The 121,896-nt window shown below is 32.8% G+C and overlaps 13 protein-coding genes and 1 non-coding gene across 25 annotated transcripts; 6 read left to right on the top strand and 8 right to left on the bottom strand.

Annotated features, from left to right (window-relative positions):
- Positions 1-554: 554 nt before the first annotated feature.
- On the bottom strand, positions 555-6,506 carry LOC144840518 (synaptotagmin-17-like). Its single transcript, XM_078696352.1, has 5 exons — positions 6,267-6,506; positions 2,869-3,702; positions 2,250-2,370; positions 1,852-2,076; positions 555-1,543 (listed from the first exon to the last, which is right to left on the bottom strand). The coding sequence occupies exons 1-5, from the start codon at positions 6,282-6,284 to the stop codon at positions 1,407-1,409; spliced, it is 1,335 nt and encodes a 444-aa protein (XP_078552478.1). The 5' UTR covers positions 6,285-6,506; the 3' UTR covers positions 555-1,406.
- Positions 4,478-62,882, bottom strand: LOC144840516 (protein tweety homolog 1-A-like). 6 transcript variants are annotated; one of them, XR_013611932.1, is made up of 15 exons: positions 62,596-62,882; positions 59,065-59,243; positions 55,642-55,753; positions 55,054-55,295; positions 54,081-54,176; positions 53,048-53,120; positions 47,849-47,924; positions 47,427-47,482; positions 45,695-45,784; positions 41,628-41,761; positions 41,192-41,287; positions 40,662-40,814; positions 40,435-40,537; positions 37,937-38,647; positions 4,478-4,493 (listed from the first exon to the last, which is right to left on the bottom strand). XR_013611932.1 is itself a non-coding variant. In XM_078696347.1 (15 exons), the coding sequence occupies exons 1-14, from the start codon at positions 62,740-62,742 to the stop codon at positions 33,033-33,035; spliced, it is 1,617 nt and encodes a 538-aa protein (XP_078552473.1). In that variant the 5' UTR covers positions 62,743-62,882; the 3' UTR covers positions 31,986-32,118; positions 33,000-33,032. The 6 variants fall into 6 exon arrangements, 5 of the variants coding, with proteins under 5 accessions (XP_078552473.1, XP_078552471.1, XP_078552475.1 ...); XM_078696347.1 differs by lacking the exons at positions 4,478-4,493; positions 37,937-38,647 and adding exons at positions 31,986-32,118; positions 33,000-33,092; XM_078696349.1 differs by lacking the exon at positions 4,478-4,493 and adding an exon at positions 40,234-40,257 and having other exon boundaries at positions 37,346-38,647.
- Positions 7,541-13,083, bottom strand: LOC144840512 (dynein axonemal assembly factor 5-like). The gene is made up of 9 exons (XM_078696341.1): positions 12,216-13,083; positions 11,924-12,032; positions 11,528-11,760; positions 11,046-11,255; positions 10,778-10,930; positions 10,160-10,328; positions 9,326-9,624; positions 8,664-9,012; positions 7,541-8,215 (listed from the first exon to the last, which is right to left on the bottom strand). The coding sequence occupies exons 1-9, from the start codon at positions 13,080-13,082 to the stop codon at positions 8,088-8,090; spliced, it is 2,517 nt and encodes an 838-aa protein (XP_078552467.1). The 5' UTR covers position 13,083; the 3' UTR covers positions 7,541-8,087.
- On the top strand, positions 13,319-18,282 carry LOC144840515 (U3 small nucleolar RNA-associated protein 6 homolog). The gene is made up of 18 exons (XM_078696344.1): positions 13,319-13,454; positions 13,810-13,894; positions 14,002-14,043; positions 14,136-14,207; positions 14,296-14,364; positions 14,467-14,530; positions 14,635-14,753; positions 14,854-14,886; positions 14,983-15,194; positions 15,344-15,429; positions 15,540-15,673; positions 15,766-15,843; positions 15,966-16,098; positions 16,276-16,343; positions 16,556-16,633; positions 17,164-17,334; positions 17,595-17,667; positions 17,757-18,282. Exons 1-18 carry the CDS (start codon positions 13,363-13,365, stop codon positions 17,912-17,914), a joined length of 1,767 nt encoding a protein of 588 aa, XP_078552470.1. The 5' UTR covers positions 13,319-13,362; the 3' UTR covers positions 17,915-18,282.
- On the top strand, positions 18,526-20,926 carry LOC144840520 (uncharacterized). Of its 2 annotated transcripts, none has more exons than XM_078696355.1 (6): positions 18,526-18,648; positions 19,100-19,250; positions 19,533-19,626; positions 19,832-19,991; positions 20,228-20,383; positions 20,634-20,926. In XM_078696355.1, the coding sequence occupies exons 2-6, from the start codon at positions 19,108-19,110 to the stop codon at positions 20,792-20,794; spliced, it is 714 nt and encodes a 237-aa protein (XP_078552481.1). In that variant the 5' UTR covers positions 18,526-18,648; positions 19,100-19,107; the 3' UTR covers positions 20,795-20,926. The 2 variants fall into 2 exon arrangements, with proteins under 2 accessions (XP_078552481.1, XP_078552480.1); XM_078696354.1 differs by lacking the exon at positions 18,526-18,648 and adding an exon at positions 18,663-18,780.
- On the bottom strand, positions 20,935-26,946 carry LOC144840517 (eukaryotic translation initiation factor 3 subunit D-like). The gene is made up of 14 exons (XM_078696351.1): positions 26,721-26,946; positions 26,111-26,156; positions 25,750-25,886; positions 25,452-25,598; positions 25,171-25,301; positions 24,821-24,953; positions 24,346-24,441; positions 23,879-23,927; positions 23,618-23,745; positions 23,007-23,092; positions 22,590-22,719; positions 22,274-22,416; positions 21,690-21,882; positions 20,935-21,412 (listed from the first exon to the last, which is right to left on the bottom strand). Exons 1-14 carry the CDS (start codon positions 26,844-26,846, stop codon positions 21,311-21,313), a joined length of 1,647 nt encoding a protein of 548 aa, XP_078552477.1. The 5' UTR covers positions 26,847-26,946; the 3' UTR covers positions 20,935-21,310.
- On the bottom strand, positions 22,047-22,118 carry LOC144841639 (small nucleolar RNA R38). The gene has a single exon (XR_013612046.1). It is a non-coding gene; the product is annotated as a small nucleolar RNA R38 (small nucleolar RNA).
- Positions 27,859-32,947, top strand: LOC144840519 (dual specificity mitogen-activated protein kinase kinase 6-like). The gene is made up of 11 exons (XM_078696353.1): positions 27,859-28,000; positions 28,609-28,698; positions 29,324-29,378; positions 29,704-29,866; positions 30,059-30,178; positions 30,430-30,546; positions 30,641-30,820; positions 31,145-31,225; positions 31,558-31,697; positions 31,801-31,846; positions 31,999-32,947. Exons 2-11 carry the CDS (start codon positions 28,680-28,682, stop codon positions 32,077-32,079), a joined length of 1,002 nt encoding a protein of 333 aa, XP_078552479.1. The 5' UTR covers positions 27,859-28,000; positions 28,609-28,679; the 3' UTR covers positions 32,080-32,947.
- Positions 62,883-63,925: 1,043 nt separating the features above from the next.
- On the bottom strand, positions 63,926-82,988 carry LOC144841517 (TATA-binding protein-associated factor 172-like). Of its 2 annotated transcripts, XM_078697877.1 has the most exons (41): positions 82,973-82,988; positions 82,451-82,496; positions 82,212-82,335; positions 81,702-81,825; positions 81,201-81,341; positions 80,567-80,736; positions 80,150-80,292; positions 79,853-79,973; positions 79,405-79,563; positions 79,156-79,251; positions 77,233-77,409; positions 76,977-77,117; positions 76,410-76,661; positions 76,078-76,185; positions 75,617-75,766; positions 75,216-75,352; positions 74,878-75,058; positions 74,497-74,607; positions 74,121-74,179; positions 73,817-73,981; positions 73,542-73,659; positions 73,005-73,277; positions 72,534-72,819; positions 72,206-72,312; positions 71,444-71,645; positions 71,059-71,207; positions 70,674-70,826; positions 70,317-70,454; positions 69,796-69,947; positions 69,350-69,427; positions 69,117-69,246; positions 68,836-68,977; positions 68,306-68,436; positions 68,019-68,132; positions 67,666-67,814; positions 67,232-67,375; positions 66,700-66,777; positions 66,413-66,542; positions 66,096-66,187; positions 65,726-65,834; positions 63,926-65,508 (listed from the first exon to the last, which is right to left on the bottom strand). In XM_078697877.1, exons 2-41 carry the CDS (start codon positions 82,462-82,464, stop codon positions 65,359-65,361), a joined length of 5,598 nt encoding a protein of 1,865 aa, XP_078554003.1. In that variant the 5' UTR covers positions 82,465-82,496; positions 82,973-82,988; the 3' UTR covers positions 63,926-65,358. The 2 variants fall into 2 exon arrangements, with proteins under 2 accessions (XP_078554003.1, XP_078554002.1); XM_078697876.1 differs by lacking the exon at positions 82,973-82,988 and having other exon boundaries at positions 82,451-82,507.
- Positions 82,989-83,087: 99 nt separating this feature from the next.
- Positions 83,088-85,790, top strand: LOC144841518 (nucleolar protein 12-like). The gene is made up of 5 exons (XM_078697878.1): positions 83,088-83,255; positions 83,577-83,737; positions 83,988-84,115; positions 84,960-85,075; positions 85,193-85,790. Exons 1-5 carry the CDS (start codon positions 83,155-83,157, stop codon positions 85,350-85,352), a joined length of 666 nt encoding a protein of 221 aa, XP_078554004.1. The 5' UTR covers positions 83,088-83,154; the 3' UTR covers positions 85,353-85,790.
- Positions 85,791-85,917: 127 nt separating this feature from the next.
- On the top strand, positions 85,918-94,901 carry LOC144839404 (F-box and WD repeat domain containing protein 10B-like). 4 transcript variants are annotated; one of them, XM_078694737.1, is made up of 11 exons: positions 85,918-86,019; positions 86,747-87,333; positions 88,869-89,317; positions 89,823-90,058; positions 90,405-90,608; positions 90,916-91,037; positions 91,286-91,434; positions 91,657-91,808; positions 92,016-92,174; positions 92,362-94,034; positions 94,075-94,901. In XM_078694737.1, the coding sequence occupies exons 2-10, from the start codon at positions 86,796-86,798 to the stop codon at positions 94,019-94,021; spliced, it is 3,669 nt and encodes a 1,222-aa protein (XP_078550863.1). In that variant the 5' UTR covers positions 85,918-86,019; positions 86,747-86,795; the 3' UTR covers positions 94,022-94,034; positions 94,075-94,901. The 4 variants fall into 4 exon arrangements, with proteins under 4 accessions (XP_078550863.1, XP_078550860.1, XP_078550861.1 ...); XM_078694734.1 differs by having other exon boundaries at positions 92,362-94,901; XM_078694735.1 differs by having other exon boundaries at positions 86,000-86,023; positions 92,362-94,901.
- Positions 94,902-95,060: 159 nt separating this feature from the next.
- Positions 95,061-100,704, bottom strand: LOC144839405 (protein QNR-71-like). Its single transcript, XM_078694739.1, has 8 exons — positions 100,474-100,704; positions 99,796-100,086; positions 98,801-98,991; positions 98,368-98,497; positions 97,769-97,853; positions 97,302-97,504; positions 95,662-96,910; positions 95,061-95,617 (listed from the first exon to the last, which is right to left on the bottom strand). Exons 1-7 carry the CDS (start codon positions 100,571-100,573, stop codon positions 96,639-96,641), a joined length of 1,272 nt encoding a protein of 423 aa, XP_078550865.1. The 5' UTR covers positions 100,574-100,704; the 3' UTR covers positions 95,061-95,617; positions 95,662-96,638.
- A 312-nt stretch (positions 100,705-101,016) lies between these two features.
- On the bottom strand, positions 101,017-110,252 carry LOC144839551 (chromosome transmission fidelity protein 18 homolog). The gene is made up of 23 exons (XM_078694968.1): positions 110,113-110,252; positions 109,332-109,526; positions 108,665-108,969; positions 108,361-108,450; positions 108,165-108,214; positions 107,946-108,051; positions 107,534-107,716; positions 107,077-107,210; positions 106,538-106,661; positions 106,029-106,138; positions 105,823-105,916; positions 105,551-105,649; positions 105,060-105,187; positions 104,611-104,765; positions 104,446-104,498; positions 103,898-104,068; positions 103,398-103,547; positions 102,984-103,114; positions 102,401-102,485; positions 102,243-102,289; positions 102,028-102,133; positions 101,409-101,457; positions 101,017-101,241 (listed from the first exon to the last, which is right to left on the bottom strand). The coding sequence occupies exons 1-23, from the start codon at positions 110,192-110,194 to the stop codon at positions 101,123-101,125; spliced, it is 2,766 nt and encodes a 921-aa protein (XP_078551094.1). The 5' UTR covers positions 110,195-110,252; the 3' UTR covers positions 101,017-101,122.
- A 251-nt stretch (positions 110,253-110,503) lies between these two features.
- On the top strand, positions 110,504-117,411 carry LOC144839550 (coiled-coil domain-containing protein 57-like). 2 transcript variants are annotated; one of them, XM_078694967.1, is made up of 18 exons: positions 110,504-110,577; positions 111,077-111,492; positions 111,602-111,812; positions 112,003-112,160; positions 112,383-112,457; positions 112,563-112,763; positions 113,083-113,404; positions 113,697-113,834; positions 114,032-114,212; positions 114,310-114,486; positions 114,581-114,681; positions 114,797-114,997; positions 115,126-115,179; positions 115,360-115,455; positions 115,564-115,684; positions 115,855-115,961; positions 116,193-116,328; positions 116,484-117,411. In XM_078694967.1, the coding sequence occupies exons 2-18, from the start codon at positions 111,086-111,088 to the stop codon at positions 116,882-116,884; spliced, it is 3,087 nt and encodes a 1,028-aa protein (XP_078551093.1). In that variant the 5' UTR covers positions 110,504-110,577; positions 111,077-111,085; the 3' UTR covers positions 116,885-117,411. The 2 variants fall into 2 exon arrangements, with proteins under 2 accessions (XP_078551093.1, XP_078551092.1); XM_078694966.1 differs by having other exon boundaries at positions 110,511-110,617.
- Positions 117,412-121,896: the final 4,485 nt, after the last annotated feature.

Raw genomic sequence — 121,896 nt, 5'->3', positions numbered from 1 at the left:
TTTTATTTTTTGACATAAATGGTTACTATAGCATAATAAATATGCGCAGAGTCGAATAATGGGTTTTGCTAAAAATATCGACTTTTAAAATTCAATTATTATGCAATAATATGGCTATATATGCGCATATATTACTTTAAATCATCATATAGAGCCATAGTAACCAGTTTTGTCGAAAATAAAAGGGTCGAAATTTTGCCATTTTTTGGAAAAATCCCTGTAATATAGTACAGGGATTTTTTCGAAAAAAAATAGAGCTATAGTAACCAGTTTTGTCGAAAAATAAAAGGGTAGAAATTTAGTATCATGCGCAGAACACGTTATGTAATTCTGCGCATGCCAGTTATGTTATAGCAACCAGTTATGTCAAAAAAATAAATGACCAAAACATCGACTTTTGAAACATATTGTTGTAGCATGCGCAGAACACGTCATGTGTATCTACGCAAGTTATGTTATAGAAACCAGTTATGTCAAAAATAAATGAACAAAACATTGACATTTTAAACATGTTGAATTATCATGCGCAGAACACGTTATGTGTATCTGCGCATTTCAGTTATGTTAAAAAATAAATGACCAAAACATTGAATTTTTAAACATGTTGAAGTATCATGCGCAGAACACGTTATGTAATTCTGCGCATGTCAGTCATGTTATAGTAACCAGATATGTTAAAAAATAAATGACCAAAACATCGACTTTTTAAACATGTTGAAGTATCATGCGCAGAACACGTTATGTAATTCTGCGCATGTCAGTCATGTTATAGTAACCAGTTATGTCAAAAATAAATGAGTAATATCATGCGGGCGAAATTTGGCCATTTAAAAAAGAAGTTTTACTGAATGGAAAGCGTTATTTATTGGAGATATTAACGGTATTCGTTAAATGTAGAGAACCGTAATCTTGACAAACTGGCTGACAAGGCGAAGTTGAGGTAAATAGAACATCGTTCAATGATCTAACACTACCTATTGGTAGACTACTGGATGCACTCTTAACAAACTTTTTATATGAAACACGCAAAACCAATAATATATTGTTATTGTTGTAAGGTATTGCTTTGTGCATGTGTTCCATGTCAACAACTAAACTTGTATAGTGATTTCCACAATGTTCATTGTGAATTCTGTATATCCTAATAATATTATATAGATGTTGAGCACAGAGTTGTATGATATCCGCGCTGCCAAAGATTATTAATAAAGTTAGATAATTGCTGTCATCGTGTTATCGTTGTTCGACATCCTCGTCCTGATGATCACCGGTTTATGTAGTAGAGGACCGTTAGTCACGACCGTAGTGACGCCATATGATGCGTAGTGACGCAATATAACGCGTAGTGACGCCGTATAACGCGTAGTGACGCCGTATGACGTGTAGTGACGCCATGTGGAGTGTAATCATGAAGACATGGATGGGTTGGTCTGCATGGTGATGAGACCGCCACATTGGTCTGGTGCTTTGAGTGCGTGCCATTGGGCGACAGGTGAACGCTGTGATTCAATCATTCGAAGCCAGTGTGTGTTTTCTGATAAACCTACAAGTTAAGGGACAACGAAACAATATTTTGGAAATGATGCTTATAATTGGCCAAACTAAATTACGACGAAGAAGTTAGGGGCGACCCGCTTTTAAATAAATACAGGGTTAGGGTTGACCAAAACAAATTGTAACAATATTTTGGAAATGATACCTGATTAAAATAACAGCCTTATAATTGGCCAAACTAAATTACGACGAAGAAGAAGAAGGGGCAGGTTGACCAAAACAAATTCTGTTCTGTTTTTTTTATAAAAGAAGATCTATTAAATTCAATCAGACACGGTTAACAAGGTTCTCTCTCACCTGATGAGTATTTGCCTAAGTTGATCTGTCCCGTCACAGCATCTCGACTTTTACAGTTATAGTCCAACACAGATAATACAAACACGATTTTATCCAGCGACGATGGCAACACGTTGAAGTGAAAACTTTCATTGAAAACTGGGTCAATTGTGTTTTTCTTCACTGAAGTCTTTTTCGTTTTTATTATTTTGTCCATTAGTATCAGTTGGATTTTAACAAAAGGATCTGAAAAGACAAATAACATTTGTTATAGCATTGTTTTTGTTGTTTTAATGTATGATGCAAAAATATCTGACTGAATATCAGACATGACAGAGACACAGTAAGACAGAGAACTTGAAAATAGAAGAAAATTGTTCATCTGTTTCATCGTTAAGTTAGTGAAGAAGTGTACTTACCAGAACCGCCATTGATATCTGTCTGAAGAAGCTGCTTAATCTTGATGACATCAAGCTGAAGACGCTGTGCAACTGGTAGGTAGTTCAAAGATACCAAAATGTCTCCACGTGTTGGGTTATTCTATAGTTGTATACAGAGATAAGAAAAGAAGTTTTAAAAGTCGTATTACGTATCTCAAGCTTGGTTCTTCCCACTAGAACGCAAATAAGGACGCAACGCAAGTAATTTGACCAATCAGCACGCGATGGATTATCTGACTGTTGCTTGCTATTGGTCAACTCGCTTGCGTTGTGCTTACGGCATTACGTCATTACCTAGACCTGGTATCATACTAAGTTAGTACACACATTTAGAATGGTAACTTTATGTGTAATTTTAATCTGTACTTTAACTGAAACTGATATTCTATTTATTAAGCGTTGTTCGTTCACCTTTTGGTATTTAAAATTTCTAAAAACGTGTTTGAAATAAATAATTTAAGAGCCGATTCTCGATTGTCATAATCTCATTTCTCTCGTAAATCTGTCTTGCTATATCATAGTTGACCTTTGCAATATAAGAAGTACTATCGAAAACATGCTATTTAATTTGTTTTAAGATTATGAAAGCGTGACTTACATGCGCACTAGGCTGAAGAGCTTTCCATATATATGCACCTTTCATTAAATTAATTCCATCCAGTGGCATGGTATATTCACCAATCACACAATGTCTTGAATATTTATCAAAATCCTGAACAGACAAGTGTAGTAGTCTTCTTTGAGCTTCCCTGTACGCAAGATCGAATCGGAAACTTTCGTCAAAATCAGGAGATTGAGTCTTTGCTTTCACGACTGTCTGCTTCGAGTTTATTTGGTCCGGTAAAAGAGACACTTTGACATAAGGATTTGAATGAGCTAAATCAATCTTATCTGGATCATATACAACAGGCGGGGGCAAATCCCGCGCTTTCACCACTCTTACTAACAACTGTTCGTTTGTGAAATCGTATCGAACACCAAAGTGAATCTTTCCAAGATGTTGAATTTCGAGATCGTCTTCATCTTCCGGTACTCCATAAAGCTTGGGTTCAATTTGAGCATCAGAAAACTGATGAAAATCAGCCCCAAAACGCCTCGTTGGGGTCCGTGGCTGCACCATTTCAGAATTGGTCGTTGGTGACCAGAACTCAATCGGTTTCATATCGATTAACGGTGCAGGAATACTGCATCGTCGATCTGTAGACGAACGACGGGAATCGGAATTTGAAGATCTTCTAGAGGAGCCAACCGAAGGCTGTCGAACTGTTCGGCAAGGAGGTTCGGCACAGATCGGATAGCTGTCTCTTGAATCGGTAAATGCGTCGTCATCGTCGTCATCTTCGTCAACATGGGAAGAATAGTCACAAGGAAAACAAGACGACGACTGACAGCAGATAAACTGGCTGAACTTTGACAAAATACCGGATCCAGTCTGAAATCAAAGTCAAAGTTTATTGTAATACAATATACAGAACATAGATTAATAAATATAATTGTGTGATGAGGGCGCATTAAGCCAATATTATTATTTAATTTAAGTGAGAGAAAAAAACACTTTCGTCTAATTGACAAATACAATACTAATGTTCTAAATAGTTTGAAATAAGTATTGGTTTGTATTTTGTTCTAAATCTCTGAAATCCCAAATGTACTCTAATATTTTATCGAATAAAAAGCAAATCATCTCCTATAGGATCATCATCTATCATACAATAGTATAATTATACACTGATGAAGAGCTAGTGTTGCCCGAAACCTCTGCTATTTTTTATGTCTGTTTTGATTTAGCTTTTTGCTTATTTTATATCTTCATTGATATCCAGCCACTTATACCCATAGCATTGTCATTATTTTCAGTAATTTGCCATTGGATTTATACAATAATAATAACAATAACTAATGCAATCAAATTATAATTATTAAAAAATATGACAATTTAATAATTAACAACATGAACTAAATATGTAATAATAACAGTAACATATGAATGAATACACATAAATTAGTTTTTCAGTGATGGTCTACTTATTATTAGGGCGTCTCGAATCTTACATCGAAAGAAATCTGTTCACAACTATAACATTAATCATGTTTTCCTACAGAATACATCTAACACGATCGATGTGGCATCAACATAGGCCTAGTTAATCACACTATGGTCATCCTGGCTGCGAACAAATCTCGCGTAATACAGTATTGTACATCGACCTGGGAAACGAAATACTCAAGCTTGGTTCCCACTAGCGACGCAACGCAATGACGTACGCGCAACGCAAGCGAGTTGACCAATGACAAGCGACTGTTAGAATATCCATCGCTTGTGATTGGTAAAATCACTTAAGCGTGGTTCCCACTAGGACGCAACGCAAGGACGTACGCGCAACGCAAGCGAGTTGACCAATGACAAGCCACTGTTCGAATAATCCATCGCTTGTGATTGGTCAAATTACTCACGTTGCGTCACGTCCTTACGTCGCTAGTGGGAACCACGCTTAAGCGACAATTATATCACCTTAGTATATCTCTGTTTACCCTTGACGAGTAAAAATTCGCGTTAATGCACTTTAACTTGACGCGGCAGAAACGTTGATGTGAACGCTAATGAAAAATAACACTCAACAAATCATTGGTTTAATAACGGTCGAGCTGTTACTTAACTTCCTGATGGAGTGACTTAATGAGTAAAACCACTGTTAGAACAAGTATAGGAACAGAAGACAGAAGGCCATGTAATAAGATATTACATCGCATAGATAGACCTCAAACACTGCGTAATTATTATTTAGTAATAATTAGTTTTAAATTGTTCATATTTACTAATTGAATACAATTATATTATAGTGTAAATGCAAGGAAAAAGTCCATAACCTAATAAAATATAATACAAATATACGGAAATAAGCATAAACTGTGTTTATACATTATAATTACTGTATACTGTATTAAATTTAGCACTTTTGACACGTGATGATCTGGCCAAGCCAAATTAAGTGCACTCAAGTTGGAGGGGGTATGGTTGTGACGAAGGGGGTGTGGTTGTGACGGAGGAGTGTGGTTGTGACGGAGGAGTGTGGTTGTGACGGAGGAGTGTGGTTGTGACGGAGGAGTGTGGTTGTGACGGAGGGGTGTGGTTGTGACGGAGGAGTGTGGTTGTGACGGAGGAGTGTGGTTGTGACGGAGGAGTGTGGTTGTGACGGAGGAGTGTGGTTGTGACGGAGGGGTGTGGTTGTGACGGAGGAGTGTGGTTGTGACGGAGGAGTGTGGTTGTGACGGAGGAGTGTGGTTGTGACGGAGGGGTGTGGTTGTGACGGAGGAGTGTGGTTGTGACGGAGGGGTGTGGTTGTGACGGAGGAGTGTGGTTGTGACGGAGGAGTGTGGTTGTGACGAAGGGGGTGTGGTTGTGACGGAGGAGTGTGGTTGTGACGGAGGAGTGTGGTTGTGACGGAGGAGTGTGGTTGTGACGAAGGGGGTGTGGTTGTGACGGAGGGGTGTGGTTGTGACGGAGGGGTCGGCGAGAATATAGATTTTAAAATAAATCAAGTATTAACGTATCAGAGCCTATTCGACTGTGGGTCTTTAGCGTACAATATTATCCCGTGTTTTCTTTTTGTTTTTACTGAGACTGCTATTCTCTTTAAGCTTATAAAATGATAACATTAAACATTTACAATGTGTCCATCTTCTTCATAGCGTACTGAGTTGTCGGCGGCGGATTGCATTAACATTTTACGAAGTTAAGTTGTTTACCTTAACATGTCATTATTTTATTAATAAATGTTCTTACGACGCAAAAAGGTTACATGCACGATGTTCGCATAATACTGCTTGCAAGATAAGCTATCCGGCGGCAGCTGCAACATACATGTCTACGGCGAGTTTGACATTTAAAACACAATAACATTATCAATATATTCTAAATCATACTTATGTTTCTAACTCACATAAATTATTATACAAAGTAAAATATATCCACTTAAGATAAATAATATTACGTACCTTGGAATAAAAACCCATCTTACGTAATATTTCAGGTGAGCTATCTGTAGATTTTTGTCAACTGCAGCAGGACCAACCAAAGGTGCACGGAATACCTTTTAATTATTTAAAATATTAAAAACAACTCATTATTGATGAAAACAGATGCCGACTGCTAGTTAAATTGATTATAAATGTGGCAGCTATTACAAGGCACCCTTCTACGAATCAACAATTAATCTGCAGCAACAATTTACGACGAATCCGTAATCAATTTTCCTTGGAAACCACTCGTGACGTCATATAATTATGTCTTTTTTTCGTACAGTTATATATTGCCTGAGGGCGCGCGTTCGTACCTTAGTAAAAGATGTGAAAAAGAAACTAACCATAGTTTTGACAGACGGCCTCTGTAGAAATTGAATGCGGTATCATGATGTCAATAAATTCGTCATTCTAAAAACGAACAAATAATGTAACTCGTAATATTGTTGAACATCGATCGATGACAAGAAATAAATCATCATTAAAATATAACAACTAAACAGTGTAGAAAAAATATATAGATGTTAAATAAAATTGGTCAGGGAGTGCAGTAGTAGGTTAATATTTCAAATATTTCCACATATACAGTATATATTCACCTCCATTCTTAATGGTAACAATTTTTTGTGTTATGAATGTTGTCTGGCATGTACCGTACATTTAAATGGTTACTAAACTGACAAGTACCTGTTTGTTTTGGTGTAATATTGAATATTGTAATTGGGAATAAACCAAAGTGTTAACAATTACATACTGACATACAATTATACATTTAAATACCATGTCCTTGTGGTGAACTTTCTTGCAGATAGATGTAATGCCATGACTGTATTCATATTTGTTCAGTTTGCCTTCGAAAACTTGTGAACATCAATTGTTATGGATGTATTGAGCAGATTTGGCAATTCACTCGGATGGTGGCAAAAACCTCTGCAAGATTGGTTTCCACAAGTCCTGTTGAACAAACAGCGAAGTACACAAGTTTACTTCCAGTTTATAATTCCATGAATAAAAGATAGCGAGTACATTGCAACTACACGTCCAAACACTGAATGTTCATTTTTAACCTTGGAACGACCTTGCCAACACAATACATAAATTACAAAGTTATGTAAAAAAAGTTTTTAAAACGCACCTTTTTCCAAAATAGCAACCAACATTCACCAAATGAATGAGTCCAAGCATTGAAAAGGCAAAAATGATGATATATAAAACTGACTTTTAAAAATAAAGGATAACTTTAACAAATATTAAGAAAAAATTTTGAAAATTTATTGTAAATCCCACGTCATCACCAGTACTAAAGTACACTCACTTAAATACCAACATTACAGGAATAAGATTTCAAAACAGTTTAATAAAACAAACTAATCCACTAAAAATTTCCAAACTGTCCTACAGTAATTATTAATTCATATCTTTACTTTAAAATTATAAATGTGAGCATATGTTTAATTTTGTATTACTTTTGCTTTACTCCATATTAGTGTCAATGATAGAGGTTACTTGATCCTATTGAGTATAATTTTAATTAATTAATTTGATATAAGTGCAATAGTACAATAGTGTTATTTCTCCTTTCGACTCCAATCATGCCCAAATTAAAGCATATATATCTATTCTTTCCACTTTCCAATCACTATCTGATCATAAAGAATCTATTTGTATGTTTGGGTTTTTCATTCATTCATCCATCAGTGGAACATTATTTCCATTTATTGTAATATACCTTGGTTTGGGTTGAATAATACTTTCTGATATTAATATACAATTGGTGGACTTTCAAATTTTAAAAGATCATAAGATTGGTTTGAGATGGTCAGACAGTTTCTGGCAGTAGACGTCAGTTCTGTGCTTATGTCGGACAGCTTCAAGTTCATCTAGTAGTAGTGATGGCTTGATTTTACCTGCTTCTTTTAACACATCTGTAAAACAAACAACAACAATTTTATTGTTAATGTTCTAGCTGGTAATGACCTCAGAATTTGATGCTGGTCAAGTTAGTTAGTTAAAGTTAATGTTAGTTAAAGAAATATGTTTTTGTTGTATTTACAGGCTAGTAGGCAGCCTGGTTAATAGTTTGAAATAAATAAATTACACCTATCAACTAAAAAAGAATTCTTTTTAAAAACTTTTATTTAACAGAAACAAGGATGCAAGATTTAGAATTCAATTCATCGTTTATTATTATATCTAATTTATATAAAAAAATAAAAATCTGAAAATCTTTGTTTGCTGGAAATAGTGGTGGTTTTCTATTTGTTTTATGTATCCAAAAATGTAATTCTTTTGTCAAACTGGGCCCTCTGAAGAGGTCACCAAGTTTAAAGAATAAATAAATAAAAGGAAAAGAGAAAAAGAAATAAGTCCTACCAAGGAGTTGCTGTTGAATGTGTGCATCAGGATCATCAAGATGTACCAACAGTCCTTTATACATCTCTTGCAAGTGAGCACCATATAAGGACGTGTCATAGTTCACAGGGAAACATTGGAAGTAAATCAAGAAGGTTTTAGCAACAGCTACTCTGATGTCATCGCTGCTGTCGTCCAGTCGTTTTAATAACTCAATATAAAAACTGTGTAAGTGATCTGGATCAAAGCTCTTTCCACAAACAAGTAGAAACTTGCTGAAAATACGACAAGTAATCAGTCTGGTAGATTTTACCTCGTCCTCTAGAAGGCTTTTCAACTGTGTCAACAGGTCTTTTGATAAATCAATTGCCTGAAAGAAAAATGTGTATGGTAATTTATTTAAAAGACACAATGATATTATATGGCCTTATATAGTATATGTCCTTATATAGTATATGTCTTTATAAAAGTTTTAAATATTTTATGAAATATGTGGTGATACAGTACAGTAATGATGAAGAATATGGTTTAACTAACAATCTCAGAGTTTTATAATTTTAAGCTTTCTTGTACCTGAAATCCGACCTTTTCAGCTTTGGCTGTTGGTGTGGAATTTGATGATTTTGAACAATTAATTATAAATAATAGTATTAGTAAACAAATAAAAAAAAAAAAGTTTGTACCTGTTTTTGAGTGAGAAGTTGACTTTGAAAGAGAGCCCAGAGGCAGGATACGGCTGTGGTCCTGACAGCTGCACACACTCTGCCAGCATGCCAGACACAGTTTGGTAGTATCATGTCCTTAACTACTATGGTGGCAAAAGAACCAAAGCCTTGCTGGGAATCAATTGAAGCACCAGAATTCATCAACAGTCGTGATAAGAGTGAAAAGAACTTAAGTCTAAGTTCAGCATCTTTAGTTGGTTGAAGGTTTTCACTCAGCATTGGAACGATATCAGTTAGAAGAGCACCAAGAATAGCTCCTGTCAACAAACAGTTATACATTCTTTTATCATCAAACAATGGTCATTATTACAGAGTTTTGTATACTATACGGAACATTTGATATAGCAACACATCTACACTAATATAATATTTCAATCATTTATCAATTAAAGCCGAAGCATAGTCGTTATTTCAGGACCATTCTATAGTCACCACCAGTACAGGTAGGCTTGCTTCATTAATGCTTCTATGAGGAATGCTAGCAGACCAAACTCAGTACTGTTTTGATTAGGATCATTCGGGAAACTACCTCACAACCTTATTACAAATAATGTTCTAAACAAACACTACTATTAAATGTTCCACACTGCGATTAAGCACAGCCCTCTGTGATCATTAACATCTTTGATTATCTACTTTGCAAATCCTAAAGTCCTTCTCTAGGAAGGGTTTCTTGTGGCTGATAAGATTGGATTAAATTACTGTACTACTCAATTATTAGCTTGGAGCTGTAGAATATTAATATTGAACTGAACAGTTTAAAATGCTAAAGGATATTTAAATAAACAATACCTGCTTCAGTAAGTAAAGTGTCAAAAATTAAACGTTCCAAAGAATAATTGTTCCAATCCTTGTAGTTTCCCTTCAAAGTCTCCAGTAAATCTTTTGTATGTTTTTCATACAGTTCAGTTGTGTTACTCAAACCCTGGATGTTTGCAAGTGTTTTCAGTGAGCTGTTGGCCTATTGACGAACAAAATTAACATTTTATATTATGTGCAATGTCTTATCACATAACAAACATGGTAATTTACCAACTTTTTACATTAAATTAATATAGTGTCCTGTCAACAACTTTGCATGATTGCCACTCCTCTCTTTATCAGAATACTACCTGTATCCACAAATTCAACATTATGTACAGGGGTAAGTCCATACTCTAAATATCGTTTTTTGTGATTTCCAGTTTTATTGTAAGTTTTTTTTAATGTCTTTTTATGAAATGTTTTTTAGTCTACTAAAAAACAGGACCATATGTAAAACAGGTGCAATATCTATTACCTGATATGTTTTTAACCAGTATAAATTTATTTTAAAATAAATAAATAAAAACAAATCCCTAATATTAATAACTTTATCATTAATCTTTTTGTTTCTGTCTGTAAATATATTGGAATTCTAATTCTATTTACCTCAGTATGAATATGTTCATCGCGAGCCAGTGCAAGCATGTTCAATAAGACTGTAAACAATTGCAGGCTGGATGACTGGAGTCTATCTGGATATTTACTTCCTGTTGACATGATGGCATTCACACAGGATACTAACTGCAGTTGGTACAATGCCTAATGGAGGTACAAATGATTGTAATATTGTTATATTTAAAATTTCTGTAGCTGCTTCTTGGGTTAAATAAAAATTACACCAAAAAAAATAACATTTTAAATAAAAAAAACTTACATTTTCAACTCGACAGACTTCAACCTCAGCTAATGTGGTTGATATTTCACTCATGTGTGCCTCAAACAAGTCAGGTCTTGAGCCTCTAATAATAGCAGCCAATGTCATGAGGACATGAGCACTTTGTGTGTTCTTCAGACTGGGTAAAATCAGTTTGCAGTACACCTCTGGACAAACATACCAGCCTACAATTTCAGCTGCTTTAATGACCTAAAGAATTAAATTGTTAAGACTGAAATAATAAATGTATGAGCTTGATGGTTAGCATGCCGTTTCCTTGTACCTCAAGGAACGGTTAAACTAGACTATTTCACTCCTTAAGCCTTGAATGAGACTTAGATATACTGTAGTTATAAGCATGATCATTATCAGACACTGCACCATATATGTCCTGATGTGTAGACTTAATTCAAGTGAAAATGTTTTAGTCTCAACAATTATAGATGGATGTATACGGAAAAATAATATTCTTGAATACATACCCTTTTTACAATCTCTGGCTCCTCGTCTGCACACGCTCTGTACATTCCTGTCAGTAATTTCTCCATGTGCTGTGTGCTATTGTCCTCAGAATTGATGAGTAGAGTGTGAAGTAATTTCACAGACATCAGTCGGTTAGCAACAGTCCAGTCTGTTAGGTCTTTTAGAAGGCCTGGTAAAATCTTGGACATATTTCGGAAAATCAATGTACGACATCCAAGTCTAGGTCTAGAAGCTGAACACAAGAACAAAGAATTGAAAGTGAATAATTCATCAGTATAAACTGTTGAAAAATTGTACGGTGTTTAAAGGGAAAAAAAAGAAGTTTATATTTTCTTCACATTGCTCGCACTCTACCAGTACCTACATATGCAGGTAGTATGACGCACACTCCTTACCAATTCCCGGAGCAATCTCTAATTCTTCAACAAAATTCATTTTATTCTTCAATTCTTCCTCATTCTCTTCTTCATACTTGGCACCAACTTCATCCCACAGTTTGTAAGCCTGCAAGAAAAAAAAAATGAATTAATTTTCAATAAATCAACTGTTTTAACAATTCATTGTTTTGGCTACAATTCATTTTCTTTATTTTTTATTGATGAGAATATGATATGATGATATAAATATGATGATATAATAGTATTTTTAATAACTTCCTATTTGTTAGCAGTTGAAAATAATAATAACCTTTTGACTAATATCTGGAAGTTCATCTGATTGGCTGGTTAGCAGAATTGGAATTAATTTATGATGGAACGAATAGCGATCAACAAATTCCAATAGCCACCACCCAACAATCTCTGTAATGGCTAGCCGAACCGACGGTGCATGATCAAACAGACGTTGCGTAAGATGCGAGATAACATTTTCCATAGGCTTGTGACTTCCAAATTGTAAAACGTCTCCTATTGTAATGATACACTGTACTCGCACTTTGGAATGTTGATGGCTGATACTTTGAAGAAGTGGGTTTATTAAAGATTCGGACTGCATATGGAAATGTTCTGGTATCCCTCTTGCAACCTTACATGTACACACACAGCTCTGCTTGCGGACCTCCGCATACGGATCTAATATTGTCCTTTCCATAATCTTTACAATGTCATCCAAATATGGTGCAATCTTCTTGTTTGTCAAATCAACCGTTTTCGTCAACAATTCAACCAAATTAAACCTTAATTCTTCTGCATTTTCCACAATATCTTGATTCCCTAGCCGCTGAACTATTGTTGGTATCAGGTATGGGAGGAACATTTCTGGATTCGAAACACTCTCCATAAAATCACCCACTAACAAAATAGACAGCTCCCTACATTTCTCAACCTGGTCTCCTATACTTTTCAACAGCGGCTTCAATAATCCATCAAAAACCTTTTGTAAAACATCTTTTTCTGGCAATGGAATACGACCTAATGTTTCTTTTCTTATTCCATCAAGTGCCCTTTTCTTTACCATTCGTGTCCCTTCATTTAAACAATTTACATGCCTTGCAACAGCTTGTAAAATAATATTAGATTTAATTTCTACACTTTCAACTTCTGAATTGTCCGCCATGTTGTTGCTTAGGACGCACACAAGTGGTCTAATAAATGTTGCCACTAACATTAACTGTGCTTATTTAAAAAATTTATCAACTGTTTATGACATTCAATTATACAATATTGAGTTTTTATATTATTTTAAAACCTATCTGTAGTAAACAAATAATTTATTTTGTAAGACATTTTTTTATTAAAATAAATTTTATGGTGAGGTCACAAAGCACATGTAATTTTTGTTTATGTGTGTTTTTGTTTTATCGGATCGTGGCCACGCGATCACATTTTGACGGAAGATGGCTGAATTTGTACAACAAAGTATCGAAGAAGCTCTGCCAGAGCTCGAACAACTTGAAAGAGTTGGCCTATTTACAAATTCAGAGATTAAGTATGCATAGCTTTAAAATCCAGGTCGTTTTTATAAATTAGCTAGGCCTTCTTACGCGCTAATGGCCAGGGCCCGAGCGAGTTGGGTAGACCATCGCGGCCGTGAGGCGCTCTTGTAGGGTAGGCCCTTTTAGTCTGGGATAGGCCTAGGCTAACTTTTATTATATGAAAACATCGGTACAATAGTCTGCTCAGGTAAACAGACTGTGTGATGTGTGCCATTGATTTTAGTTACTAAAAATGAAGACTTTTTTATTAAAATATTGATTTGTTGATTTTTAAGTTTTAAAATTAATGACTAAACTAAGGCCTAAAATGTTATATTATTTCACAAATTGAATTATATATTATTGCAGGTCAATAATTAAGAAAAAAAGAAGCTATGAGTATCGGTTAGTTCGTAGACAGAAAGAAAAAGACGATTTTTTACGTTATATACAGGTAAATTCAGTAAATAGTTGTAATTTTACAAATCCGTAACTTAATTAAATACTGGTATAGAATTTGAAAACAATCTAAAATAACGTACATTATTTCCTTTATTTTAGTATGAAATAAGTCTGCTGACCCTGATTAAGACGAGACGAGAGGTAAAATACAACTGAATACCACAATGTCTGTGTGTCATAGTGATAACAAAAAAGAAACAGTTAATAAATACATTTAATAAATTTTATTTCAGAAAATCAGATACTTTTTCAAGAAAGAGGAAATTGAGTTTAATATTGTCTCCAGGGTTGCCAGGCTATTTAAGGTTGGTGCATCATCTCACTTTCTTTAAAGTATAAGAAATACTCACAATCATTTTTATAATACAATGAATGTTTTGTACTTTATTTCAGAGGGCATGTACACTGTTTCCCGATGATCTCAACATTTGGTTGTCTTATATGGAATTCCTCAAAAAATGGGTAAAGTTGAACTTGTAAAGTCTTCTACAAAATCTGTTAAATGTAATAATATCTCTATGCTTTGTATTTTCTTACTATTTTCATTTCCGCTTTTGCATACAGAATAAGAAAATAATGTTAAGTAAGATGCTAACAAAGATGCTGAAAATCCATGGCAACAATCCAGGTATGTAGTAAAATCCATGGCAACAATCTAGGGATGGTAGTGCCTTCTTACCAGGTCTGTTCACTCAATTTAATTTGATTAAAATTGCTTGTTTAAATCCTAAGGTATGTGGATAATGGCATCCAAGTTTGAGATGGAGGATAACAACTCATCTGAGAATGCTCGAAGTCTCCTGCTGCGCGCCCTTCGACATCATCCAACATCTCAAAAGATATGGCAGGAGGTAATGTTCAATTTTTACAGTAAGTTATATTAAATCATTTCAATTTACAGTATTGTGTTTTTGTTTTCAAGGTCTTAATATTTGTTATTTTTTCTTACAGTATTTTCGAATGGAGCTTATGCACGCTGATAAAGTAAGTGAATGTACATTCAATATTTCATTCAATATTGATTGACACTTCACCTCACTAACTTTACAAATAACTGTAAAATGTCTTTTATTTTAATAGATACGAAAACGCTGGGCCTTGCTGAAGCAAGGAAACATGAAAACTGATGAAGAAGAGATGACAGATAATGTAATGGAAGGTCTAGCAGCCAAAGTAGTGTACAAGAAAGCATTGCAAGCCATCAGCAATGACGCCAACTTCCACATGTCCTTTATTCCTATTTTAAAGCAATTTGATTTTACACAAAAACTGGAAGATGAAATATATGCAGAGTAGGTTGACTGTCTAAATTATGAATAATAATACAAATCAACAAATGCTGCACATTATTAACTAGTATAGCTCCCTATAAACATGAAAAAGCCTAGTATTTATTGTAAATAAATGTTTTATCCCTGTGTAACCATATTGTTGTTTTCAGCGTACAAACAAGTCATCCATCAAATGAATTAGTGTGGGATGCAATAGCTAGGAGGTGTTTAACATTGAAGACAGGTGAACAGCAGGGTAAGACAATGTACAACAACTCATAATGATCATTTGTGATAATATTAAGTTAAATTGACATAGGATAAACTTAAAAGTTAGTTAATAATTTATGTTTTTTACTTTGCTAGAGCTAGAAGAGCAGTGTTATAAAGTGTATGAGGAAGCTTCAACAAAGTTAAATACAGACAAGATATGGTGCTTGTATGCTGCCTTTTGTCTAGAAAGAATTGACCAAGATGGTTCCACAAAACTCAAGGAAAAGGTACATAGAAAATAACATGCTTCTAAGAATTACATTATCCATTCAATTAAATCACCACATTATGAAATGTACATTTTTTGGTTTTAACTTAGAGAGTTGAGCAAGCAACACAAGTTCTTACAACAGCTGGTAAACATAGCAAATTATCTGTAGATATTTATAACAAATGGGTGAGTTATACAGTACGATAAGTATACATATAGTAGTATATTAGGTGAGTCTATAGCAAATGTCTAAATTCAGTACTGGCATGAATTTAACAATAAAATTCATTATTTGGTTGTTTTTAAAGGTTCGCCTATTATTGAGACTTGGTATGTTAGAAAAAGCGACAGCAACGGCTGTCATGGCAACTGAAGCATATCAAGATAGTGTTGCTTTGTGGAGTCAAAGGTTAACTCTTCATTCAGCTTTACTAGAGACAGGTCAGTGAGGTCATGAAATCAAAAGAAGAAAAACAAGCATATTTTTTCCCACTGCTAAAGAATTCTCATGAAATAGTATAGAACTATCTCATTACATGAAACATAATAAAGTAAAAGGTTATTAAAAATAAATTAATAACAATGTACAGTAATATTAAATTCAATTTTAAATTGTAGGAGATAAAAGTAGTAAGAAGATAATGTGTCAGTTGATTGATGAAGCTGTTACTAAAGTTAAACCTGAGGTGAGTTCTGCATAATTCTTCATTTGATTAATATGAAAGGGAAACCTGAAGTGGGTTTCAGAGATAATTGTCTCATTTCATCATTATTGTATTCTTGAACTGTGACCTTGTGAATTTCCTGTGAAGGATGGAATAAAGTTGATCTGTATCTCTTTACAAAAGAAAACAAAATGTGTCATTTTCACACTAATCTTTGATTGTTGATTTTGAAGGATGCCTTGTTGCTATGGGAATACAGTTTGGATTGGTACAAGAAGAATGATCCAAATAATGTAGAATTAATAATGGAGGTAATATACCGGACATTAGACCTCTACTTGAGAAGATCTAATGACATGTTAATGGTCCTAATACAATATTAGAAAGAGAAATAAAAGATGCTATGAATGGATGATGAATTTTAAGAAATTATGAAATATAAAAAAAAATATTACTTCTTCATAATATATAATGATGGTGATATTCTATGGTACAATTTCTATAATAATATAACTTTAATACAGTAATAAATTGCACATAATAGTAGAACGTGCTGTGTCTAACAATGATGAAGCTTGTTACTGTTAATATATTATAATACAGTAATAATTTAATGAGGGTAGTCTATTTAGTAAAAAATGATCACTATAAACATATGTGTTGGTCTTTGATTGATCTAGGGGAGGGGACCGATAACATAAGATTAATAGTCTGTCAAAAATAGATATCAAAATGAAGAGGAGGATCGTGCAACCCAAGAGCTAACCGCTTGATAAGCCCCTGTGTAACACTTGAACAATAATTGCTAAAATTGAAAAAAATCTATTTTTATTACCTGCAGAGAGGATTAAGTGAAAAGGCTGAAATCTCAATGGTTTTTACAGAGCATTATTTAGACTGGGCTGTCTCACAAGGCATTGGTAAACTAAGGAAGGCTTACAAGAAATTAGTTAGCTCTCGACCTTTGCCACCTGCATTTTATCACAAATATATCCAAATAGAGTTGTCAGAGGTAAGTGTGTAAAGCTTTCTACACTATCAAACTTTATGTGACAAAAAAATGTGATGTACGATGATGTCATATCACTACCATATTTGGGAATATCACTACTATGTTTGGGCACATCACATTTTTTTGGTCAAACTAGTTTGATAGTGTAGACAGTGCTTAACACATTCTAATGCAAAACATTGGAATTGACATAAACATTTTGAAATTTACCGAAGAAAAAGTCTTGTAATCTTAAAATGAATGAATTGTATTTTTTAAAGGAAAGTCCAAAAGTGGGAAGAATCAGAGCAGCTTATGAAGACGCAGTTAAAGAAGCTGGCTCTACAAATCCAGGTATGCATTTGACCATTTTAGATTCATTCAACAATTTTGAATAACTTATTTACGCCCCAAATTGAATACCAAATGACTTTCTCTCTCAGGACTCTGGCTAGAATACATACGTTTGGAAATGGATCCTGCAATGGGTAAGCCGGAGATGGTGAGCAAGCTGCATTGGCGCGCTATGAAGGCACTTGCTGGAAACTACACGGAAGAATTTGTGACTAAATACACTTTACTGCAAGCAGGCCATTTGTAAAATGAAAATATCCAAGTTTAGTATGAATGTTAAAAGGGTTGAAAGAGCAATAAAAATATGTGTATGATCAACTATATTCCATTGTGTTCTTAGAAGTTTAGATTTGACACTTAAATAAAACTCAATATTAGAACCATAAGTACTGTACTGAGGAGGGTGTCTAGAAAACTCAGATCTCAGATATATCTGGGTTTTCTAGAACCAGAAGAAGTAAAGAAGAATTTGAAAGTTAAGTTGAAAGTAAAAAGTTCAATAACATTTTCAATAACAGTTATAAGCAAAACAATGAAGGAAACAATTAAATAAATATATAATTATTGTTCACATCGAAATGTTGTATAATAGATCGAAATGTAGGCCTACATCGATTTAATAGAAATAAAAGAATTTATAAAATAACTGGAGAAATAAGATATTTGAGCTTTTGTTGGAAAGTCGATGTACTCTTATCACTGAATGGATCGTTCCATTATTATAAGAGGGGTCTATGGCTCTAAGAACCCATAAATAGGCGATAATTAGGTGATCGATTTCTTGACTCTACCGTTTCTGTTAAAAAAAATAAATGAAAATAAATTGGTTTGCATATTAAGGAAGAAGTGGAGGCTGCTGTACTACTAAATTGTATACTCGGACTCTGGTGGTGGAGACTTAGTGGGCGTGGCTTTAGACGGACATATCTGATTGGCCCATTTGCGCGGGAAGTGAGGAGCGACGACCCACGTGGGAGAGAAGTGCGTTTTTTATATTTATTTCAGATAGCTAGGCTAATTAGGTGGTTACTGGTTAAACCATGTTTTGTTCCATTAAGTACAACTGTAATATTAAACCATTATATTGTTTGTTGACTAGACCAATTGCAGCAGGTATTCTACCAGCCTCAGGGATTCTAAGTACCTAGCTAGGCCTAGTCTTCTTTATTACAAGTGACTGAGTACACATGCATTTGCAAGGCAGGGAGATATGTTGCCTTGCATGCAGTTTTTCCCTATAATACAGTAGGCCTAGAGTACTAATCTTCCTGGGGAAAATATTTGTCTATGGTGTAGGAACTACCATTTGATTGTGTTTGTCCCTGGTGTTCTACCTAGTTGTACTAGCTGAATACTGGGTTTAAATATTTTTAAACCAATGTATTATGGTAGTATAATACTAATAGGCCTACTAAATAATACTTTTTTCCAGAAACATCAATGCCTTCATCATCTTTCTTCGAAAGCAATGATGTTGACGAGTGGAGCAGAGTATTGGGCATTTACAAACAGGTTCTACAACTTAAAGCTTCACAAATAAAGAAACCTGGAGCAGGCAAAAATTTGATTGAGCTAGACAACTGGTAAAAAGAATAAAAATAAACAGCTAACAATCCAAGTTTATGCTTGGAGCTATATCAAACCTTGTACAGTTAATCTTATCCCACAAACTAACATGCATGCACATTAAAATAAGAAATAAATTATTTATCACGGCTCCCCCCTCCCTACAACCAAACTAAATATGAGTACAAAGAGTTACGAAGTTTGATATATATACAGTATCTGTAGTCCTAGTATATATAATTATATATATAATAATTTATACAGTTCATTCAACAGTTCAAGTTTGTTTTATTATAAAGGTACCAAGAAACGTTGAGTGGTGACATTCAAAGCAGGAAAGACAAATACTTAACACATGCTGAACTAAGCAAACTAATGAAGTGGAAACTGGCAGTGAGTCTGTATGGTCCCAGCTCCCCCACCCTCTAAATTTCACAAACTGTAATGCAGCACTTCATTTAACTATTTTACATATAAAGTTCATTTTCCAATGTAGTAGTAATTAAAGGAATTGTCCAACCTCAACTTATAAATGCCAATGATATACATTTTAATAGAAAACATCTGAAATGCTGTTATTTTCATCATCTATTTTCAGAGAGGTAAATTTCGTCCACGTCTCACTGAGCTTGTACAGACCAACAGTCCCGAGTTAGTGGAGACAACAAGCACAAAGGCATTCAAGAACCTACCAAACATAAAAGCTGCTATTAAGGACCTTGTTGTCCTCAAAGCAGTAGGACCAGCTACAGCTTCAGGTACATTGGTTGATTGACCAACTATCATATGGTTAATAGAGTATTTCAAACGTTGAGTTAGGACTAAAGTTTCTTCTTGCATCAAATAGTGTTTACCATTCATTAAAAAAATAGGACATATACAAAGGTTAACAATTTATGAATAGTCCAAAATTCTTTGTTGGTGGGCTTATTGGAGCAGCCAATATGGTAACCAAAATACTTCTCTAATCTTTAATGTATTGTTTCTTTGTCAGCAATATTGACAGCAGGAGCACCAGACCAGGTAGCCTTTATGGCAGACGAAAGTATGCTATCAATTCCAGGTCTAACACCACTAGAATACACAGCTAAACATTTTGATAAATACATGAAGAGCATAGAAGAATGTGTTAGTAGGTTAAATAAGCAAGGTGAGGCAAGGGGGAAATTGGGCTAACTTAAGCTGTAGAGTAATTGCCAGGAATTAGGTAGTTATCAAAAAGACTACTTTACGATGGGTTGAAACTATTATATTGTTTGTTATCTGCACAATACAGTAGTTTGGGTTCCAGACAGACTTAATATTTTGGCACATATGGCATTTCATGTGTACTACTTGAGCTTGTAAATTTTATATTACAGTAGCACTATTTGTTTGTTAAAATATAAAATACTTTTTAGACCCAGAAAAGAAGTGGACTCCTCACAAAGTAGAAATAGCCTTATGGACACATCACATGGCAAATAAACTTGACCCAAGTATGTTGGAAGTTAAAGGGAAGAAAAGGAAATCAACAGAAAGTGATGGAGAAGACTTGAAAAAGAAAAGCAAAGATTCATGAATCATGTTATCATGTTATAGCAACATTCACAGCAACACCTTCCTTTCAACTATTGAACAATTTGAAAATAAATAAGTTGATGTTAAAAAAAATAATTATTAATTGTAGAAAAATAAATAAGAGAAAGCAACATATTGTAGTTTAGTGTAATGATATTGATAATTTATTAGATTGAGATAATGATATACATTGTTAAATAATATGATTTTAAGAAGACATTAAAATAATCTGTCATGTCTGTCTTGGAACAAAGCCTGTGAGTATTATTGTGAGTTTTTAAAAATCAACACAGTATTTCAGGACAAAATGTATTACCAAAATTTAATAAAGCTCTATTATGTGACGTGCCCATATATGGACATGATGATGATATCGCTACCATATTTGGGCACACCTTTTTTGTCAAATGTCAAATATTTTGATAGTGTAGACAGAGCTTAAGTAAAAGTATACTTCAATTAATTAGGAGTGGAATTGTTGGGACATGTGACAAATAGAAATATTAGTGATTATTGTTTATTGATCATCGCCATCATCCTCATTTTCATCATCACCATCTTCGTCTTCTTCATCAGAACTGAATGTACTATCTGGGATGTTGTAGATTCGAATCATTGGCTGAAAAAGAACAAAATGTCGAAGAATGTCACTGGAAAACAAATTTGAAAGGCATCTATCTACTATAATGACAATGCAACATTTATATAGCGCTATTTCGTAAAGATCAGAGTTCTTTGAGTGTTTGTTGATTATTATAATTATCTAGACTCTGAGCAGGAAATAAACTAAACAAAGACAACCCATCAACAAACAACAAAAAAACAACTGTGATAATAAATGGTCAGAAGTTTTGACTAACCTTATTAGGATCTTTAAGAATGAGATTGACTATTACCTTATTAGGATCTTTAAGAATGAGATATTTGCCTTCATCCAGCTTAAAGCAGAGATCTATAATACACCTCAATATGCCCCAAGCGTTGTCCATGTTTAAGTTGATCTGTGCTGCTAACTCACTTGGTTTGAACTGCTGTGAGCCTAGGATGACATGCTGAGATGAATCCTTGGGGTTTACACGTGAAACATACCTTCACAGGAAACAAATATGACAGCATTATTAGGTGTTTATTATGCACGATACTGCAATGGTACTTATGATATGCACAGTATATGTTTATTTTTCCACCCACATAATATTTTGATGACTCTACCAGATCAATTGCAACATAATGTTGTTTAGAAAGTAATCAATATTTATCTCAGATATAATAGTATCCACATATTAACTTTAAGACAGGGATAACAAATAACATCATTGATATCAATTTATTGATTAGACACAGAAGCCATCAACATTTTCAAATAAAAGAAGCTTGTGAATAATTCAGTTAAGCTGCATGTAATGCTGTTTTCATTTCTGTTTTTTTTAATACCCAGAATACCAAAGAATGTGTAAATGTATCACTACACCATACTTACCCAAATTTTATATAGTCAGAGCCAGCCATAAGAGCACACATCGTCCACTTGGCCAGCTTAAAGCTGTTGTTCTTTACTTCAGTAGCTAGCACTGCACCTCGCTGACTATCTAGCTTCTGACGCCACTCAGCTGCAGCTGTTGCCTGGTAACAAGAACGCAATCAATTGTTTAAGTTTAAGAGCAAAGTAAATCGCCAGTTACATGAACACTGTTACACAGTTATGAACACTGTTACACAGTTATGAACACTGTTACACAGTTATGAACACTGAAGTCTGATCCAAAATGGAAGAAAATGTGGCAGGAAATTCTAACCTTAGTGTCCCATTCATTAAGAGTCTTGATATTGATAAAGTTAGTCTCCCCAGACGAACCAATCAGAACGGCATCATGTTCACACCTGACTATGAGGTCAATGTCATCTCCTAGCTCCCACTTACGATACCTAGAAACAAAATACCAGAATTTGATAGCAGTTATTAAAGAGAACATAAAAGAAAAACTTTCAAAAGACATGAACAGCAAATAAAAAAAATACAATGTTTAATTGAAGAAACTAAGGACATTTAGCTTATTGTGTAACATCCAGTTTTATTTATTATCTCAGATATTTAGTGTCCACATAATCATTTAAGACAGGGATAACAAATAACATCATAGATAAGAATTTATCTTGTTTTTTCTAGTCTTTTTACAGTTAAAGACACACATTATCTTATAAACCTACCATACCTGTAAGCAACAGAAGCTACTTCTCCTTCGTCGTCATCGGTGATAAACGGATTTGGTTTATCGAACTTAAATTTTTTTTCCGTTCCCTAAAACAATAAAGAAAATGTTAAAAAGGACAAAATATGAGTAACACTCAACAAACGACCATTAGTATGCACCAATGGGCTGCTGGCCGATATGATACAGATTCCTTTTATTATACAATATAATGAAAATTACAGTGCTTATATCTTGGCTTACCTAAAATAAATATAAAGGAAAACAAAAAAAAAACCTATCTAACAAATTATAGAATACAGTAGTCAAGATTCAGCATTTATTGTCCACAGCTTTGTGTTCAGACAGGGATAACAAATATCATCATACTCTCAACTGTTATATTAGGAAACATTGGGATTTGATTTGATCAATACAAATACAAGTATAAATTGTATACAATTGTCTGGTGTGCAATTAGCATGTATCTATATGTCTAGTATTACACACCACACCTACAACCTCTTTCCATTTCTGGTGTAAAAGATTTTTTTTTATTCTGACTGTCCCTATTGTTATTCCTGATATACAGTAAAAACTGTGTTTCATTTGTTTTTATTGAATATAATATTTACCTTTAAACATTGTTGAGAAAAGTTATGATTTATAAAAGTTGCTTCAAGCGCTAAGTTGCGTGGAGCATTTGTGTGAACTCCCTCTTCTTGTGGTGGTGTCAATGCCGTCTCATTCACAGTAAGCAAGTCTACATAAAATACAAAACATTAAAGTCTGATTACCATTGTAACATATTACTAAATAACTCTCTCCTAGAACTTGCATACATTTTATATCTAATGCATTAGGCTTATATATGTTATACAAAATCATGTTCTTACCAAATTCTGAATTGTCTCTCTTGTCGAAGAAAAGTTTGTCACCAACTCGCTATAAAAACAAAACAAAAAGAAACGTTTTAGTAATAGTGTAGTTGGTCCAAAGAACTTAAATCTTAAACACTATGCTTTAGAAATAGTGGAGTTGAGGTACAGAGTAGTTTCAGAATGTTACTGTCTACAGTTTTTGTTTTCAGACAGGGATAACAATACTCATCATGTACTCTACTGTCTACAATATTTTTTTTGTCTCTATTAAATTAGAATATGGAACACCTCTAACAGTATATTATATAGAAAATAATGTGAAATAAACTTTAAGAATTCGTAATGAATATAACTCAATACTCAAGATACTTTCCAATTTTATTTCAAAAGTGCCACAATGATTGATGTTGAAATGGTGATGCATAACAATGGATTTTTGTGGGAAGAAAGAAAATGCATTGGGTTATTTTTGCTTTACGTACTTGAACAACAATATCCCATGAGTAGTTGGATCTGGTACTACACATCATGGTAGCCAGGATGATGTCGGTCGCAAAAACGTTTCCTTGTGGTACAAGCTAAAAAACAAACATTAAAACTAGCATAATGTAAATTAGCATATTCAAAGTAGAAATTAGCATATTCAAAGTAGAAATTAGCATATTCAAAGTAGAAATTAGCATATTCAAAGTAGAAATTAGCATATTCAAAGTAGAAATTAGCATATTCAAAGTAGAAATTAGCATATTCAAAGTAGAAATTAACATAGTACAGTAATCAGGTGTATAGTTTCCACATCTCTTTGTTAAGACAGGGATAACAAGTGATCATCACATTATGTACTGTTTCAGTCTAGAAAAGGTATTATTCTGGGGTCACAGAAAGTGACATTTAATCTGTGTTAGTAAAAATACAATTAAAACAAATTATTTTTGTATGAAACAAATAAAAGTATACCTTTCTAATAAGAGGGTCATCTGTTGTAGTGACCTTGTGAAATATCCGATTGACCCTTGCTAAACGTTTTTCATTCTTGGTCGTGATACGATCGTATGCTTTATCATACTGTTCCACCTCGCCACAGGTAATGCTGGAAAAAAAATGGGCTTTGAATTATTATTTAAAATACTGCATTTATACAACTTTTAATTCAATTCAATAGTAGAACATAGTACAGTAATCAGGTGTATAGTTTCCACATCTCTTTGTTAAGACAGGGATAACAAGTGATCATCACATTCTGTACTGTTTCAGTATTACCTAGGCAATATTTGTTGCTAATTCAATAGTTTATTGAAGTTGCTTACATGTCTTTTGGACTTGAAACATCTGGAAGCCGTAGCTTACTGAGGCGAGGGAAGTCCATTTCTTCAACAACTTGCCATTCATTGCGAACTTGCACAGATGCATCTCTGGTCTTAACTTGATTTTGTTGTTGCTTAATAAATAAAAATACAATTACTTATTTTTATTTACCTGTACTATATTTTGCTTTGTTTGATAATTAATCAACATTTTTCCCCTGTAAAGTAAGTACAGTAAGTACAGTTTATTAAAAAAATGACAAACTTTCATATTATTAACTTACATAACGATTACGGTTCCATCTTGATTTGCCAAATTGCTTCTGTAGACGTCGCATTTGTCGTTGGCGCTCTTTCTGTGCTTTTGTCAAAGACTGTGGATTGCTGGTGTCTTTCTGTTCTCTGCGTTCTCTTTCACGCCTCAAGTTACGCTGAAAAATATTATAATAATAATATATATATATAATAATATATAAAAGATAAGAATTTATTAACTGTTAAAACAATCTGCTAAATGAGATATTTAGTTGTGTTTTTACACTCTTGAACTTAGCTCAGTAAACGCATTAAAAGTTTGAATACCTGATTAAACTTAAGCCTGTTTCTAAGATAGATAGGTTTCTGTATCTTGGACGAGTCAACAAGCTGGAAACTAGACTCATCTTGCTCATGGTAGTAGGAGTACTGAGTTCCTGAACCAAACTGTGTTTGGTAGCGACCTGAAACAAGACAGAAATGGTTGCTATAAAAAATATTTGGCCATCAGGCAAGTAGACAATTTCTTTATTAGTGAGTACAGGATTTATAATAATATACTTTTAGCCTCTTTAATATACGACTCAGTCAAAATGCCTTTATTTCTTTTTTATTTGTATGCATGTTTATCCTTTTCCAGCGCTGGTTGGAATATAAATCTGTTATAACAAAAAACGCTAATAATTACCTAAATATCTCTTATCTGTATATGTGGCACCAGTCCAGTCAGATACCTGTGAAATAAATACAAATTTAAGATGACTTATGTTAATGGTAATTATCAAATTATTTCATATACCTAGCTTTATATCAATTTATTAAGACGTTAGGAATAGGATATTGCAAAATATGCCTACCTAGCTAGAAATAGGCTAGAATAGAGATATGCATTTGATTTGTAACCTGCTCTAAAAATAAGCAATTATTTTCAATATTCCCTAGGTATGGGTATACTGTACAGTATCTACTAGGCCTATTATTAGTATTGTTTATTTTTATTTATATAAAAAAACTTAATAAAATAATTATTTTACACAGTGACAAGCCTTTTTTTATTTTATCTAATTTTGAAACTAAAACACATCACTGGTCTAGCATGCCATAGTTCCACAGTATCTAACTAATTCTAATATTAATATCAAAATATTATTAGAGGCCTAGAATTAATCTTAATTTCTAGGCCTAACTAACACTAAAAACAGCCAGATAGTTTCCACTTTAATTACAAATTCACACACGCTGAGACTGGTCGGTATTCGACTGGTCACACCACCGGCACCGCGGAGCGGAGAACTTACCTTTCCCAGACGGTCGCCTTTTGAAAAGGGTTGATATGGAATATCTTTGAACTGATCTGGTAAAGTACAGGGTCCCCAGCCATCTGGGTTCTCTTGGATTGTGGGTGGCACAAAACTAATACTCATTTTAATGTATTTACCACAAAAATATTGATTTAAAATACGCCTTAAACAGGCAGCATGCCGTATGCTACTCAGAAAACCGGGAGAGAGAAAATTATACGGTGGATTGAGCAAAGTACAAATATGATATCAGTTTTATGATAATACAACCGTGATGGACCGCAACATTTCTTTTCTTTAGTACATACATTGTCTGCAAATGTGCGGCAAATAATGAGGGCGTGCTGGCAATTTGAATTGTGTAATCTTAAATTAATTACTACCAAAATTGTTTTAATTAGTACGGTAGACTCTAATGATATTAGGATAATAAATACCTACTGTATATAACTTATTGAAAAAAAAATGACATTTAAGTTAAGTTAATTCATTTGACGATCATTACATCATCATCATTATTCACTGATCAATCATGATCAAGCTCGGTCACTTTAATTTTAATCAATTCTTGAAGTATTGTTTGTATATATTCATAGAGATATATCACTATAATATCTCTATGGTATATTATAATAGTAGCTTTTGTTGAAATATATATGCTAGTCTAAATAATATAGTGGAAACTTATATACGCGGCATTGTCTCTGTATAGTACCATTGTTAGTGTCACTACGTTAATTTACTTAACAGATAATTCTTGGTCCTCTCTCCATAATTTTTTTTTTATGGTTGTTGTTGCACAATGCTTGTATTTCTTTTTAAAAAATTATTATTTGTATTTATTGTCTGAAATAAAAGTTGAATTGAATTGAATTGACACAGTATCAGCAAGGCAAGGCTCTGAGAAATGTTTTTTTTTCATACGCATAACTTGCCAATTACAGGATGGATACATCCATTAAATCCATTAGTGTGCTGTATACTTAAAATATAGTATATTTTAGACATAGAGTAAGTCAATTTAATTTTAAGTGATTGATGATTATCAATTATATTAATTAATTATAAAAAAAATGATGGAATAGATAAGAAAACAAAAAAGTCCAATGTATTATTTAGATGAGGGCAGTATTTATCACTTCCTGTTGTTTGTCTGAGAACTCGAGCGAGTATGATGTTTGCTGTGTGAGTCATCTCCTTATTTCAATGAATGAATTTATACTTTTCCGAATGACTAATTTGTTACTCGTACATTGTTAAAGAATCTGCAATGCTTGGTGAGTATGATTTCGACATTAGATCATTATTTTACATTTCATTTAATGGTGCATTTGCTAGGCCAAACGAATCCGCCCTCTCCTCTGGATCATCGGCAGGACTCAACTCGTTCTCTCCAGTTCAATTAGCCCTTTAATTGTCTCCGTGCCTCCCACCCCACCCAGAGATGGATGGGTGCACATACGTAGCCTAGATATGTCGTGTAGGCTAGCCTAGGCCTATGTTTACTTATGATAAGACGTAGACCTATTGTAAGTACGTAGTATTTTTAGGCCTAGCTAGGGTAGGGAGGGCCTACTAATTTTAAATAAACCTGCTAAACTATTTGGGACACACACAGTCAACATTCATGTAATATTAATTATTATAGTTTTCTATGATTGACACTGTGCTTTTGTAAATTAAGAATTAATTAATGTACTGTTTCATTGAATCCACACTGTCACTGGGCCACTGTCATCTTTCTTACTAACTATGGTTTGTGGTAATTCAGAAATTCAGTTATTGAACTGTCACAATATTATATCGTTTATCCAACCAGATATTATTTATTGACCCTAACAAAGATTCATTAACTCATTTTGTGCGTTTCATTTGAATTTTTCAGATTTTCACAGAAGTATATATTAGTAGAACCAGTAAATTCAGATTATTTTAAGTTTGACGGAATTCTTTATTATGGCAACCAAAAAAGGACGTGAGTGAGACATTATATGAATGTTTTTTTGTATATTTATATTGTCTATGTTGTTTTTTATATATTGTAACTTTTCTACCTATATGCCTTTTACTTATGTTTTTATTGATATTGTGTTTTATAACTAGCAACCAATTTTGTTTTTATACCTGTTTGTGAAAACACAATAAAGATAACTTGAATGGGAGTGAATCTTTGGATTTTGGTTTTAAAAAGTACCAAATAAATATTTTCAAATATCGGTTAAAGATAGCTATAAATATACACAATATATTGATTGGAAATTCCGAATCAAATAACCACATTTTAATTTTTGTTTTTTCCCTCCTTCAACATCCATGAATCACATCCTGTTTGTCCCTTTCCATTGGCTTTCTTCTAGTAAACAATTTGAATTGAAGTTTGGTATAAATGATTGTACAGTTTTCCTTACTATACAGGGTGTGGTCGTTACAATACAGGGTGTGGTCCTTATTTTGATGGTGCAAGAATATGATAAATTTTCTATTTGGCTTTGTGCCAATTACAATGTTCCTGGCAAGATATATTCTGCTATATGTACTAATTTAACCATTGTTGAATAATATTAATCACAGTATTTATGAATACATCTCTTCTTTTCCAGCAAAAACAAAAACAAAATTTAAGTTCAACATAGAACCAGATCCAGTAGCCCCAAAGTAAGTGCTGTGTACACAATACTTAAGAATATTGAACCGTAATCAAATTAATTGTCAAGTACCTAAAATACTCAATGTTTTTGATGTTTGATTTTTAAAATCAAAATAAAATGCATTAATAATTTTTAATTACCCTCTGGTATAATCCCACCCCTAGAACATAAAATTGGGATGACTTTAGGGGGTGGGACTATACCCGGGGAAAAGTTCTTCAAAAGACCAAAACATACTAGGATGTTTAAATTCAAAGGCTAACTGTGCTACAGCTGAGGCAATGTTATATAAACACAGTAGTAGTCACACCACTTGATTTGTTTGTTTGCAGACACAATGTAAGCGAAACAGTCAAATCCAGTATAACTATCAACGGCACAGAGTACCAAATTAAGGGCAATGACCTCCAGTTCATCCGTAACCTGGGAGCTGGTAATTATGGCATAGTAGACGAGATGCAACATCAGGAAACTGGTAAAAATATGGCAGTGAAGGTGAGTTCTAGGTTATGGTTCAAATCCTCTCTGCTGTAAGCCAATCCAAGCATTTGGTTATGTACATTTGAAAGGATTTTTAAAATCTAGATAATAGATAACCCAGAAGGTAGTATGTCTTACAAGATGTATCAATCAACAGAGCACAAGATTTGTAGTTAAATTGATAGTTTTAAATAATTATTTTTGTAGCGTATACGCGCACAAGTCAGCTCAGACGAAGACAAGCGGTTGCTGATGGATCTTGATGTCACTATGCGTACAGCTGACTGCATGTACACTGTACAATTCTTTGGATCACTATTTCAAGAGGTAACATTTTGTTTGTAATTAAACATTTAAATTGTGTTATCTATAAGAACTATAAATTGTTGGAACTCTTTAAATCCGCACTAAAAAAGCACTGGTCTAACTACCCATTAAAATACAGCCCATATGAATCAAAGAAGAATATGCTTTAATTTAAGTTTCAAAATCCAGAAACAAGCTCAACTTGCATTTGATAAATTGAAGAGCCTAAACGTTGAGTGCACTACTTTATATCTGATTTTATTTTATTACAGGGAGATGTTTGGATTTGTATGGAGTTAATGGATGAATCTTTAGATAAATTTAACAAAGTAGTTGTTGAGAAAGGTAAACTTATACCAGAGAATATTCTAGGCAAGTTGGCGTTTGTGGTAAGTATTTATACCAGTGTTTTAGTAGGTTCCGCTGTATAACAACTACCAACCGTCAATTAATTCCTCTCTAATTCTTGTTTTAATCATTCAGGTGGTCAGTGCTCTTAATTTTCTTAAATCCCAATTAAATGTTATCCACCGTGATGTAAAACCCTCCAATATACTTATAAATCGTACCGGCCAAATCAAATTGTGTGATTTTGGTATTAGTGGCAAACTAGTGGATTCTATCGCAAAGACCAAAGATGCAGGAAGCAGACCATATATGGCAGTAAGTACAAATAACCAATGTTGGTAATTCCTTATATAGACATTCTCATTTACATATGGTAATTAATAAAGAATTTTGAATCATTACTTGGAGTATTATAGTAAGAAAGTACATTTGAATTAAAGCATGGGGGTCACGGGATGATCCAAATTAGTATGCATGACTACATCAAAAGAAAAAAACATTTTACACATATTCCAAAGACAGAAATTCTCAGACTTCCTCAAACAAAATATTAAACATATTATCAGCAAATATTGTGCCATGTGAAACAACTTGAAAAAGAAGTAAGGAATTAAATACAAAGTAATGTAATCTTTTTAGCCTGAGCGTATTGACCCTGAGATGATGAGTGACCAAGGATACGACGTGAAATCAGACATTTGGAGTCTGGGCATCACTATGGTAATTATTTATCTTTGGCATGTTGCCAAGACTTCTATTTAGCTCACAGCAAATACCTAATTTAGTGTCATTATTAAGACTCTTATTTATGCCTAGCTATGGTTATCAGGACAATCAGGCCCAGAACAACCAGGTCCATCCCAATAGTCTTCCACACAGTAAATTTGGCTGTAAAAAATCTACAACTTAACTGGGCCCAATTGTCTGTTCTCCTAGCTACTGGTCATACACCTACCTCTAACTTGCATTCTAGCTACTTTTATATCTTACAAGCCTAAACATAAATGCAATATTTGTTACAACAATAAAACAAACTCTAATTTATGATTTAGATTGAGTTGGCTACAGGAGTATTCCCTTATGCAAAATGGCGTACACCATTTGCACAATTAAAGCAAGTTGTCAAGGAGCCATCGCCAAAGTTACCAGAAGATTCGTTTTCAGAGCCTTTTGTAAAATTTGTAGATCTTTGGTACGTATTTATTATTTTTTGGCAAAAGTCAGCCAGATTCAGTATTTCTAATAATAAAGTCAGGATTGACAGAAATGTTTTTTTTTTTTTTTTTTTTTTACAGTTTAAAAAAGAATCACAAAGAAAGACCAAGATATGATGGCTTGTTAGTAAGTACATTTTCAAGAGTTCTAAACAGCTAGGTCAATGAGGTCAATAAGGTCAAGTGCATTGACATTGGGCTAGACTGGGTCAACAACATTACACAAACAACAATTATTCCATAACAATAGAAATTGACAATTATGATTCTTTTTTGCAGAAACTTGAATTTATTGAAATGCACAAAGACTTGGATGAGGCCGCTGTAGGAGAATATGTTGTGTCTACTCTGGACTCGTGAGTCTAGCTAACACTCTGGACTCGTGAGTCTAGCTAACACCTGATAAAAACAAAATGTACGATACTATTTTAGTAACCTAGTACTGAAGTATTATAATAAAACAGTACATAGTTTGCAATTGGACAAAATAAACTACACACAGGTCATTCTCAACTAGAGGTCATTCTCAACTAGAGTATTATATATTTTAAAAAGTATCACTAAATAACTGTAGGTTTTAGATATTTAAGTATAATAATGTTTATTTTACTGTAGAATTGAGAAAGAAAGTTCAGGGCACATCTTTTAAAAAATGTTGACATTTTATATTTAGTTTGATATTGTCCAATTAATTTTGTTTACTTTAGATGAAAATAATATTGATATAATTAACTTTTAAGCATAAGGTTTATGTATGATCATGGCTTATAATTAAACGTAACAAATTGTAAAAGTTTGCTGTACTGTTTTATAAATCAAACTTTCTTTATCATTGTATATTTTCAGCACACTTTTGCTCTTTATATAATTACAATATAGTGTGTTATTGTGTGGACGTCACTGTATGGTTGTTCTTTTCAATAATGGGTGGATGTTGTGTGTGCGCGTGAGTGAGCTCCCCAAGTTACTATAAATTATGTCAGAAGAAAGCATTGTGTGTGATGACTGTCTAAGTTACTGATAAATCCTATATTAAGTATGTCCAGGTTGTTAAAGATTAATAGTAATGTAGTACAGGTATTTTGAATATATGAATGAGAGCATCTAATTTAGCCTTCAAATGTAGTTTTACTTGCAGGATAGAACAGAACCAAACAACTTAAATGAATTAATTGTATAGAGTAAGAATATGATTTAAGACATTAAACATTAATTTAGGATACCTCTATCTGATGTTTGTGTAATTTACTGTCAAAAATTGGATAAAAGACGACACTTACCTCTGAAGAATCAGACTTCACCCTGTTTTGAAATTAATATTTATAACGAGACGTACAGGAAGCCAACGGCTGACCTAGATGATACCAACCAACCTAAAAAATAAGTGAGATTTGCAGTCCTCTGACTTTGAGTCAAGTGTTTATTAACGTACACAAGACTACAGTTGCTGGGATCTAATTCTTATAGATACAACGAGAAAGTTGAGAATGGGAGAGAGAGAAAAGGTTAAATTACCTTGCATGAAGTGACCCCTTAGGCGTATAAAAGATTGATAAATTGAAAATAACATGGTACCCGGAACCCGCAAACGTCTATTGTAAGGGCGTATGGCACAGTGTGTTGGACATTTGACTACTGATCATGAGATCGAGGTTCGAATCCAACTCTCGCCGCATTGCTTGTATCCTTAGGCAAGATACTTTACTTACAGTACTTACTCTCTCCACCCAGGTGAATAAATGGAAAACCTGTTAGCCACAACTTTGCGCTGATTACAAGCTGCATTATGGGAGCATGTTTCCATACGTGTTTGATCCAAAAAAAATGACTGGGGTAATAATGTTTAGCGCTTAGAGGTTTCACAACATTATAATAATAATATCCAAGATATTATTATTATTCAACAATTATAGTAGTGACAAAGAAGAAGGAAAAGGAAGGGTCATATAGCAATTTAGCTTTTTAACCGACCCATTAACATCAAGAAAGTATCAAGCAAGTAACATTTGGGTTCTCCTGTTTTAATCCCCAAATAAACTCCTCAACACACAACCCCTAGGCATGATCTATTGACCTACATTTCATCAAATAAAAACCAGAAAAGCAAAACCAATACTTTTAGCAATTTTATTCCATCATTTTAACAGTAAATTTTGGAATATTCCATTTACCAAACTACAAGTTATGAATGATTTATTTTACCAAACTAAAAACAAATGCACTTTGTATTTACATAATCTGCACTGGACATTCAGTAGACTATTTAAAAGTATACCATTAAACAAATGTTTTATGTTAGTTAAGGACCATTGAGATAAGATCCCACTCTCTATATAAATGCTGTGGAAGCTGTACATTCATCTGTATGGGGCATATACAGTATGTATTAACCAGTTTATAACATTCATCTGTATGGGGCATATACAGTATGTATTAACCAGTTTATAACATTCATCTGTATGGGGCATATACAGTATGTATTAACCAGTTTATAACATTCATCTGTATGGGGCATATACAGTATGTATTAACCAGTTTATAACATTCATCTGTATGGGGCATATACAGTATGTATTAACCAGTTTATAACATTCATCTGTATGGGGCATATACAGTATGTATTAACCAGTTTATAACATTCATGTGTATGGGGCATATACAGTATGTATTAACCAGTTTATAACATTCATGTGTATGGGGGCATATACAGTATGTATTAACCAGTTTATAACATTCATCTGTATGGGGCATATACAGTATGTATTAACCAGTTTATAACATTCATCTGTATGGGGCATATACAGTATGTATTAACCAGTTTATAACATTCATCTGTATGGGGCATATACAGTATGTATTAACCAGTTTATAACATTCATCTGTATGGGGCATATACAGTATGTATTAACCAGTTTATAACATTCATCTGTATGGGGCATATACAGTATGTATTAACCAGTTTATAACATTCATCTGTATGGGGCATATACAGTATGTATTAACCAGTTTATATAAATTCCAATCTTGATCCCACCCTCTACCCATAACAGTATAACCTCCTAACCCATTCATGTGTATGGGGCATATACAGTATGTATTAACCAGTTTATAACATTCATCTGTATGGGGCATATACAGTATGTATTAACCAGTTTATATCAATTCCAATCTTGATCCCACCCTCTACCCATAACAGTATAACCTCCTAACCCATTTTTATACAATGTAAATAAAAGTAGAGATCCCTAATAATTTTATTTTGAAACAGGTTTAAAATTTGTTTGTAATTCAGCATAGATGATATAAAATAACTTTATATTTACATGCAAACACTGTTATTACTTTACTTATATAATTTCTGTAGTACGGAAAATGTAATGTTAAGTAATGGTCCTTGGAAAAAAGTTAAAATGAAAGACAAACGTACATCCTCTTTCTTCTGATAAACATGGGAGTAAAAGCAATCATAGGTAGGCCACAACTAACTGATATTTAAACCTAATTGGCAAACAGCATTTGTTGTCGACCTCTATATTTTTATCACAAAACAAATTGTCACAACAAAAACAGAATTCCTTGACCAAATGTAAGAACTTTCTTTTGAGCTCACAATAAATACAAATACTGTACACATAAATTCTGCTTGGCAGCCAATCACAAACCATATGCAAATGAGACAATGTTTTGAACACTGAATTAAGCTGACTAAATATTCAATCTAATCTACAGCCTATTGAAGAAGAGAAAAAAGTACAAAACATTTCGGAAAAGTTAATTTTTGGTGATCAAAACATCACTTCGACATGGATCTCACTGGACTTCATTTAGTCAAAGTGACCGAGACACCGGCTAAAGTGACCAAGATAGATATAAGCACCATGCTAATAGCACTTGGTAGTCTAAAGCACCATGCTATAGCACTCTGTAGCCTGAAGCACAATGCTATACCATTTGGTAAACACCATGCTATAGCATTTGGTAGCCTGAAGCACCATGCTATAGCATTTGGTAGCCTGAAGCACCATGCTATAGCATTTGGTAGCCTGAAGCACCATGCTATAGCGATTGATAATCTTAAGTACCATGCTATAGCACTCTGTACTCTGAAACACAATACCAACAAAGCTTTGTTCAAGTTGATAACGTGGAAAGTATTACACTTAGATATGAAGTTAGGATGAAGGTGGCTTTCTGAGGGGCAGCATCGCAACGGCTGGTTACAGTACCACAGTAAATCGTAGAATCAACTTTCTAAGATGCGACATTGTGATTGGTGGTTACTTATCTAAATGGTAGACTCTCAGATAAACTTTCTGAAGGGCGACTCCAAGCTAGGTGGCGGTTCAGAGTAAGAGAAAACGTATAGCTTCTACTAACAAAAATCCAAACAGACAGTGAAGTTCAAAGTATTTAACAGTGATGTACAGTAGCCACAAGATATATGGTGCAGTTTTCGCAAGAAAAGGGAACAATCTCTGTTTAAGCTACCGAGTTGTCAAAGGCCTCTGTGAAACCAACCGTACTTGCTACGGCCCTGTTTAATCACTGCTAAGAAACACTACCAGGTGCAATTATTTCAAGGATAATAATAACTCCAGGATAATTTTAGAGTTGCTTAAAGTTAATAACATGGTATACAATTATGTATGACAATTAATGTAAACATTAAATACTATCTTCTGTACAGTTGTTATTTAGAAATGCTACATAGGTACGGGAAGTGTTGGTAGGAGAGGTCAAGAGAGGTCAATTAATGTGTGCCCACCCCCTTCAATCCAACACCCACCCCTTCAATCCAACACCCACCCCTTCAATCCAACACCCTTCCCCTTCAATCCAACACCCACCCCCTTCAATCCAACACCCTTCCCCTTCACCCTTCCCCTCTCACAAAAAAATATGGAAGGCCAACATTACCCTTTGACACATTTACAATATTATGACAGCGACACTCAATTACAAAGTAATTCCCGTACTCATGTGTAAGAACAATGTTATTTGTTATTATTAAAATCACAAAAAAGTGATTTTAAATGAATTTAAACAATTTGATTTAAAATATACAATTAAGATTAATGACTTAAAACACATAAAATTAGATTTTAGAAGTTAGTTTAATCAAAGATTGTAAATAGAAACTTTATTAAAAATTCACGAATATGCCATAAACAGGTGAGCAAGTATGTACAAAACACATGAATGAATGAAAGTAAATGCTAAATTATTTTAATCCATACTATACATATTTTATCTGGTCCCTATATAAAAATTTAAAACTAAATAAATCACTCTTTCACTTTTAAAAAACCACTGTTAGTACAAAATATGAAGTAACAATAAAAAATGGAATTATTGGACACAACATTGTTAGGAACTTAAGTAAACTTAGTGTGTGGATTGATCATACAATCTTGGCTATGGATAATTAAACAGAGAGTTTATTGTGTCAATAATTAAATTGATTTTACAGTTTAATATAATTTAATCTATAATTAGCAATATTAAAAAACTCTCTAGTTAATTATATAACCTCTTTAGTGAAACAAATTGTTTTTTAACAATTGAGTGATGGCTCTCCATCATGAGTGAAAAACATAGCCTATACTAGTTTATCTAAGTATATATATTAATATATTAGTGCTCTCTGCACAGCACCATCGCCTTGGCCAAGATGTTGTATGTATGACGGATTGTTAACAGATTCTCTGGATTGGTTATGGTGTCCTAACTCCACACTTGATTGCCTAGTTACAGCAATATTGTACTGAAAAAAGTAAACAATGTAGACAACACACAAGTTGATTAGTGAAATGAGAATGTTAACAATGACGGATGATTTCTATGGCCTAAAACTATCATATTTAAAGGTACATATTTTAAAAATAGCTCAGTTCTTTAAACTATTTTATGCTAAATAAAACATTATATAAAATATTCTACCAGTTAAATAAGATTTTATGTTAATATTAGTAATACATATTTACCATATATCGTATAAAAATATTTAACAAATACATAACGTGTGTTTTAATTATTTAACAATATTGTAATACATATGTAAATCTTTTATCGTTCATCTTCACGTTCATTAATTTTTGCATCTAATTCTATGTTCAACAGATTATAAGACTTAATATATCTATTTTAGAATAGAATTAATAAAGGACTCTTTTTCAGAATTTTGAATTTATTCATTGCTTCTTGGGAACTGAATTACGAATGTGATTTCTATAATGTACCTGTCGACGGTACCATAAACATGGCAAAATAATAAATCTTGCTTATTCTATGAAAGCTACGATAACAGATTTACAATAATGTATTATAAAATGATACAGATATTAGCTGTACAACAAAGTATATAATCACACAAGAATGCAATACTGTACATGCTATATACGTTTAATTCTATTTTGATGCAGGTATCCCCCTCCCCTAATAAAAGTGGGGGTAGGGGAGATGTCATTACAAGATTCTATACCCACATCAATACAGAAATATAGTGCTATACTATGAAATGTGGATGAGGTTACTACAACAAATGAAAGACACACAACAGATATATACAAAGGATGCATTTTACAATAAGAGGGTAACACAACACCCCTTAAAATATAATTACATTCTTCTTTAACATATATGACATTGTTTATATACCACCAATTAATAAATTTAATCCATAAAAATCTTATTTGATAAAATTTAGCATTTATAATTATTACATAATTCATTTTTTTTTATAATTGGTGGAAAATGTCAAAGTTCAAAAGTAGAGATTGCTTAATCCAATCCACAGCATAATATTCAGTCCAGAAATGAGCGGCAAGAATTTCGACTTTTGTTTGCAGATCAGCGGCGGCGGCCAGTCGGTAGGGCACCCTCAACCAGAATCTTGATTTCGAGAACGACCAGACATTGCCAAGGTATACTGTAATGGCAAAATATGTAAAAGCACCAATCACCATACAGGATAGTAAAAGGATAGTAACAACAACCAGTGGTGGATATAACAGGGTTTCCTATTGGCTAATTGGATGGAAGGCTATTGTGGGGAACATAAATCAATCAATTATGTGAAATAATTTCAATTGTACCCTGATTTTTTGAGTAAATATTTAAATTTATGTTTTTAGGTTAAAATTGGATTTGATTATGTGTACCATTATTCCTGAATATTACAGTATTCTGTATAAAGATCTAAATGGATGTAAAAATACTGCAAATTGAATGGGAACTTACAACTGTATTACAAAATGTCTTCTGTTGTGTTAAATTGTTAATTTTGAGCACAAGGATTTTAAACAGGCTGGGATCATAAAATATTTTCATTTTCAGTTTGGTAGATATAATGCTCATTAGATAAAGGTTTTAGTTGTTTTTTAACTGAATTATATTTTGAAGAAAAGAAAGAACATTAAATTTATTTTATTACCATATTTAATCTCACAGAAATATTTTAATGTAATGTTTCAAAATTGATTTTGCAATTCATAACTCAAATAATTTCGCAACAGTGCTAAATAGAAACAATGTCGGCACTTAATTGAATGAGTATATTACTTTTAGTTTCATCCAAGTCAGAAAAAATAGTAATTATCTATACCAATATACTCTTGAAATAGCTGTGGACACACAGTGGGTTATGCAGTGTATTATAAGTATAGTAGTAAGTACATTATGAAACATTGAATATGATTGGTTAAAATGCTAACAAATGAATGTGTTATATTTGGTGTTTAGTGCTAACAATTCACAAATAAATAACAAATATAAAAAAAACCCCCAACAAATAATCATCAATTTTGCCAGATAAAACATTACTTTTTATGTATTAAATGGAAATAAAGTAAGTTTATAACCACCCATGGCATCAATAAATTATTCATATTATATAAAACATATTTTTGTAAATATATACAGTAGAGTGATAGCAATATTATTATTGACAGGCCTATCAAGTATAAATCCAAAAACTTAAAAATGCAAAACCAAACAACAGGCAGACAGATGACCCAAGAATTATTGAACCTCATTAAACCAGAAAGGGCTATTATATCCACCATTGGTTTAAAAAGAAAGGCTAAAAGAAATTTAGCAAGGTATAGCGTTAAAACCACCCATAAAACATTAAAGTACGAAGGTACCAAACAGAACAATATATATGGAATCCACTCATTAATCATTTCTGGAAAAAGAATAGTTTGCAATAGTAGCAAGTATTACTGAGCATGTGCAGATTGTAACGCTTGAATACATTCAATAGAATGTGTAAATGTTGCAATTGAATGTTGTCATAATGTACATTGTCATGTGATTAAACGCAACAAACTGCACAACATACAGAATGGTAAAGCAAAAAATGCAGTTATTAAAGGGCTAAAGATATGTAGCACTAGGCTAGGTGTAAACAACTTATTAGCACTAGGCTACTCAACAATCTAAAAAATCTCCTGCAATTTCTGTGGAGAATGATGGGAATTTCCAGGCAACAGATGTTTCTTTTGTAGCACTTACCCGTCGTCTTCACATATACGCATACTGATAGAGTACATAGGGATGTAGAAGGAGAAAAGCCAATAAGCAAAATAGCATTGAAGCAAGATAAAAAGAACTTGTTTATTTATAAGTATTAATATGCAATCAGAATACTACTGCAGTATTAGGTGTTGTATTGGTTCTATCTAATATTAGTGTTAGAGGTCAGTGTATACTTACAGATGGCGGTGGCGAGTCGTGACCATGTCTTCGTATCAAAGGGTCATCCTCGTACCTATAATCTTGATTGTATGCTACACTGCTTGCTGCAAAGCTAGGATCTCTGTAAAAATCAATCAAAATCTATGACAGAAATCTGATTTTACTGATTCTAACTGGGACAGCAAACAACATTTAGAAAGTTATTTTTAATTAAAATTCTGAATTAATGTTCTAAAACTGTTTACCTGTTATAATCTGGTATAGTCGGTGACCCTAGACCTGATTGACGCTGTGGTGACCTAGAAGGGTCATTGCGACGACTAAATCGTTCAAGCGTGGCACTTGGATTATCTGGCGGCAAGAATGGATCCTCTCTATCTACTTCATAATCAGCTTTCCTATAAATTACACAAACATATCAATTAATCATCATCAACACTGAATACTTAACAAGACAATCAGAGCTATTATTGATCAAAGTGTGCATAGATTTCTTTATTTTTCTTTTCAGATCTTTTTTTTATAATTTGTTATTAATACAATTTGCTGATATGTTAATAAATGTTAATAAATGAAATGAAAACACTAATCACTAAAACATTGAGGTAATAATGAGTTCACACTATCAAACTAGTTTGACAAAAAAGTGTGATGTGCCCAAATATGGTAGTGATGACATCATATGTCTATATATGGGCACATCACATTTTTTCGTCACATAAAATTTGAGAGTGTGGACATAGCTTTAGATTATCATTTAGTTTCATATACTTACCTTTTTGCAATGATTGGCAAAGTACAGGAGGAAATGAGAACTGTGAAGAAGATACCAGATAAGATTGAGCCTATCATCATGAAACTGATACCAGTACTGTTGAACAAAGAATGAAATAGAACATTAAAATTAAAGATTGTATCGGAATACTGTATTTAAAATAAAAGTGTATAGCATGGTATAAACGTAGATCTCAAGTACACCAGCAGTGAAGTCAACTAAGTATCTGTCAATGACAGCCATGTGTCTTCAGAAGAAGACGGCTACAAGAACAGTAACAGTAAATGCTAGAACCTGATGATTTAAGAGTGATTTTTATTAGTCTGTAGCATGTAAATAAAAAGTTGACATTTAACTAGAGTCAGTTATTTTTCTAAATTTGCATTGGAAAATAAACAATTGAAGTTCAAAAATGTTGTTGAGTTGAATGACTTACATTGTATCATAGCACATAGAGTACAGACCGATCACATAGTCTGTTTTTAATGTGTTGCAGTTGACGCTAGCAACCAGGTTTTGAAGCTGCAAACTTGTTGACTGGAATGTTTTGTCAAGTTCATTCATAATTTCCTAAAATAAAAAAACAATGAATTTAATAACAGAGGAAAAATGGGTTTACTATATACAACCTTCATACAACATGATGAAAGAATGCGTAGGAGGTCACAGAGTAGAGTTTTTAAAAATATGACTTTTATGCTTTCACAAAGTGCATCTATTGGCATACAGAGATCAACCAACGTCAAACCATGACAAACCATGGCCTACTGTATTAGGTTTATGCTTTCACAAAGTGCATCTATTGGCATACAGAGATCAACCAACGTCAAACAATAACCAACGTCAAACAATGACAAACCATGGCCTACTGTATTAGGTTTTTAGTTGTGTATATAATAATGGTTGTGCTAGAAAATACAACTGCTGAAGAACCAGAACCACTTTTTAAAATTCACTCTTTAGCTTGGTGTCCGGTGAATCAATAAAAATAATCAATTAATAATTAATATATCTAGGTTGTTGTTGGTCGGCAGTTTTTAAATATTTATGTTGGAAGAGAAATGTTGGGCCATAGCTTGTAGTCATGATTGAAAGTGTGACATTGTCTTAATTTGCAAACAGCATAATTCAATTATTTCATCATCTATACACGTTTACCATTTTCTTTATATAAAATACCTAATAACAGGAGAATCCATACAAGCCTCCCTCTACCATCATCATCATTGTAACATTATATTCCTCACTTTTTATAATCGTCACAACTGCGACACAGAAAATATCATCAACATTTCATCTCTCCTCATGCATTATTCATGATGTCTTGAATACGTAATTACCAAAATACATATATTATTCATATTGTACTGATTACATAATATTGAATTTATTCATCTAAGATCATCTTACAAATCAACTGGGATTGCTCAAGTAATGTATGAGGAGTTTCAAGAGATTACATTTTATTGTCATTTGTCTAGTACGCATCAACATAATCTCACATATCATTCCTTTGTTGTTTTTTTTTCTGCTGCCTTAGTATTTCCAAGTAGTTTGCTAGTCTGCATGTAATAAATGTAACAATATCTTTTATAATCATACAGTATTCGTTTAGTAGTAACTGATTAAATAGAATTTAATAATAAACCATAACGATTCATGATATTGTTTTCAGGAAATCATTGAGAATTTTTTAGAAATATGTTTATGTCAGCAAGTAAATACTGTATTAACCAACTTACTCATATTATTCATGAATATTTCCTGTATTGGTGGTTAGATGTTTAATTCTGATCATATAACATATTTATACAGAAAACAACCAAACTAATTATTAAATGTATTGTTACATGACCTCTCCCCAACGTTATCAATTTTGAGAATGGTTTTTTTATTTTAAAGACACTACACAACTCTTGTATATATATGACGTGTAGTACTGTGTTTTGGTTTAAAACATTTAGAAAACTACAGAGGAATAGGTTTTTGCCACAAACAGGCATATCCCTCATGGGTATAGTCCCAGTATTGAAATTTGAGTTTTTATAAGAAATGCTTACCAATCATTTTTTTCCTGAACCAGGGTTTCCTCTGGGTATAGCTCCACCCTCAAAGTTGACCAATTTCGTGTTCTAGGGACTGGGATTATACCAGAGGATATTTGCTTGTAAATTGTTTGTATTCATATTATCTTGTAATCTTATTGTTAAAACCGAATAAAATCAAATCAAATACGGTACTAGTTATATAATATAGGGGAAAAAATGCCAATCAAAATGGAGTATCTGTACAATGAATCTAGCAAAAGGAAGGAAGCCATTGGTTTATGCATACAATATTTATGGACAGTGAACAGCACAGCATTCATCCAAAAATGGATGACTAATGATTCCCAGTAGAATCTGTGAGAATAATTGATTCCAGGAAACAAACTGACCACATAACATTTAAAAAGCATATGATCAATAAGTTACTAATGTTATCAGACTATTTGTAGATTAAGAACAATAGATACAAAAAAATTATAAAATAATTCATGTGCCTACAGGGTAAAAGTGAATTTTCAAGACAATTTTCTAATACTGTACTAACTAATTATTCATAGGGCCTATGGGGGACTCTAAGTACATTTAGGTCAATTATACATACACAGTCAACTTTCCCAGTACCTGACTCCCTGAAAACCAGAAAATCTTCCAATACCAGACTTTTCTAGAAATTTAAACAGTCCAAAATTCATTTTTTTCATTAAAACACATTCCGAATATCAGACTTTTCTGGAAAACAAGACATATTTGGCCAGCCCAAAGGTATCCAGTATTGGGAGAGTTGACAGTACCATAATAAAATGACAACCATGTTTATACCAACAATATCAACAATTTGTTTTCAAGTTCATTAAAATGCTATTTGGAAAGTAAAAATTCAAAACCATTTACATGGATGATGCATTAGGTCACGTACATAGGCTATCCTTGTTATACAATAGAACATTAAATAATATTATATTGCCCTTGTAACATCTACCACAATTATTCTTTATTGTATACCAGGCTATATCAAATAATGGCCATAATATTAGAATCGATATTGTTTCACTTTTCAAAATATCTAAAAATAAAAATTTTTTCTATTGAATTTTTACAGTTTACAACTGTTTGAACTTGTTCTGAAACTGTGCTCTTTGTTTTTATTTTTAATAGAGAAATTGTGGATGTTAAAATGTAGGAAAACATGGACAAATTAATGATTTTTATGAGTTTTTTTTTTGTTTTATAGAAAAAAATATTTAAATATGCAGTAACAAATGCTTCACTGATAATTTGTGCTATTCTCAACATGTTTTTAATTTCTTGTCTTTGTTTTCTTTATTGCCCTATGGACAATGGCTATTAGTTAATAATTTCTGTTTGTTTATTGCCTTTACCACCTATCTTTCTGCTTCAATTTGTGTTTTCTAAAGGGATTTTATATATTGTTATTTTAAGCTTGTATTAGTACAATCTATTCTTTCCAAACCGGACACCCTTAGGCTGGCCCACAATGCCTGTTAATGCTATACATTCTATTGTCTTCCGTGTCTATGGGTTGAACCATTGGGTTGGCCCACAATGCCTGTTAATGCTATACATTCTATTGTCTTCCGTGTCTGTGGGTTGAACCATTGGGTTGGCCCACAATGCCTGTTAATGCTATACATTCTATTGTCTTCCGTGTCTGTGGGTTGAAAACGGGGGCATCTCTACACAAAGGAAGTGAAATCTCTGTATGTAAGTTTAGGATGTCATTATTTAGGTGAAGACAGTTGAGTTTCCTTACTACGCATTATCACGTGGACCGGACAAGTTTTATTAATTCCATCCTATTGCTTTTATCAATTTAGTATTTATAATTTTATTTACATAAGAACTAATTCAACATGCTTTTTCTTAGGAAATCGTCAACAAAAATCTTGATGTAAATATATGGTGTTGCCTAAAGCAGTTATTTTATACATATTCTTCAACATTAAAACCTTTGAACCAATATTATGTTTCTGAAAGATTGACATAGTGTATTAAGAAAAAATGTATTTAATTATTAATTAATTAAATGTTTTCACTGTCTATTAACCTATATATAGCGAGATACTGATACTTTGTGTAATAATGTTTATGCATTCATTTGTGCAACTGTAGAAGATTAAAATAAAAACATTTCCTTTTTTGTTGTATTTGTAATCAATTTACTCGAGTTAAGTATTGAATAAAACAAGAAATATTTCTTACAAAAAACGCTGCTCGCCATTTTGAAATAAAAAAAAATGTCCTTTTTTTGTTGTATTAGTAATCAATTTACTCGGTACATTCCCTTTTTTAAATGTCCTTTCTTTTGTTGTATTAATAATTAATTTACTTGTACATTCCCTCTTTTTTTATAATTTTTCCCTCATTCTATTCTCCCATAGCAACTTTCAAAATCATTAACATAATATATGAATATTCATGACATGATATTACTTACAACTGCATCTGAATCAGGGCCAACTAGTTTTTCAATGTTCTCCAATGTTGTCTCAGCTAAAGTCTGTGCTTCTTGTGCATCTCTCAGCGACTAAAACAAGAAACACTTAGGTTAAAATGGTACAAGCTTGTGGGGATTTCATTAAAATAAATATAATTTAGTCTCTCATTTCAACATAAGACTTTTAAAGTGAATTCTTGCAAAACTTGTATCATTTTTCAATGAGAATTTGAATTTCTTCACACGAATAAATCTGTTAAAAACAAACAATTTTTAAAGCAACCATTTTTAACAAGTTATAAGGTCAAATTTGTCATAAAATTATCAATATCATATAGAGAAATCCAGCGGACCATAAACGCTGAACTCAAGAAGCTGTTTTAAAGCCAATTGTTGTCATGGCACTTGGCTGACGGTGTCAAAACGTGCTGATTATATCAACTCATTAATCCAAAGGAAATGTAATAAAATCCTTGCAAGTTTTAGGAAAAATACAAATATTTTGACCTGGATATATTTTACATTTTCAACAATTTTGTGATTGGTTGAATTTATGATTTATGAATTAATACATCCTGCTCTGTCTACACTATCAAACTAGGGTGATGTGCCCAAATATGATAGTGGTATGCCCAAATATGGTAGTGATATGACATCATCATGTCCATATATGGGCACATCACATACAGTTTGATAGTGTAGACAGAGCTTTAGGTTAATCATGTTGCTTCATCATGTCAAACTTCAGACAACATTCTCAAGAAATGTGATATGATAAATTACCAATTTGTTGTTATCACTAGATTAAGGAGTTAGATAGTTGAAATATCATTATGTGTGTGACATCTTATACATACAGCCAGGTCAACTTGTAAGAGATATTTTAAGGGGGTGACAAAATGCATTAGTTTCTTTAAGTGAAATAAAATCCCTCAGCTTAAATGTATGTTTTATACATTTTGTGTACACTCTACTGATATAAGGTCAAGTTTAAGTTTTCTTATGGATCTAAAAGCATTTTATACCATTTGATTGAAAGCTGGTCATGTGACATTGGGCAGATCTTTAGAGGTGCACCAAAAGAATAATTTAAAACCTTACAGTACATATATCAAGTTCTATTCATTGGAATTTATGATCATAAGTTTAAAGTGTATGAATCATTCCAAAACAGCAGAAGAAAACATATTTACTGTAGGAGAGTTTTTTTTAGATGATGAATTATGAATTAGTCATTGGCATTTGTGATTTTAAAAGCTTCATCTTTTGTGAGTCACAGAGGTTTGTTTGTGGGTTGAGTTCTGATAATCAATATATCTGAACTAGGTCTTCCTAAAGGTTATATCCAATTAGCAGATGATTACATATCATCTTGAATAATTTATTGCATTTTCAGAGTTGGCTGGCTTTTCTTTAATTGGGTACCATCATCAATGTGAGCAACATTTTGCTGCCAGTTGACTACACATTCCAAAAGATATCAAATCTCAATTTTGTTTTTCTTTAATTACCCTTTTTAAAAATTGTTAAGTATATTATTATTTTGTATATAAAGTATAATATGTAAAGGTGTAGTGTAAACTGGATCGTACAATAGGATAATATATAACTTGAAATGATTCTTTGTATCAGCTACTTCATGTATGTCTGATTATTTGTATGTTTTTAGGGCATTTCATTTCAAGATTCTGTAGCTAATGTAATGTTTTACAAAATCATTGTTTTCACTTACTGTTCCATATGGATTTTGAGAGTTAGGATAGCAAGTCAAATAGTATAAAACAACATCTGAAAAACAAAAATTATTAAAGTCAAACATTTTAACTTGCACTTCTTGACAAAATGGTTTGAACAGGATGTAATCTCATTTACTATCTTTTTATTGTATATCTTAGTAATTTTTCTGTGATAACATTTTTATATTTTTATTTATATATATGACTACAATGATTTTAATTGATGTCCATTATATGTCACCGGGAAGGCGTGGAAGACTTGTACAGCAATTAAGTTTACTTTCGTTGAATCCTGTCACTGTCATGGGTTTTGTTTGTATTGTATTATCATGCTTTTTTTTGACGAAATAAATGAAATCAACAAAGAGAGGATGAAACTTTTTAAAAATAATTTTCTTCAGAATGTTCTCAGTTTTACCTTGGTCTACTCCAGCATTATCATCAGTATATGACAACACATAAGTATTTGGATCAACACAGAAATCACTAGCACCCTGAAAGAATAAGAACATTCTAATAAAAAAAATGTAATGCATAGTCATTTCACAGTCAAAAACATCTAAAATACGGAAACCAAAACCATACCATTTGCCAGGGGAGAAATTTACTTTTTTTTTAAATAGTTGTAACAAAATCTAGCAAAACATAACAATTAAGAAAGCAATTTTCAATCCTACAAAAGATATGTTTAAGACCAAGACCCAAGTAACTTTTCAAGACTAAATACTAACTATTTCTCCCCAAAAAGCATAACCAGCAAAAGGCTACTTTCAAAATGTTGTAATATACCACCCTTGCTATGATGAATTTCCAGCTTTGAAGCTAAAATTCTTCCATAATAATGATGGAGTGGATGGAGTAAAAATGGTAGGAACCTTTGTTCTAAATTATTAACTCAAATTCTAAGAAAACTAATTATTAATTCAAAATATTTCTATTTCAGGTTTTATATAGTAAAAACATGCAGCCCGAAGGCTGAAATTGTTGATTTACAAAAAAATATATATATAAGGAATTACAAATGTTTAAAAAATACAAAATTGATACAAAACATGAAAAAACACTATTATTATACTATATAAAATAAGGTCAATCAAATATTTTACAATTTTAAACAAAAATACAATTTGAAAAAGACAGTTTTATTATTCATATTCCAAGGACTTAGATATAATTGTACGACATGTACATGTATGAATTGAATACAACAACACGACGCATGAATTGTATTGGATGTCATAAAATGGACTACATTCCCACTTCTTCTAGGGTATTTGACTACCGATAATGTTGAATAAATTATGCAAATGTTTTAACCACACACGTATCATACAAGAACATTACAGACAAGATTGATTTGTTTTCAACTAGTCCATCACTTCAGACCATTATTCAAGACAAATTGGGTTTTCATATTAGCAGCTCTCTAACACTAACGCATTTAATTCAATTCTGCATATCATTTAAATTTCAATTAAAATAATAAAATGAATTTAATTTCAACTGTTTAGTCTGGTAATATTTGGAATGTATGTGTTTTTATAATTCACAATATTATAAAAAACAAATTTTTATTTTTTCATTTTATAAAATAGAGTATTTTCATACATGACCCCAACATACCAATATTGACCTTGATTAATTTAGTTGTACTTGAACTTTCATACTATTTTTTTTCCTAAAAGCACACAGTGGTTATTGATTTTCACTTCTATTTTAATAAATAAAACTTTGCTTTTTGTGTCATTGTTTTAGCACTATATTATGATGATTATTTTAAATGGTTTCAATTGAATTAAGTTAACTAGAAGATTGTAATCTAATATTTTGAACAAAGAAATAGAAACAGAATGTGAAAATGTAAAAATCTTAAATCATCAGGAGATGTAATATTCAATCAAAATGTCTTGAATTCCCTCAAGATCCATTTTTCCATTAAAAATCCTGACATTTTCAGATTCAAATATAGATTTTTGGTAAAATAACTATTCTTGAAAATTACTAATTTACATAACAGACCTTTGGGAACATCTCCTTGGAAACAGACAAATTATTCTGATATTCATCAATTTTTGGTTTATAGATTTTTCATAAGTTGAGAAAAAGAACAGAGATATGTCAGTTTATACTTCATATGATATAGGCCAGGTCAAGAAAGAACAATTTTTATTGTTTTTTTTTTAAATTTATTTTTTATGTTTATATTTCTTTTAACAGCAAGCAACTCGGCAATCACAGGATGGATAAACTATTTTTATAAATTATCATGGAATGGAGTTGTTGATGGAATGTGGTTTCTTTCGCATTCTCCACGAAATGCCCAATCAAGACAATTCGAATTGTCATCGCCACAACCCTGGGCTTCTTTTTTTTTATACCATATTTAATGAGGGTGATCCATCTAGCAACTGCTGATCTGGATTGGAAGGCAAGCCACATCACAGCTCAACTTTTCAAAATATTTTTATTTTATAAATTTACAACAAAAATAATAGAAACAAATTTATGTAGTAGACAAACTATGTATTACTACAAAAAGAAATTGGTATTTTGCATAATAGGGCATCTGGGAAAATTGTCATGGCAACAAAGTTGATACAGCAACACTTGAGAGAGCTAATTTGCTTTAATTTGCATAATGACCCCCCTGGGTTTAGGAATGTAGTTGATGAACACTTTGTGCCTGGCCTAATCATTGATTCACAGACAGTTAAATTAAATTAAATCCATGAAACATGAATGATAATAGGTTTAAAATAATTTGTTTAACTATAAAAGAACAAGTTTTATAGATAAATTATTACAGTATCTACTATATTATTAATGGTATCATTGTATTGTATCTTTATATATATTACCATTTGTTTGTATTGTTGACCATTGATAGAAATTAATAAATGTAATGTACAGTGAATTGTAATAATGCATTAATTAGCTAATTTTTTAAATTTCTTTATTCAAATTCAAAACAAAAAAACAGTACAGGGATGAATTCAGGGTAGCATAAAAAGTAATCAATAGTCAAACTTATTTCCATTGTGGCCCTTAAGGATGAAATATGTACAGATTTTCCAATTAAACTAAAAAACCTCCAGGACATTGGTATCATAATAATATATTTCTTTATCTCTTTATAATGCTATGCCGACTTCAATGCATTCAAATGCTACAATATAAAATATATATTTAAACTAAATTTCCCACAAAATACTATTATATAATTTATTTTGAATCAATGCATCCATAGTGTGAACAACTATTTAAAAAATAAAACCCTTTGTTATCTGATACAAATGAAAGATTTAACAATTTGTAACCAACTCCAATACACAGAGTGTTATTATTTTATTATGCAAGATATAATCTTGATTTTATCCCTTACAGTAGTAAAGATCAAAAGATTTCATGCCGAAACAAGTAATATCTATATTTTATAACTTCCCATATCTATTACATGCTGAACAATAGTTTAATAACACAAAACAATCTTTGTTTCCAAAGCCTACAAAGTCAACTCTTTGGAATTATACTTTCCCAATTTCTGTTCTTAAAAAAGGAAATTCTATAAACAAGAATTTTAAAAAGAAGCACACATTGTTTAAAGGGAAAGTATTGTCAATATTCAGCAGCATTGACAGAATACATTCTATATACTGGTGGTTTTCTGTTCAGGCTTTCAATAAAAAAAACTTTAAATTCATATTCTACTAGGCAGAATGATAATGCAGCAAAGGGTTGACAGAATACATTCTGTACAGTATACATTCTGTACAGTATACTGTTGGTTTTCTGTACAGGCTTTCAATTATAAAAAAAAATCTTAAATTCATATTCTACTAGGCAGAATGATAATGCAGCAAAGAGTTGACAGAATACATTCTGTCAACTGGAAGTTTTATGTAGGCTTTCACTAAAAGAACATTAAGTGAATATTGAAATGTCAGAATGATTTTCTTACATATTGCAAAGCACCCACAAGAAGAAACTAGAATTTAATTCGTCACTTTGACGAATTATAGGTGATCATTTTTATCATTTTACTGAAATTAATTTTTTTTAAACATGCACGTACGTTAACATACGATCGGAAAATGTTGATGTATGCCATCCTATTATATGCTTATAGTGCTGAGTTGTGCCTATATGCCATATACAATATGTACAGTATATACTGTATATCTATATACAGTGTAGCATAGGTGAAATTACGGGACACACATGTTCTAATTTTTTGGCATGATGACGTTATCAAACTAAACTTTAAGATGACAATTTCGAAAGATAATTAATTGAGCAAAAAAATATAAGATTTGGAAAAAAATTTGGCACGTAGAAGCGCTGTGCGCGCTCTTTGAATTGTGTATAACTTTGACGAAAAATATGAAAAAACTACTTTTTCACTTCAACTGGCCATATGTTAACGTCACAACATCCGATAGGCTTAATTTTTATATGAATTAATATCTACATTTCATCAGCTTTCATAATAAATTATAATCATCAAGGTAACCTTTAATTCTGAAGAGCTGTAAGATATTCAAATTTACTGCGAAGGTGAAATTACACGGCCTACGTTATTCAAGTTTTTACGCGTGATGACGTCATTAAAATGAAGATAGTGTCAACTCATGATAAAGATAATTAATTAAGCAAGCACATACTGAAAGTTGTGCGAAATTCGAGCACACATAACCAAGATGCGCTCTGTTGAATGTGATAATCTACACAAAAAGATAACAAATCCTAATTTTTAAATTCAAGTGGCCATTTGATGACGTCAAAACATTTTGTACGTAAAATGTGTACATGAATTCATATCTACAACTCAATGGCTTCCAGAATAAGTTAAAAAAATCGGGGGTCATCTTGCATTCTGAAGAATTATTTTTATTTTAAAAAAGACCTATTTTTCACCATTTTCAGAACTTTTGTAAAATTAATGTGCGCATTTTGTCATTTTTAACGTGCTCGTATAGCGTTATTTTAAGTCGGAACTGACTCAAATTTGGTGAATGTACTAAGGATGGTGAGTAGAATGAGATTTGTAAAAAAAATTCATGTTTTTTACGCTTTTTAAGTATCGCGCGCGCAAAAACGCATTTTTGCGCAGTAATTTTTTGAAACACGCAAATGGCCTAATTCATGCTCTAAATTGATCAAAACTTAATTTTGAGCGTTTTAAATTTTTAACGCGCGATATCACGCGCATGAACCTACGTGCGCGTGCGTTTTTATTTGCTAATATTTTTACCCTTGATCTGAAGTTTACGTGTAGTGAATTTCATTATTATGTGATAATGAATTATGGAGATATGATTGATAATGTGATTTCGCAAAATGGCGTATAAATGTCGTCACGGATGAGTGATCACGCTGGAAAGCTTATTAGGATTGAGTTATATTATTTGAAAGATATTCTGAAATTTTTGTAATCATTGACATTAAACTTTTTGAGATAATTGTTACACAAAATAGTGTACAGAAACAATAAAAAGAAAAAAAAAAAAATAATAATAAAGATTTTATACAATAACAATAGGTGATCATTTTATTCTAAATGATCACCTAATTATTGTTTAGTGGAATTTCAAACATCATATTAATGAAAAAATCTTACCACTGTAATGAAGATCTCTATCCCCATTCTGCACCAGATCAATATTATAAAAAATACACAAGTTACAGAAACGCTGAAATAGAAACAGGATTATGATGATGAGCTAGTGTTACTTTTTAAATTGATTTATCAAGGTGTATAAATTATAATAATTTTCTATATTCCAGTGACACAAAGTCTAATAACATGAATTGAATGCTACTTTAGGAAACTATAGATAGTGATAATAATGTAAGTCTATACATATGTGCTAACACACTAAAGAACAAGTAATTTATTCCAGATTCAGATTGTTTGATCATTTTCAAATTTTCTCAAAATGTTATTTTAATTGATTGTTATTTAAATGGATTTAACTTTTCAGCTGTTATGTAGAAAAATTGTATCTAACGTTAACAAAAATCTTCTTCAATTCAGAGTGATTTAAATTATTTCCTTATTGAATTCATGAAAGTGAAAATGAAATCACACAACAAAACTATAATATTTCTCAGGGATAAAGATGGTTGTGCAGGTCAATGGAAGCTAGTGTACTATTAAAAAGAACATTGTTCTGAGCAGAGGAGGCTAACGTTTCCAAATCATCAGACAGTTTTTAATTTTAGTCCCGAATTTGCTTTAAGTAAGCTTCATTTTCTCACCATGTATTCAATTTCAGATACTGTGTTTACCCATGTGTCAAAAAGGAGTTTATATTTTGTATTTAACATTTAATGTTGACTAATTATACATTTTTAACCATAATGTCATGTTTTACGACATCCTTGATAAAGGCTTTGTCTGTCTTCCTGCTTGAATCAATTATTTCCTTAAAATATTAATATATCATTTTCAGAATAGAAAGTCATGGAAAATCCCAGCAAATTTCCAAATAAAAATGTTATGAAATGAATGTTACTGATCAGTTTTGTATTCATAAGTGATTTTGGCCAAAATACAACTTTCTACAGTTTAAAACAAATTTACTATTTACTGTAAGTAGTCCCTATCTAACCACCAACCAGGATGTACATTTCGCAATAATTATACTTACAAAACAAGTAGACATCTTGAACCCTTTCCAACAGCACACAGAGCTATCAAACATACAATGATCTCCAGGCTGAGTAACACAATGGTCCCAAGCCACCTGCAAAAAACAAATTCTGACCTAAAATACCAATATATATGAAATATACCATGCACGGATTTAGGCGGGGTATAACCTCCACCCCCCCCCCCCCCCCTCCCCGCATAATCTATAATGCTCCCCTGAATACCAATATAATGTTGTCAAGTTTAATGTTTCATCACATGTTTCTAACAAAGTTGATAGATTACAGCACGTGACTGAAAGCAATTCTTTTTTAAACAAAAGTCATGTTTATTTTTATTATTTCAGTAGCCGCAGTGGCATTGATATTTGTAAGGTGTAATGACAAATGGTAACTATTGCCCAAATGTTTTGACAGAATGAATTTCAGGTTTAATGGGCGTGGAAAGATTTTCATCCACCCATAGTGAAAATGTTGTCAGTAATTGATTGAATTCACAGCTGTATCAACACAATGAAACACAAAAACTGTAGTAGAAATATTGTGTATATACAGTATACATACTGTATCTGTATGTATATATATGATATGCCACTTTTGTCTCTCACTATCGAGTCTTCTTTCACTGTCAGTGACAACATAATCTACTAGGAAACCCCTCTACATATTTTACAAATCGCTCCTTGACTTTTATTGAAACTTGCTGATCTGATCAAAATTACTCATGACAACATTTATAGACTATATAATAACTACATAGGATATTCATCAGAATTCTATTATTACATTACTGATTTGTATCTATACTGGGGTACTGTATAAGTGCATTCCTCTATTATATGCCAGGCTATTTGTCCTTGGGTAATGTACTATACATCCCAAGCTTACATTGAAGTTCTTTGGGCTTATGTCTAAATAAGTAAATATTAAAATATTATTTGATAATTTAACATCCAAAAAATAAAACCCTACCTAAAATATTCATATTTCTCGAGGTCATCTGCTTTTGAGGTCAAGTTCAACTTAACGCTATCAGCATCAGTACTTATTCGTGAAACATTGTCGGCTGTACTGTATGTATAGCGGTTCAGGTTCTCCGTCAGCTCCAGTAAGTCATTACGTTTCTGTCTGTCTGGTTCATTCATGAAGATTTGATTTAAAATGTCAATTTTCGTTGAAATGTCATTTTTGTATGTTGCTATTATCTTGTTCACCTGTAACATTAATGTTTAATTATCATCGTTAAAATAAAAAGAAAAATCAGAAAAAAATGTTGATACATTGAGAACAATCAAAAGTTTGTAACAGAATTCCGATTTAATGATACAGTATTTGAATTCATGGTTTGTTTAAAATTCTATGACTACTGCATACTGTATATACAGTATATATATATATATATATATATATAAATTCAAAGGCAAATATACTGAAAATAATGACAATGCTGTGGGTATCAGTGGCTGGATCTCAATGGAGATACAAAATAAAATAAGCAAAAAGCTAAATCAAAACGATAAAGTAAAACAGCAAGAAATAAATATATATATAATATTATACCTGTGTAGATACTTCATTGATGGTTACATCTACATCTTTTGCGGCGTTTGTTAGTCGATTAACACCTGTGGAAGTTTCCTCATTTCCATAGAAACCAACAATTATAAAACTCCTAAAAAATATAATTATAATCAGGTCATGTGACAATATATATTTAAAATTCATGGTAACATGTTTTTTTTAAACCAGGATCTCTATCATGATTCATGCATGATGCAAAGGAAACTAGGCCATGGAGCAATGCCATCATTTGAACCTAGAATCCTTTTGGACGCTATCTTGGATTTGAGGATGAACATAGTAAATTTTCAACGGCACAACACTCAATTATTTTTCCTAAGGGTGTAGGCTATAAGAAAAAAAATTGGTGTGCTTAGTGTGTAGAGAGGTGGCAATGGGACACCTTAACAAAGCCTCATTTAGGCACTTGGACCTTTGCTTATAAGTGAGAATGAATACAACAAGCTACCAGAACAACTTGGTGTGCTTAGTGTGTAGAGAGGTGTGACACCTTAACAAAGCCTCATTTAGGCACTTGGACCTTTGCTTATAAGTGAGAATGAATACCATAAGCTACCATTTCGTTTACGTTTACTGTATTGGGCTGTATTTGTATGATGATAATAGAATACTGTATTTATTGGATTTTTGACAGTGTTACAGTATACATCAATGCACTGCTCAAGAAACCATTACAATATTTAAATTGAATACATGTACAGTCATGTATGATACCACTAAACTTTCGAGTTAAAATCAACATTGTAAGGCATTTCATGAATGAATAAAACTGCCTTAAAATACCGTGACATGTTTCAAGAATATTATTCTCATTACCAGAACTGAAATCAACTCCTAGACTGAGTACTTAAACCTACAATACTGCCTGTTCAATAAATGCCTTACAATTTGGATTTTAATTCAGTATAGTACATTTAAATACTAAAGGGTTGGTAGACAATATTTTACAATAAATTATGGATAATATTTCTAATCTATCTATTGTTCAACAACACAACAATAAGCTATTATTTCAGCAACACTACCAATATAAAATTTCGAGGAAGACCGAGAACCACCCTACCAATAACTCTCAGCAACGACCTACTCACCCTTTATAAGCATAATACAGACATTAAGTATCCCGGACAATTGAAAACCAAGAAAGACATGAAACAACTTAAAGAACTAGCCAATGAAAGATCAGACTGGAAGAAACTAGTAAAAGAGATTTACGGAGCAGCCCAAGCGGAAATGTCGGCAGACTTTTCAGCGGAGAGGCAGTAATAATAATATCTATTATTCAAAAAACTATTTAATACTGTACAGCACAGTACAGTAGATATTAAATACATGTATGAATAGGGAATGAATCATCGATATGTGAAAGTACAAACGAATACAAATAAATGAAAGGTTTATTACGCTGTGCTAGTCAACAATAGTGACAATTATATGACTAAACTGAAATAATTGAAGAGGAGAGAAACTTAATAATTGAACTCGAATGCTCAAATTAACTTGTTTTCATACAAGGAATGAGCACACTTAAAATGATATGTAACATATTAAAGTGTATTCAACATATGACTAACACAAATAATTAAGTGGGAGAGAATTGCATATTAGTACTAGTAGCATATTCTAGTAGTAGAATGATTGGGAAAATAATAATGAATCAAGAATCAATTTGATAAAGTTCAATGAACTAGGCAATTACTAATACAGTAGTGAAAATAAATAAATAACTGCAATTATTTTAATATACAAAACCAAAAGAGTTTTTTCACTACCAATATTTCCTTGTTCATTATTTATACACATTGTTTATTAATTAGAATAAAAATAAGTATTTATTCTAGCATATGTCTATTGTAAGTATATGCATGGTAATAAGCCACAAATCACTTCCTATGTTATGAATATTTATCAACTCATCTGCTAGAATAAGAGTTTTAAACGTACAGATGGTATGCTATGAGACCACCGTATGCTAATTCCAGTCTTTGTTTCAACGAGGAGTTCTCAGTATCGTAAAGAAATCCAATTATGACAGAAATCAATTGCAATACTGCAGCAGCCATTTATTATTAATGTCAAGTTGACAGGCTACCACTAGGTAGGTTTGTAGCTTGAATCATTTTATGACAGAAATCAATTGCAATACTGCAGCAGCAGCCATTTATTATTGTCAAGTTGACAGGCTACCACTAGGTAGGTTTGTAGCTTGGATAATTTTATGACAGAAATCAATTGCAATACTGCAGCAGCAGCAGCAGCCATTTATTATTAATGTCTAGTTGACAGGCTACCACTAGGTAGGTTTGTAGCTTGAATCATTTTAACAAGATATGCAAATTAGGTTCATTAGCATATTGATACAACATAACATGACACAGTTTGTACTTATGTAACTTAGACCTATCAGTTCAACAATAATTGAACAAATAGATTAGTCTCTCTTTACTTGCAGTTCAAGCACCCTTGTTTCATCTTATCAGAAATTATTGAGTGTGTTTGTAATATTATTATGCAATCCATGTACAGTATGTTCCAGTTCATAGGTCTGTGTGGTTGTACTGTACTGTACCTTCAACATAACACTTTGTCAATGCATTGACCAACATTATATTGAGAAAATAACATATGTCTATAGTATAATGTAAATGGTCTACTGTATAATAAACTTATCCACTCTAAGAATTTAATTAAAACAATAGCCTCCTTCTCATTAAATGTGTAATTGAATAAGGTAGGTAGGTATGTAGGATTACCAGGGAGGAATCAAGCATATTATACCAAGAATGGGCTTGCTTAGTAGTAGTGCACGGAAATTAGTTAATTGGTGGTTAAGAGTAGATACAATACCAAGTATTATCAATTAGTTCAATATTCAAAGGATGTAAGAAAGAACAGACACATGTCAAATGAAAACTCTCCAATATGGAATTACTCATAAATAATTTAAAGTTTATTACAAACAGTGCTTCTCCATTTTCCCACGATACATGATTTCCTCTGGGACATGTGAAATGAATGCTTCTCTGAGCCCAACAAAATTAAGTATCTTTTAGTTATTAAAACAATGAATTTTAATTTATTTAAGTTCAGGTATTTTTTCATTAGTCAAAAAAATGCCTCATTTAATGTAAAAATTCAGTTAATATTGCAAATGAAATATAAGATTTTATCAATTGATAACTTAAGCTTGGTTCCCACTAGGATGCAGCACAAGGACATAGACACAACGCAAGCGTGTTGACCAATCGCTTGTGATTGGTCAAATCCCTTATGTTGCGCTACGTCGTTGTTTTGCGTCTCTAGTGGGAACCACGCATTACTGATACCGGTAAATTTATTGCTCAATACTACAGGACAAAACGACAAATACAAAGTTACTACCGTAAACATAGAAGTACTTACAAAGAAAGCAATGCAACAATTGCCAAGCCCCATGTTTTGGCTGCGGATTTAGTCCTGGACGGGCGCGTTGGGCTTCTTGATCGCCTCCTACGGAAAAATCCATAGCAACAGTATACAAAGATGACTAAGATGGTTAAAATTAACCATGCCAACGGAATGCTTGCCAGAAATAACAGTGCCTAGAAAAAAATTAGAAGAATAAACATTAATATATACAGTAGTACACTGGATTTCAGGAAATATAGTACTGTATGGGGTATTCCACAGTATTTGGTCTAAACAAACAATATTATTTCTCAAAGCAGTCAATTTTATTATTATTTATAATAATTTTTACGTAAAAATCTGAAGAAAAAAAACGTTTATTTTTTTATTTCAACCATCTTTAAAAAAGGTCACCCTTCCAGTTTAGCCCAGTGAGTTAACTGATATTCAGGGGACCTCTTTAATAAAATTAAAATACATTTTGTGTTATGAATGTAGAGTGCAGTTTGTAAAGAAAAAAATGGAAACACAGTTTTATTGGGTTATTGCTTTGTTCAGTTATATTACTATAAACTTAGTAGCCATGACAAACAGCTTGAAAGGGCTTAAATATGTACAATTTTATCCAAGTCTACAATTTATCATGCAAAGAGGTGAAAATGACTCATTATACAATTAGCTTTGACAATTGTCTGCTGTGAGTGCTAGTTAATTTTTGGACTTGACATTGTATTGTAAATAAAGCCTATAGGATTAGAATGTAAAGATAAATGGGTTGTTTCTAAACTTGTGTCAACCTTGATAATAACATACTACAGACTTATTTTGATCACAACACAATATTCACCCATGGAGGTACAATATAAAGTGATTCTTTGTCAAAATTAGTATTAGTAATTAACATCATCACAAATGAACTGGCAATTATTCTGACATTTTCAATAAGTTAATTGCGGAATCCTCTCCCAAAGAATTTAATAGCATTTATATTTTAAACTATTGGTTTTCAAAAATGTGAATTTGCATCTAAATAATAAATGAACTATATTACTGTACAGGAGCTAACACTTGATGCTAAATGTCTTTGTTTAGTGGTTTTGTTCTACTGTAGGCCTACGTTATTAAAAAGGTTGTTTAAAGGGCAAAGTCATGGTGTTTACATGGCTGTAAGTATTGATGTGTACCAAAGGGCATCTATATATACCACATATAACCCTAACAGCAAAGTGAACGTTTATTTTAGACAGTAAGACATAAAATTGACAGCCTGTATAAACGTCAATAAGAACATAAATGATGACGCACAATATTACATTATGATGTCACCGATACCGATCAATGTAATGCTGGTATAATGTTTTGGCAATTTGACACGTAAGGGTCAGCGTCTTAAGACTGGCTTGGTGAGTGACTATGAAGAAACATTTTACAAGTTACATAAGCAATTGGCTATGAAAAGATCAACAATGGGCCTGGTAGCGCCCGTTAGTTGACGCAAATAGTTATTGTATTCAATTATAATCACTATTCGGCATTCCATAAACGAACAATTAAATGTCTAAATAACATTAAAGATGTTAGCATGTACTTAATAACATTACATTTCAATATGGGAACTACCAGATGTCGATTAGTACAGTATACTGTACAATTTGTTAGCTTCTGGTATTAATCATATAAATCATACGGCTTTAATATTAAATGTGTGGAATAATTGTAGGAGGAGCGATTTGAAAATGAAATGACGCAAGTATGTATTTACACAGCCTTGTCTTTTTAAAGTCACGCTTCCCACAGGGTATTTCAAAACGTCATTCCTGTCTGAACACAGTGTAATTATATTGATTATCACAATTCAAATTTCAAAATGTTCAAAATTGTATTTCATTTATTTTAAATGATATTCACATTATAAATGTATGCATGCATTGATGATTGAAATGAATGCTTCACTGAATCTCAATCACTAAATTAACATAATAATACATGCATACAATGACCTATTTAGTGTATAAAAGGACAAAAAATTGATTGTATTTTAACCAAATAAAGGTAGGAATCTTTTCAACATATTTCTATACAAAGTGTTCAATCACTTTACATGGTAATAAAATTTATTTCAAGACTATCAAATGATCAAAATGATCTAATAAGGATATACAATACAATAAAAATGTACTTTTTGTGCAATAATGTGTGTGTAATCTAATTTATATATCTGTTTTTTATCAAACTAATATTTGCCAATCTTTCTATTGTTATTTATTATATATATAATGGACAAATAAAGTTTTTCAGTATTTTTAATTAAAAACAATTTAAATCTTCTGAAAATAACTATAAAGTAGTCACATTACTGTAGGTCAGACCAAGGGTGTCCAGTTTTGACAGGCCATTGGGGTGAATTTGAACAGACCAAGGGTGTCCAGATTTGGGAGCTACGTGCTCATTTGTTTTGTTACGCTTCTAAATTTTAAAGATTGAAAGCAGATTTAGAAACATTGTCCAGACTAAAGTTGAAATTATTAACTGTTGTTGTTAACAACTTCCTTTTGCAGATTATGCTCAATTGTTGTCTAACAACCATCTTTTCCTGATGTTACAACTCATTAGTGTTTAAACTTATAACCTCTCGGTTTACTTTGTAAGTATCGTTTAAAAATACATGTATTATTACCTCAAAATTAAAACTTCTAGCATTCTACTGCAAGTTAAAGAATATTATGCAATTATTAAAATTATTTATAAATATTATTAATGTATTCTGGTGGACTCAAAGAAAAAAAAAATTAAATTCTTGCTTCAATGTTTGGGAAAGTGTGCAAGTTGTGTATTATTGTACTGTAGGTCCTGCTCTATTAAATATGGTATACATAGAAATTCATCTAAAAACAAACCAATTAGCAACGGGGTTATATATAGAGGAGTCGGTAGACAAGGATACAAGCTACTGTACTTTGCTAAAGCTAAAATTTCAGATGAGACGAGCGCCTCGTCTGCCTCATCTGACATTTTCAATTTTCACCACCCACCCAATTTCCCAGTACAGATCCTCGTATTTTGTATTAATAATTATATTTAAAGCATCTTTGCCATGTCTGTTTTTAACCTCGCGCTACAGCCTTGACATAATTCTACAATATAGACCCCTAATAATCTTTATTTATTCACGGAAACTTAACTCCTCGCTTAACTCCCACCTTCTTTGTGCTAAAATGATCAGTTTAGAACATTTTTTTAATCAAATGCTAAAACTGGTTAAACAAATACTCAATTAAAAAGAACTCCTTTTAAAACCTCATATACCTTATATACCTCCACCTAAACCATTGGCCAACAAACAAGTAAAAATTGGAAAAAAAAGCTGGTGGGTATAAAAATCTATTAATTTATTATTCAGTATTCAACTATCTATGGAAATACGTATGGCGTAACAAAGAAATACTGCTCTTAATAACAACACACTGTGAGATTCAATATGGCAAAACATTACTCGAATAGTTTTAACTGTAAAAAATATGTGTTTGTTATAAATAGACGACTCACCTGACGATACTCCTCCTTGTCAGGCTGGAACGAGTCGTCCACGGTCTCAAACGACTGGTATTTGATATGCGGCCAGGAATGGTACCATTCTGTCAGCCAATATACCGTGTAATTACTCCGCCAAGAATAGCTTACAAGTTGCCACATTTTAAATCATTCTTATCCCTAACACTCCATATAAAGAATCCAGTTATTGTAGACAATTATTCGTAATTCCGTTGTGTTTAAATTCCAGTATAAATGTAAGTTTATGTTTCGTTTTTATTTGCTTACTCCCTCTCAGTACAACTACCAACTAAACTGTACTGTAAAACACTTGGCAAGACAAGGCCACTAAGCAGTCACGCTTCACTGATTCCAGTCATCAATCAATCACTCGCCGCCTCGCCACCAATAAATAACTATTATTAACTTGTTTTCTTATTTTTAATTCAATCAGGAACTGAAAACAATCTTCTCAACGGCCTCAAATATGGTGGTTAGCAAATATGGTTTAATTTACATAACATATTCATTGTAAAATTAACAAAACCAATTTGTTTTCATGACGAACCGTTTCTCCATGATGTTATTGTTTAATATAAAATTTAATGACAAAAAGAGAGATCGACGTTTCGGTACCATCATAGAACCATTTTCAAGATCAAGTGAATACAAAACAATAATAATTATGTGCACTAAGCACCAAAGTTGGTGACAGGAAATGCTAATTGAGGGCTAATTAGGTAATTAGCTCCTCCTACTGAGTTAGATAAACAATTTAGCTTTGATGGAATCCGATTGTTTATTGAGTGTAGGTTTTATCTCTTTGATCCACAACATCTCCTTAATTAGGCAATCAAACTTATTGTTACATTTAGATAAGACTCTAAAGTATTCCGAGATATCACCAGTTATGCCATGTTGTTTTAGGTGATCGCCTATAATACTTTTGTTATGTTCATTAATGCGTTTGTAAAGGTGTCGGCAAGTGTAACCGACATAGTTTGTATCACACAAACCACATTGAAATTTGTACACAACGCATTGTGAATTAATGATTCTGGGTTTCATTTCTTTAGGTTTTAAGGTGTCACCTATCTTATGACTAGTAAATACTGGTAAAATATCATTTTCAATCTTCGCACTAAGTTGTTTAAGTTGTTTAGTAACCGTGTTACAACAAGTTTGATCCTTGTACGGTAGTACAATCCTAATAGGCTGGGGAGATTCATCAGTTAGCATATCTTCATGCTAACTGATGAATCTCTTGTTTTCTTGTACTCCGCTTAGAAATCCAGAATCATGTTACTTTTAACTTGCGATTTCCATTCCTGGCAGAAGTACTCAGAAATGTTTTAATTGTAAAAATGTAAATGACAGTATAACATAACATTGTGCAATACACACACAAATATTGTTGGTAACCAAATCTATAGATGTTGTTCTTTGCTCAATGTAGCACTGAGCAACAATCAATTAGGTCATTTTACCAGGAATAAGCTCACTGTAATTGTAAATTATTGAAAACCACATATTTTAGAAATTCAAACAAGAAATGACAAACAATTTAAAAATACTGTATGCGATATTAATTCTCTATTAACATCAAAACAAGTAACACGTTTTGCATTATTTTTATGTAAAACATTATGCTTTATGTTTTAAGCAAAAACTACTAATAAGAAAATTAAATATAAAAGAAAAACATAAATTAATTCCAAAATAACATAAACTGCCTTGAGACAAGGCAGATTTATAAATACATTTAAATAGCATGTTAACATTAAATAATGCAGCGTTTAAAGATCTGATCCAATCTTCACCTTATAGGTGACCAGATTTGCTACTATGTAAGTTGGCTTTTGGCAATAAAAACTGATTTGAGTCCAAGGCGCAACCACCACTAAGTAGTTTACCTGTCAGGCTAATTTGAGTGAAAATAGTGTGAATTGATCAGTTCTTTGAACCAATTGAATTCACTAGTGGATGAGATTATCTCTGACAGTACTTAGTGTGAAAACAAGAGAAGATGAGAATTCTACCAAGTATCCAGGTAAGTAGTATCATCGTATTTCCTAAAGATTAATACAATTCATTAAAGCAGAAACAACTGTCAAAGCCTCGATAGGCTAAACGTCCTTGGCTAATTAAGCAAGACTTGTCAACACTCAATTTCATTCCTCTCATGTTGTTGGTTACTGCGTAAAGCTAAACGACTCGTACTCAATCCTTGCCTCGCAAAGTCCTCTTAATACAGACGAGCAGTAACGGTAAGCTGAAAACCATGTAGCTTGTCCCACATAGAATCTGTATCTATCCTTAGCGGAAACCACTCTGCGCTTTGTTTAAATGGTCATAAGCAATATTATGGTTCTATTTTTATTACTGTTACCGTTAGTCTGTGTAAGTTGGCCTTTATGATGCGAGAGACTGCATAAAGCTGGACAAATCATACTCAGTCTCATACTGCTTATCGTCCCATAATTCTCCTAGGTTTGACATCACCTTCTTCATAGACTGTGGCTCACAAAGCCCTCTTAGGATGTGAGTGACTGCATAAAGCTGGACAAGTCATACTCAGTCTCATACTGTTTATCATCCCATAATTCTCCTAGGTTTGACATCACCTTCTTCATAGACTGTGGCTCACAAAGCCCTCTTAGGATGTGAGTGACTGCATAAAGCTGGACAAATCATACTCAGTCTCATACTGTTTATCATCCCATAATTCTCCTAGGTTTGACATCACCTTCTTCATAGACTGTGGCTCACAAAGCCCTCTTAGGATGTGAGTGACTGCATAAAGTTGGATAAGTCGTACTCAGTCTCATACTGCTTATCATCCCATAATTCTCCTAGGTTTGACATCACCTTCTTCATAGACTGTGGCGTATCTTTGTCTTCACCTTGTTCTAAAGAATTCTTGTTATTCTATATAAAAAAAAACATTCGTAAGCATTGCACAAGGAAACAGTTTAAGTACTGACTCTGAGATTTAAAGCTCAAACACTGTGACAATAAGATTTGATTGATGTTATGATATACAGTACTTGACAAAATGAAATTGAGGTTTACTACATATCAATGTTATAATTCTAGAATATTCTATGTGTAATATCTATTAAAATGATAATAAAGGCGGCTGTACCTTGTCCAGATTGAATAGGTCCAAGAGCTGGTCAGTTGCCATGGATTGTAACCCAGAGTTATCTTGTGTTATCACGCTGTTAGCTATGTTCATTTTGAACTTTTGTAGACTGTAGAAACAAAGATAAGATAATAAGATTTATAAAGTGCACATATCCACAAAGTGCTCAAAGTGCTTGTAAAAAACATGAAAAATACCTTGAAACTAAAAACCAATCGAACCCACATCACTGCTTCCGTTTACCGGAAACTTAAGGTGCACAGACCAAAAATAAATTATGGTTGAAAAAAGTAAAAGTTTCCACTGTAATATCATTTCAATATCAGACAATATTAAACATATTACTCTTGAATTTTTTCCATTTACTTACCCCATTATCTTTTCTTCTAAAGTACCTTTGGTGATTAAACGATAAACATTCACAACTTTCTTTTGCCCAATCCTATGGGCACGATCCATTGCCTAAAAAAAAATACATTGTTTACATTGAAATCAAAATATGAATAAATATATATTGTATTTGACCATTTTTTGTCAAACTAGTTTGACAAAAAAAAGTGTGATGTGCCCAAATATGGTAGTGATATACTCAAATATGGTACTGTAGTGATATGACATCATCATGTCCATATATAGGCACATCACATTTTGTTGACACATAAAGTTTGATAGTGTAGAGCTTAATACCTGTAAATCTTTAGTTGGATTCCAGTCATGTTCAACAAATATAACAGTGTCAGCTCCTGTGAGATTAAGGCCAAGGCCACCCACATGTGTCGTCAGTAGAAGGATGTCTATTGATGGATCATTGTTGAACCTTTAACAAGATAGACAAAATGAAAATATTAACATAGTATAAAACTCCAAATAATGATAGGAAAGCCATGATTAGGTTTTTATTTGATCACCATCAAAAATTATTAATAATTTCAAATTTGAAATACTACAAGGCCATTAATAATAATATATACTACCTTGTAACCACTTCATGTCTTTTACCAGCCGGTACACTTCCATCTAGCCTACGATAAGTTACTTTTGGTAGGTGGGTTCTAAAAACAAAGTCAATAGTTATATCACAGTTAAAATGAAATTATATTCTATGTTAAATTCTGAAAGAGTTATTATTCATCACCAAATACTGTCATAATTCGAAACTAGATTCAAGATCATTTATTAATTCATTCTGTCATTAGGAAATTAGTCTTACATTTATAAATAAAATACATAACATAAGGTTTAAATATAAATGGCACATAACATTAATTCTTAACCACCCAGTGATATATACTGAAATTTAAATAATTAATTTGAATTGATAAAGATGAGGAAATCTGTTAGAATGAGAAAAAGTCGCCCCAAACGAGATTCAAACCCGCAACCTTCTGCTTGATATATGTTCCAGTTATTGTTACCATTGCTTTTAAAATGTGTGGCACACAAGTTACTAAGATGGGTATTATACATTACTTTAGTTACTGACAGGCGACCAATGTACTGACTTACCTCAAGAGGTCTTTCTCTACAATATCTAACATGCTCTTTAATTGGCAGAATAGTAGCACCCGATGTTGACAGACAACAGCGCCCCCAATCTCATCATCGTTATTCTCATCGTTACCACCGATGCCACAGTCAAGCAGGAGTTGCCTGCACATAAAAAATACAGATGAAAGAAAAAATAAATGATTATTTATTTAGTTGAGGTTGCTTAAGCTTTTAAGAGGAGTAGCTGAGAGGTACGCAATTAGTTTGTTTAGGGAATTGAACCAAAAACTTGTTGATGTGATGTGGTTCGACAAAAAAAGTGTGATGTACCCAAATATGGTAGTGATATGATGTCATCGTGTCCATATATGGGCACATCACATGTTTTTGTCACATAAAGTTTGATAGTGTAGACAGAGGAGTTTAGTAACAAAATAATAGTTTTAACTTACTTAAGAGCAGTTAGTTTGGGTGCATGATGAATATCATTTAATGATGAATTCTGTTCCTTTAATTGCCGAGTGATGTTGTCATACTGTGGGTGTTTCTGATTGACAACTAGTAAAGGATGGTTACAAACTTTACGTAAATACTGAAGTGCCTAGAAAAACAACAAAAGTATTAAGATAACACTGTGGATGTATATCAATCAACAGATAGAAAACAAACATGTAAAAAGCTCAAATAATCAACTGTAAGACAGAAATGTGAAATTCAATTATAAGGCTTAATGAAAGTAGGTTTTTTTGTTTCATAATCTATTTAAACCATTAGTAAACATTTTGTTGACATCTTGATAGCAAACCTGGAAGATGTGTGTAGATCCTTTAGATTTTGATTTGCTTTCCTCCTCCTTGCTGACTGCTGTCTCCACTCCTTTCTTGGCCCTGGATTTAGCAAAATCTTCATACAGTTGCACCTGCACCAAACACATTAAGGCATATAATAAAAGGTCTTAATTAATTTAGTACTTTTTACACACATACATTCGTTCGTACACCATTTATATAGAGCCTTATCAAAAAATATCCATCTGTATCTATTATTCTATTTTGAGGCCAAGGATGTCTCCTAATAGGATAGTAAATTTACCTGAAGTGGGCTCAGCTCACAGTAGTAATCCTGAATGATTTTAGGTGGTAGATCATCAAGAACATCTTCTTTGAGTCGACGGAGAAGGAAGGGAAGAACTTGCCGATGAAGAGCTTCCATTGCAAGAGCACCTATGTCAAAACAGACAAAACAATTATGACAAGTTTTTAAAAAGGAGAAATAGAAACCAATAAAACAATCTAAATCATCATCAACATCATCAGGAAAGTGTTGTGTTTGAGCAAACTGAAGTAGTGTAACTAACAAGAGGGTTTGATAGTTTGTTTTAAATTAGTCCCAATGAGAAGAAAATTAAGGAAAATAGACTGCAACATTTAATTAAAATAACATTTTATCACTTTATTGAAATAACTTCAGTAACTAATGAGCAGATTTAACATTATTCTTCCCCGTAATTTGGTTAGTTGTATAACAATTTTAAAAGTTTTTTCTCATTGACATCATAGGTAGACTTTAAGCCCCTGACCTATTTCAAAGTCCTGGACCCACCGCTGACAATGGCTAATTACCTGCTTCTTGTTCTTTGGTTGAGCTCTTTGCATCTTTGCTTTGCAGGATTGGTTTTGCATAACGAGCAATAAATTGTTTTTCAGTGCCTAGAAATCCAGGCATCAAAAAATCAAATAATGACCATAGTTCCAATACATTGTTCTATAAGAAGAAAACACAATTATCTCAGTACCTAGAAAACCAGGCATCAAAAAATGAAATAATGACCAATACACCTAAGTGAAAACTGTCTAAATACAAATCTTATAAATAATTGATAAGAGTTAGAAGATTCCATTACCTGAATAGGGGTGCCAGATAAGATGAGTCTGTGGTTTGTTATAAGTTGTTTAATAGCTTTGGATATTTTTGTTTTACCATTCTTAATTATATGCCCCTCATCTAGAATACAGTAGTTCCATCGAATATCTCTGCAAGAAAAATCAAGAGATTAAAGTATTGCAAACCATAATTGGGGTAATAATTAAGAATACTTTTTTTAATTCAGGAAAAGAAACGATTATAAAAGCTCACCCAAAGAAGTCGATATCATTCCTCAATATGTCATAAGAAACAACTACCAAATTGCACCGCTTTAGTTTACTTCTGAGCCTTAAAAAAACAACAATCGTAAATATCTACACTCAAGATCATGCCAATCAGTTCAAATTTTCTTCAAAATGATTGATTTTATTCTCATCCATTTCTGGAAATTCCATTGCTTGCATTAAAAATTACAAAATTACAACAATTGAAACTACATTACAATAAACATATTTCATATATATATAAACAATAAAAAGCATTAACTATTAACAGTATGTTTTCAATTTTCATCGTTTATGAATGACGGATCTAAACTTTTTTCTGGTTTATTTAACAATAACATTTTTTTTTACACAGCGCATAGATTTGTATTTTGCACTATAAAAATTTATCTAGAAATGAAAAGGGGTTAGATTAGATAGAAGATTAGATACCTAAGTCGCTCATTTGGAGGCCCAGTATAATGCAGTGGGTTTAGATGTTCTCTTGAGCAAAACTTCTCAACCTCATACACCCAGTGACCGGTTAACGTTGTCGGGCAGATCACAATGGACGGAATCTGAGCACATGATGGATTCTGGGAAGCCTACAATAAATAGATAGCGCTACATTAATGAAAGCATGTAAATAAACTATAGAAATAATACATGGTGATTTTATTAGAACAAGTTCAACTAATGTGCCACCATAACTTGTTTGCTTGGTGTGGTCAAAGCCGTAAAAACAGACAAGGCAAAGATGCTTTAAATATAATTATTAATATAAAATATGACGATCTGTGCTGGGGAAATGGGGTGGGGGTGAAAATTGACAATTTCAAACGCCTCGTCTGCCTCATGATGGCTACGTCCCGGGTGGTAGGGGCATACTATGTATACAGGGATGTAAAATATTTATTACTTTAATCAGTCTTTGACAGATTGTAAGCTTAGCATCACCTAATGTTCGTACATACTTTGAACTCTTTTTGTCTGAGGTAGTGATCCCCTGCCATAATACACAGTGACATAAGAGTCTTGCCTAGGCCCATGTCATCACATAGAATACCATGTAGTTTGTATTTATTCAGGAAAGCCAGCCAGTTTATACCATCCTGAAAAACAAAAAAGAAATATTTATTACCACCTTTAGCTTCTTCTTCGGGTTCTAAATTCTACTACATGCTATTTGCAATTAGATGTATTTTTCTTTGTTGTTTTATTGTCTTTTATGCCAAGCAATTTCCATTTTAAAGTGGACCAATAAAATGTCTTGAATCTTGAATGATAAACAAAACATGTTATATAAATAAATATTATTCTATAAACTATACCTGTTGGTACTTTCGGAGTTCAGCTTTGATCGTAACCGGAACCTTGTAATTGTCTAGCCGACGACTGTCTAGCAGTTGTTCCAGAAAACGACGTTCACGAACCTTTTGTTCTATCAACGCAGACGTCATAGACGGTGGGTCTGGGATGCCAGCCTTGGAAAACACAAATCAAAGGTAATGTATTTACTTCTGTAGTCAAACTTGTTAGTGTGCCCAAATATGGTAGTGATATGACATCATCATGTCCATATATGGGCACATCACATTTTTTATCACATAAAGTTTGATAGTGTGGACAGAACTTTGAATTAGAGAGACATGAATTAGAAAGTATGAATGTGACTCAAGAGAAAACAAAATGGAGCACATAATAAAGTATACTGACCTCCAGAGGCATAAGTTGGATAAGAGTGGCAAAACACTGCGTTGCCATGAGACGAATGCATTCAACCGGATCACTCATACGACCTAGGACGGGTACAACGAGTAGAACAATGTATGGGACAAGTTTGAGGCCTAAAAGATCTATGATATCTAAAGTAACACATTTAAGGCAAAAATAGGTACATCAAAAAAATGTAGATCAAAACAAAGTCAACATTATTCTTTACAAAATTCATCAATAATTGTTTTTGTTCATGAATGTTGTCTAGTATGTGTGTCTGGTACATGTAAATGGTATCCAAGCTGACAAGTACTTGGTTCTTTTGTTATACTATTGAACATTGTAATTGTGAATGAATAAAAAATAATAATCAGTAAAAGGATACTGGCTAGTGCCTCTATGGCACCCTGTCGTTTGATGTCATTCTCAGCTGCATCAAGCATGGGCTTAACGTCTTCCAGTACTTTGTTCATGCACGCTACAGTTGACACCGTGCTGAGCACTCCAAGACAACGTGAAGCAAGGTACCGTACAGCTGTATACGGGTAACTCAAACACGCAATGATGAAGGGTAGGATGGTTTCCAACTATGGACAAAATTACAATTTTTACATTTAAATTCCGATTTCAGTTCATTTGGAATCTATGACGCTTTCCCCTATCATAAGTATAACTATTATAAATTAGTTATTTTTTCTGATTCTGATCCCGATTCGTTTATGCGACAGCACAATTTATTTAATATATACAGTACGGTCAAGATAAATACAAAATTTGAGTTGAAAATAAATCTAAATAAGGTCAAAACCAGAAGAAAAAGAATTTTTTCCTTATATTTTATAAAAATACAGATAAACAATAACTATATGTCATATGATAAAACACATACACATACATATACATATATATGGATAGTGAATATTATTGTGTAACAGAATAAAACAATCTGATTAAAACAATAAATTACTGCTTTTATTTTTTTATGGTACTCTGTGTGTTTCTAACAAAGAAAGTTGAATGTCTCAATGTTTCGGTTCTTATGTTACTACCACTGTCTTCTGATCACTCAAAATAGTGTTTATTCACCATGCAAGCCTTTAAGCAATATCTATCGTAAGTGTTGCTTATAATTTACTATGTTGTTTACCTGAGGATGTAGGTTCTTGTGTGTGCTTGGTGATACAACCTCAAGAATTTGAAAAGCATTTACAATTTCTTGGGCTAGTTCATTTTTATTTTGGTACATGGCAGCATCTGCAAAATAAAATTATTTTTTCAAATAAAATATTTTTAAAAAATAAAGAACTGTACGTATGCCAGCAGAAAACTGTTAATTTAACAGACAAAGAAAACTGTACTTCTGTAATTCTATTTCCAACATGTATATGAAATGTCTTGTCATTAAAAATGATTACAAGAGAATTTACCAAAATGATTACAAGAGAATTTACCAAAATGATTACAAGAGAATTTACCAAAATTCTGTGGTTTCAAATTTGTAAAAAGAACTGCTGTGATCATTGTCCACAACTTGTCAAGCACCACAAACAACTGATCACCAAAGTGAACTGCGAGGCTGCTAACGGCAAACTCAGCACCTCTGCGTTGAAGTTTCTCCTGCTCTTTGGCTTCGCTCATAATCTCTGTAAAGTTTGGAACATCAACGTGTAACTCTAAACTGGAATTCCCACTCGAGTTACTCTGTTTGCTGCGAGACTTAGCGAATGCCGCCCTCCTAGACACGGCTGACAGTGCTGCTGCCTACAACAACAAAAATAAAAAATGTTAAATATAACTTAAATAAATATAGTTTATTATGTATGGAAAGTTATTTTAAAGGTTATATATTTTAGAAAATGGCAAATTTATGTCAAGTTGTAAGAAAGGATTGAACCCACATCCTGGGATTAACAGGCAAGCATTATAACCTCTAAACCATTTCTTACCTGTTGTTGTTTTGCCAAGGTTAATATCCCATGACTCTTCCCACACACGGCTGCTTCCATGACAGCTGGTGTGCTTACTGGGGTTGTAGGTCGTGAAGATCCAGCACTGGCCATGTGTAGTTCAAGCGGGTTGATTGGAGTCACAACATTTGGTGTTTGACTTGAATCACAGCAGAGGAAAGTGCAAAGGTTCTTAACAATCTTTGGGTTAGGGCATGGACGCCGTGATATACACTGCTCAAGTAGTTTAGCAAGAGCTGATGCAGCACGACTCTGAAAAGATTGAACAAGTACAAAGGTTCTTAACAATCTTTGGATTTTGGACAAATGAAAAGATTGTATCAACAGTAAATAGAAAGTTTGGTCATAAGTTAGTTGAACTACCACAACTCAAACTTTATGTGACAAAAAATGTGATGTGCACATATATAGAATGATGATAACATATCATATTTGGGCATATCACTACCGTATTTGGGTACATCACACTTTTTTTGTCAAACTAGTTTGATAGTGTAGACAGAGCTTTAATTTTACCTGTATAATTGAATTGCGTTCTTTTTTAATTGCCTCCATCAAAGGTTTAATAATGGGATTTAACTTCTCTGGTAAAAGTTTTAGGCTAACCGCAGCAGCTGCCAAACAGCATTGAACTCTACAACAAAAGAAAAGAGTTAAGATTGTCAATTTCCATGTAGAAACATCTTACTGTGAGCAGTATGATACCTACAACTGCAAAGGTCATCTCTTTTACACATACATCCTGTGGAGGTCATCACTTATTCCAATACAAGTAATGGACTTTCACATACCTAACAGTTAGGTTCTGCTGTTCCTTTTGTACCTCTGTAGATGCAGCTTGAACTTTCTGACACTTCTGGCTCAAACTCTCCTTCATTTTTGGGTGAATTCGACTTTGACCCACCATACCATATATGGAATCAGCCAATGGCATTGCTTGTTCTACAGTGAACACACTGAAATGTAAACAAAAAATACAATAAATCTGAGTGCAATCACTTAGTTTAATAGTTCCAACAGCAAGGTAATGAGCATGGTAAATAATGTGGAAAAAGTGAAGCATACTAAAAACTTACTAAATGTGATTTGACTTACTTCGGAAAGCTATTGTTTTTCATTTCTGGTCTCGCTTCAATCCACATTGTAACTAAAGCCTGAACAAAAAAACAAAAAACTTGAGTCATTATTAAGTTACACATGTTTAGATTTTAAGAATATTTGTGAAAGAAACAACCAGATTATGAAAAACAGAAAATTATTATATGAATAAATAGTTATGTAACTTAAGCCTGAGTATAAACAAAAAAAAACTTCAGCTCCACAAACATTAATTACTTTACCCACGTTAGACAGGTATAGGTTTTGAGGCTCCCTCCTTTGTGAAATAAACGACAAAACAGTAAGAAAAGTCAAAAGATCTATGAAGATAAAAACAGAACTTTCTTGCTAAATAAAGTTAGTCTTAACTTACCTTGCAGTCAGCTTGCATGCGCATGAACGCTACAGACACCTCATCAAAGTACACGTTGTTATTCAACATTGTTAACAGCATAGTCTTCACTGATTCTGTACACTTACAAGACTTGAAAGAAAAAAATTACGGCTAAATTGTGTAATCCACCCATAGATTTAGTTACCATAGATTTTAGTATGGTTGTTCTTTTACTTGATCTTTTACCTGTTGTGGGTATCCAATCCACCTTTAATATTCTCATTTCATACATAGTTATTCATTATCATATTTTGTGGTAGTATGCTATATATATTTTTTAATGTTTTTTTTCCTATTTAATAATTTTTTTTTCTATTTAATTACATTTTTTAATTAATATCATTAATGTTATGTTTTTACCTGATCTTGTACAGCCCACTCCTCAATAATCATACCAACCACCATCCTCAACAAAGCTGAGTTACTACTGAGAAAGTGCTCCAATAATTGGCAGATACTGTCTGCTGCGTTACCATCCAATGATAGGTGAGGTAAGTGAACTGTGTCAGAGGTCAACTTAGCTGTCAGCCTTCCAATAAGCCTGTAAATGATAAACAATAGTATGGTATATTCTTATACTTGTCAAATCAGGTCAAAGTTCACAGTATATCTGTCTTGCTTATTTTTTCTGTAAAATTATTATGTGGCTGGTTTAATTATTTTTTTTGCGTAACATGTGAAGATGTTTAACTGCTTACCTAGTAGCACGTGTTCTTGCCTGTATCACGCTAAAATCCTGTTCTGTACTATCGTTAGAAACAGCGCCACCAATAAACTCTTGTTGTTTGTCTTTTCCTTGACCTTTTGGACTTCTACATGTTGTTTTGTTACCATCCTAAATATGCAAAACATTATTATCATAAAACAAACAATAAATATGGTGATGACTGAAATAAGCAAGTAGAAAAAACAATAGAAGATACAGTATGCACTTTAAATAAGTTCTTCTAAATGCTAAAAAAAAAACAAACAAACAAAAAACTATAATGCATAACTATGAATTAATAATTGATTATATTTTCTTAAACAACAGACACAACAGAGTGTTTGTTACTAATTTATAAGAAAAATGAATGTTACTAATAATATAAAACATCACCTTAAGCCTGTATGCAGCCTTAATAAGAAGATCACTATTTAGAGGCACTTTAGACGGCTGCATACAGAGGCTAAGCCATGCACTGTACCATGGGAAGGTTGATTGTACTATGTCCTGTAACACAGCCTTCTTCAAAATTGCATCCCAAACCTAGAAAAACAGGAACAAATCTTTGAACTTAAAATAGCAAGTTAATATAATCATAATATATATAATAATATATATATGTACTATCATATAAAGTCAACTCTAGCCAATACCTGACACCCTTGGGTTTGCCTCAATTTTGGGACCATTTGGATATTAAAAAAATGGAGTTAGAGAGTCAACTGTACTTTAAATTAAGTAGTTACATAGAAACACATTTCATATATATGTATTTAGGGAACTATCATATACAATACAACTGCAATAATACTATACACTTTGTTTTTATTGACAATAAGCTTTTATGGTTTTACCTCTTGTATAAGATCAAGTGTATCAATTGACGTTTCTACAAGACAACGTTGAAAGAGATGCCGCATGCCATCTTGAAGTATATGTGGAAGCCACACACCAACCGGAGCCTAGACATATTGAAACAAACACATATTACTATTACTGTAAGTTAAGAAATAATATGATATAAATGAAACCAAAATGTGGTTATCATTCACAAATGGAGAGTTTGTGATTGCCCAACCTCATTGATCCTAACACCTTATTTATGCAAATGACCCACCTGATTTGTGTCTGCATTTAGTAGGGTAAGCAATGTTTGTAATGCTGCTTATTTATGCAAATGACCCACCTGATTTGTGTCTGCATTTAGTAGTGTAAGCAATGTTTGTAATGCCGCTTTCCGTACTGAAAGAATTGTATGTGAAAGAAACGGCCATAGTCTTGGAATCAACTCCACCAAAGGTTGAGAATGAAACGATTTCTGATGTACCATTGGATACGATAATAACGATGAGAGAAGCATCATTATGCTATTGGTGGAAGCTGTCAGGTCATCCAGGTCAAGAAGAGTGTCCCATAATGTTTTTAAAATTACCGGTACCTGTCAAGAAAAAAAAAGGCTCATAAATGACAAAATATCCTGTAACATCCCAAAATAACATCATGACCGGTGGCTGTGAGTGACAGTGGCTGTGATGTACTAGTACATCGGAGTAATCCCCTACTCGTCTCGAAAGATGTACTAGGTTCTTTAAAGTGCACATTAGCTAGATGTGTACACTGGACCTACGGTTTATAGCCCTTATCCGAGAAGACTCGGAGCGAACCATGGAGCGAGTGAGCCTCGAACCCAATGTTATGGCTACGTAATTACGGTTCCACTGCTAAAAAAAAGCAGACATAATTTAGTACAGACCTCTTCTGGACAGATGCCAACAAGTGTGTTAGCAACAGGATTTAGTGCAGCGGCTGCTACGGACATGACATCATCATTAGAATCTTGTAATCCATTGATTATGCATGGCAACACTGAGGGCAGTAGACTGTTTGTCATTTCCTAGAATAAGTAAACATTAATTAATATTAACTGAATGTCTAATATACTACAGTACTACGTACACTATATCTACTTTTGATATTTTAAAAACAAAAAATTAAAACAAGAAAATTACTTTTCTGACAGCAAGGAGATATTTAAGGCCAATCAAACCACCGTGTCTGACTTCCCATTGATGTTGACGGAATAATTGCAGAAGAACAGTTAGTACGCCACGTGCCCCTTCCTCAGACATGTGATGAAGAACAACACCTAGGGACTGAGCGCATGTTTCACGCACTGGGGCTACCACCTTAAAATAGTGAATTGGATAAAGAAATTATAAAAAAAAACAGTATTCAAATTTAATGATGCAATAACATGTATACACTGGGGCGGATCCAGAGGGGGGGTCCACGGGGTCCGGACCCCCCCTAAATTTTAAGGGTGCCCTCTTTTTAGAGGTTCAATATTTTATTTGTGTGACATATTTGTGTGTATATTAGTATGCACAGAGTAGGCTACCCCCAAAAATAAAAACAGAAATTTATCACAATGAGCGCGATGTTAAGTTACGGCGGCCGATCAAAGAGCATCGTGAGAGGTGGTGACGCGTGATGATCTCTACTTAAACTTCTAAAAATAGATCGTTTCACATACTACAGAGGGCGCATGTAAACTTTTTACGATTCAACTCCGCGTACGTTACCATGCGCGCTATGTCATTGACTCGATTATTTGTGCATTGGTAAACACATTTTTATGTATTATTATTCTGAAAATAATTGAACTGTAAACATAATTCTTTTGAGTATTTGTTTATTTACATATCATTCCATCAGATCAACTATTTTTTATTTCCATTACATCCAACCAAACATGTAAAAAATGTAGTTAAAATATCGTACTATCTAGCGCGTACGACCATACGCGGTAGATTGTTTACTCAAAAATCATCGAAATTACACTATTCAACCTTGTTTTTTAGTTGAGCCTCTCATGACCTGGGATTTGTTTGTCTTCCTATGCCAAGATAATATAGTTCTACAAGTTGAAGCCATGTGCTTTTTTCTCTGAGAAATATTTATTATAAGTGCCAAAAAAATTGTTTTTTTCTCGATATGAAGCCTTTATCAAGGTTAAAAATCACACATACCATAAAAAGAAGGTTCATTTATTTCATTTTTGAAACAATATTTGTGAAAATTACGTGAGGCTCAACTACAAAACCACCATTTTGTGATATGATGTCCAATCAAAGCTGAGCTTTCCCGCGATCGGCAGAGCTCACGGTTGAATGATTTTGGATTCTGGCTATTTGATTGCTGGACGTCGCGAATCACCCACAGCGGAATGTTTTCTCTCTCGCGTGTACAAGAAGTCACGTGATCTGTCTGTACTGAACGGTACTACACAAATTTAGAGCAATGAATTTGTACGAATTCCGTTAAATAAACAACTCTATATATTTTATAAACATTTAATAACATATTTTATTGATATTTCCAATGTTGATATATAAAAGAAATTACTATAAAACGTAATTATATGTAATTATTTTAGCGAAAAATGGCGCAATTTGTTTACAACGTTCGTGGCTAAAAACGATCATTTTCGGCAATGTTTTAGACCCTATATTTCGAAAACTACAAGTCAGATTTTCGTAATTCTTTCTTTATTGGAATATTGAAACAAAATACCAACAGATAATGTTTAAATTGGTTGAAAAATAACAACTTTTAATTTTGCATCGTTTATACCCTGCTAATAAGTGTCATTTCCGGCGAACTAGAAAGGTGCCATTTATCATGATTTTGCGTGCGAGAGTGCCATTTCCGGCCATCTAAGTGTGTCCTGTAACAAAATTCGCTTCGCCACAACCCCCACCATGGGGGGGCTGTGGCTCAAATACTCAATATCTCATGTGCCCTTTTTATCGGCGGACCCCCCCTCTCAAAAATGTCTGGATCCGCCCCAGTATACATCAAGATAGAGTAATTATACAAACAAATTAAACAAAAACTAGAATTATAGGTAAAAAATGTAGGAAATTGTTTACCTCATCAGAAACAAAGTCACCGAATCGATCTAAAGCCAACACACATAGAAGACGTAAGGCAATGTCTTCAAGCCATGCTTGGTTCAACTCATCTTGCTAAGATCAAATGGAAAAATACACACATAAGAGACATAAAGCAATGTCTTTAAACCAGGCCATAATCTTAGAGTTAAGTTTACTGATTAAGTCAACCTTTCTACCAATACAAAAGCTAGTTTCTAATAAAATACTTATATTTTATGAATTTACCTGAGATACTAAAAATTCTAATGATTTTCCTCCACTTTTTCCATGTGTCTTGATGAGTTCCCTGATTCCTGTAGCTGCTCCGTGACGGACTTCCCATGCTTGGTGAAATAAATCATTGCACAGCTGCTCACAAAATGACATGAACGGCCAATCGCCAGTCTGAAATAAAACCATGTGATATTGGTAATTTAAAAATGTCTTTTCACTACACTATCAAACTTTATGTGATAAAAAAATGTGATGTGCTCATATATGGACATGATGATGTCAAATACCATAATTATTTAAACATATCACTACCATATTTGAGCACATCACACTTTTTTGTCAAACTAGTTTGATAGTGTAGACACAGCTTAAGGCTTAAAGTAGTGGTGTGGTTTTGGTCATAGTACTGTGGTAGGGCCAGGAAGCCAAGAGACACAATCAGAATAGGAGTGTTACTTACAGCTTCCATAAACACAGTGCTATCTTGTCCAGCATCTGTCTTATCACTCACAGACGATTGTTTACTAAGAACTCCTGTCTTTTGCCGTTTTCCTGCTGGTTCATCAAAACTTCCTTCAAAACTGAGAGATAAATCATACAATTTTTAGATGTTATCCCGTTTTCATATCTTTTAAAATTATTTAGGTATAGATGATTGAAAACTGTTTTGCAGGACATTTTATTTTCACACAAAGGACCAGTGTTCAATTACATAGTTCAAGGTAAACTGAAGAAATGTTCCTATTTCTTAAAATACCTCGAGCTGATGCTGTCTGGGTGATCCTTAGATTTTTGTTTAGCAAGTAACTTAGCCTTGCGCTTAGCTCGGTTCTTTTCCCTGCTACTTAGTCCTGGCATCAATTGTTTCATTTCTAGTTGAATCATTTCAGCTGCTGTAGTCTAATAATTAAATGAAACAAACAAATAAATAACTATAATAAAGAATAGTGATAAGATGCTGTTTCCAATCCCAAAATGTTTTAAATCCTATGAATCAACTGAGATTTCTTGTGAAAGTTATCTATAGGATAATGCAATGTGTTTATATGATAAAGTTTAGATGATATTTATTTACTTAGCTATGATATTTAGTATAAAAAATTGCCCCAAAGTTGGGGAAGAGATAAACATACTTATACACAAATTAAATGAGTCAGAAATCATGACATCATACCTGTGGAACAGTGAGGAATTGGTTGGTTAGTTTTGGTTCTGTTTTGTCATCTAGATCATCATCATCAAAAAGGTCATTTGTATCCATTCCAAGAACTCCTCCAACATCAAGACCTAGCTTCTTTTGAAGTAGTTTTCTTTGTTTTGCTAGTCTCTGTTTTGGATCAATGCCTGAAGAAAAACACAAAAAGGAGATCTTTCTTCTTTTTTTTTTTTTAAATATAATTGCCAAGAATAACCATATGCAAATTCATTCACTATCCTTCTTAAAGGTGGCAACCTTGGCCACAAGACAAACATATACACACAAGATGCTCTACATAAACAAAGTCTTATTACAAGTCTTTGGGAGTGGAGTTGTAAATCCTCATTAGAAAAAATCCTGACATATGACAGGACTCTTGGATTGGTAGCCAAGCATCAAGCCACAACTCCACTCTCTTGACTTTACAATGATGATGTATTTAGTTGTATGAATGATTGAGAAAAAAAACTCAAATGTTTCAAATACTGAATCTGGTATTCAATTGGAAAAGAATATATCAATGGACAAACATACTCCAAATATGAAGGTAGGTTTAGTCTAGTATCATAAAACCAGGGATACATTCTAGCAGATTTCTTTCTTTTCTAACCTGGTTCTTCAAGCTCAATGTCATATTCCATTCCTGATGACCCAACCAGACAAGTTCCTTTCTGAAGAACACGGTTGATGTCAAACTTGTCAAATTTCAAAGAGTCTTTCTGGAGTGTTGAAGTTGAACATTCTCCAATTTCTGAAGAATTAAATATAATAATCAGCAAGCAACCAATCATAGCAATGTATGTCTGATTAAATTAAATTGGACAATAGTTTCTGAAAACAAAAATAAATTGATGGCAATATTCAAGGGAAATACATTGTTTGAAGGTTTGCATGGCGAAATCAATCGCACTCCTGAGGATGATAAAAGCATATTGATTGAAACGTCGAGAAACTCAACAGTTCTTTTCGGAACTAATATATGTGGTGTACCGCAAACTTTATATCAACAATATTCAACGGGTCTGTTAAATATTATTACCTTAAAATTTATTAGAAATATTTGAATTCGCTTAAATTAACATATAAACAAAAGTTTAAAAAATATCAGTACCATCTTTAACTTTGATAGCTGGTGCGACTGGTTTCCATTGTGAGACATTTTTACTAATGGCTTCAATGGCTTGGCCTGCAGCAATACGGGTGTCCCAGGTTCTACTGCGAAGGTACACATGAACCTGCACCAAATAAGAAATAAAAAGCAAAATCATTGCATATACAGCTGACCTATCCAGGTCGACTTTTTTGATCTGGATGTAGGCCTCTCTCTAACCAGTTCAAATGAGTTTTTACAAGAAATGCTTACCAATCTTTTTTTCCTGAACCAGAATTTTCCAAGGTATTGTCCCACCCACAAAGTCAGCCCATTTCGTGTTCTAGTGGTGGGATTATACCAGAGGATATACAGTATTCAAATTTAATAATCTAAAATATCTTTGCAACTGAGGTTTTTTTTTAATTGAGGTTTTTTTTTAAATAAGGTAAAAAAAAATAAAAATTATCATTGTGGACATTCACCTGCCTGTGTCTATTATGCCTTATAAAGTTGCATTTGTTTATATACCTTGTATAAAAGATTGTGCAAGTCTTGAGGATGAAGCTTCTGGACTTCTCCAAGCTGTTGAGCTGCAGCCTTACGAGTCACTGGAGTGGAACCAGTGTCCAACAACAAGAACAGTCGATCAAGTCTGAAGATAAATAACAAAGGTGTGAATACAAGCAAAGGAAGTATACGATTTGACATGACATTATAAAACAAAAGTACTTCCACTTATTTTAATTCAAATTGGAACATATATTTACCTTGTTGTAGCCATGACTACGGTGTCATTGCATCAAATCATAGCATCTGTGAATAGACTAATAATAATGATTATGGTTTAATAATTAGTAGAACCCCTCCTTTTGGGACACCTACTATTATTTACCACTTCTAAATTTAGAAAACCTATTTTTTATATAAAAAAGTATTGAAGTATAGGCCTAATTGAGATAATCGTGTCACAGTTGAAGAATGTTTTCGACTACATACACATATACATTGGCATTAAATATCAATACATAGATGTAGCAAGGAACAGGAGTAAGTTAATTTAAATAAAATAATTAAGTTTAAAAAATCGGGGCGAAACGACTTTGTCTTTTTGGCGATAGGAAACACATTATCATTCAGATGGTCTGGCAACTTCTAGCAAATGTACATTTTTAGGTAATATAGTACAATGTTGTACACTAAACGTCACTGTTGACGTAACATTCATAAGAAGTCTATCTTATAAATGAAGAAAATGAATTTTAGGCCTTTAGGCCTAGCTAGGCTAGTACCTTATGTGTCGCTCGAGTTCCGTTCCGACGAAAATTTCTTCCTGAATTTTATTCTTTCAACTTTGACCTTGCTAGAAAAAAAACGTGTTTTGTTATGGTTGATTGATCACAAGAAGTCGGCGGCGTGTGTGGTGTTGAAGCGCTTTTTTAGTTTTCTCATTTTATTGCTTCTTAGTGCTGGTATGGGTGGTGCTTCAAAGGCAAAATCAAATTGGTTTAAGCAACGACATCCTAAAAACCGTGATAGTAAATTAATTCTAAAATTTGATGAGGATGACAGAAAGTAAGTGATGTTTTAAAGCTAGGCCTAGTAGGCCTCCACGCGTCGGATAGATTCTGTATGAGACTTCAGTATGTGCTGCCGCCGTGCGTCGTAGGTGGTAGGTAGGCCAACATACTAGAGCCTGGCTGGTAGAGTTTATGATGGTATCAAGAGATGCTTGCTAACGTAATTTTGGATATGTCATGTTTAATACTGTATTCATCATCATCGTTTTATGCATTTTTAAAGTTTAAAACCTGTTCGTAAAATTAGTGATTTATAGGTTTATGCTGAAAAGACTGTAAAAACGAATAATTAAGCACATATTTTTGTTCATTTCAGTGAGTTCTTAACAGGTTTTCAACGAAGAAAAAAAGAACGAAGAGAATATGCTCAGAAACTTGCTCTGGAGAAGACAAAAGAGGAGAAACTTCAAGCAAGAAAAGAACGAAGGGAAGCCAAGAATGAAATGCTTAGCAACGCTAAACTTTTTTTTCCTAATGGTTAATAAATTTACTAATTTTAACAGATTTCCAACAAAAAGCTTGAAATATTAAAGGATTGTATCAAAAGATGTCAAATCTTTCAACTCAATTACATTTTTTCTGTTAAGTCACTCTTATTATTAAATGGAAACAATTTTTTACTCAACTGTAAATTTCAAATAATTACTTCTCTCCTCCTTGCACACAACAGAGTAAAAACATTACAATATTACATATTTCTTTTATAAACATGTTTTTTTTTCTTCAGATATTGATAGTGAATTAAAACAGAAGGCCAAAGCAAATGTATATGATCATAAGCAACACACAGTGACAGTGACAACAATTACTAATGTAGACTTACTGTCTGAACATGGAGGCTTAGGAACTAACAAGGTATAACCACCAGACTGCAATAACGACTTGGATACAAGCTTAAGATAAATAGTAATGCACATGTCACTTGTGTGACCCACTATACGACCCCCAAGAGAGGTGTGTCATTTGTCTGATGTGCGTCATGCCATAATGCACCCCTGCGTCAAAAAAGTGGCTTTAGTTAGGTGACCATGACGCAGCCATTTTGAGGCATTGTGACCATGTTCATGATATGGTGGGTGGTAAAATGACGGACATTGTTTATTGATGTGACATACCATCTAGGTTTTTTGAATTTTAAATTAAAAAGTAACTAGAGGGTACTCCGAGAGTACAAACCTCCGCCTACTGTAAAATTCCCCTACATAAAATGTCCCCGGAAAATAAATATATTTTTTTTACATTTTTTTTATTATTTCTAAGTGTAAATAGGCTAAATGCACACTACAAAGTTGTGGATGAGAGTTTGGTGTTGAGATCGCTGGTTCAAGTCCCACTGAGTTGTTTTTTTTTTGTGGACCTTGATCTTTGACCCTGACCCTTCAAAATTTAACCACAATTATATGATGAGTCATTGATCATTGTGGCTAAGTTTGGTGAGAATCGGATAAAAACTGTGGTCTCTAGGCAGTAAAATAGTTTTTTGTTAGTTGTGACCTATGACCTTTCCCCCTCAAATTCGAACTCGTCCGAGCTTTTGAGGCATAGATCATTGTGTCCAAATTTGGTGAGAATCGGATAAAAACTGTGGCCTCCAGGCTGTTCACAGACACAAACGCACACACAAACATACAGGGGTGAAAACATAACCTCCTTGGCGGAGGTAATTAAACTAATGTATTTTTAAAATTTCTCTTTGAAGTTTGAATCTGATGAGGAAGAAATAAATGAGAGTGAAATCGATGAAGAGTCCAGCAGTAGCGACGGAGAGACTAAAATAAAGAAAAAGAAAAAATCTGAACTCTGCAAAAAGAAAAAGTATTGAATATTATTTTCATATCAACATTACAGTATTTTTATTGCCATCATTAAACCTTATTGATAATATAAAATATAGCTGCATTTATTTGTTGTTTTTCTTATTACACTTTACAGGCAACAACCAAATACAATAACAAGGCAGAAATTTTGGATGAATCTAAAAACCAGAAAACGTGAATTAAAAAAGCTTGCAAAAAGTGACCCACAAGCATTTAGTAAAAGTAAACAACAACAGAGAAGGCTTTTGAGGAGAAAGGGAGGACGTAAGAAGTGAAGAACCAAAGAGCACATAAATTGGACTGTATATAAACTGTGTATAATACATATTACAACTACTGTTGTTAAACCTTTTTGACGAATGGAATTGATGACACCAAAATAAAGATCAAAACATTGAATCATGACTTAATTTTCACAAATTATTTACTCATTGTTGGTAGTGTGTACTGTGTTGGGCAATTTTACTTGTTAAAGATGTATTATTATTATTATTATTATTATTTATTCTTTCTTTATTCTGCAAGCACTTTCAGTACTAGTGCACTGATTTCCAAAGTGGTACAGTAATTGAAAATATAACAAACATAATAAAATAAAGACAAAGAGTAATTGAAATATACATTAAAAATAACAATCAATTTTAGAAAACAAAAAATTCAGTTAAAAAAGTATTGTCCTGCAAAATATGAAAAATAAAGATGAATACAATCAAGCTGTGACTAGACTATTTTTTGTAGTTTTTTAATAAAGTTATTCACACAAAAAAAGTTGATCCAATCCAATGGAAAAAAGTTTTAACATACCGCCCTCTGTTGATTCAATCAATTATCTTGTTGCATGGAAACACAAGCTACCTGAAGTCTAGTCAATCAGAGTGACGAGACGAAGATTATTGTTTTTGTTTTAAACACCTCATTCATTAAAAGATAACTCTTGGGAAAGTAAGTAAGTTTGAATGAATTAGTAACCTCTGTAATTCTGATGAAATGATTAAACTTCAATTTTTAGTTAGTTCATCATGGATGCGACCCGGGTAGATTCCCGTCGGCACAGCGCGCGGGGTCGGGGTTAAATGAAACTTTTAGCCGCCCGGCGGGCCAGCACCAACCAGCATAGTCCAGACCAGCTAGAGAGAGAAGCAAGGATCTGCTAGGCCTATTATTAATAATTATATTATTAATACAAGAAATTACAAACCAGATTTTTAAAATGACAATAAAATAGGCCTAGGCTAGTTGATGAGATTGGCTGGGTAATTCCATTCAGTTTTATTTTTATAGGTTATGCCAAATAAATTAAAAATAAATAAGAAAAAATACAAGAATTTTTGGTTTTTTTTAAGTTTAAAAGTTTTTTTACAATTTTTTAGTTCCTAAAGTAATAATTAATATTAAGTATTATAGGCTAGGACTCGTTACAACATTAAAAAAAGTGAATCGCTACAAACATTTTCAACTTCAGGAAAACCAATAACAATTTTCCTGTACAATATAATAATAAATGTTACGTTTTTATCGGAATTTTTAATTATTAATTTTTATTTTTTTTTTTTAAGTAAAAAATAAAGTTTACTTTTTTTGTAATGTACTGTAAGATTTTATTTCTTTAAAAAAGTGGTAGGTCTAATTCATTGTAAAGTTAACTAATTAATGTAATATATTTTTTCAGTTCGTTGTTTGAGAAGATGGTATGATATGATTGATAATATTATTTGAAAATGAGACACCCACCACAAAACACCATCCAGTATGAACTTAACATCGGGAAAGCCCCAGACCTACGATGCGTCCATAGCCAGGTTGCAACAACATGTGGTAACTGCGACTCATGCCAACTCGGTTCTAAACTCATCCAAACCAAAGAATGGTTTCTTCGTGCTGGAGAAACGACACGACAGAAGTTCCTCCTCGGCATGGTTCAACGATCTCACAGTGCGGACCTTTTACGCTACATCGTTAACCTTCTAAAACCGCTTCTCTGTAAAGATTATACGTATGCACGGTCAAGAACAAATCCTAGTATAATTGGCGATTTCGCAGAGTTTTCGTCCGAACGTGCATTACAGAAATCAGATATTGAAGATGCGATGCAGGAGTTATGGGATTGGTTTATCGAGGCAGGATATTGGAGCAAAGCTAACTACATGCTTGGAGTTCTACAGAGCTGTAATGGAGACCTACTGTACAAGACAGCGACGCTAGCACGTGTCATGCTTGCAAATGAACAGAAAATAGAAGAAAAACGAAAAATGAATGGTTTGTAATGTTGTTCTATTATTTTATTTTAGTTTTAATTCTTATAAAAACAAAAATAGCAATAAAACACAATAATATTCAGGATGAACCAATTAATTCGTAACACAAAAGAATTATAGTTTCCATGGAGTCGTAATTTAATCTTTAATTTAATCATGGACGTGTACTGAATACTTAATTTAGTATTTTAATTTATTTGAGGATCTTTTTATTGCTGCTTATTTATTTTTGTTGGTTCAAAATGTATTGATGCAATGATATATGCTTTAAAAAAAACCATTTTCAAATCTCACTTGTGCACTATACACTGACAAATGTTCAGTTTGAATTCCTTCACTGTAGGTCAGACCAAAAAAATGTAACCTTGCATAAAACAATATTTCCATTGATTAATAAAATTTTAAAAACATAAATTACAAGCACCAAATTGGTCCTTGTTGTCGTGGCAACACATAGTAATCCAATATTCCTAAATCTATGTCACCGTCCTTTATTTCCTTTTAATAATTTAAAGGATTAATGACATGCATAGCAGCTAAAGAAATCAATAAGGAACATTGACAAAGTAACCTGTAATTAAATGGTAATCATTTTACAACTAAATGACAAAGCTCCATGACCTTCTATATTTTCATATTTCTGTATCCTTATAAATGGATAATAATATAATGATTCATTCAGCATTTTGAATGATAATAAAATGATGATTTATAGTGAGGGACAGATCAGGGGAGCTTTTAACTCTTAAGCTTTAAACAATTTTACTACATTTGATTATTTTATTGTATTTTATTTACATTATTAATCTTTAAAAAAACCTATTTTATTGAGTTCCATTTTCGTCAAGTCATTTTATTGTCTTTTTATTGTATATGTTTTTTTTTAAAGACAGATAAAATGAAATTATAAACTACTTTTTTATCTATTTTCGACAGGCTATTATAATATGTTAGCACTGCTCCCCATTAAAAGTCCTGGGTCTGATATTATGCATAAAAGTGAATGATAAAGTAAGCAACTGTATAGGATTTCCACTGGTGTATTATCATAGACTCTATATCATACACAATCCTACTATCAATTTCCTTGTCTTTGTTGTGCATTGATTGGCAACAATAGCAGACATCTGATCACCGTGTCTAGCAGGTGAAAAGCTGGAAATTAATACCACCAGAAAATAAGCCAAGCGCATATCTTCTTAGATTTTAAATTGATATTGTATTCTGCTTCTAAACTACATATCACTCTTTAACTGAAGATAAGATAACTTTATTTCGTCCACAAAACAAGTGGAAATAATGGTGCTTGTCGGATACAAAGATAACACATAACGGAAAAACAAAAAGTTATCAATATCAAGTCAAAAAATCAAGTCATCAACAAAATAGAAAAATAAATTATCTACCTGTAACTACCTACTGAAACAATTTTATTGCAAACTATTTTTAAAATTTTCAAAACGTAATGACGCTATTGTTGAATATAATAAGTGTGTACAAAAAAGTACTTAAAATATTCTGTATTTATATTTTTAGAACATGACGACACGGAATCCTTAGTGTCTACAGTGTATTCATACGATTCTTACAAGTACCCTGAGCATGAGCTACTTAGTCTAACTAAACCTGCATACTATGAACCTATTACAAATCATCTAGCCAGCGAAAACTTAGAACCAGACCACGTTCTTGTCGAGGATTACGATGAAGATTTTGACGAGATTTCACTAATGTCTGAATCTTCCGTTGATCCAACCACCAGCATCATGCCAATGTCGAAGAGAGCCACAAGTGGAGTCGCAAAAAGACGCGATTTTATTCGTGATTTGCCAGTGTTTATTTCAAAGTATATTTTAAATTTCTTGGATCACGCTTCATTAGCTCAGTGTACCCGTGTGTCTACGGCGTGGCACATTTTTGCGAAAGAAGTGCAAGATGAAAGAATTGTACACCAAGAACTAATAGAAGATGTTATGTTAATGCAGGTACAGTATAATATTTAATTAAATATTAATTAAATCAGACTTTGAATAGGTTATTTTGTAGTTTTAATAACGTTAATCACTTCAGTAGAAAAAAACAGGGAAAAACAATGTTTTCACTTATAAAATGAGAAAATAAATGGTTAAATTCAACCAAAAACCTATTGGCTGGCAGCCAATTTGTCTATTTTCCCTTTAAATTACAGATTTTTCCAGATAAATAAATTTTTTTCGATCCAATTTTTGGTCAAAATGGATAACTACAATTATGTAAAATGGCATATTCAACCAACAATTTGGAAAAAAAAAAATATTTTCAGGGGGACAATATAATTATCTTTAAGCTTTAAATGCTTCTCCATTTGTTAAATATCCTTATCATTGCCTTTTGCTTAAATCAAGGCTGTAATAAAAATATTCTTACCTCATTAGTTATACAGTGCCAAGTCTTCAAAATTGCTCAATTGAGAAAAAAAATATTATTTCATGAAAAATGTCCATTCCATAGGGTTCATCGGCTCAAGGTGGGAATCCAGTATATGCTAAGCACATAACAGTTCCGATACCGCAGCTTATTCCGGACACTGAAGACCCGCTTCCCTCGGATGTACCGCCGACGGAAGCCCACCATCGGAATGAGATTAATATGGAGATTAGCTACAGTGGGATTGTTACAGATGAGATCCCAATGGAAGAGCGAAATGTGTATTGTGGTGGATATAATGTTATGGTGCTATCAGATCAGTATGTTTATTAATTAAAAATAAAATGATACTAAAGATGAAAATAATGTAGTGGAATGAAATAAATAATATCAACGTTTATTTGATGGCAATAGTAGTATTATGACAATATTAATATTGTGATTATGATGAAAAATGGTTGATAGCAAAAAGATTAAAGATGACATAACATGATTAAAACGTATCATATCAATGAATGTATGATTGCAATATAATCAGGTGACTAAAACATAGTAATATAAAAATACACAAAGATGAGAAAATCAATACAGTATTAAATAAATTAGACTAATTTTGAGAATCAATTATTGAAATGGCTAAAAAATCACATTTATATAAATTCATAGGTATGATTTCAATCGAGTGGTTAACTACAACCATGGCAAACTGGCTGCAATTGGTTCATTTGATCGGCACATCAAATTCATTGATGTAGCCACGGGGAAACAGTACGGTCCTGTTATGACTGGCCATGCTGGTTCTGTCCGATGCGTATACATTGATGAAAGTAGGGACTTTGTACTCAGTGGTAGTTACGATACCAGTATAAGGTGAGAAGAAACTTCCATTCCTAAGCCTAGCTAGTCTAGGCCTAAAGATCGTCCACGAGAGGACATTCACTGCATTGTTTCTCTCTTTTTATCATAATTTACCATAAAACGTACATTTAAGACAAGGAATGACCTTGTTTGATGTTTTTAAAGTAATATATATGCATTATTTTTACAAAATGTAAAAAACTGTAGGGAATGGGTCTTTAACTTGTTCACTGATGTGAGGTAAATAGTTGACTTGTGCAAAAGTACTGTATACAGCTAGTATTTCAATAGCTAGTATTGGTTTTGTGTTATTTGTTAGATGTTGGGATCTAACAACAGGCCGTCCAATCAAGATATTCCACGGACATCAGGGAACCATTATCTGTTTGGATATGTTTGAAGATTTCATAGTGTCCGGAGGAAAAGATAATGAAGTCAAAGGTAAATAAAGAGTGTATTGCATAAACTAGATCCGGTCTGATGGTGGCCATGTGAGATAAGTATTTCACATATTTTAAGTCAATATGTATTTAACAATTTCCCTCAAGTGGTATTCACTTAAGATAAGAGAATTTTTCAATTGTGTTTCTCTTGGCCTCAGTGTGAATTGCTACTGTAACTAAGGCCAATGGTCCTTGTACTAGATAACAAATTTTATCAAACCATGAAAAATTGTGCTTTATTTTAAGTTTGGAACTTAAACTCTGGAAAGTGTCTACGAACATTCAAACATCGGTGTCAAGTACAAGCTGTTTCAATATATGGTGACCGGGTCGTCAGCGGATGTCAAGGGGGAAAGGTCAAAGTGTGGTCTATTAAAGACGCATGTTTAATCAAGGTACACATTGATGATTCCAGGCAATCTGATGATTAACTATTATGATAACAATTGTTATTCCGAGACAGGAAATTTAAATACTAGAATTTAACAAAATCCACTAATTATCACATACTGATATCCTGCAACTTGAATTATCTCATGAAATGTAGGCCTAACTGCTCTTTTTTTTGGATAAAAAAATGTCTTATCTTAACATTTATCTATGACTGTTTATTTCAGCGCTTAGATGGACCATTGGCGCACACTGGACCAATCCAGACAATAGAGGTGGATAAGTGGCACATAGCTACTGGCGGTAGCGATGGGTACGCATTTGTTTGGAGCGCCATCGGTAATCACAAAAAGGCAATTAGTGCAATGCGTCATCCACTGTAAGTTTTCATCTCAAACATTTTTGTCTAATTAATAAGTATAATAACAATAATAATAATACCATGTTTATATAGCGCCCTTTTCATGAATAATCATGCTCAAATGTGCTTTACATAGCATGTAAATTTCTAATTGGAAAACAATTAAAAATACATTTTTAATTACATACATATTACAGTTATGTAAACCATTGTTTTTACTTTCAGAGGTGTTCTGTGTCTCAACATCTCGTACCTACGTTTAGTAACCGGTTGCGAGGATGGAAAATTACGAATCTGGAATATACTCAAGGCTGAGTGCCTGCGAGTTTTACGTGGTAACAGTCGATCAGATCCTATCCTTAGCATATGTGCATGCAATGAAAGGTAAACTCTATCTACATCCTAACATTCACTATAAATTCACAAAATACCTAATAAGCTTCAGATACTAGCATGATGATGATACACACCTAATTGCTGAGTTGTTGATTTGTATTATATTTTTTTATCTTTTGCCTAAATAAATAATAATAATGATAAACAAATATTATTTTTCTCTTCCATTTCATAGATTGGTGCTAAATACCATCAACAATTTGTTAATCCTGAACTTTGAAGAAGTGAAATGGGATTATGATCAATTAGAAGAAAAAATTGAATTACTTCGCTATAAAAACCATTACAAAGACGCACCATTACGCCACCACTCGTATTCTTACGTTCGTGCTCAGCGCAGTGAACGTGCACAATCAGCCAATCCCAAGGTTTTAAAACATAGCCAATCAGATCCACAAATTAAGCACGCCAGTTTGAATAGATCCAGGGCTCAAAGTTTGCCTCACAGTACGCGAGGGTTGAGTGCAAACAACCGGAAGAGGGCAGAGTTTGTACAGAAGGTCGTAAAGGAGGTCAGTCTGACGCAAAGTCTAACTGGTAGTGTTTATCACAATACACAGGCTTCAGAGTCGAGACCTGGAACGGCTGTTCACAAAGGGAATATTTCAAGGCCTCAAAGTGTGGCCAACACACGCAACTCATTCAAATCTAATCTCAACATGTCTAGATGCAGCAATCAAAAAATATTGCGCCCTCCTACGGGAATGTCAATTGCATCACGACCTCCGACAGGATTGTCGTTTGTATCACGACCTCCGACAGGATTGTCGTTTGTATCACGCCCTCCTACTGGGATGTCGATAGCGAATACCAGTCCAGTTTTACGACCACCCACAGGAATGTTGAGGTCAAATACCCGCAATGACTTGCATAGTCCAACAGGTATTCTCAAGAATATATCCACAAGGCCGCGTACTGCTTTATCTAACGTAGATCAAACAAAACGAAACAAAATGCAGTCTGCAAAGAGAGTACAAAGTGCCCCTGTGGGCGTGACCTTTAGACCAGATTCATATTTATCATATTCTGAAAGCAAAGCTTTGTATCGATCAAAACTACGAACAATGGGACGAGAAACACCTCAAGACCAATTGTTATTAACTGTCAACTCCATTGAAAGCTCGAAACAAAACAATGAACTTGTGCGGAATACTACCCACAATGCCAAGGAAATTGACTGCGGAGTGCGAGTAGTTGGAATAAGTGACCTGCCTAAAACAAGGTCAGTTATACGTAGAGCATTTCCTACAAAACAAACGGATAGAGTGAAGGATAAGGATGTTTTAATAACAAAAATACAGTCAGTTCCTGCTGATAAACTACCATTTGAAAGTATACATCCAAAGAACGTAAAGACGAACATTCCAGAAGTACAAGTGATTCGACCAAACACAGCAGAAACGATCAGAATGGCGGACATCACCAAAAACAAAGCGTTAAGAGCAAGTAGCGCTGGACCGGTCCTGGGACAAACCGCTCACTTCAGCAATCTGCCACAAAAAGAAGTTCCAAAACAGAAAAAATACCATGGCTACAAGACATCTTCAACTGCGGACATTGACCCTATCCCGATGTTTATCGGGGAAAGCAAGGCTGCGCGGAAAGTTAAGCCGCCGTACCTCAATGCACCCGACTCAACAGTTACGGACCCTCTCGCAGTTGGCGGAAATTTTAGAATCAGAACCAGAGCACAAACTAATGATTATTTAACTTACGTTACTGGGTTGCAAAAACAACACAGAGAAAATGAGGTTTTAAAAGCTGAGAGAAAACAGCAAAAACTGTGGCTGAGGATGGCTACAGGTGGTAGACCAGTAAATGTTAGTACTGGGTGAGAGAAAACTGTGGCTAAAACAGGGTGAGAGAAAACAACAAAAACTATGGCTACGGGTGGTAGACCAGTAAATGTTAATACTGGGTGACGTGCAGTAATTTCACGCAATTCATTCTAATCTAATGTTAATTTATAAAAAGTTTTATAATGCAAATAACACCCAACAGAAACTACAAAAAGATGCTATTTAATTATAAATGACGCAAATGTTTTACGCTAATGAAATGGAAAAAAAATTGTCAATTACTATGCAAGCTAATACCAAATATAAAATTTAAGGTGCAATTTTGAAAATGTATTTGTTTAAACTAATATCAGAAAGCAATAACATGTTTTTCATATTTTAAATATAAACTAATGTATTGCATAACAAACAAAGCGTTTAATGTACGTTTTATGCATAATTATAATTGATACTGTACATATTCTATTTTATTGTACATATTTTGGGCTGCTTAAGATAGGAATAGGATGCAGGGTGTACAGTACACAATTTGTTAGGTAAATATAGGGTACTATTTAGTTCAATGAAGCCTAGGTTAAGGCACGCAATTGTTTGATATTGTCAAACTAGTTATGGGATCATTGACGCATTATTTTTGGACAATCCAATGATCCTTATGAATGTTATGTGTTCACACTTACTAGTGTGAACTTTTATGCACGCTTAAGCTGATCTGAGTTACATCAGCGACTGTGATCAGTTAACACTTTTATAGCTCCGATTTACCTCTGATGAAACTCTGATAGGTTTCAGAATATAACAACACTTCTTATCCAATCATACTGTATAACAGAGGTTTAACTGATTTATCTAATCATTTAAGGTGTTTTTTTTCAATTCATACAAAACAACATTGTCAACAATTAATAGGTTTAAATTTATTGTAAGAAACCATACTCTTTAAGATAATATTATTCAAATATACATTATTTGTTTAAATATCAGATATACATAATAGTTTGTTTAAATACATAACGATAAAGAAATAACATCTATTGTAATTCTCAAATAATGCAGTAGTCTGGATGTGCCCAAGTATTCTTTGCTGCCGCATTGTCAACTTGTTCAACCAAGCATGCAATTTTAAATACTAAACCGCTACAATAAAATATGGCACTACAAAAAAATGATATGCTATCGTGTTGAGTGCAGCGATGTGTGTGTGGCATATTAATAATGTACAGTACTTAATAATTATCAATTATTGCACAAAAATGTGTATATTATTTGGAAGAGAACAATTCTACTTCATCCTGAACTTGTGTTGATTAACAGAGATTATTAATAGTACTGTCATGTGACATCAACGGAGAAACATAAGCAAATATTTTAATTATGAAAAATAGCTTTTTTTTTCTCAAGTGGAGCATTCATATATTCAATTAATACATGATACCTGTTATATTTGCATAGAAACCTCTGAATAAGGGACATTTGATAATGTTTACCTGTACTTGCACAAAAATACTGTATTAGATAATACTTTAGACAAGAGACTCGCACATCCTATACTAACAAGTAAATCGCATTTTTGCAAGACTCTCACAACCTATATTAACATGTATAATGCATCTGTTGTGAGACTCACACAACCTATATTACCAAGTAAAATGCATCTTTTGCGAGACTCTCACAACCTATATTACAAAGTATAATTCATCTTTTGTGAGACTCGCACATCCTATACTAACAAGTAAATCACATTTTTGCGAGATTCACAACCTAACATGTATAATGCATCTTTTGCGCGACTCACACAACCTATATTACCAAGTATAATGCATCTTTTGCAAGACTCGCACATCCTATACTAAAAAGTAAAATGCATCTTTTGCGAGACTCTCACAACCTATATTACCAAGTATAATGCATCTTTTGCGAGACTCGCACATCCTATACTAAAAGTAAAATGCATGTTTTGTGAGACTTGCATATCCTATACTAACAAGTAAAAAAACAATGCATCTTTTGCGAGACTAATACAACATGCATTTTGTGACGATTAAATATGAACTATTTGCTGTTCTCACCACGCACACTAACATCATTGGTACACCATCAAATGTTTCATCACTCACTCAATTCATTCTGCCATACATACCTCTAGACTGAACATTACGTTTTTCCTGGACTTATTGCATAATATTTACATCCTGCGAAACTTTTGCAAAATATAGTATATGAATATAATCTATTATTTCTTTGGAATTCTTATTTATTTTTTTGTAAATTTTAGTGTACCTTAGTTTTATTTTATAATTTAGTAAACAGAAACTTTGTAACCATTTGGAAACAATATTAAAACATTAACATGACATGAATGTTTACTAAAATGTAATGTCTGCTACATTGAACCTTAGTGTAGTAAGTTTAAAATGTTGTGTTTTAAAATGTTGTATTTTAAAATATAACAAGTTGATGCGCGCAAGTATTTAAACTTCACACAATTAAACACATTACATGACATTCATTATATTACTTTTTTTTTTTTCGTCCACCGATGGACTAGCTAGCGTCACACTTAGTCAAGCTGAAGAAACAGGATTGTTACTACAGCATTGAACTACCCAATCTAAGAGCTAGTCAGTTTCATTGAAAATAACTTTTACATTTCTCACATTGAAATCAAAGGCTTATATTCTGCTTTCTCTTTTCCATCTTTTGCTACTTTTTTTGATACAAGTTTATAAGTATTTTTAACATTTTTTGCAAATTTTTTAAACGTTTTGTTATGGTTTTCTTCTTGAAAATCAAAGTTTGCGACCTCAACATGTCTCCTTCGCGACTTTTTGACCTGCTGAGCGACGAGAAGTATTGATATAAAGCAGGCAAAGACGCCAAACACAATACCTACTGTGATAGCTATCGCTTTTTGATGTGGTAATACTGTGGATAAATAAAAAAAATGTTCATATTTTGAGTTCTGGAGTAAAAGAGTCCAGTATATTTTTACTCTTGAAAGACATACAGTACAATCAATTCTCTAAAAAAAACCAACAAATCAGTGCAGGTAGGTAGTGTTCCAATATGTTAATAGTAATAGTGTTAATGGTACTGTAGTATGGTTATCCAATCTACTGTAATACTAGACTATGGACATCAATAGAGATTGATTTATCCTATCCACTGTGATAAACACTGGAATGCGCTTTAGACTATGAATTCTTGGAAATAAGCTCTAGTCCCAGTAGCAATTGTAATTTTAATTCCTTTTTTGACCAGTGCCACATAACATCATGATAAGTGAGATTTACATAACAAAAGGCAATGGACTTACCTTGCTTGACTTTGATGTTAGTAGCTACATTAAAGTTGCTAACATCATTAGCAACATTAACACTCAGACAGTGTGTCCCCGAGTCATTGAAGTGGAACTCAATGGTTGCTGAATGATTATATTGCATTATTGGATTGCATTCATCTGCAGCGCCCTCACATGTTGAGTTAGAATGCAAACGACTACATAGATAAGCTGGAAGACTAGAAAAACAAAATGATGATGATTCGGAGGTGACAACGTACTGTGGTTGTTTTACTATTTTGGCTATGAGAATCAAGACCGATTCGAACCTCATATTTTAGAATGACAAGGATGTAAATCACCTACTTAATTTCTATAATGATATATAAATGATGATGATATATAAATGATAACCCATACAGATAGAACAATGTCTAAATCATTTGGAAATTATGAGGGAAAAAATAAGTGCTTCCCATCAAATAGAGTTTTATTTTGATTACCTTCCTTCCCATGTAACTGTGTAATTGTGAGTCTCTCCTTCTGAAACTTTGAAACTACCACTTATAACAACATTACTGATTTTATCTGCAGGAAAAAAATTGATTCAGAAATTAACACTGTAATGCAAGCAAAGTAATGTCAAAGGTCACCTTGGCATATTAGTACTTTTGTTAAGTACTGTGTAATAAATTTCAAAAGATCACACACAGTTTATCATAAATCAATTTCAATAAAATTTCTAGTCAATTAATTCATGATTACACTGGAATAGATGAGTACACTTTAACAAACAGGCATCAAGTCCAAAGTTCATATTATTCCAGTATTCTGTGATTTTGTTTAAGTTTGCAGTATCAACATTTGTTTAAGTTTCTATTACCTGTCTTTCTCACATACATTTTGTATGACTGAATTGAAAGTGAAACATGAAAGCTAAAAACTGCATAATATATATTTTTGTTTTAAATGCTCATTTATATACTGTATCTTCTTTTTTTATATATTAAAGTAACACTAATTGTAGTGTAGTAGCTTAAGCACTCTGAGGAAAGTACAGTATAAGGTTCTAGTACAAAATTAAGAACAGTACAAAGCTTACCTTTTAAATCTATCAAAGATGTAAAATATCCTATTTTTTTAGAATAAAATTCTAACCCTGGAACAAATGCTGTAATATTTACACCAACATCATACTGTAATGGCATGGTGAAGTTGTATACAATTGCTGGCTGTAGAAAATGAGATAAAAGGAAATGTGTATGATGTTATAACAAACATAGTTTGTTCCGCTATATTTGTTATGGCAGAAAGTCATGGGCTAGCAATGTTGGGAGGACCAACACACATAAAGGTAATTGCCAAAAAAGGACAATTATTATATTATGAGAAATTAATAGTCCATTTTGGTTTTTTTAATTATTATGATAAAATTATATAAAAAAAATTAATTCACATTTGTAGGTTTTTTGGCACTTTTCTTACTTTGTAATTATTCAGGGAAAAATTTCATTTTCAAATTTTGATAAATTTACCTGATTAAAAGTAGTTAGTTGATAGAAGTGTGCAATGTTCCATTCATATACAATATCAGCGTTTTCAAGGTACCCAGACGCATCGTAAACATTTGCTACAATTTCTAAAGATTGATTTGTTTCAAAAATGTTTTTGTTCAAATTGGTAGAATTATTTCCTTGTGTGAATTCCAAGTTACCAGTCATATGCTCTGAAAAAGAATTCACATGGTTAATATTTAAGATTGTCGGGGCCAAAACAAAGCAACTACTTAAGCCTTAGTATAATGAGTAAAATAAAACAAAGGTAACTAAAATAAAAAGAGCGAGAAGACATGTTGAGAATTTGATTTAAAAAAACTATTTTCAAGAAACTTTTTTAAGATGTCTTTGGAGTTACCTTTCTAAACTGATTCATTTCTACAAGTGTTTATTGGCCTAGTTAAAGGTGCTAGATATTTCAGTTAATACAATGGTAATGTATAGTTAGTACAGTTAGATGAATAATGCAATATCGGGATTTTTATTTTATTTTCATACTGTAACTAGCTAGATAAAAACTGAATGTACATACAAACTAAATTAAAACTTTCTGCTTTCAGTTGCAAGATTACTTTTATAAAGCAAAGCTGATTTTAGTCAAGCTATTAAATCCTTTTTGATCAAAAAAGTCTAAATACAAAAGAAACAAAGCTCCTCTCTTTCTTACAAACTATTATTACCTTATTAGGTTAATGGCAGCTAAATACAAAGGTAATTACAATGAGTGATCCTCTTACAAATTGCACAATGAAAATGAACCATGGTTGTCTTAATTTACTTTACTGTATTTTACATAATTACTTGGAAAGACAATTAGACTTAACGGGGATGTTTTCTACAGATGGAGACTTAGGTCTTAAAAGCTCAGGGCCAGAAAGTATTAATTTGCATTCAAAACCCTAACCCTTTATTTTGAAAAAATGAAGAAAAACTCAACCCATATACAAAAAAAATGTAATTTGAGGTATGCTCACCTGTAACAATGAAGTATGTTTTATTTGTTGCATAAAATAAACTGTTTTGTTTATTTGTTACAGACACTTCCACAGTATGTCTCTCTGCCTTCAAATACGATTGTGAATAATTTGATGTTGTTGCGTTTGATGCATCTGTGGAAGGATGTTCATAGTCTATCCATATGTAAACATATTCACCAGCTCCTAAATCATTACCATCATCATCTACCAGTCGAGCAAAGCATGTTACAGTTGATCCAACTAAGCCTGGTCCATTATTTGTTAAAATTATTGTTGCATGTTCAATAACTGGTGAATGAAATATTAAAAAATAAATTTTTAGATAATGTATAAATACTGTACATATTTTTAATATTTTAAAATTTCTAAGAAATACTATCCTGGTATGGTTTGGTTTCACTGTGCACGTTTTGTACCATTTTGTACAATTTGAACCCACTTGTGTGAAAATTGTGTGCGCGTAAAAAATTAAAAGTTAAAACCAGTTATTTTATCTATGTTACAATAAAAGTATTTATTCATTGCTGATAACACTCGCACTTCTTGTGATATGGGAGGTCATGGCTTTGAATTAGTTTAGTCACAGTTGACAAATCCTCAATCTTCCTACATGATATGCTAGGCCTAGTTAGGCCTACCTTAATCAGATTTATGATTCATTGAACTCAATCTTACCTGGACCTGGTCCTTCAACATTGTCCTTCACTTCTGCTGTCGACAGGGCTAGGCTTAGGCCTGATACAAAGACTACGGCACAGTAAATAACAATATTCATGACTTACTGCTGAACATTAAAAGTAACACTAACCATTTGCGAATGTTCAATTTAGTTTTACATTATTTAAACCGCGATTTCTTTCATTCAACTGAAAAAGTTTTGTTTTGTTTTCGCTTTTGTCGCGCGAGTTGGAGATCGATCACAAGTTTTGTAAAATATGGAACGCCAAAACAGCATTTTGAAATACTACACTACCTGTTCAGTAAAACTTTTGCTATAGAGTACAGTATTAGATCATGTTCCGAATGTGAGCACTGTTTCAATAATTTGACACTACAGTATGATTTGTATTACAGTATACACACTACAATAGGCTAAGCCATATATTTAACTGCAATTTGGGATTGTGTAGATTTGAATTTATTTATTAAATTACAAAGTCACTACATTTACTTAATTTATTCCGGCAGAAAAAAATGAAATGAATATCACACAATATATAAATTGTACTCAAAATATAAGATATATTTTTATTGATTTAATAGCAAGCATGTTAAGTAACAACGAACACAAGACCAAAGCCTGCCGTCTCAACCAGCCATCTGTTCATAGTAATTCTTGAATATAAATATTTTTCCTAATAGCATTTGTAAATCCTTCATTGAATTTATACCATAGACTACTGCTAGACTTGTTGGTTACACTGCCCCCAGTTGTCACGTCAGCTGTGGAATACATTATATAAAATGAATAAACTGATATTTTAATTTAAGACCAGTTCTTAAAATAGTTACAGCCAATACAAAATTGATTTCATAATTGGAAAGATGTTATAAAATATATAACAGAATTAATTTAATAAAATTTAAAAAAACACCAAAATATTTCTTACTGCTTAGAACCTTCTTGGTGATCACTCGTCCAAAAAAGTCAGTAGCGGGCTAACAAAAACAAACATTATTATTTATTTCAGTGTTGCTGGCAAGTTTAATAAATATCAATATTTATTTCAGCATTGCTGGACAGTTTAATAAAATATCATATAATAAAAGTATATGTACATAATTAAAAATTAAATTTTTAAAATTAAATTTATTCCGTCTCCAATAAAATATCTGCTTTCAAAATGTGTTAATCATTGTCCTAATAGTGTCAATAGTATAACACTCATAGAACATGATGCTCTGTAATAAGTTGTCCTGAACATAATTTGAACCTAGGTTCATGGTGTTGATGAGAACCTTAAATTTACAAAATTAAATTTTCATTATTTTTTCCCTTCATGTGTTTTATATTGTTCCAAGTTCAATCATTTACAGTTTTGATAAATTTGAAGGGTGACTATATATTATATAATACATATAATAATTTCTATCAATGGTCAACAATACAAAAACAAATGGTAATATATGTAATGAAACAATACAATATTATTAATACAGAATCTTGAAAGAAGAAAATGTCTTGTCACGCAAGACCAATAAATGAAAAGAAAAAATGCATATATTTACCTTGTCTTCTTCCTCTACCAATTTCTTTGGTTGCAGTTTTTCCAGATGTCTTGGAACAACTGGCTTCTTCTTTGTAGCTGCTTGTTTTTCTTTTTCTGCAGGTTTTCTACAAATGACACACACATGCATTATACTGTACATACTGATACATTTATTGATAACAAAAATAATATTTTTAGTATAAAAACTCAAAATACACAATTGTTCACACTTACTTGATGGGTATTACTTCTTCAGTCCTTCTAAGCTTCTCAACTTCTATCTATTTTACAAACAAGAAATGCAAATATTTAGGAATTTCTGAAGAGTTACCGGTGAGACATGATGTAATATATATTTTTTTTATATAGAAAAACAAGTTTTGGAAACTGACCTCTCTGGCAATCATTTGCTTAGCAGCATATGTCATTTGTTTGACAGGGGGCATCCCAGAAAACCGTACCAACTCCTCAAGATTGCTGAAAGAAAAACAACAGTCAAATCTAAACATCTTTTATTATTACTTGACCATTTGCAGAATATTCATCAAAATGAATATGAAGTACATGACCCTGTTCCATCAGTCCCAAGGTATCCATACAATGCACTAATACAGGATTGAACCTGGGTATTGCTATGCACAAACCAAGTACATGACCCTGTTCCATCACTTCCAAGGAATCCATACAAGGCACTAATACAGGATTGAACCTGGGTATTGCTATGCACAAACCAAGTACCAAGCGAACGTGCCATGCCATACAGGATGTAAACAGTTTAAGTTAAGACTACAGCTCTGTCTACACTATCAAACTATATGTGACAACAAAATGTGATGTGCCCATATATGGACATGATGATGAGTACCTAATATTTGTGTGACTGTATTTTTATCAATCAATCAATATAAAACAGAACAGTAGTCACTCAAATAAAATTACTTCTTTATTGATGACAGAGAATTGAAGTAAACTTACGGATCTAGGACATAATTGTATTGACCTTCTGGACTTCGTTCCTGTTGGTAGGTCAAGTTGTACGCTATCATAGAACTTACTAGCGACGACATCTGATGCTTTTCCAAAGAGTTAAAAAGCTGCGGATTTACCTAAAGACAAAAATAATAAGAAACTACCCAATATGCCAGTAAATAAATAACTGTTGATTGTTACTTTGTAGCTCCTGTACAATATATTTGTTTTGTTTCAATTTATTTTAATTCGAGCAGACTTGACTTTCCGAAAGGACCAGTAAATAAATAAATACTTTTACTAGTGGTTTGAATTAAAAATGAACCTGAACCTGTCTATGGATATATTTAACAATACCAGAAATAATGTCCATTAAAACTTGATGAAGCAATTTTCAGTTTCAAAAATAAAATTACTTACTGGTCGGAATGATGGTTGAATGATCGTGAGTAGCGGTGGTAAAACCTGCATAATAGCGACCTCGTTGTTCAAGTTGCGTTTAATGTATGGCGACACTTCACTACATAGGCTTGTCAGTATGTTGGTAACTTTAGATATTTTCTGCATATTCTGAAATAATAAGATACTCTACTGTTAAAGTCACTGTATAAAATGATAAGAAGTACAATTACAGAAAACTGAGAGAGGTTAGTAGTAGTACTACTGTAAAATTGTTCTAAACCGGTTGCATTAGGTCGCCTGACCATTTAATTTTAATTTTATTTGTTTATTGATGAAAGAAGAGGCCAGATAGTCAAATAGCCGTTAAGACTAGTGGCTAAATAATCTTAAAATACATCAGAAAAAAAAATTGCTTAAATTGTTTAAGCTATTGCTTTACAATGGATGGTTCTAGTTCTTGAAATTCACAATAGAGAATACAAAATTCCTAACAGAACCTAAACCAATTGCATAATTACCTCAAATTGTGCTGAAGGATAATGAATTTTATTTGGGCCATTTGAAGCGAACATCATGTGGAAGACGACAGGAACGTACGGTAGATATCGCATTAATATGTACGTTTGTGAGTGTAGTATTTGATGATTTAATGTATCATGAAAAACCAGCCAATCACACGCAAGGTTAACCTGTTAAAAAAACAAGCAAAGTACAATACCTTCAAGTCACATTTTGTTTATAAAAACCCAAATTATATTCAATAGTAAAAGCTACTTGATATTTGGTGGATATAAATGAATAAACAAGGCTCTGAACAAAACAAGTTCTTTATAAATCAAAGAGCTGCATAGGCAGAGTAGAATCAAAATCAAGTTAAAACTGCTTTATTATTTATTAAAACGACATGTTTCGGGCATAGCCCATCATCAGGTGAAGAGAATTGTAATAAAGAATAACATTATCAGTCACAAATATACATAATAAAACAAATCAGACAATCAAAGATGTTAACAAACAAAAGGCATAGTTATAAAAACAAGCCTCCAATAAATAGTTGAATACATACCGCATCAAGATGTGAATCTTTAAACTTCACTTGTAAATAGTTCTCAAAAATACCTGAAAAAAAAATTAGAAAAGTAAAATAGATGATTTATGCCTATGGCATATACCACAGTAAACTACTAGTCTACAAAAAAATAAATCTGATAAAAAGGGCTGATTTCTGTACCTGATAATAACTTGTCATAGTCTCCATTTCCAGTCACAGCTTGTAACATGTTATTAAACCTAGATGAAGGTGAGGCTGGATTGAAGTCTATCGGTTCTTCTGTATCTATTGTGGCGCCTTTTTTTCCTGCATCATGAGGATTTACATAACGTTTTCTAAACATAAACAAGTTAAATATAAATATGTAGCAAAATATTTTGTAAAATACTGTATATCTCCTGTTGTGAAGTTGTGGTATTGAAAATTCACTGAAAGTTTTCATAGCGTAGATATTACAAAAACCAAGTTAACCTGTCTACACTACCAAATTAGTTTGACAAATAAAATGTGATGTGCCCAAATATGGTAAAGATATGACATCATCATGTCCATATACAGTATGGGCACATCACATTGTATTTGTCACATAAAGTTTGATAGTGTAGCCAGAGTTTTAAAAGCAAACCAACCTCTGTTGTCTAGGCATTGAGAATGTGTCTTTCCAAAGTGTGAATAAGCCCTTATTTTGGTCCTTCTGTCCGATACTCATTGAGCTCACCATACTTAGACTTAAATTGTTTCCTTGACTTTGTATAAACTATGAATAAATAGAATATACACACATTTATAATTGCTTGCATAATTGGTTGGTGAGTGATTATTCCACCCAGTGTCCAGGTTATTTCAACTATACATTTGCAAACATCCTACTTGGTTTGAAACATACACACTTGATACAATTATACATTGTCTAAATTACAGATAAGATTCTTCTTACTGTCCAATATTTAAAAACCAAAACTTTGATGATATTCACATCAAATATTAAAAATAGAACGTTTGACAATAACACAAAAACAGTTAAACACAATCACAGGGAACATATCACTTAATGACATTATAATTTAAATATTAACATGGTAACGCACCAGCAGTCACTTTATAAAGAAATGCAACCAACCTGTAAAGTGTTGAGACAGGAGCGGATATCGTTGCTAGTTTTCTGACAAAGTGTCATCAGTGTTGTCATGTCCGTTTTCAAAGCATTATTTGTTGCTATCTGATGACAATTATTATTATAATAATTAGCAAAATACAAAGTCATCTTTACTGAATTAACACAAAACTACAAGGCCATCCAATAAACGGGTATACCTGCTTGGCCGTACTTATCAGTAGAAAAAAGATCAATGATTTAAAACAATTTTGAAGACATATAAACATAAAACAAACCTGCATGAGACGTGATGCTAAACGAGATGATATCGTTGGAGGAAAATGCGATACAAAGGCCATTTGCCTAAGTGGTCTGAGAGCTGGAACATACCTACATACAAATAAATTTGTATTCAAAACAACAATGCATTAGTTAGAATATATTAGTATTGTATTTATCATTTCTTTACAATGCAAACTATAAGATAGTTGTATCAACTTACAAATCATTACATATACAGATGACAGGTCGCAGCAGGATTGATCTACCTTTCTTCTTCTTCTTTCCAGATTCTGGTCCTTTTATATACTCTATAAGAGCATTTATTGTAGGCTGGGGAAAATGACAAAGTATTAATATACTGTACACTCAAGATGTATGGCTTTGGAAGAAATGAAATGGTATTATATATTATTGTTAAGATGGTATAAATAAAACACTTAATTTGTTCTATTCTTTAATATCTAGAGAATCTGAGCCACAGAAATGTATGTAGTCAAGATACCCATCTTTAAATTTGTATGCAACTTTGTACAACTATTTTCCCATTGAATATTTTGCTTCTAATAATTTTTTATCACTAGACAAGATCTCAAAAAACTTTTAAAAATATATTTATAATTAGTCCGTTTTGGTACCCAAAAAATAATCATCATGAAGACTTTTGGTACCCCACACCACCACCAAATACAGTTAAGGGTTTGTTCCCTAAGAAGCACACTAAGAACTTACAGCAGGTGCGCCATCTATCTCATCAATTATCATACAATTCGGTCTGTTATCTTGACTCAACACAGCCTGCATCTGGGTCGCAGATTCTAACTTTCGCATAAAAACATCTTGACTGCGATCATCACTAAAGAAAAAAAATGCATGACCAACTAAAGTGATTTAAAACTATCGAACTAATGCAGGTTTACCCACAACTAGGGGGATACCCCGGTGTACTAGTTCAGAAGAGAGAGTGCTGTAAGTGGCTACAGGACATGACGAGACCCTCAGGGGAGAAGCATGTTATTGAAAGTGTAACATCTAGTCCACAGCGCCTTGAACACTTTAGTGGATATTTGCGCTTTACAAATTTTATATATTATTATTAACTTAAACATTAAGAAAAACATTGGTGTAAAAGATCTCTTAAGAGGATGGGGCTTAAACCAGAGTTTGCACAGTGATAAAACAATATACACGCAAGTTAATGAATTGTTGGGTAGGATAGTACCAATAAAAAAGCATAATTTATTAATGCCCATCCACAACATTATACATACCTGGCATTCATCTCTATTACATTGTAGCCAGCATGCTTGGCTATCACATGTGCCAGAGTTGTCTTGCCAAGACCGGGAGGACCACATAACAGCGCCACTTTTAGTTCTGGTCTATTGTGGTCATCAAGTTTTTGCTACATATATAAAAGTGTAAGTTCATAAGCCATACATTCATTTATTTTTTTTTAAATAACATTTAACATTGCGTTTTTTGTAACTGTTTGGTATGATCAGGTTGTTCCTTTAATTGAGTTAGGGTTAATATACATTTAATTTGATTTATTTCGATACTATACACGAACAAAAACAAATAAAAAAAAACAAAAAAAGGCAATCATTTTGTATGGTACCTGGGATAGATATCTTTACTTGTTTACTTACTCAATACTGCAATTACATTCATTATTATCCTTTTTTAATTTACATAAATATTTTGATAGCAATTAATATTAATTACCTCATTCAGTATTTCTTCAGGCGTTGCTTTAAACGTATTCTGTTTGAAATTATTCTGTTTAAAGTTGTTAAAGCCTTTTTGATTTCTTTTTTCCTGTTTTTCTTTGTCTCGTTTCACTCTTTCTCTTTTGAACACACACGTATCCCAAAGTTTTAGCCAGAATAGAATATTCCGATTCACACCCTGAAATTAAAGTTACCTCTTATGTGACAAGTGATGTTGAAAATTTTTAACGTCGTAAGGTGTGGGGGAGATTAATTAGAAACATGTATTTTGAGTGTGTGTTTTCAACATAATAAATAAACTTATTAATAATCTTTCAAGTAGTATAAATAGTATAAAAGAAAATAATTATAGAGCATCATATAATTGAAAAATAATATTTTATAAAATAAATGTGATTAAAACATACATCATCACTTAGAAGATCTGTGTAATGTCTAGGAGAATATTTATCTACCCAGAGTGCACTCTGTTTCTTGTTTGTCTCATTTTCTGTGTCGTCTCCTCTCAAAGCGCTACAAAATTAAACAAACATAAACTATATTAGTAAGTGGTTGTACAGACTACTTAATTTTGAATGCTTGTTATGAAATACAATCAAAATAAGGTTGTAAATCAGATTACATACCTGGCAGCACCACATGTTACATCCTCATCTAACATCAATCGTTTCTGTCGCTGAAAGAAAACATAAAATACAATGAGGAGTTGACAAAAGTAAATTAGTATATAATAATAATATATAAAATAAAGAATAAGATACACTATTCAAACTGATTAATTATGAAAGTTGAATTTTACTAATGTACGTATGTACTTCTTACCTCTTCTTCAGCTTGTTCTCTTAGTTCAGCAATTGTAGAATTCAGAAGACGAGTTTTATTCAACTTTGAAAGGCAAGAAGGCTTTTCTGACTGAAGTGAAATCAAGTTGAATACAAAATATTCACATTCTTAATCAAATACTGTAATCAATAATATTCTGATCAAACATTAATTTGATACACAAGTCATATTAAACCATGAACTATACTCTAAAAATAAAAATCAGTTTTGTGGTTTTTTAAACATATTTATCTTTTTCTTATTCAATACACATACATTCAATACATATTGATTAAAAACTTACTTTTTTCTCAATTTTCCTCAAATACACACGCTGACCATCATCTCCGGTCACGCTTATAAACTCGCCCATCGGTTGCCTACGTAACACGACCTCACTTCCCTTGACCTTCAGGGTCAACTTCCTTCTGACGCCTCTCACAGCTGGCTTTTCGGTATTACTAGTGCGCAGTTGATTCACTCGCATCATTATTTTCTCGTCCTGTGTTGGCGAGGCTGGAGGTGTTATTTCAAAATCATCAACATACTTCTTGCTTTTCAGGTTGGTTACATCATCATCATCTTTCCTTATTTTCTTTCGCTTTGGTGCTGAAATAAAGACATCAAATTAATATTATGATCTGATATTATCACGTAAAAAGTAAAAAAAAAAACACCCTAAAAATTAAAACCATTTTTCTTTTATTGGTTACAACATTTGAATAAACAAAAATTCTTTTTGAATCTTTTCACAGTATTACTTTTATCGCATAATGTACATTTTTTTTCTTTGTATTTTTACTGTTTTAGCAAGTTTTAAAGAGTTTTTATGCATGTTTTTAAACAATTTTCTAAAAACAGGACCATATGTAAAACAGGTGCTACATCTATACCAGATATGTTTTTATCCTGTATGAATATGGTTTAAATAAAAATCTTTTAAATAATTTAATTAACAAAACTGGACTTACATTGATGTAGTTGTTCATCGATAACAAGTTCTTCTTCGCTGTCTGATAACGTTGCGAATAGTTCATCTAATTCTTGTTCACGCTTCTTTGTTTTGTTGTCAAAATCTGATAAAAAGCTTGCCTTATTTTGTGTTTCTTCAAATGTAAAAGTTTCATTCTGCTTTGTGATTGGTTCTTTCCTAACTGGTTCAAAGTCTATGAAAGTATATAAAATCATGAATGATTGAGATTAAATAATATCGTGACTTGGCCTTAGTAGGTAGGCCTAGACTCCTAGTAAGTATATTTTTTAATACAAACTTATTTCAACTTTTTCTTTATCTAGAGAGAAACCCTTCAATTCAAGCTCTGAACCCACAGGCCCACAGCTGATATCCAGGGGCCCTCTTAAAAATGACAAAATATACAAAACTATAAATAGATAGGCCCTCACTTAAATTAAAAAGTACAATACAATACATTTTTAACAAATTATTTTATGATAGAATATGAATCTTGATATTCACAATTCTTTTTTGAATTTGAGAAACTTATTAAATAAGTATTTTGTTACAGAAAAAGCAGGCTTGACCTAGCCTAGGCCTCGACTTTAGCTGGCCTCCCCCACCGTAAACCCGGAGCCCAACCCGGAAGGCCATTTTATTGAATATTGGTATGCCTGGTGTGGTGGTGGTACTCGGTCGTATATAAACTAGACTAGCTTAGGCTAGGCCTAATAATAGGACCTACTCTAGAATTACTATTAAATTATTATGCTAGGAAAATGTTAATTAACTATAACCTTCTTCAATATCTCTTAGTGCATCAAATTCGTCTGCAAATTGAGATTCAAAATCGTCAATAATGTCATCTGGAGGTTCCATGTTTTTGTTTTTTTTTGTCAGTTCGCGCGGGAATAAAAGGTTGCCAGATAATTTCCAATTCCATTTAATTTTCAAGTTAAACTTTCTGTTCGTTTTACATTTTCTTAAGCTTTTCTCAAATTATGATGAATGAAATGAAACATAATATAGCAGGTATTATTCTTGCATACTGTATCTTTATTAAAAAGGCATTAAAATGAAAGATATGGGGCTTTTAAACAGTATTAAAAACAACATTTGCTGAAAAACCGGGCGGGAACCAGCCAAGAAGTAAGTGAATTTTATTGGTGGCGCTATATATCAACAAAAGAAAAAACAATTTTTTGAACTTCATCTCCGTACTTTGTCGGACAGCAAAAATCAAATTATTTACTGGTTAATAAGTAATCACAACACTTGTTAAAATTGTGTTTTATGTTAATGGTATCTATAGTACCTAAAATAGTGCCAGAATGTATAAAGTATAATTCCTAGGCCTTTCTAAAACCTACTAGCTAGGCCTAGCTACTACTAGCTAGCTAGGAAGGAGAGTAGGCCCGGGCCGGCCGGGCTAGCCTGGCCTATCTTATCTACCTAGCTAGGCTAGTACTAGGTCTAGGCCTAGTAGTAGGGCGCTACTGCTGTTTTGCACGTTAAGGCAGGGCTAGGCCGGTTCTTTGGCTGCTAGATAGAGTAGCACCAGTTTACTTCCTTACCTTACTCTACTACGTGGTTGGCACAGACAGTTGTTTTACGTCAACATGGTGGTGGCCGGATTGGTAGAGGTCGAATTATGAATTGCATTGCTCCCACGTACGGTTAGAATAACTCATCACATATTGATGACATGCTAAAAATCAGCCTCCCTATATATTCATTAAACTATACTTTTTTTCTATACAGGAGGAAAACATGGCAGAAAATTGCAAGTCTGTTCCAATACAAAGTTTGCTAGATAAAAAGGAAAAAGAATGGAAAGAACTGCAAGAACTACGAGCACAATCACTTGAAGAAGCAGCCAAAATAAAAGAAAAGCAGCTTCAAGAAGAAAGATTAAAGTTTAAAACCCTCAAAGATGACTTCAAATACAATCTGATGCTTTTAAAAGAGCGAGACCAGGAGTTAAACAAGACGGAAGTGTTGTTACATAAAGTTAAAAGCGCCCTCAGTGAGAAAGTTTCAGAGATTAGCAGTCTGAAAATTGAAATAGACGAGATGAAGACAACGGTTGCTATGGAGACAAAAGCAAGAGAAGATCTTCAAGCCAGTTATCAAAAAAGATTGAAAAGCAGAGAGCAGGATTTTATGCGTTCAAAAATGTAATTATTGGCTGAACTTGTCATGTACACATTAAAATAAATAATACAGTATATAATTTCAAACTTTTACTTACTGTGCTCCATAAATTGTTTTATTTAATTTTTATAGTGCCAAAGAATCTGAAGTGAAAAAGGAACGCGACAACATTGATGAATACAAGAGAAACCTCCAGCGACAACTCCAAGAAGTAGAGGAAGAACTGGGAATCCAGAAGCAAGAACTGACATCTGAAATGGAAGACGTCCTCAAGAAAAGAGAGAGAGAATATCGAAAGACGATGGACGAAGCGAGCTCTAAGTTACTTGCTTATGAAATGAAAGTAAATAAGCTTATTCCTACAGCCCCACTACACTAAATGTCACAGTATTTTAAGGCACTTTGCCTGTTCATTAAATGCCTTACTATTTTGATTTAACTCAAAAGTTTGGTGGTATCATACATGATTTAGCTGCACTTCATTGTTAAACCAAAATTGATATAAACGTTAAAATATTATCTTTGTTGTCAAGGTTAAATTACTCAGTAGAGAATTAGAACTGGTCCGACAAGAAAATGAAAAATCGTCAAGTACCTTACAAGATGCTGATACGCAAGCAAGGGAAGCAGAAAAGAAATTAAAACAGAAGGAATGGGAATTGGAAGACTTGAAAGGAATGAAAAATGCTAGGTGGGGCGAGCTGATCAAAATACAATTACTTTATTTTCATAGAGATTAATCAAGTACTCTGTAAATTACCTTAATAGTAACAAACCCAAATTACGCACAAATTAGCTATACCCCATTTAAATATTTCAATAAACCTACACATCATTTTTGATAGATAAAAGAGAAACCATCTTATAGTGTTATTTCGATGTTTTAAATTTGTCTTTACCCATTTTTTTAAAGAATATCTGAATTGGAGAGTGAATTGCAACTGAAGGAGATTGCAGTTAAACGTGCATTGGAAGATTATCAACGAAGGTAAGAAATGTCTAAATTTGAATTCCTTTTTAAATAAAGAAACACAACTATTAATAATGGGTACCGATCAATGTTCATAACACCAGTTCTCTACTGTCTCTTTAGGCATGCAGAACTTGATAGATTCGCCCGTGAAAAGGAAGCTACCATATCTGCTATAAAATCCAGTCAAAATGAAATGGAACAGTCACTGAAAGATCAATTGAGAGAAAATCAAGCGCAAGTAGAGGCTCTGCAGGTAGAAAAGAGAAGAATGGAATGGTCCAGTACGGATGCTATTCAAGAAAAGGATCGCATTATTAATGGGTTAATAATTTATTAGTATTCATTATCAGTAAACTGTAATTGTATTTTATTATGTGAAAAAAATTATAGATTTATATAGTTTCTGCTTCTGTGTTTAAGCTCTTTCTACACTATAAAATTTATGTCAAAAAAATGTGATGTGCCCATATATGGACATGATGATGCCATATCACTGTCATATTTGGACACTTGTTTGTCAAACTAGTTTGAATGATAGCGTAGAAAGAGCTACAGTAGTCTCTGATTTGACCCATTAACTACAAACATTGGCAAGTTATTTTTTATGTGCATACATTAATTCTTTTTTTTATATACAAAGGCTTCAAACTGAATTATCAGATGCAAAAGAACATTCAGACCACCACCTTGCAAAGATCTCAAAAGAAGTGGTCACCAAAGATCTTGAGATCCAATCTCTCAAAGAAGTTCAAGATGCCATCCGTGGAGAACTTGCGCAGAGAAAAGAGGATGTCGAGAGATACAAAAAAGAGCTATCATTAACTTTGGAAAGAGAAGCTTCTCTGGAGAGATCCAAGACTCAGCTTGAACTGGATTGGCAGAGAAGATGTGAAGCAGCCGAGAGGAACCAGTATGCAAGTTCTGAAGAGCTTGTGGAGAGATTGTCCAAAGCTAGACAAGAGGTTCTTTTGTTAATTTGGTTGATTTACTCTCTTTCTTCTTGTCTTTTATTTTGATTGAAAAAGAATAGGTCCTGGAGTCAGAACCTTGATTTAAACCACTCCAAGTGAGACAATAACTTTTATTTAAATTCGCAAGCAACAGCGGGGAGCCTGCCATTTACAGACTGGAATACATTAAAAAAAAAAAAGAACATCTGGAGTCAATGGCAATATATGAATTAAGTAATCTCATACACTGTAACATGTTTTCAAAGAAAACATTCTAAAATATCGTTTTTGCTTTAATTTTAAGAGTGAAGCGATAATAAAAGAACAAGATCGAGAACTGGCTCAGAAGAATGACTTGATTCGAGCCATTACAAGACAGCGTAACCAGGTCATAGCGACACTTAATAAATATGGAATTGCTGTGCAACACAACCATGTTATTGTAAGTTTACTCAGTAATAACTAAGGGAATCTATTGCATACTCGCACCCACCTACGTGTCAAATTACAACTGTGCATCATGTCAGTGTAAAGCATAATTTACAGTAGTTCTAGTATTGTAATACACAGCCTATTCTTCTGGAAAATAAATATGATAGCAACACTGGGGCATTTTATTATTTATAAATTTTTAAACAGGATAAAGAAATTAATTTAGAAGAAGAATCTCTAGACAACCTAAGGCAACAGAATGAAATGTTACGAAACGCCATCTCAGATATGAGACAAGAAATGGAACGGTTCAGCCAGCAACAACCAATAAATAGTAATGTTAAAGAGGGCGGTTTGTCACCAGCCAATGATGGACCGTTATCAGAAGGTAAACAAGTATAATAATAATGTTTTATTAAATGCTTAATTTGGCTATAAATAAGTTTTATTAGCATTAAATCATCTTGAAAATCTGTATCTTTCAGAATATGTTAAAATGATAGAAAAGGAATGCAGGGAGCTGAAAATGAAAAACAGAGAATTAAGTGATAACTTGCATTTGATTGGTAGTTCAAAAACAAAAGTAGAAGAAGGAATTGTCCCTCCGTCTTCAGACAATCTTTACATTCGTCGCCATGTTCAATCTTTAAATGATATTATTGGTAAGATCAGTTTGAATCTTGAAATACTTCTTGTGATGATTTACAAGCTTCTGAGAAAAAAAAAATAATAAAATATACTTTATATATTTCACAGGAACACTGCGAACAGAGAAAGTAGGACTTAACGCCCAACTTAAAAAACAACAGATCAGGATTGCTAGTCTTGAATCCAGACTGTCACAGATTTCTCAACAGGTAAACATGTTAAGATCAGTCTAACCTGATTTAGATACCAAAATAGTGAAGCAAGTTCACCCCAAAAACTATTGAATAAAGAATAAAACTATATTGTTTATTTTTACTTTATAAGCCTTCTACTATGAGGGCCCAAGTGGATCAACTTCAATACGAGATCTCGACCCAAATCAGACGTCATACTACGGAGGTCTCATCATTTAAACAGAGAATCGCGGACCTTGAGCTGGAGTTGGCCGAGACTAGACGCGAGGCAGATGAATATTACAAAGGAGGCTTGCAGACAAACCTTGAAGCAATGGCGCTTGGTAACCAGGTAAATTTTAATCAACTTTAATTTACTTAACACACATAAATGTATTATGAGTATGCAATAATAATAATTCTTAATTTAAATTTCAATATAAAATAGAATGATTAAATCTTTGAATTCTCTAATTGAAGGTGTCTGCATTGAAGATGGACATAGCAGCTAAACCACAAATGAACTCACACCAGGTAACTACCCTTTACCTGCCATTCAGTAGTTTGGTATTTTCATCTCTTCAGACTTGCATTGTATTTTCACAAAGTAGTATTAATCTTATACAAATATAAATTTGTTTGTATGGGAAAATTGTACAGAAAATAATGCAATAATGTTAAATGTGTTGATGACTCTTTTTATTCTATGTTCAGTCATCATTCATCAGTGAGCTTCAGAGGGAGGTTAATCAATTAAGGGCACAGCTAGCGAGCAGAATATCGAGTAAAGGGCCAATAGGGGACCACTTGGTAAGGAGCATTTATAGGATTGTATCAAATTACTACTACTTATAATAATTATTATCCAAGTTTAAATATACAAACATACATTATGTACAACCATATGTTTTTACCCAGTTGCAAGAGAAGTTAAAATCAGCTGCTAAACACATTCAACAGTTAGCAAAAGAACGGCAACAACTAATTGAGATGGGAAACAAACTGAGAGCAGAGCTTAACAAACATCAACCTAGCAGAGGTAATGTAACACATCAACGATTTTAAATGGGAGGATTTTGATAAAAAATAATATCAAGGCTTTTACAGAATGGAAAATTGGCAACAAAAACAAAGCATCAAATATAATAATTTAGATTGTTACAATTTCCTTATTACATTTACATTTAAATGTTATTATGCATGTTTTAGATACAGCAGAGTATGGACAGCCAAAAGCGTCAATAAAGCAGATGAAGGAAGGTTTTCAAAAGAAGTTAGGTGATGTTGAACAGCTTCAATATCAGCTTACGATGAAGGTAAAACTGGTCAAACTGTAATGAAAATCTAATGTAAATGTCATATAAAATATAGTATCATAAGTTGGATAATTAGGTGATTCAGAGTACTAAATATTAGTGTATAGATATGTAGTTATGATTATGATTGGAAACCAGTATGATACTACGAATTACATATCTAATCTATCTATCTATACTAATCGAAAAAAGAGGAAAATTTTTTCAGTAAACATTTGTATGCTTTCATAGGAACTACAATATGCAAACAGGGGTGTACAACGAGATGAAGAACATGCTAAGGTTGTACAAGTAGAGCTTAGTTCATCTTCTGCATCGACATCTACACAGGAGGACGAGGACGATATGGGTCATTCCTCGGTCTTAAGTAAGTTTACTAGTTTGAACTAAAAATGTATACATTTGCGACATTTGTTTCACATTCACTATGAATGTTTAAATTTTACTTTTGATATGAATTTTGTGTGAAAAATAAAGAATATTCAAAAGGAATTGATTGTAAAATGTTCTGTTATTTGATAGTTCCAGATAGGCTTACAAGTGACCAATTACAGCAAGAATATATATCCATGGCAACTGAAAATCAATCAAAACAAAAAGATTTAGAGGGCAATTTAACTATGTCTAGCAGAGGTGATGGTCAGACGCCATTACATATGTCAACATTTGGAGAAGAGTCTTTGAAAGATGTATGGCGTTTATTGGACGATGGCATGGGATTTATGCGTAGTACCACACCTACAGTACAAGAGGAATCAAGGCAATTTACCCATCATGCACCTGAACACCTTGGAATCCACGGAAAAAGGATATATCATGAACAAAAGCCTTTTGCCGAAAAGAAAGCTCTTCCAAACAGAACGGCTGGAAAAGTACAACAAAAACCAAATAAGATCAGGAATTATAATATCAAAGATATATAACAGCAATTGTTGAAGTGCTGTACTGCCACAAGTATTGATATAAAGATATATTGTCCCCCTAAACATTTTTTTTTTTCAAATTTGTTGTTGAATATGCCATTTTAATCACATAACAGTTATTCATTTTAACCAAAAATTGGGTTGGAAAAAAAACCGATATACCTGAAAAAAATGTAAAAGTAGAAAATACTTCAATTGTTTGTCAGACAACGGTTTTTGGTTAAAATTAATTAAGAACCTTGAAACATGAAAGGTTTCCAATAATGTTTTTTTTTTTTGAGTTAATTATCTTATTTTTTTTAAATATTACAATTTAGATACATACATTTGTGAGCAAGACATTGTAATAATAGTAATAGTATAATTCTCTGTATCGCAACGCAGCATGAAATCTAGCATCCACTTTTTTTTTTAAAATCTTAAATGTTGAGTTTAAGGAGGCAGATCCAAGATTTCTGCAATGGTGTGCTTTTAATATATTTATGGGGTGTTCAAAGATATACCAACACGGTAGCAATTTGAACATTTAAATGTGTTTGTATTATTCTGAAATAAACTAAATTATTCTGAATAAGTGATATGAAAAAGTTCATAACTTCATTGTGGCTGTCAAGTGGGTGCATACACACTATATACACTGGATATATCAATAGCATCCACTGGGAACCATATTGGCCTCTCTCCCCTCAATAGCATCAATACAACCCCGTCGGAGGTCTTGTTCATAATTAACGGTCTGAAAATGGGGAAAGCTCCGGGGCCCGATGGCATAACGTCATCAATGCTTAAACTATCTGCTACATATATATGTAAGCCCCTTTCTGAGCTTTTCAATCTTTCGCTTCGTTCTGGCGTTCTTCCGACGGAATGGAAAGTGGCCAATGTGGTTTCCATTCACAAATCGGATGATGTTAAAGTTATAAACAACTATCGTCCGATTTCGCTATGTAGTGTTGTGGGTAAGATACTTGAGAGAATCGTGTGTAAAAATCTAACCGACCACCTTAATTTGCATGGTATGATGTCCTCACAACAGCACGGGTTTGTCTCCGGCAGGTCTTGTCAAACTCTCCTTGCCACTGCTTACACCCATTGGTCTGATATTTTGGATGAACGCAAGCCCCCTCCCATTGATGCCCTGTTCTTAGATTTTAGCAAGGCTTATGATCGAGTCTGTCACTCGCTGCTCCTTGAGAAGCTTCACCGTCTTGGGATCTGTGGCGAAATTTTGCGGTGGTTCACATCTTTTTTATTGGGTAGGTCTCAAAGAGTTGCGTTTAGGGGTGCCCTGTCATACAGTTGTCCTGTCTCATCGGGAGTCCCGCAAGGTAGTGTACTTGGCCCGGTTTTGTTTAATGTATTTACTTTAGACTTGTCCTCCTCCATTGAATTGAATATTTTACTTTATGCCGACGATGTAGCTATCTACAGGGCAATAAGATCTACCGAAGATAGTGCTGCATTGCAGAACGACATAAACGAAATTTATAATTGGAGTGTTCTTAATAAATTACCGCTTAATCCTATTAAATGTAAGCACATTTACATTTACTAGATCAGCCAAACTTAAGAACAGTGCAATCAATTATCTAATTGGGAAGAACGTTATTGAGAGGGTGGAGTGTTTTAAATATATTGGGATTACCTATACACACAAGCTTGAATGGGGTACTCATGTTGCAAATGTTAAGGATAAGGCGTCCAGGCTTCTGGGGTTTATCATGAGGGTCGTGCGTTTTAGAAACCACATCGTTATCCCGAAGCTTTTTAATGCTCTTGTTAGACCTATTATGGAGTATGGGATGCCGGCGTGGTTTCCGTATCGAAAGGGAGAGATTGAATCTTTAGAGAGGGTTCAACGCCGCATGACCAGGGTTTGTATACCTAAATCCTGGGGCACCCTGTCTTATGAGCAGAGACTTAGAGTTCTTGGTCTTCCGTCCTTTGATGGTCGTATAAATTACCTATTGATTTCCTTTGTTTCCAAATGTCTCTATAACAAATATAATTTTAAAATTTTTGATTTTGTTCAGTTTAACCTCAGGCGTGACAATGATCTAAGATTTGTTTGGTAGGACTGACAATTCTAAATTTTCTACATTTAAGCAGTTTCAACGCTCATGGGATAGGTTGCCTCAGGATCTTAGAAATACGCTCCCGATTAACTTAGGCTTATTTATTAATAAATTAAAATGTTATTTTAAGCAAAATATTTCCTTTTATTCTTTTACAACAATCGGCCATTAATCCACGATAAATTGAAACTTCATTTGATATCTGTGATAATAATAACAGTAATAATAATAATAATAATAATGATAATAATAATAATAATGTCTAGGGTAACTTTTGTATAGATATTTTGTGCTTTTTAATCTTCACATTGTTTTTAATGTTGTAATTTTGTATTTTATTGTTGGATGATTATGTTTTGCTTTGGAGACCCACTTGATAGTTTGATTTAGTTCGCTTTTGGGAATCCTGTCTCTCTCTATTGTTTGTTTTTTTTTGTTATAAGTATGTGAGACGAAATAAATGAAATGAAAATGAATAGAATAGTATAATGTCACACAATACTGTGGAATAGTGAACTATTGTGTTTCCCTATTTGTTATGTTTCATTGAAGTATTAGTTTAATAGAAGTATAATAACAATAACACAACCTTTAAATTCCTTTCTATTCTTCTTGGGAAGTCAACGATTTAAAACGTTGAAAGTTATTTACTTACCTGTAGTTGTGGGTTATACCTCTAGTATTGAGGACCACTTTCAAACACACAAACTGCTGTCAGTTTATGAGCATATTTTCTGTTTAATCAGAGAAAAGTTTAAAAAGTTTTGTTTTAAGATGCATTGCCGAGAGAAGTTTCTTCAAACTATATCTGGGTATCGATTCCTGGGGTGGAAATCATGAGTAACTCTAGTGCATCAAACTGAAGAACTGAGATTGGCCTATACAGTAAGTTTTTTTGTACAGATCTTCATTTATAGAATTTAAAGGACTGGCTATTCAAAACAACTTTAATCTTGGCTGAAGTAAATAAAAAAAAAATCTAATTCAAGACTGAATTACAGTAGTACCAGAGTCTATATTTTAGTGTTTATTGCATTTGCCTATATTCAAGAGCACTATTTTGAATATTTGGGAAGGGGAAAGTAGACACTGTAATGGCTTCTGAAGTATTTTTAGTGTTTATGACCGTGCAAAGTTGCTATTTTATACAGCATATTTTATTAATTTGCTGATGAAAAGTGTGGAGTGTGGGAGACCAACCTAAAGGAGACTTACTGAGCTTTTTTAACTTATTTGAGCCACCATGTTAAAATATTGTAAATAAATAAGTTAAAGATGTATTGTTCCTTAAAACCAAAAAAATGAAGGTCAAAATATTCTAAATTTAAATTGGTCATATCAAAGTAATATTAAAGTTATTCACTTTAAGTTGAAAATTCGAGCCAAAAACAACAAGTTTACGTAATTAACAGGTAAATTAATTTGATTACATTTCGACTGGAAAATTGTCGCAAACAAAGATTTCAAACCATGAGTATGCATTATGCATGATGCTAATTAGGATTGTTTACAACTCGTCACGGTAGAGAAGGTGTTTTCACACAGATCGCGAAGAAGTTGTATGGATTATGCATACAGAGTAGCCAAAAAAGCGTGTTGCATTATGAGATATGTTTTGATCGAAAACTTTTTTTGAACAAAAAAACGTCTGTATTAAGTTAAATGATTTTTTTTTTGACTAATTTTTGGTGAAAGTTAATAACTATTATGATACTTCAAAATGACCCACTTTTTTTCAAAAAATGTATTTTTTTATTTTTTTGGAATTAGTCAAAGGGACAATACATCTGTAAATAAATAGAGTCTATTCTTTTTGTTTTAAGAATGTATTATTCTAGAGGTTGATGGAGAGAGAGGAGGAGAAGTGAAATCTGAGTTTAAATGACAGCTGTAAATTTACAGTATTTAGTGGTGGGTACAGGATTTTGAATTCAAGATTGGGGAAGGGGCTGTTGGGTCAGTACATCAGTACATAATTATAAAATAGTTCCAAACTTTAACAGAATGTTCTATTTTTGCATTTTATTTATTTTTTTAAAAATGTTTATATTTTTTTTTCAAATAAGGGAAGGGGGAGTTTGATATTGTACATGGCTAAATTGTAATATTTCTAAACTATAATGTGCATTATGATTAATGAACAGAAATTTTGCAACATATAATTCTTTTTAGAAATTTCCAAACTAACATCATGGAATACACAATGATAGTATGTAACCATTAAACCATTGACTATACAAAATATGATAGAAATAAATCTAATTGTAGTTTTTTTATTCATCATATCGCGCCCTCAACAATAGAAACTCCGATAAAAAACATTGGTTTACTTTTCGAATTTCTACTTCTTTTAAATTACATTTTTCTTAAATTTTTATAAAAGTTACTATTTAGTTATGTCTCAGGTAAATCTACAATACATTGCGTTTAATTAGGCCTAAATAATATTTTAATAATAGGCTTAGTTTAATACAAATTCGTACTTTAGAAGTTGTGTGAGACAGGCACGCCTGTAGCCTTGATTGTTATATTGTTCCCCTTTTATGTGCCAGCCGCACCACTATATTTCTTCTGGCTGAGATTACATTTAGAGGTCACATACAGTAGATGAAAACAGGTGTCAAGAAGTACAAAAACACAGACCAATAGACCCTTCTGTTTTTCTTTAAAACAAGAACAGTCTATGATTATTAGGCTGGGTTAAAGATTTTAAAGACCCATCTCCACATAGCACAACAAGATCATAAACTAGTTGGGCATGGCACGAAGAGGTGCATATCTTACAGGTATATTTCTGGGGCGGATCAAGACATTTTTAAGAAAAGAGGCACATCAACCAAAGACTTTATAAATTCTTTTTCTTTTAATTTGGGTGAGGGGGTGCAGCGTGCATTTGCATTCTTTAAGACGTGCTTATGACTTTTAGCAGGAACTGAT

The sequence above is a fragment of the Antedon bifida genome, chromosome 4 (genome assembly GCF_963402885.1).
Source record: "Antedon bifida chromosome 4, ecAntBifi1.1, whole genome shotgun sequence".
Lineage (NCBI taxonomy): Eukaryota > Metazoa > Echinodermata > Crinoidea > Comatulida > Antedonidae > Antedon > Antedon bifida.
Note: the sequence above shows the minus strand (reverse complement) of the source record. Positions and strands in the feature narration are given on the sequence as shown.

Coding starts and splice junctions, on each gene's coding strand:
- LOC144840516 (XM_078696345.1), bottom strand. CDS start 62,742: ATGTGGCAACTTGTAAGCTATTCTTGGCGGAGTAATTACACGGTATAT. Junction 54,177..55,053: donor GAGAAATATGAATATTTTAG/GTAGGGTTTTAT, acceptor TGTTTTTTGCAG/GTGGCTTGGGACCATTGTGT. Junction 41,288..41,627: donor TCTATGTGCTATGATACAAT/GTAAGTCATTCA, acceptor TTTGTTCAACAG/TACTGGTATCAGTTTCATGA.
- LOC144839550 (XM_078694966.1), top strand. Junction 113,405..113,696: donor TGTCCAAAGCTAGACAAGAG/GTTCTTTTGTTA, acceptor TTTAATTTTAAG/AGTGAAGCGATAATAAAAGA. Junction 114,487..114,580: donor ATCTTTAAATGATATTATTG/GTAAGATCAGTT, acceptor TATATTTCACAG/GAACACTGCGAACAGAGAAA.
- LOC144840517 (XM_078696351.1), bottom strand. CDS start 26,846: ATGAGTATTAGTTTTGTGCCACCCACAATCCAAGAGAACCCAGATGGC. Junction 26,157..26,720: donor AAGGCGACCGTCTGGGAAAG/GTAAGTTCTCCG, acceptor TTTATTTCACAG/GTATCTGACTGGACTGGTGC. Junction 23,746..23,878: donor GAGAGACAATTCAGAATTTG/GTAAGAACATGA, acceptor TATTTTATGTAG/ACTTGCTTACTGTGAATGAG.
- LOC144841518 (XM_078697878.1), top strand. CDS start 83,155: ATGGGTGGTGCTTCAAAGGCAAAATCAAATTGGTTTAAGCAACGACAT. Junction 84,116..84,959: donor GAGGCTTAGGAACTAACAAG/GTATAACCACCA, acceptor TTCTCTTTGAAG/TTTGAATCTGATGAGGAAGA. Junction 85,076..85,192: donor GAACTCTGCAAAAAGAAAAA/GTATTGAATATT, acceptor TACACTTTACAG/GCAACAACCAAATACAATAA.
- LOC144839404 (XM_078694737.1), top strand. CDS start 86,796: ATGAGACACCCACCACAAAACACCATCCAGTATGAACTTAACATCGGG. Junction 90,059..90,404: donor GTTATGGTGCTATCAGATCA/GTATGTTTATTA, acceptor ATAAATTCATAG/GTATGATTTCAATCGAGTGG. Junction 92,175..92,361: donor ATATGTGCATGCAATGAAAG/GTAAACTCTATC, acceptor TCCATTTCATAG/ATTGGTGCTAAATACCATCA.
- LOC144840515 (XM_078696344.1), top strand. CDS start 13,363: ATGGCTGAATTTGTACAACAAAGTATCGAAGAAGCTCTGCCAGAGCTC. Junction 13,895..14,001: donor ATTTTTTACGTTATATACAG/GTAAATTCAGTA, acceptor CCTTTATTTTAG/TATGAAATAAGTCTGCTGAC. Junction 16,344..16,555: donor TTACTAAAGTTAAACCTGAG/GTGAGTTCTGCA, acceptor TTGATTTTGAAG/GATGCCTTGTTGCTATGGGA.
- LOC144840512 (XM_078696341.1), bottom strand. CDS start 13,082: ATGGCGGACAATTCAGAAGTTGAAAGTGTAGAAATTAAATCTAATATT. Junction 11,761..11,923: donor AGAGATTGCTCCGGGAATTG/GTAAGGAGTGTG, acceptor TCTTGTGTTCAG/CTTCTAGACCTAGACTTGGA. Junction 11,256..11,527: donor AGCCAGAGATTGTAAAAAGG/GTATGTATTCAA, acceptor TTAATTCTTTAG/GTCATTAAAGCAGCTGAAAT.
- LOC144840519 (XM_078696353.1), top strand. Junction 30,821..31,144: donor GAAGCAGACCATATATGGCA/GTAAGTACAAAT, acceptor TAATCTTTTTAG/CCTGAGCGTATTGACCCTGA. Junction 31,847..31,998: donor CAAGATATGATGGCTTGTTA/GTAAGTACATTT, acceptor TCTTTTTTGCAG/AAACTTGAATTTATTGAAAT.
- LOC144841517 (XM_078697877.1), bottom strand. Junction 73,982..74,120: donor AAAAACAATAGCTTTCCGAA/GTAAGTCAAATC, acceptor TTTACATTTCAG/TGTGTTCACTGTAGAACAAG. Junction 70,827..71,058: donor TCCAACTTATGCCTCTGGAG/GTCAGTATACTT, acceptor GTGTTTTCCAAG/GCTGGCATCCCAGACCCACC.
- LOC144839551 (XM_078694968.1), bottom strand. CDS start 110,194: ATGGAACCTCCAGATGACATTATTGACGATTTTGAATCTCAATTTGCA. Junction 108,970..109,331: donor CGATGAACAACTACATCAAT/GTAAGTCCAGTT, acceptor TCTTTATTTCAG/CACCAAAGCGAAAGAAAATA. Junction 105,188..105,550: donor CCTGTCTCAACACTTTACAG/GTTGGTTGCATT, acceptor ATTTATTCATAG/TTTATACAAAGTCAAGGAAA.
- LOC144840520 (XM_078696354.1), top strand. CDS start 18,708: ATGTTTTGTTCCATTAAGTACAACTGTAATATTAAACCATTATATTGT. Junction 19,627..19,831: donor TAATGAAGTGGAAACTGGCA/GTGAGTCTGTAT, acceptor ATCTATTTTCAG/AGAGGTAAATTTCGTCCACG. Junction 20,384..20,633: donor TAGTAGGTTAAATAAGCAAG/GTGAGGCAAGGG, acceptor AATACTTTTTAG/ACCCAGAAAAGAAGTGGACT.
- LOC144839405 (XM_078694739.1), bottom strand. CDS start 100,573: ATGAATATTGTTATTTACTGTGCCGTAGTCTTTGTATCAGGCCTAAGC. Junction 98,498..98,800: donor AACTAACTACTTTTAATCAG/GTAAATTTATCA, acceptor CATTTTCTACAG/CCAGCAATTGTATACAACTT. Junction 96,911..97,301: donor TAACATCAAAGTCAAGCAAG/GTAAGTCCATTG, acceptor ATTTATCCACAG/TATTACCACATCAAAAAGCG.
- LOC144840518 (XM_078696352.1), bottom strand. Junction 2,371..2,868: donor CTCTTCAGCCTAGTGCGCAT/GTAAGTCACGCT, acceptor ATACAACTATAG/AATAACCCAACACGTGGAGA. Junction 2,077..2,249: donor AGATATCAATGGCGGTTCTG/GTAAGTACACTT, acceptor TTGTCTTTTCAG/ATCCTTTTGTTAAAATCCAA.